The sequence below is a fragment of the Ursus americanus genome, chromosome X (assembly GCF_024610735.1).
Source record: "Ursus americanus isolate L20-20 chromosome X, mUrsAme1.1.p, whole genome shotgun sequence".
Taxonomy (NCBI): Eukaryota; Metazoa; Chordata; class Mammalia; order Carnivora; family Ursidae; genus Ursus; species Ursus americanus.
Window position 1 is genome coordinate 103,446,335 of NC_142164.1, and position 144,179 is coordinate 103,590,513.

The 144,179-nt window shown below is 40.5% G+C and overlaps 3 protein-coding genes across 5 annotated transcripts; 1 reads left to right on the plus strand and 2 right to left on the minus strand.

Annotated features, from left to right (window-relative positions):
- Positions 1-20,637: 20,637 nt before the first annotated feature.
- Positions 20,638-39,483, minus strand: CXHXorf58 (chromosome X CXorf58 homolog). The gene is made up of 8 exons (XM_087859518.1): positions 39,368-39,483; positions 38,234-38,333; positions 36,337-36,431; positions 35,806-35,917; positions 29,180-29,311; positions 24,097-24,314; positions 21,752-21,914; positions 20,638-21,210 (listed from the first exon to the last, which is right to left on the minus strand). The coding sequence occupies exons 1-8, from the start codon at positions 39,481-39,483 to the stop codon at positions 21,034-21,036; spliced, it is 1,113 nt and encodes a 370-aa protein (XP_087715644.1). The 3' UTR covers positions 20,638-21,033.
- A 3,117-nt stretch (positions 39,484-42,600) lies between these two features.
- Positions 42,601-102,319, plus strand: APOO (apolipoprotein O). 3 transcript variants are annotated; one of them, XM_087860101.1, is made up of 9 exons: positions 42,603-42,847; positions 69,565-69,672; positions 70,995-71,114; positions 73,821-73,875; positions 77,059-77,154; positions 83,883-83,974; positions 87,525-87,605; positions 98,481-98,546; positions 102,046-102,317. In XM_087860101.1, the coding sequence occupies exons 1-8, from the start codon at positions 42,839-42,841 to the stop codon at positions 98,514-98,516; spliced, it is 597 nt and encodes a 198-aa protein (XP_087716227.1). In that variant the 5' UTR covers positions 42,603-42,838; the 3' UTR covers positions 98,517-98,546; positions 102,046-102,317. The 3 variants fall into 3 exon arrangements, with proteins under 3 accessions (XP_087716229.1, XP_087716228.1, XP_087716227.1); XM_087860103.1 differs by lacking the exon at positions 87,525-87,605 and having other exon boundaries at positions 42,601-42,847; positions 102,046-102,319; XM_087860102.1 differs by lacking the exon at positions 98,481-98,546 and having other exon boundaries at positions 42,602-42,847; positions 102,046-102,319.
- Positions 102,320-137,936: 35,617 nt separating this feature from the next.
- Positions 137,937-141,015, minus strand: SAT1 (spermidine/spermine N1-acetyltransferase 1). The gene is made up of 6 exons (XM_045805016.1): positions 140,744-141,015; positions 140,459-140,510; positions 140,282-140,365; positions 138,738-138,839; positions 138,604-138,644; positions 137,937-138,462 (listed from the first exon to the last, which is right to left on the minus strand). The coding sequence occupies exons 1-6, from the start codon at positions 140,807-140,809 to the stop codon at positions 138,292-138,294; spliced, it is 516 nt and encodes a 171-aa protein (XP_045660972.1). The 5' UTR covers positions 140,810-141,015; the 3' UTR covers positions 137,937-138,291.
- Between the last annotated feature and the right edge of the window lie 3,164 nt (positions 141,016-144,179).

A 144,179-nucleotide genomic window follows, 5' to 3' on the forward strand; every position in this document is an offset into this window, starting at 1 on the left:
CGCAGAACCCTTTGATACCAGGGAACTAAAATGCAATATTTCCTGAGGTTGTTTATATTTTGCTGGTCACCTAGGCATATCCTGGCTGCAGAACCAACACAACCCTGTGGGTGGGGGCTGGGGAGTATCACCCCAAGTGCTACAGGTGCAAGTCTTCAATCTCATTGTTATTAATAAACAGTGCAGACAAGCTGTGTCAAACTGCTCTGAAACTCTTTGGACTCGTGGTTACAGAGATATTATCCATCAATGTTACATGCTTTGACCAGGAGTCAGTGTCAAGCAGGAGCTTTAATTTAAGCAAACAGCTCAGGTTAATTACAGACCTGCTGTGATTAACCTTTATAGCACAGTAGCAAAACACTAAGTATATTTTAATAATTTCCAAAATGCTGAAACCACACAAACCCTATATTTGGAGCACAATTCAAAAAATGAATAAATGTGATGAATACAAAGTAATCAAAATGCAAATTGAAAGAAGATACTTTTAAAAGAATATAAGTCTGATGAAAATTAATAAGAATGTTAATATCCAGTGTTAGCAAGGATCTAGGGGAAGTAGGCCTCTTCATTCACTGCTCCTGTAAACAAACAGTTATAGAACTATTCCTGGTACATCATGGTAATCTGTATCAAAATCCTTAAAAAAGTACCTTCTCTTGGCCCAGAAATTACATATTTGGCATTTCATCCTGAGCAAAGAATTGAGGATTTGGGCAAACATGGATGTTTATTGCAGCACAGTGGATAATAGCAAAATGTTGGCAACAATCAAAATTTCTAGCAATACAAGGGTCTATTTCAGTCAGTTATATCCGTATATTATTCAAAATAATTTTGTAGAGGTCTATTTGTGGCAGGCTGTGTGAGATGCATGTCTAAAATCCTTTCCCTCTTCTTCTATGCTAACAGAATCCAGATACTGTTCAGAGCAGCAATGTTCACTGTTCCAGGCACAAAATCATGAAAATCCAGTTCCCACATTCCCAGCTTCCCCCGTACCTAGAAGTGGACATATGATCCAGTTCCGGTCAATGAAATGTAAGGAAAAGTCTACTGGAGGCTTTGGGAAAGTGGTTTTGTTTGTTTGTTTGTTTGTTTTAGTTTTTGGGTGTTTTTTTTTTGTTGTTGTTTTGCTGTCCTAATAAAAGGGGAAGATGCTGTTGATGCAAAAAAATCATCTACTGCAGACCTTATCTTAAGTGAAAATAATTAACCATTCATTAAGCAAGAGTTGGTTGAATTTTCTGTTATTTGGAGCCCAAAGTGTCCCTCACTGTGGTGGATACTATAATGTGCTTCCCAAGATTCCCCTTTAGGACTTCAGATATTGGGAGTGCCATATACAGGCTGACAGTCTTCATCTGCCAGCTAGCTCCAGGAATTGCATTCACTTGAAGTTGGCTGCCTTGCCCAATGTCACATCCCCTTCCCAGAGGCAGCCCACATCAAACTCCACAGGAGTATACAGGCCTAGCCTTCTTTCTTCAGTTTGGGACAACTCAGCACAGCCCTCCCAGCTCCGGAGCTGAAGGCCTGTGACTGACAACTGCACTATTGCCTAAGTCCCCCTTCTGCCTAAACCTTCTTAACTCCCTTCCCCAATGGTGTTGATCTTAAAAGCACTCCCTGATGAACTTCCTGCACTCAAATCTTGGTCGTGGTGTCTGTTTCCTATACCCACAGCACCCACTGATACATTTATTCACATAAAAAGTTGTTCAAAATATGTTGCTAAATGACAACAACAGGTGAGAAAGCACTACACATGGTGTTTTCTTATTATACAGATGATACATCTGTATAGGAAAAATTTCTGCAAAGGAAAACACTAGTATTCTAATAGCAAAACTTGTGTTTCCAAGAATATGCTGGCTAGATGTTTGGAGAAACTCTTTCTAGTTTAGAAAAGAGTAAATGCCAAAAAAAAAGGTTTTAATATTTCAATATGTAGAGTAATGGTGGGTAAGTAATGGCATGAGGGGCAGAAATGATAGGAAGGCACGAACCACAAGAGCTAGAGATCATATTTACTGTGGAGGTATCTGCTGGCTCCTGACAGCCTAGAGCCAGGTTCTGATGAGCCATTGCTGTGGGGGACAGGAGACAAAGCCTAGAGCCCAAGCAGTGTGAGAGGTCAGCTTGGAGACCCTTTCATAAAGGTAGGAGAACCCAAGAGTGACAGCCTCAAGAAGTTCAACTGGAAAAAGCCCACCCTGCAGACAGAGCCGGAAGAAGTGAACTCCATGGGAACAGCCAAGTATAAGCAAACTCACATAAGTGTGGGCCAGATCTAAACCCGAATCTCTGTGACCCAAAATAAACCCTGTGCCAAAAATAGAGTTCAAAGTGGACCTTGGTAATGCCCATAGAAAACTGCCCGAAGAAAACAAAAATTTTTCTTTGGAGGAATACAGTTACAGACTTTAAAGAATTACCATAAATTTTCAAATTCAGAATTTAAAAAAAAAATCACTAAATCCCCAAAGATTGGCGTACACATCAAACTTCAGGATCAGGTCCACACACACACACACACACACACACACACACACACACACACACCAAACTATAGATAGTGGGATGTTCAAACACAGAGTATAAAACAATGATGTTAATTGTATATAAAGAATTAAAGATAGGGTTGCTAGAATAAGGGTGCAGACAGGGTGAGAATGGACTGGACAGATTCAGAAGAAAATCAAATAAAAGTCTATACAATAAAGAGTAATAATTTAAGTTAGAAACTCAAAGGATGCTATAAATAGCAGATAGAACTAAAGGGGAGAGTAAAGAATTAGAAGGTAGATCTAATAAATTACCAATATAGGACAAAAAGACAGAATGATAGAAAATTAATATTAATTAGGGGTTAAGAGAAATAGAGCATAGACAATGTCCAATATATGTTCCAGAAGGAGTTAAGAACAATAATAGAGGAAAAGGCAATATACAAAGAGGTAAGGTTTCAGAAATTATGAAAGACACCAATGTTCAGTTGCAGAAACCCAAGAATTCCAAGCAGGGTAATTAAAATAAATCCATACTTACGCACATAATAATAAAATTTCAGGATAACAAAGACAAGCAGAAGACTTTCCAATAATAGTAGCCAGAAGGCAGTGGAATAGTATCTTTGAAGCAGCAAGAGAAATAACTGTCAACCTAGAATTTTATAACCAGCAAATAAACTTTTATGAATGAGGGTAAGATAAAGGTGTTTTCAGACATAAACAGACATCATTAAATTAACTTTAAAAGAACATATCCTAGAAGGATTAAAATGATTCTAGGAAGAACATCTGGGATGTAAGAAGGAATGGTGAGCAATATTCAACATTGTACTGGAAGTCCTAGCCAGTGAAAAAGGACAGAAAAAGAAAGGCACACATATCAGAAAAGAAGAAATAAAGCTTCCTATTGACAAACAACTTGCCTATGTAGAAAAAATGGAGGAGTCTACCAAAAAATGACTAGAACTAATAAGTGACTTTACCAAGGTCATAGAACATGGCTGACAACTTGATTGCAACCTTGTGAAAAGCCTTCAGGCAGAGGTACCCAGCTAAGCTGCATCCCGATTCCTGACCCACAGAATCTGTGAGATGATAAATATTTGAAGTTGTAGACTGCTTAATTTGGGGCTAATTTGTTATGCAGTAATAGATAACACAATGTCTATTCTCCCCAGATTGACAGGTAGATTCTATGCAATCCCAGCCAAAATCCCAGAAAGGCTTTTTGTAGAAATTGTCAGGTGGACTCTAAAATTTATATGGTAAAGCAAAGGAACTAGAATAGTCAAAACATGTTTGATAAAGAACAAAGCTGGAAGACTCACAGTGCCTGATTTTAAGATGTGATATAAAGCTAGAGTAATCAAGACATTGTGGTATTGGCAAAAAGACAGACTCATAGGTATGTGGAATAGAACAGAGAGTCCAGAGATAAACCCACATATATATGGTGAACTGATTTTTGACAAAGGTGAAAAGGCAATTTTTAGAAAGATAATTTCAACAGATGTTGCTGGAACCACTGAACATTCATATGTAAAACAAAAAATAAAAAACCAAAAGAACCTCATTGGATAGCTCACATCATGTACACAAATGAACTAAATATAGATCATAGACCTAGATATAAAACCTAAGACAATAGAACTTTTAGAAGAAAACACAGAAGAAAATCTTTGTGACCTGGGTTACACAAGGATTTCTTATCTCTGACACTATAAGGACAATCCATAAAAAATCGATTAATTGGACTTCATAAAAATTCTGCTCTTGGAAATACACTGTTAAGAAAAGGAAAAAGAAAAAATAAGAAAAGGTAAAAGACAAATCACAGCCTGAGAAAAATCTTTGCAAAACACATATCTGATTAAAAAAAATTGTAAGCAGAATACATGATGAACTCTCAGAACTCAATAATAAGAACATAAACAACCCAACTCAAAAAAATAGTCAAAAAATTTTAATAGACACTTCACTGAATAAGATGTATGGATGACAAAAAAAAAGCACAAGGAAAGTTGCTTGACATCATTTGTCATTAGGGAAATGAAATTAAAATCATAATGAGATACTACTCTATTCCCTCTAAAATGGCTAAAATGAGAAAGACTGATACTACCTATCAGCAAAGCAAGGATGTGGGGCAACTAGAACTTTCCATACGTTGCTGGCGGGAATGCGAAACATTACAGCCACTTTGGAAACCAGCTGGGCAGTTTCTTATAAAGTTAAATATACATAGGCTAAATTATAGCCCCCAAATATGCCCACATCACAATCGCTGGCATTTGTTAAAGTTCCTTTATACGGCAAAAGGAACAACCTGCAGATATGATTCGATTAAGGATACTGAAATGAGGGGATTATCTTGGATTATCTGGGTGGGACTGATGTAATCACAATGGTCCATCTAAGAGCGACATAGGGATTCAGAGTTAAGAGGAGAAGGTGATGTGATGATGAAAGTAGAGATTGAAGTGTTACACTTTGAAGAGGGAAGAAGGGGCCTCCATCCATTCTCCTGTATTCCACCTGAAGAAGGAACACAAGTGGCTACTAGAAGCTGAAAAGGGCAAGGAAAAAGATTCTCTACTCAGAGCCTCCAGAAGGAGTCAGCCCTAGTGGCACCTAGATTTTAGCCACTTGACTCATGCTGGACTTCTGACATCCAGATCAATAAGAGAATATATTTGTGTTGTTTTAAGCCACTAAGTTTGTGGTAATTTGTTTTAGCAGCAATAGGAAACTAATACAACTTGCCATACCACTCAGCGATCCCACTCCTATTTACCCAAGAGAAATGAAAACATACGGTTAGACAAAACTCTGTATGCTAATGTGTATGGGAGCTTTATTCAGAATTGTAAAAAACTGGATACAACCCAGATATCCTTCGACTAGTGAGTGGGTAAACAAACAGTGGTACAACAATAAGATGGAATAATATTCATCATTAAAAAGGAATGAATTCTGGATGCCTGGGTGGTTCGGTTGGTTAAGTGTCCAACTCTTGATTTTGGCTCAGGTCATGATCTCAGGGTCGTGAGATTGAGCCCTGCAATGGTGTGGAGCCTGCTTAATTCTCTATCTCCCTCTCCCTCTGTCCCTCCCTCCACCACCTGGCTCAGGTGCACTCTCTCTCTCTTTCTCTCTTTAAAAAAAATTAAAAGGAATGAGTTACTGATGCATGCAACAACATGGAAGAATGTCAAATGCATTATGATAAGTGAAAGAAGCAAAGCTCAAAAAGCTACACACTGTGTGATTCCATTTATATGGCATTTTGGAAAAAAGCAGAACTATAAAGACAAAATAGAGATCAGTGGTTTCCAGGGGTAGGGAGTAAATGTTGTACACAAATATTCATAGCAGCATTATTCTTAAGAGTCAGAAAGTAAAAACTATCCAAATGTCCATCAACTGATGAATGGATAAATTAAAATGTGGTCTATTCCAACAATGGAATGCTACTCACATGAACTACTGATACATGCAACAACATGATGTATCTCAAAATAATTATGTTGAGTGAAAGAAGCCAGACCAAAAGAGAGCACATGCTATTTGATTCCATTTATCACAGAACTCTAGAAAATGCAAACTCATTTACGCTGACAGAAAGCAGATCAGTGGTTGCTTGGAGATGGGGGCTGGGAAAGGCAGAAGGTAGAGACTAAAGTAGCACGAGGACACTTTTGTGGATGATGAGATAAGTTCACTATTTTGATTGTGGTGATGGTTTTATGGGTACATATATATGTCAAAACTTATCAAATTATCCTTTCAATATGTGCAATTCACTGTATGTCAATTATACCTCAACAAAGTAGTTGAAATTTTTTTTAAAATTAAAATTTGTGTATTGTGTATTGAGAATATCTTTCCCTGGCCCAATTTTCTATGTGAAGATTGTAATAACGGTCATGCTTGACTAGGCACCTACCATTTACTAGTTATCAGAAGCAGAAAAACAGGGATTAAAAGGCTGTTATGTTTCCCCTCTTTGAAAATTATTCATCTTTTTACTTGCAGAGTTAAACTTCTTCAATCAACGCACTTCAACATTTAGTTGAAATGTGAATCATTTTAGTAAAGTCTGGGAGAAAGTAAATAAAAGGTAAGAAAACATAAAACTTAAATTAAAAAATTTGTTCATACTGCTTTGCCCGTTGTCATTGTTGATCTCTCATCTCAATCCAACCAAAATACTATTAAGTATTATTAATTTCACCAGAATGGAGCTTCAAGTCTGGAACCAAAGGAGAGAAAAAATGCAGTTCTGTCAGAAAAGGAATGTGACTCTATAATTCAGCCCTGTTCCAGCTCTTCTTCCTGTGCAAGGGCAAATATTTTCAGACATTTAAGGAGTCATGTCCCTTTCAGGAAAGATAACTGGAAGCACTATTAATGGCATATGAAAAATTAACCAGAATGAGACAAGGTCCAAAGATGAGAAACATTGGTGTGAGGTTCAAGGTAATCTTCTTTTTCTCCTTCTTCTCCTTCTCCCTCTCCCCCTTCTTCTCCCTCTCCTTCTCCCCCTTCTCCTCCTTCTTCTTTCTTCTTCTTCTTTTGCTTATGGATGTCCAATAATTAAGCACCATTTGTTGAAAAGACTATTCTTCCTCCATTGAATTGCTTATGCATGTTTGTCAAAAGTCAATTTGGTTTGGTCTATTTCTGGGTTCTATTATTTTCTGTTGATCTATGTGTCTCTTTCTCCACCAATATCACACTGTCGTTTGTACTGTAGCTATAGAGTGTATCAACATCTGATAGAGTGATTGTTCCCACTTTATTCCTCTTTTTCAGAATTGTTTTAGCTATTCGAGTTCCTTTGCCTTTCCATATCACTTTTAGAATAAGTTTGTCTATATCTATAAAAAAAAGTCTTGCTGGCATTTTGATAGGAATTGTGTTAAACCTGTACATCAATTTGGAGAGAACTGACATCTTTACTATATTGTCTGCCAATTCATGAACATGGTATGTTTCTCCATTTATTTAAATCTTTGGTTTCCTTCAGCAACAGTTAAAATTTTTCAGCATACAGATCCTTTACGTGTTTTTTTAGATTCTTACCTAGTTTGGGGTTTTTTGGGGGGGGGTAGTGATTTTAAATGGTATTGTTTTAAATTTCAGTTTCCACATGTTTATTGCTAGTTTACAGGAATAGATGGATTTTTGTGTATTTATCTTATACTCTATAGCCTTGCTGAACTCGTTAGTACTGCAGGTTTTATGTTTTTTTTCCTGTAGATTCCTTAGGATTTTCTATATAGAAAATAATGCCATCTGTAAATAGGGATAGTTTTCAATCTTTCTTTCTGATCTTATTTCCCTTTTCCTTTTTCATTTTTGTAATAAAGCACTGGCTAGGACTCACAGTACTATGCTGAATAAGAGTGGTGAAAGTGATTCATTCATGATAAAAATCTTCAACAAAATAGGTTTAGAGGGACCATACCTCAACATAATAAAGGCCATATATGAAAAACCCACAGCTAACATCATCCTTATTGGGGAAAAACTGAGAGATTTTCCCCTAAGGACAGGAATAAGACAAGGGTGTCTACTCCCACCACTTCTGTTCAACATAGTACTGAAAGTCCTAGCCACAGCAGTCAGACAAGAAAAAGAAATAAAAGGCATCCAAATTGGTAAGGAAGAAGTAAAACTTTCACTATTTGCAGATGACATTATATGATATGTATAGAAAACCCTAAAGACTCCACAAAAAAAATGCTATAACTGATAAATTTAGTAAAGTTGCAGGATACAAACCCAATGTACAGAAATCTGTTGCATTTCTATATACCAATAATAAAGCAGCAGAAAGAGAAATTAAGAAAACAATCCCATTTACAAATGCATCAAAAACAATAGGATACCTAGGAATAAACCTAACCAAAGAAGTGAGAGACCTGACTCTGAAAATTATAAAACACTGTTGAAAGAAATTGAAGAGGACACAAAGAAATGGAAAGACATTCCATGCTCATGGATTGGAAGAACAAACATTGTTAAAATGTCTGTACTACCCAGAGCAATCTATATATTTAATGAAATCCTTACCAAAATACCAAGAGCATTTTTCACAGAGCTAGGACAAACAATCCTAAAATTTGTATGGAACCACAAAAGACCCCAAATAGCCAAAGCAATCTTGAAAAAGCAAAGCAAAGCTGGAGGTATCACAATTTTGAACTTCAAGTTATATAACAAAGCAGCAGTTATCAAAACAGTATGATACTGGCACAAAAGACGACACATAGATCAACAGTACAGAATAGAAAACCCAGAAATAAGCCTACAGCTATATGATCAATTAATCTTTGACAAAGGAAGAAAGAATAACCAATGGAAAAACAACAGTCTCTTCAATAAACGGTGTTGGGAAAACTGGACAGATACATGCGAAAGAATGAAACTGGACCACTTTTTTACACCCTTCACAAAACTAAATTCAAAATGGATGAAAGACCTAAAGGTGAGAACTGAAATGATAAAAACTCTAGAAGAGAACATAGGCAACAACTTCTCTGACATTGGCCATAGCAACATTTTTCTAGATATGTCTCCTGAGGCAAGAGAAACAAAAACAAAAATAAACTACTGGGACTACATCAAAATAAAAAGCTTCTGCACAGCAAAGGAAACAGTCAACAAAACTAAAGGCAACCTACAGAATGGGAGAAGATATTTGTCAATAACAAATTTGATAATAGGTTAGTATCCAAAATATATAAAGAATTTATACAACTCAACACCCCCAAAAATCAAATAATCCAATCAAAAAATGAGCAGAAAACATGAACAGACATTTCTCCAAAAAAGACATTCAGATGGCCAATAGACACATGGAAAGATGCTCAACATCGCTTACCATCAGGGAATTGCGAATCAAACCCACAATCAGATATCACCTCACACCTGTCATAATGGCTAAAATCAACAACACAAGAAACAACAGGTGCTGGAGAGAATGTGGAGACAAAGGAACACTTGGGCACTGTTGGTGGGAATGCAAATGGATGCAGCCACTGTGGAAAACAGTATGGAGTTCCTCAAAAGTTCAAAATAGAACTACCCTGTGATCCAGCAATCGTACTCCTAGGTATTTACCCAAAGAATACAAAAACACTAATTCAAAGGGATACATGTACTTCTATGTTTATAGTATTATTTACAATAGCCAAGATATGGAAGCAACTCAAGTGTCCATCAATTGATGAATGAATAAAGAAGATGGCATTTATATATATATATATATATATATATATATATGGAATATATATATATATGGAATATTATTCAGTTGTAAAATAGAACAAAATCTTGCCATTTGCAGTGACATGGATGAAGCTAGAGAGTATTACGCTAAGTGAAATAAGTCAGAGAAAGATAAATACGATTTCACTCATATGCGGAATTTAAGAAACAAAACAAAGGGAAAAATAAGAGAGAGAGAGAGAGAGAGAAACCAAGAAACGGACTCTTAACTATATAGAACACACTGATGGGTCACCAGAGGAGAGGTGGGTGGGGGGATGGGTGAAACAGGTGAAGGGGATTAAGGAGGGCACTTGTGATGAGTACCGGGTGATGTATGGAAGTGTCGAATCACTATATTGTACACCTGAAACTAATATAACACTATATGTTAACTAACTGGAATTTAAATAAAAACTAAAAAAAAAGGAGTAGTGAAAGTGGATATTCTTGCCTTCTTCCTGATCTTAGGAGGAAAGCATTCAGTTTTTTACCATTATGTCTGAGGTTAGCTATAGAATTTTTTTTAGATGCTCTGTATCAAATTGAGGAAGTTCTTCTAATTCCCACTTTTCTGAGAGTGTTTATTATGAGTGTTTAATGTTGTTTAATGCTTTTTCTGCATCACTTATATCATCATGTGATTATTCTATTTCAGCATGTTTTTATGATGGATTACACTAATTGATTTTTGAATATTGAAACTTTACATCCTGGAATAAACTCCACTTGGTCATGGTGTATACTTCTTTTTATATATTCCTGTATTTGATTAGCTAATTTTTTTTGAGGATTTTTGTGTGTAAGCTCACGAGTGATACTGTTGTGTAGTTTTCTTTTTTGTACTCCTTTTTTCTGGTTTGGTTACTATATTGTCCTCAAAATGAGTTGGGAAGTATTCCCTCCTTTTCAATTTTCTGGAATAGTTTCCATAGAATTGCTGCTGAAACTCATAGAATTTTAAGTCTGGAAGACACTCATGAAATCAGCAAGTACTGGTTGGGACCTTGATTTGACTATAGAGAACAAGAGACCCCATTTTTTCCCTCTGCAGGTAGCCAAATTCAATTGTAGAGATCTATACCTTGGAGCATTAGCAAAGGAATTAAAGTTACTATCCTTGACACAGTGTAAAAAGAAGACTGGATGGTCAGAAGGAGAGGAAGCGTCATTTCCTAACTAAGTTGACATTTGCTCTCTTCATTGCACTATAAAATCAGGAAATGACAACTGAATTCAAATTTCGAGGAAAGAATGAGCCAAAGCAGTAAGGGCTGGTGAGTCTTAGGTTGGTTTTCCCAGAAGCTGACTCTAAGGATTCCAGTGCAAATAGTTTAGTTGGAAGGTACAAAAATAAACAAATAAATAAATCTCAGTAGGAGAAAGAGGAAGTTACTAGGGAAGTAAGACAAGGAAGACAATACAGCAAATAGTGTGTGTTACTATTCGGTACCACTGAGGGTGACTAGAATTTAATTGTGCTGGGGAGGTTCTGAGAACCAGGATCACACCCCCCCCCACACACACACCCTCAGTTATTCCACCAGAGACAGAAGGAGCTGGGATATTTACACACAAACTTCCTTCAGGCACTGAGTGAGAGCCATTCCGGAGGGGTATTAGCTGGCACTTCTGGCCTGCAGTGTAAAAACCAGCAGTAGTGGGCTCCAGCAGCAAAATGCCCTGAACAAAGGTCAGCCTGCTTATCAAAAACAAAAACAGAAGCATCAGTTTTACCTGTTGTTCCCAATATTTATTCCTTTTCCAGGTTTTGCATTTGTCTTTTAATCCACTCTGCTCTTCTTTTTGCAGCTGTTTCTCTATGCTGACCATTTACAAAATCACAATTTCCCAGGTTTATTTATTTTTAAAGATTTTATTTATTTATTTGAGAGAGAGAGAGAGCGAGCAAGCACGAACGGTGGGGGGCAGAGGAGCAGAGGGAGAGGGAGAAGCAGACTCCCTGCTGAGCAGGGGACTCAGGGCTTGATCCCGGGACCCCCAGGGGATCATGACCCAAGCCAAGGGCAAATGCTCAACCAACTGAGCCACCCAGGCACCCCCCCTCCCAGGTTTAAATTTAAAAAGTTGTTTACCATCAGCACATTGCAGTGGTCTTCCTAATGATGCCATTAAACATGAATACAGAATTTTATGAATAAGAAAAGAAAGGTTGTCAGGGGCTGCTAAGTTGGCAGTTAGGTTGTGTGCACCAAAACAGTAAAGGCAAAGGGCTAGGGCCAGCAGGTGTATTGCATCTGCCACAGCTGGGTAGGAAATCACATTTTGGAGACAGAAAAATTACCTTCCAGAGAAAGATTTGCATTTTTTTAGAAGGAAAATATGAATATCATGATTTAATTTATTCCAAAATTGCTCAAACTGTAGAAATATATTCCTGGGAGTGACACTGTAAAATTTTTGTCAAAAATAATATTCCTTTGATGCTTTGCTTTCAGAAATAATCTGGGAAGGAAAATGGGACTGGCAATGCACAGTCTTTGCATAGAGCATTTTTACTTACTTCTAATTGACGTAAACCTGAATATCATGATCAGATCCTATTCTCTTTAGTATGTTGGAAGAATTACATTAACTTGCTTGTGCTAAATGAGAAAGTACTCTGAATGAGAAAAAAAGTAATGAATTGCATGCTGAGAATAACCTATGGATTAATATTTAAAGTGTCTGAAGAGATGATGTCATAATAAAACTCCCTGGGACACATAGTATAATGGCATTAGTCATAGATTTCCGGAAATGCTGATCCAACATCTTTTAACACTGGAGGCTTTTTATTTATAGAAACACCTAATAATTATTGATCCAAAATAAGCTCAGGTTGTGTTTGATTCTTTCTTAATATTCCATGATGGAATGGTGTAATTTTTGGTATTTATTTTTTCAGTCTGGCCGATAACCATTATATCTTAATATTTTCACTTTTAGAAGTTCTCATATCTCTGCAAATGTTGGAGAATTTTGGAGAATGTAATTTGACAAGTTGATTTGAATGCCAAGGATTGTCATAATTTAATATTATGAGGGAGAAATGAATATTCACTTTTCCAAAAATACAGAAGGAAATGACTTCCTCTTGGAGAACTTTAAAAAATGATACACATGAATATTTTAAACTTAATGTCATTTCTATGAATCATAGCTGAATATAATATTGTAAAATTATAGAGTAGGGTTGAAAATTTTGAGGTTTGGGGCAATCTTTTCTCTTTCCTATCTTCTTGGTCCACAAATCTGAACATCTTACCTTACTTCCAAGCAAAGATTTAATAGTAGAGGTGAATTAAGTTCATGTTCCTAAAACTAAACCAATTTTATAAACATAATATACATACAACATAAAATGTTCACTAGTACAGTATGAAATTAAGCCACAAAACTATTTTAAATTCAACCACAGTTGAAACAATTTAGCCAAGAACTGTTCATGAACAGGAAGCTTTCATGTTTGATTTTCAGCAAATTAACATTTCTTCAAGTTGTCAGCATTATTCTAAAAGTAATTAGCATTAGTTAGGGAGACTATTATTGCTTTATCATAGGAAAAAGCTGTAGAAAGCATCAAGTTATAAAATCTTATTATTCTGTGTCCTTTTTTTAACTTAAGGTTCTGATTACTTAGAAATATGTAATGACATTTCCTCCTCTTCTTTTTAAAAAACCTTAATTGCTGAGTTCCTACAACCCGTTCCTATGAAATTTGCAACCATTGTCAGTAGTGCTTGGTAAATGTACCAGTGTTAAAACCAGCCTTGAAAAACAGACAGAGGTTTCTGTAAGTAGTTCTACAGTTAATTATTTCTTCAGGAAGGCATTGTTGCACTACTTCTATACTATTATCAGTAGTCCCTTTGTCAGTTAATATATGTTTTGCACATAAGGCCTACGCTTTTGGAGATGCCTTCTGAGTTGGCAACCAAGCTAATGTAACAGAGTGAACCAGAACAATTTGTCCCTCGAGAAGATTCTGTCAGTTGCCTGAATTAATGAAAGTTCTTTAAAAAAAAATTGCTTTGTATTTTTATAGTGTCCCATTCAGGCATGTAATAAATGTTCCATACATAGTTGCTGAATTAGTATTTTGGCTGTTGTCATTGTTGTTAATAATAAAGAATGAGTCTCTAGATCCACCTACCAATTTCCAGGAAATACACAGGGCAGAAGAACATGTTAAGCTATCCCACAGGAATTCAATCAGCAAAATTCAAATCATGGGAGATGCTACAGAGAAACAATCTGGTTTGTCAACAAATTGTAAGGGGGACAAAAAGAGTTGGTTGGGGAACCTCCAGATTAAAAAGACGTAAAAGCCATGTAAAGATGATAGGGGAAAGGAAACCATAGTGTTTGTGTGTGTGGATGCATACTTAGGTGATGAAACTATAAATTAATGACATGGTTACCATAAAAGTCAGAGGTACGGTTACTTGTAGGAAAGAGGGAGCAAGTGGAGAGCTTCTGCGGTGGCTGGCCATGGTTCTTTTCCTGACACAGATGGTAGTTACAAAGGTCTGTTGCCTTACCATAATTCATTAAGCTGTATAGTTGTTTTATATGGTTTTCTAAAATGTGTTATTTTAATTTAATGCTAATTTAAATTAATTTAATGTTAATTAATTTAATGTTAATTAAAAAGTTTAAGAAATAAACAACCACAACACAGAGGTGTGCAGAGATGTGCAGTAGCACACTGTCATTTAGCATTTCTACCAGACAGATGCAATACATATAAATAACATTGAGACCAGAGGATCATAGTAAAATGTAAAGCAATTAGGAAGTGATGAGGTTTATTATTTTTTATTTTTACTTTTATTTTTTAAGATTTTATTTATTTATTTGACAGAGAGAGAGACAGCCAGCAAGAGAGGGAACACAAGCAGGGGGAGTGGGAGAGGAAGAAGCAGGCTCCCAGCGGAGCAGGGAGCCTGATGCGGGGCTCCATCCCAGGACTCTGGGATCACGCCCTGAGCCGAAGGCAGAGGCTTAACAACTGAGCCACCTAGGCGCCCTGTGATGAGGTTTTTTAAAAAAGATTTTATTTATTAGAGACAGAGAGAGCGAGCATGAGCAGGGAGCCCGATGTGGGGCTCGATCCCAAGACCCAGAGATCATGACCTGAGCCGAAGGCAGAGGCTTCGACTCACCCATCCAGGCGCCCCAGAAGTGATGAGTTTTGAGTAACTAACTGTGCTTTTAATACAATAGTTTACTTAATCATAAGTTTATACAATTTCAGTTTTAATAATGGCTCTATTTAACAAGTGGCTCATGAAATTTCCAGAAATTTCACAACCAACTTGAGCAAGCTAAGAATGGTCTATTCTGGCACACTCGTGTCTGTGTCCCAACAATTCTCCTGCTTTCTTTTGTTTAAAAAAATTTTTTTTTTAGTTTTTAAAATCAAATGCATACTCGTACTGAGTTTTAAAGGTCAAATAGTTCTACAGTGATTATTATAAAATCCACTAGGCTCTGCCTCTCTTTCCCCCATTTTCTGATCCTTAGAGGCAACCACTTCAATTCCTATTTTAACTGATTCTGTTGAAGACACCAGTCCAAACGGATTAGGGGCCCACCCTACTCTAGTATGACCTCATCGTAACTAATTACATCTGCCACAACTCTATTTCCAAATAAGGTCACATTCCGAGGTACTGAGGGTTAGGACTTCAAAACATCTTTTTTTCAGGGAGAGGACAGGACACAATTCAACCCTTAACAGTGGGGAAGGGATTTGGTGTTCTAATTACTTCTTACACAGATTTTCAGCCAAATCCTTTTCCTTCACCCTTCACTTCCAAAGGTAACTTGTTTGCTGTTGCCAATTCTTGAGTTTTGTGGGGTCCTGGGGGTCCCATGGTGTAAAGTGGTTTCTTAGCTTTCCTCAAGGGCAGTTAAAGTTAGTTTCTCAGACCTGCTATGTCATCTACCATTTGTTAAGTTTTCCAACTGAAAAAATTTGTCTCTGTTCTCTCTGTTCTCTTTTTATCATTGAAGGTTTATGCCTTAAAAAAATCTCTTTACTATAATTTTATTGGGGTTTGAAGGTGGAGGTGAAAGTAAGATAGATATTGAAGCCAGCATTTTTAGCCAGAAATTCTTCTACGTGTATCTTCATTCTCTCCTTTTCAAATGGTGCCTTCTTTCTTAATTCTCTCACATCTCAAACCACAACAAAACTTTTAAGGAAAATATTTCTCTAATCTCTATATATGTGAAGGGTGGAAGGATAGGGAGAGAGATGGGGTAGGCAGAGGGAGAGCCAAGTTTGATTGATTCAAAGCCCATATTCTACTGATGCCACTCTGCCTCACGAAGTGAATGAACAAACAAATATAGTACTCACCACTCAAGAAGAGAATGGCTGGAAAGCAATCCAACAATGCATGTGAACAGCTATAAAAATGCTTAAAATCTCTGATGCAGTAAGTAGTACCACTCTCAAGATTTTATCCTGAGGATATAATTCAACAGAATGAAGCGACAATGTGGACTCTCATTTATGATGAGAAAATTGTGGACTAAATATTCTGAAAAACCATTCCACTGCAAAAACCATAAAAATCCTAAATAACATACAGAAAAACATCTTTTAAGAGGTATCGTTGAGGGGTGCCTAGGTGGTGCAGTTGACTAAGCATCCAACTCTTGGTTTAGGCTTGGGTCCTGATTTCAGGGTCCCGAGATCAAGCCCTGTGTTGGGCTCCGCGCTCAGCACGGAGTCTGCTTGTCCTTCTCCCACTGCCCCTCCCCCCACCCTCTCTCTCTGTCTCTCTCTCTCAAATAAATAAATCTTTTTTTTTAAGATTTATTTATTTATTTATTAGACGAGAGAGACAGCCAGTGAGAGAGGGAACACAAGCAGGGGGAGTGGGAGAGGAAGAAGCAGGCTCCTAGTGGAGGAGTCTGATGTGGGGCTCGATCCCGGCCGGGATCACGCCCTGAGCCGAAGGCGGACGCTTAACGACTGCGCCACCCAGGCGCCCCTCAAATAAATAAATCTTTTAAAAAAGGTATCATTAAGCTTGAAAGAAGGAAAATCCTCAGGAGTGAAAAATAAAGAGGGAGCTCCAAACTAACTATGGTCTGTGACTGATAACTCCAGGCACATTCATCACTCTCAGGAACCTAAAGTCTTGGGTTTTAATGACCTCATGTATGTGGGAGACAAGATCTTGGACTCAGGGAAGGTAGGGAATTGGAACTGAGATGTCTGCATAAAGCCAGACTCTCACAGGACAGTAAAGTGAGGCAAAATGGAGATAGATGAGAGAGAATGTGGGAGAATCAATCTTCTGCATAACTGAAGAGCACAAAATGCAAAGAGAAAATCTTTAAAGTTGTCAGAGAGAAAACAGAGATCATCTAAAAGGAACAACTAGCCTGGCAGCAACAGTCGAACAATAACTTTGGATTGCTGAGAGAAAACCACCGTCTATGTAGAATTTGATACTGACTTAAGTTATGTATTTAAGAATAGGGTGAAATAAGGGCATTTTCAGAAAACCAAAACCTGAAAGAGTTATCACCAAAAGATGCTCATTAAAGGAGCTTTTAAGAGTATATATTAGGATAAAGAGAAACGATCCCAGAAAGAAAGTCGGAGATTTATAAAACAACAATAATGTCTAATTTGGAGGTTAAAAATAAGATGGCGCTAAAATACTGGATAACAATAACTTTCAAGACAGGAGGATGGTGATTAGCCATCCTAAGGCCCTTGGATAGTTTGGGAGGGGATGGAGCTATTGATTCAGATTTTAAGTACACATGCTGAAATTTAAGAGTAATCACTAAGAAGAGAAAGAGAGTATACAACTTACAACCAATAGAAGGGAAAATGTGGAATCAAAAGAAAAATCTGAAAGAAAATAGGAAGGGGAGAAGATGTAGAAAAAGCAGGATAGATATCACAAAATAAAATGGTAAAGAGAATTCCACATACCAACAATTAATTAAAATCACAATAGAGTGTAAATGTTCTAAACTCACCAGTCAAAAGAAAGATATCCTCATATTGGACTAAAATGAAACAAAACAAAGCAATCCAGATATTTGCTATATCCTAGAGAAAACCTAAAATACAAAGACATGGTATATCAGAATAATTCATGTTAGCTGCTGGTACAAACAACCCTTAAGATCATGGAGCTTAACACAGCAAGGTTTCATTTTTGCTCACATCACAGTTCATCAGTTGAGGCTGCTGCTCAGGCTGTCACTCCTTCAATCAGTGACATAGGAATCTGGGATCTGTTGATCCTCGTTCTACCATCTTGGAGTTCTTTGCCTTGAGCCATGTGAGCAGGGGAGAGACAGCACATATTAAGACTATGCGCGGCATTTTAGGGGCCAAGCCTAGAAGTGGCATACATCACTTCTGCCCACATTCCTCGGTGTTCCCAACATAACTGCAGAGAGCTGGGCTTCTTGCTGTGTTTCCAGGAAGAAGAAACGGAATTAGTGAGCATCTAGCCAGCCCCTGACACATAGAAAGGTTGAAAATATGAAAAGATGGAAAAGGATACACCAGGCAGACACTAACCAGAAGAAAGCTAGAGTAGCTCTGTTCACATTGGACAAAATAGTCTTCAGGCAAAATGGGTTATTAGGAATAAAGATAGTGGGGTGCCTGGGTGGCTCAGTTGGTTAAGCGTCTGTCTTCGGCTCAGGTCATGACCTCGGGGTCCTGGGATGGAGCCCCGCATCGGGCTCCCTGATCAGCGGGGAGCCTGCTTCTCTCTCTGCCCCTCCCCTTGCCTGTGCTCTATTGCTCGCTCTCTCAAATAAATAAATAAATATTTTTTTAAAAAAGGAATAAAGATAGTAACTACATAAAGATAACATTCAACTTGCCAGGAAGAGACACTAATTCTGAAATATATATGTACCTGATGATGTCTTCAAATAACATTAAGCAAAATTGACGGAAGTATGAGGAGAAACTGATATAACATACACCTGTCTCAGTAATTGTTGTCACACAGACCAAAAATTAGTAGTATATAGAAAATATAAATAATCTAATTAATAAGCTTGATCAAAAGGACGTGAGTAGAATCTTGTATTCAACTAGAGAAAATGCACACTTTTTCTTAAGAGTGTAAGAAACATTTATGAAAACTGACAATATACTTGGCTATAAAGTCAACAAGTTTCCCAGAATCAGTATCATACAAATCATGTTTTCTGATTACAGTGCAATTAGGTAAAAAGTAAGTAACAGAAAGATAACCGAAAGAAAAAAGACTGTATGAAGATATTCACTCTAGTGTTACTTAGCAACAACAATGGAAAATTAGAATCATGGAAATATCCAATGATATGAGTATGGTTAAGTAAATTGTGCCCCATCGACCCAATGGGCTATTAAAAATTATTTTTTAAAGGGACTATGTTTAAGGTATAATACATTAAGTAAAAATTTTAAATCTATTGTATTTATGATCACAACCAAGTGAAAATATGTATGTATTTAGAAAGATATAAGCAAATGAAAACAGTTGTTATATTACAGTGATGAGATTATGTGTAATTCTACCTTTAAAAAGATTTTCTGTGATGTGGTTACACTGTTTAATGTGAGTTAAAATAATCAATAGAAGACCTGATCTCTGTCTGGCAGCTGATGCTACTTATGCCTTAATATCCATTATCCTTTTCTTTTATAACAATAGAATTTTAGTTGGGTACACAACTGCCCAAAACAAGTGTACATTTCCCAGCCTCCCTTGTCGCTAGGCCTTACAATGGGACAAAGTCAGAGCTAATGAAATATGAGAAGTGGGTGCCCCAAAGGGTCAAGAGTCCGTCCTTCCTTTGTCTTTTTCTTTCATCTTGTAACCTGAAATCTTCCTTAGCTTTGTTATTGCATATACTATGGGTAGACTGAACCTAATATACATTTGATTGGATAAGGGACTGTTGCCCAAGTTAATGAATGAGTATGTATGTCTCATGAGGACAAATATGTGTTTTCTATTCAACCGGCATCCAGTATAAGCTCTGAAAACAAGGGGATTATCCATCCTATTTTTGGATATCAAATGATAACATATTAATATGGTAGAGCACATGTTTATGTTAAATATATTCTAGTGGGAATCATACACATTTACTCCAATATTCCTTATCATTTAAGAGAATGTTCTAACAGAGAATGAAATCCATTTACAGGCTGCTTGCCTGAGTTAAATCAGCAATCAAGTTCCATATCTTACATGTTAACCAAAATCAAAAATTTTATTTTAAAGTACAATAAAGAATGCACTTTGTTTAATTATCATAGTCCCTGGTAAGGTTTGATATAATCCAACAGCCCAGATCACAAAAAGGATCAATAATTTGTACTATATCAGGAATAAGATGATCAATTCAAAAGGAGATTGGTAAATATTACTCAAAACAGTTTTTATACTTGAAAAATATCCAAATACAACATTGAGGCAGGTGTGACATTCTGCCCCAGGTCCTTACAATCCTTGATAATGATTAGGTATGCTATGTCATGCCTACTGTAGTAACAAATTCAATATTATTTTTATTATAATTCAGAATAGGTCAATCAAAAGGTGCTCTGTAAAAATAACATGCCAGTTAAAAAAAAAGGCACTGGAAGTTGACTCAGGAGTAGACTTTTATTCTGTGAATTCTAATATTTATGCTAAGCATGGCCTGTTCAGATGTTTTTTAAAATGGAGGAAAATCAAAACTGAATAAAAATTCCAGGGACTAATTTACTCATCATTTCTTTTTTCTTTTTTTTTTTTAAAGATTTTATTTATTTATTCGACAGAGAGAGACAGCCAGCGAGAGAGGGAGGGAACACAAGCAGGGGGAGTGGGAGAAGAAGAAGCAGGCTCATAGCAGAGGAGCCTGATGTGGGACTCGATCCCATAACGCCGGGATCACACCCTGAGCTGAAGGCAGACGCTTAACCGCTGTGCCACCCAGGCGCCCCTAATTTACTCATCATTTCTTGAGTAAAAGTGTATACAGCTAGTTTGAGGGCAGCTAGTAGAAATCATTATTCAGATTAAAATTCTGTCAGTAAAAAATATTAGTGCTTATGGTAATACTAAAAGGGCTTAAAAATCAGTCACACATTTGGTTAAGAGAGCATCCTGAGGGCTTGTTTATATTTCATTTTCCTTTAATGTGCATATTATCAAGACAAGCAGATTGTTAAATAATTTAGTTTCTATCAGTTAGCTACGCATTAACATGACTGAGAACTATTAATACACAAGTCCTGATACCATGCAAATAATTCCTTTTCTTGTTTTTCCAATTCCTCATCTGGGATGAGCTCATCAACTTTCACAATGTCAAAAGATGGGGTAGAGAAGATGATTGTCTGTCGTTGCTTTGTACTTGGTGTGTCTGTTTGTGGTTCCTAGGTAGAATTATAAATAAAAGAGGAAAGGATTTTATATTTGGTTTTTCCTACTTTCTGTTTTTATGTTGACTGTTTATACTCAGCCTCATCTCAAACCATTTACAGCAGATTTTTTAAAAATTACAAAGCAATAAATGAATACGTGTTAATTGTAAATACCCTACCATGTCGGAATATACTGAGGCAGACTTTACACATATAGCTTTTAATAAGCTTAGATAGAAATGACTTTTATTTTGAGGAAAGCACCATTTGAGATGTGCTGATTCAACAGTGTCAACATACAGAGACTATTGCTTTTGTTTGTCACCTCATATTGATGTGGAGCTAAAACAGCTGGTATTTATCAGATTAGATATATTGTTGAAGAATTTTTAAAACATGTACCAAGAGGAACACAGCTTTATACTATCCAAGTATATGCCAAAGGTGTTTCAGCCTTGACCTTGTAGATTAGGAAAATTCTACTTATACAAGTAGAATCACTTACAGTTTGAATAGTGTCCAAAACAATGAATTCAGTACGAGTTCAACTTACAGTTCCCATGGAAGCATTTTTTTCTTTAGCCATCTTATAAGCTTTTTTCATTTTTTCAACTTTCATTTGAGCTTGCTTGGATCGACGACCCAGATGTTTAATTTGATTCTGCTGTTGGTAGGACCGATATAAAGGTTTGATAGCTGAAAAGGATGAAGGGCATCTAGAAAAGATTTGAATTATAGACAGAAAAAACGCACAAAATGACATTTAAACGTAAAGCAAGTTGCAAATTTTATTAAAGCATCCTCCAGTAACTAGATCATAGGCCTCAGTATCTGGAGCAATATCGCATGCAAGTTTTTAGGCCGGAGTTATCATTTCTGCTTAAATTATATGGCATAGTTCTTTATTTGCACCCTAGGAAGGTGTATAAATGATGATGTGGATCACAATGAGGATGAAAATTATAAAACATGGTATCAATTTAAAATCAGTTTTCCTGGAAAATACCATGTAGTAGTCATTTGGATTATATATATATATATATATATATATATACACACACACACACACACCATATATTAACACAAAATGTATTAAATTTCATAATGGCTGAAAAAACAAGCTGTTTTTATCAGTGCTGGGATCAGATACAGGAGGTGCCATGCGCATAATCCCCTAGGCCTCACCATTGCAAAGCACATAGGCCTAACTTGGCATAACAGCTTTCTTGTGAAAACAAGAGCCCATGTGTGGGGAAAGTGCCTGAGAATTAATACTTCCCCTCCTAAACAGTCCTTAGCCAATGACTGAGGTACATTGGTGTATAAATATCCCATGTCCCTTGCCCCTGCAGGATAACTCGAGTCACACGTTCTGCAATGGCTTGGACAGTCCCAGGAGGGATTAAGCACCACTTATCCACAGAGGTAACTTGTTTGCTAACACACGCTGTTTTGGCTGCCTGCCCCGCCTTGTTTCCCTTTCACCAGTGGTTCTGGGAATCACCTCCCAAATAGACTACTCATATCCAAATATTTGATCTCCTGGGAGATCCCAAACTAACACTGCATTCAAAGGAACCTGTAAGAAAGTACTTTTCCCTCTTTAATTGATTTAGGATTTGGCTACTTCATTTGGCTCTTCAAGTGACTCATTGTTAGATAATCAGTAGCAAGAGTCCAAACAGCAGGGAGCCTAGGGTTATATATGGGGGCAGGGAAAATTACATCATTTATTTGACCTTGGTGGTAATAGGGTTAAGTTCTATATTCAGTGCTAATATGGATGAGTTAGAGAAAATCTATTTCATGATGACAGACTACACCCTACACCAGGCCATCTGTCTGGCAAATGTATATATAGCCTTGGTCATAAAATATATGGGCTAAATTATATTATTGGGTCAGCACCACTCATCTCTAGCTCTGGAAAAAACCCAGTATGTTTGCCTGACAGTGGGTCACCAGTGTCTTCATGTACTAAAGGAGAATTTTTTCATTTCAAATATGACTCTGTGGAAATAGACTACCAAGAGATCCTCTTCAATCTGATTATCTCTTTCTTTTTTTCTTAAGATAGAAAGCTTCATTTGTAAATGAGATGGGCTAGGTAAGACTTCTAATGGAAAGAAAAAAGGAATATAATTGGAGCAGTCATTCTGTCCGTATTGTTTCAGATCATAATGCAGTCTATTTTGCTACAACATGAGTTTCTATAATGTGAATTGGCTCACATGCTATTGCTAAAGAAGGGAATAATGTCACTGTAATTTATATGCAATTTGTCCTCAGCAAGGGGAGCCAGAATCACAAGAGTAGAATTATAACCTTCAGCAGAAAAGGAAAAGGTCCTCAAGCTCTGTGCAGCACAGGCAATGAGAGCCCTTTTGGCTGTATTTATGAAAACAAGAATTAGCACCTGCATCTATGGCTCTCTCCCCAGAGGCATCCCCCACCCCACAGTCTACCCTTACTGCCCTCCACCATACTTCCCGCCTTGGGGGGGGGTGGTTATTGGCAGGTTGCACTGCCTCTCATGTCCACTTAAAAGGCAACCACACTAGCCCAGGGCTCCAGTTCCATCTGCATTATCTCTGTGCCCACTACCTGCTCTAATTAAAGACTTGCCAGCATTTCCACTCTCTTGTACATTTTTTATATTTGCTGTGGTGGCCTCCAGCCATCCTGAGCTGCCTGTCTGGTGGTACAAGTTCTCTCCCCAGGTTCCAATTGTCCTTATTGTTAGTGCTCTGTTTACAAAGATGCCTAAGCTTTGAGCAATTTGCCCCAACCCTATTTTTCCCATATGCCCTATTATTATCTTTCATGAGCTATTTGGCAGAATGTGAACATTTTCAGAAATGCCCCTAGTATTGTGACCCCATTAACATATACTTTTACCTAACTTCAGAAACAATCTGTAGCATCTCTTCTGTTCGTGGTCTCTGTAACAGATACTTCATTTCTTTTTGTAGACGCTTTGAGATTATTCCAGACTCTGCATAATCAACTATGTCATAAATCATCATTGTCCTGGGGATGTTTTTGAGGTTTAATTTTCGCCAGTAGTTATTTCTGCCACCAGAAGATGCAGGGGTCTCATCCAGAACACTGGAATACTATATGGAAAAAACCAGTAAGAATGATCAGTTGTAGGTACTCCAGAATGTTTTTAGACACATTTCCCAAGTTTCAAATGTCCAATGTCACTTCATCCAAAAAGCATTCCTTAATCCCATCTCTGAACTTTATGAGCAACTTTCTTCTATGGCTTATTCCTGACTACTTGGTGTTTTAGCTATCTGTGTACTCAGCTCCCCTACCAGAAGGCAGGATCCTTGTCACATAGTATCACACATATGGTACCACACTCACTAAATCTTTATTTAATGATAAACATTTTATTTTTTATTTAATGAATAAACTTTTAAAAGCCAAATACATGATCTGCACACCTGCTAGTGCTTGTTCATAACATGCTTTGGTTGAGAGGACATTTGCACAAAACTTTTAATTTTTTTATTTTTATATTTTATTTTTTTAAAAGATTTTATTTGTTTATTTACCAGAGAGAGAGATAGCCAGCGAGAGAGGGAACACAAGCAGGGGGAGTGGGAGAGGAAGCACCAGGCTCCCAGCGGAGCAGGGAGCCTGATGCGGGGCTCCATCCCGGGACCCTGGGATCAGGCCCTGAGCCGAAGGCAGACACTTAACGACTGAGTCACCCAGGCATCCCTGCACAAAACTTTTTTGAAATAATGAGTTTACCTTTGGTACTAAATGGCGAATTTCACTATTTTTATTTGGAGCATTTGTAGAAATCCCACTTTTATTTATTTATTTATTTATTTAAATTTAAAATATCAAATTAGGAATGTTAAAATGCAAATGTATACAATCAATGCAACCTTATAAAATGTTCATTTAAGAGACAGGAATTGGGCCAGGGGATATACAATGCTGGGAAACAGAATATCAGCTAGGCATTTAGGGTATATCACACACACACACACACACACACACACACACACACATTGTCTTTCTTTTGTATCATTTAGGCATGCACAAATTTTAATTACTACCATTTGATTGAATAAGCCCAGTCTTCCAACAATACGTCTCAAATTTCAGTTTCCTCAGTATAACTTAACTGCATAAAGTACAAACTTTGCTGATAGCTCTCCAGTCCATAGATCACTACAGAAATAACAGATGTGTGTGATTAGTGACAAATCATGTCCCTTCTTCCAAAGTGTCAGTGACTGGTCACTGAGGACCTGTTATTTAGGTCACACACAGACAGCAAAGTGTGTAGTTGTGTCACCCTCTTTGTCTCCCAGTGATAAATCCATGTGCCTTTTTATATTAAAAAAAATCATAAGAATGGGCCAAAAGAGAAAGAGAAAGTGATAATATTGGAAATGAAATTCAAATAAAATGTAAATGGAGTTCTAGAAGAAATAGGTGACTGAGGGGGATACTGACATTGCCATCATTCAAGAGACTGCGGGTGGGCAGCTAGAGGAACATGGTGAAGGTGAACTTAGCCCCATAAATGAGGAAAGTGGTTGTGACTAAAAGGATGAAGCTGTCCTAGAGGAAGTGACGCTGACAAAAAAGACTCTTCACATTAAAAGGAACGTGGAGAGATCTCACAGCATTCAAAGTGCAAAGGATAAAATGTTGGTAGTTAATCCGAAATTAGAAAGGAGTGTGACAATTCACCAAGGCATAGAAAAGAAGCTCACTATGTATTGTAAGTTAGATGAGAAGAACAAGAAGGCAAGCACTGTTTAAACTACTCCTCATACACTGTTTTTTAAAGCTTTGTTGAGGTTCACATCCCATACGATTCACCCACATAAAGTATATAATTCAATGGTTTTTAGTATATTTACAGTTGATAAGTTTTTTACAAAGAAATAAAACACTTTTAATCCTCAATGTTTCTGATGTTTTAAATTATAGTGTAATAAATGTTTTATTTTTCATTTTCCTACATATTTATAATAGACTGTAAGAGAGTTTTTAATGTTTCAACAAGATTTTTTTGAAAGGCATGGAATAATCATGATTTTTCACATCGATTATCAAATTTGCTTTTGCATGGTTTCAGCTTGCATGGTCATTTTTTAAAAAAGATTTTATTTTTAAAAAATCTCTACACCCAATGTGGGGCTTGAACCCACAACCCCAATACCAGGAGTCGCATTCTCCACTGACCGAGCCAGCCAGGCGTCACTGCACGGTCATTTCTATGGCCCTGCACTACCGTGCAAAGTGAGGTCTGCCTGTATATTTTACTTGCTGAGAATGGAGTAGTAAAATGAGTAAACATCTTAGAACTGTCAATGACCTGCTCTGCACTTAGCTATGTGACCTTGGGCAAGTTTAAAAAAACCTTATTAAACTCCATTTTTCTCATCTGTTAAAGGGTCACATACTCGACAAACTTGAAGATTAAAGGAGATAATATGCATAAAAAGAGCCAACAACAGTGCCGTATCCATAAGGGACTCAATAAATGTCAGCAGTCATCATGTTTCTCTCTCCCAATATGTCTATCTGGGGACTTCTTCCTATGACACCAATCCTTGGCATAGTCACACCTGCAAGTATGTGACCCATGTCCTTAGCAAAGATAGTTGGCATCCCCAAGCACTGCTTATTTCCTGGTTCAATTCCCTCATTTTCCAGGTTAAGACTCTAAAGGAAAGAAAACGCAATTGGGCATCTCTAAGGCACTGCATTACTTTCACGCGTCACAATGAAGCAACTGAGTGAATGGTTAAGGCCATATATTATTATTATTATTATTATTATTATTATTATTATTATTATTATTATGAGACAGAATTTTGGGATCCCTTGTGTCTTTAGAACTTGTAAAATGGTGGTAATAATAGTACCTACTTCTTAGGGTTGTTATGAGAATAAAAGGAGTTGGTACTACTGAACATTTGCTATTATTATTAATCAGGTATCTAGTTTAAGTTTCCTGACTTAGTACTGCTGTCCAACCCGTTATGCAAACCAGGAACCTAGGAGACATGCTGGACACCTCTCCTTAGCTTGCCTCCCTGTCTGTCACCAAGGCCCATTGTTTTTGCTCTCTACTTATCTCTTGTGTCTCCAGCCTCACAGCCCTCAGCCAAGATACCACCATCTTTCCTGAAATACAGCAGAAACATCCAAACTAGGAGAAAGCTCTTACTGTCCTCTAATCCATTCCCTACACTGCAGCCAGATGGATCTCTTCACTCATTAGATTAGATCACCTCATTTCTTAACCCATTAAGAAGAACCAGCTTCTACTTGCACACAGAATCAAGAAAAAGAAAAACACCTTTCTATGGTCAAAAAGCCTGCCTGATGCTCTCTTACCAGCCCTCCAGGCTGCCTACATACCAAACCCTCTGCTCCCTTTTCTCCACCCCCACAGACCTGCTTTCGGCCCTGCAGTTCCTCCTGCCACAGAGCCTCTGCCTGGGGCACAACACCTGCTCGGCCCCAGACTGATGCTGTGACACATTGTTGATTGCCTGCCCATCAAACATTTCCCACTTCTCCCTTGCCTCCAGAGCCTGGATTTTTTTTTTCAAGTATGGAACAGCAATATGTTCCAGGAAGGAGGGCCCCAGCACATGAACCATGATTGTTCTAAGTCAATCATGGAAAATGATCCCCTTTCCCTTTATCAGTGATTAGGTTAGGGGGAATATGTGATCCAGTTCTGACCAAAGGGACCTGAGGGGATGTCTGTTGGGGGCTTCTGGCAAAGATTTGTCTTTTTTTAAGGTAGGCTCCACACCCAGTGTGGAGCCCAACACAGGGCTTGAACTCACAACCCTGAGGTCAAGACCTGAGCTGAGTTCAAGAGTTGGATGCTTAACCAACTGAGCCACCCAAGCACTCCCAAAGATTTTTCTTCTTGTGATAAAAAGGAAAATGATTCTTTAGAGTCCCCTTGTTCCTGCCTTTGAAGGAAGTTAAGAATGTGATGGTCATCTTGTTACCATGTGAAGGAAGCCAAGAGCACCATAGAGAAGCTGACCCGGAACCCTGATGTCCTTGAGCTACTGTATTAGCTAGCCCAGGACCCACCTATCTGTGGACTTCTGACATGGGACGATAAATGTCCTTCGTTGTTTAAGCCTCTTGTGGTTGGGAACATTCTGTCACTTGTAGCACAAAGCACCCAAATAATAATCCAAATATTAATAGAACCCTTCCTTACTAGGTCAAATCTCTATCATGCACTCTCTTAGCACCATGTATTTGATTTCACATAATATAAAATTCACCATTTTAACCATTTTAAAAGTAGCACTACTATCTAATTCCAAAACATTTCCATCGCCCCCAAAAGAAAGGCCACATTCATTAGCTATCACTCCCCAGGTGCAAAAAGCCAAATATTATATGATTCCATTATACAAACTATCCAGAATAGGTAAATTCAGGGAGACAGCAGATTCGTGGTTTATAGGGGCTGGAGTGATGGAGGAATAGGGAGTGACAGCTTAATAGATATGAGGTTTCCTTTTAGGGTGACAAAAAGGTTCTGGAACTAGATAGTGGTGGTGTTTGCACAACATTGTGAATGTACTTAATGTCACTAAATTGTACCATTTAAAACGGTAAATTTTATATTGTGTGTATTTTTCTATAGTGAAAAAAATGAATGAAACTTTTGTCTTGGAGGACAAGGTCAAAAGGCTTTTCTAAAGATTATTTTTTTTAAGATTTTATTTATTTATTTGAGAGAGAGTGAGCTCATGAGTGGGGTGGGGCAGAGGGAGGGGGAGAAATGGGCTCCCTGCTGAGCAGGGAGTCTGACAAGCGACAAGCGGCTTGATCCCAGGACCCTGAGATCACCACCTGAGCCTAACGCAGACGCTTAATTGACTGAGCCACCCAGATGCCCCAGAAGGTGTTTTTTTTTTAAATTGTTGTTTCTAATATCTAAATCTCAATTTCTTACTTGCATGTAATCTTTCAGGGTGACAATATCTATTTCCTCGGTTATTTTGAATTTCTGGAAAAGATGTTGATCTTCCATAACTTGATGGTAAAACTTCTTTTTCCCCATCATTTTGCAAGCATCAGCCACTCCCTATAAAGAGAACAGAAAATAGACCTTTAGAACAGTAGTATAATAGCAACAATTATCAGAGCACATTTTATATATTTCTTCTGACAAATACATCAAATATTGTGCCTTTCTTCTAGCAGCTTGATATTCAATAAAAAGGCTGTATTTACAAAGAAAAGATTGTACAGGAGTTTTTAAACCATTTAAAATTTGTTTCCATAACCATATCTACATACTTTTAAAATGTAGCTGGAGGAGTAGCTGGGTCTACAACCCTCAGAGAACCAGAGTGTTTTAAAAATCTGGTTTTTTTCTGCCTTAAAAAACGTTCTTTTCTCTTAACAAAACAAATCTGTAGCGTCATTCACGCTGTCAAGGCAGAGAAAACTTCCTTGGTTATTAAATAGGTTGCCCTAGGAACTGCAGTGAAAGGTGTTACTAAGGCCAGCTCTCTTTTATGTGTTAGTTAATACCTCACCCCCAAATGGAAACATGTACATTTCAGATTGCTTAGACCTCCCTCTCCTTCAGACTTCATTCTCTGTGGCCAGAGTAGTGAAGCATTTTTTTTCTCTCTGAAATGTTGGCATTTTGTATTCAAGGACAGCACCTGAGAGGGCAGAGGTAGAAGAATGCTAGAAAATATGGAGGCCCAAATCTCGTCTGGCCCTGTTTGTACCATACCCTTCCACATACGCCCATCCTTTACTAAGAGCTATACATAGACTGTGAGTAGAGACTTAAGTACTCCCCACCCTCGTTCCCACCCCCTATAAGTATGTGCTGACTCTTCTAACACATATTTATATTGCATATCTGTGCTTCTGGCCACAAAGCATATGCTTATGAGAAGGGAGACTGGTGTAGATGAGAATTTAAATATCTTTGGATTCCAGATCAGTTTCTCTTTCCCTTTGTAACTCAGAATGCATATTTGTGAAAGCATGGGAACTCCAAGTTATAATGCTGATACGAGGCCGCTTGAGACAAGATAGAAATTTAGAATGTGTTCTTTTTACTTAACACACAATACAACAGTGAGCTTGAATGTATTTTCCATTTCAATTTTCACTTTTGTTATTGAGAATATTCCTTCTTTATTTATTTTTCTAATTCCAAAGCTTTGAACATGGACACACATGGAAAATGAAAGAATATTCAAATGGTTGTAGTTTTATTCCTAATGCACTAAATTGGAAGGGCCAGAAACAGTTTATGTGATGAACCTTCCTTTAGGCAGATCAACTTTGTCTTCCATTTCATTAGTATATAAAGATACAGTATGCATCTAAAGAAGAGGCAATATTGGCACGTGTCACCATTATGCTTTCTTGAAATTAATTTCCTGTGGGTTCTCATCAACCATCCTTACAGTGACACTAAAGGTAAAAGCAAATAAACTGTACAGTGAACACGTCTGAAAACTGTATAATTTCTGCTTTGAGAATTTCTTTAGATATAATTATATTTTACTTTAGCACAAGTTACTCAAGTAAGGGTATTTCTTGTCAGTCCCTCCCCACTCTACTCCACTCAGCCACCACCCACAACCTCTCCAAGCCCCAGTTTCCTTATTTGTACGGTGCCTCAGCTGTGTGGCTCAGCTGTGTCAGGCCCATCCCAGTATCCAGCCAAAAAAACCCTATGCCTGGCAGCACGGAGCAGGCTCGCTGCCCGCTTGTGACAGGGGTTTGAAAAAAAGTTTGCCCTCCAATGGCCAGGATGTTCTTTCTCAGGCATCTGCCGGGTATGGCCAGCTTCAGGAAAGCGCTTCTGGGTCAGAAGGGATGGGAAAGAAGAGCCCAGCCCCAGGTGAAAGGGAAGGGCGGAAACTAGGCAAGGACCCCAGGACAGCAGCCAATCAGACTCGGATTCAAGAGGCGGGTTCCATTCTTAGTGGGTGACTCAAAAGGTCAAAGGGGGGCATCTCTAAATTTGACACCTCCCCTGATACCTGGCATCACCGTGGCCCAGAAGCCCCCACAGCCCTGCAGCTCGGTGCTGGCCTAGATCCATACCTGCGCTTGTGATGTTACTTTCATATCTCAAGTCACTTCCCCGCCCGGCTAGAAGTTCTCACTCACGAAGGTAGCAATAACTGGTATCCCTGCACAGGCTCAGAGTTTCTTGGTTTGGAACCGTTCAATTATATAGGGCTCCGAATGAATGAAATCCCCACAACTGCTGGGGTTGTTTCAACCTCGAAGTGTGCACAGGGTGGTGGATAGACGGAGAAGTATTCAAGCCTCAGTTCTGCCCCTGACAAGCATCTCCGAGTTCCAGCTTCCTCACAGGCAAAATGGGAATAACATGTACCTCACCGGAGTTATCAGGGGGCCGTATAAGAGAACATCTTTAGTAGGCTTCCTGACTCAAGAGCGGTTAAGAGCACAGGCTCTCGAGTCAGGATCACTGGGTTTCAATATCGGTTCCTTCCCTTTCTAGCTGTGAGACCTTAGGCAGGTTACTTAGTCTTTTAAAATGGAAGATAACCACAGAATCAACATTCTAGAGTTCATGAGAATTAAATGATAATGCACACAGAATGTTTAACACAGTACTTGACAGTGCTCAATAATGGCAGCTATTATTAATAATAATGTTTTTTCCTTTTTACATAAATGCCCACTCCTCAAAAAGAACAGGGATCTTCAATTTAAACTAATGGTTGCTGGACATTAATGTTTCAGAACTGTCAATTACCCAGAGGCATTCCAGGCCATGGTGTGTGTGTGTGTGGGGGGCACCTTTAGGACAGTGCTTGTCAAACGACATTGTGCCTAGGATCATCTGGGGGTCTTGTTAAAATGCAGGTGCTAATTCAGTGGGTCTGGGGTGGGGCCTGATAGTCCGCATTTCTAATAAGTTCCAGGGGATGACAGTGCTGTGGGTCTATAGACCACACTCTGAGTAGCAAGGCTTAAGAATATTCTAAATATAGTTGGAGGATGAACTATAGTGACAACCCTCTGTAAATAAGCATTGCTCTGAAAATAGATCATTGAAGTAGGTAATTGAAATGAGATCTCTTTTTTGTACACATGGCTATCCAATTGTTCTAGCACCATTTGAACTGACTTGGCACATCTGATGAAAATCAATTGATCATCTATGAGTGGGTGTATTTTTTAATTTCCTATTCTATCTCATTGATTTACATGTCTGTCTTTAAGCCATCACAACACTGTTGGGATCATTGCAGCTTTTTAAGTCTTGAAGTCAGGTAATGTAAATCTTTGTTTTTCTTCTCTAAAGTGGTTTAGGCTATTCTACGTCCTTTCACTTGTTTTTACTGTGTGTGTGTGTGTGTGTGTGTGTGTGAATACATGAGAAATACTGTTGGGCAATGCTAAGGAAATGGAACTGGAAATGGAAGTAAGAACCAGGGAAAAGACAGAACAACAACAAAACTGTGAAACTCATCTTCTTTATAAGTGAACTTAGATTACACATCTGAACTAAAACTGACTTATTTAATTCATACCAAGAAATAAGAAGGGGCTCCTGGCTGGCTCGGTTGGTAGAGTGTGAGACTCTTGATCTTGGGGTTGTGGGTTCAAGCCCCAGGATGGGTGTAAAGATTACTTAAAAAAATAAAATCTTTAAAAAAAAAAAAGAAGTGAACTTAGGAAAGTTGGATCAGTTTGTTCAACACACAATTTCTACATTCAGAGGACTGGTGTAAACTTTTAGCGTGAAAAATTCTACTTCTACAGGTTTTCTATCAACCGTGAATCCAAGTGTTACCAGAGTTTGTTATGAAACTGGAAAAGGAGGGGCGCCTGGGTGGCACAGCGGTTAGGCGTCTGCCTTCGGCTCAGGGCGTGATCCCAGCGTTATGGGATCGAGCCCCACATCAGGCTCCTCTGCTATGAGCCTGCTTCTTCCTCTCCCACTCCCCCTGCTTGTGTTCCCTCTCTTGCTGGCTGTCTCTCTCTGTCAAATAAATAAATAAAATCTTAAAAAAAAAAAAACAAAAAAAGAAACTGAAAAAGGAATCCTAATCTGTTCTTTCATGCTCTGATCATTTAAATCCTCTCAGAATGTTTAGTGAAAAACTCAAACTAAATAGTGTTATCACATTTTTATAATAAGAGCAAAAATTTCTTAAAAATGTATTTGTGTGAGCATTTTTATGGGCAAAAAAATGAAGGATACACAGTGAACTATTAACAGTGATCACCCCAGGCAAGTGAAAGTCACAGCACAGAGAAGAAAGGCATGAGGCATAATTTCCTTTTTTAAAAATCTCTGTGCTATTTCCTTTTTTCCAAACAGTTACTTTTTAATTTAAATAAAACTAAAGTTATTATACAGCATTTTAATGAGTTTTAATATACACACAGTCCTTTCCAGTCACGGCCTCTAAGTTTCTCATTTGCTCCAGCTTGCAGACAGTAGGGGCCACCAGGAGCAGGCCCAGGAGAATTTCTGTTCCTGGAAAAGTCTCATCATGCAACCTCAAAAAAGCAACAATTGGGGCGCCTGGGTAGTGCAGTCGTTAAAGCGTCTGCCTTCGGCTCAGGGCGTGATCCTGGCGATCCGGGATCGAGTCCCACATCGGGCTCCTCCGCTGGGAGCCTGCTTCTTCCTCTCTCACTCGCCTGCTGTGTTCCCTCTCTCGCTGGCTGTCTCTCTGTCACATAAATAAATAAAATCTTTAAAAAAAAAAAAAAAAAGCAACAATTGATGATATCTTATAGGGACGATAAGCTTATTCTGTACATAAATGTGGCATGAATTTATTCCTTGAGTATAGGATAAGTATCAACTTTTGCATGTGAAGTCATTCTATATAAATGAACAAATACTAATGTTTCTGGAATACCATATTCCATATGAAAACACATAGTCCGTTTGATATAATCTGAAACTGAATGAGATGTTCTCTGATGTTGTCTGAGAACACAGAGAAAAGCAGTCTCTTTTTCTTTTCTAATATTTTTCAGAGAATAAATGCTGTACATCCTGGATCTGATCAGAAACTCCCAGGCTGTGGGGTCTTCTATCCTGAACATGTGCCATTACTGATGATTTCAGATAGGCCATACTTTTCATGTAAAATATCTCCAGAAGGCTACAGGAAAATAACCTTTGATGTATGATTTATAAAAGGCTAAGTATGAGAATGCACACATTTTTTTCTCAATTATGGCCATGTTTAAGGGCCAAAGGAGTAAAACCTACACTGTGGTAGCACTGCAGATCCTTACTATTAAAAGTGGGGTCCATAGACCAGCAGTAGTGGCAGCACCTGGGAACTGGTTAGAAATGCAGAATCTCGGGGTGCCTGGGTGTCTCAGTCATTAAGCGTCTGCCTTCAGCCCAGAGTGTGATCCCAGGGTCCTGGGATCGAGCCCCGCATCGGGCTCCCTGCTCCTCTGGGAGGCTGCTTCTTCCTCTCCCACTCCCCTGCTTGTGTTCCCTCTCTCGCTGGCTGCCTCTCTCTCTCTGGCAAATAAATAAATAAAATCTTAAAAAAAAAAAGAAAAAAGAAATGCAGAATCTCACATCCCTTCCCAGATCTAATGAATCAGAAACTACATTTTTTTTTTTTAGAAACTACATTTTAACAAGATTCTCAGGTGATTCCTACGCTGTAGACACAATTATGGCAAAAATACATGAAACTTAAAAGTATGGGAACTCATATAAAGGAGGATAAATATTTTAAAAGTTCATTTGCAATAAATAGTCCAGCACACTTTTTTCTAAATAAGCTACCAGAACCAAAGAAACCATGATAAAATATCATTAAAATAAAATTGCATCAAATGTTCTGCATAATTTAAAAGCCCTGACCAATGGACCACTTTAGTCCATTATTAACAAACCAAAATTTTATTTTTTTCTTTTAATTTAAATTCAATTAGCCAACATATAGAACATCATTAGTTTCAGATGTAGAGTTCAGTGATTCATCTGTTCATATAACACCCAGTGCTCATCACATCACATGCCTTCCTTAATGCCCGCCACCCAGATACGCCATCCCCCCACCCACCTCCCCTCCAGTAACCCTCAGTTTCTTTCCCATAGTTAAGAGTCCCTCATGAACAAACCAAAATTTAATACAAAGAAAAGTGATGAGTATTTTTAAGGGCCTCTAAAAGTCATTCATTCCAAATATTTTTTTAGCTAATAAACACAGACACCCTGAAACATGATGATTAAAAAAATACTACCTGGGTGCTGGGCTGTTTAATGGTGAAATCACTTACTCTGTACACTTTGAATGCAATTTAGATACTACATAGATGTTAAGAAGCAAAAGTAACATAAAATGGGGATGCCTGAGTGGCTCAGTCAGTTAAGCATCTGCCTCTGGCTCAGGTCATAATCCCAGGGTCCTGGGATAGAACCCCATGTCAGGTTCCCTGCTCAGCGGGGAGCCTGCTTCTCCCTCTCCTTCCCGTTCATGCTCTCTGTCACTATCTCTGTTTCTCTCTCTCTAATAAATAAATAAAAATCTTTAAAAAATAAAGTAACATAAAATGTACATCATGAAACATCACCTCACTTGATGGCTTAAATAAATTTTTTCCGCTGAAATACTTGTAACCATGGCCTTCAGTATGAAGAAAAATTTTAAAAACGATGAAAGGTGGAAATGTTTCACCACTAAATCTGAAATAAAGACCAAAAATTAGTGATTTGGCATCAGGCTTGGGGCTTAGTTACTTCTTCTATACTTAAGATAGTTCTCATAGTTTCCTGCATGCAGGGTAAAGGCTATGCCAGAGCACGGAAAGAATGGGTAATGAAATGGATTCCAGAGACGAAAGAGCCACACTGGAGTGTGTGCACTCACAATTATTCTCATTCACGTGTCAGACTGGACCCATCATGGGAGATGAGCCACTCTCAAGGCAACTTTTGGCCCAAGAGTCATGCCTCAGATTCCTCACATAATAAATGTAAATAAGAACAACACATTTACTCTGTAATTATACCCTGAAAACTTACGGGGACTTAAGAAAATAAATTTCTAAGGTTTCTTCATTTTAACAAGTGCTTCTTGAAATAAATTAGCAGAGAAATATTACCTGAATCTAACTTTACACTTCATGCTAGGATCTTTCAGAAGCTCAGCCTCTAAGGGGCTCACTTTCTTCAGTATTTCATGTGTCACACAACGTTCCTGAAATAGATGATGATGCTATAAATGGAAATGGTACCCTGCCCAGATGTAATTTTCTGAGAATAACAGAGGTGGCATGGTAAAGTGAACAGTACACCAGAGTTGGAGTTCTGAAGACGTGGGCTCTAGTCTTGGCTCCTCCATTTATTAACTGCTTAACCTTGAGTCCGTTACTTCATCCTTTTAGCCTCCAAGTTGGAGTAGGTGTCCCTCCTTGACATCCCAGGCACTATTTTTTCCCTATGACAACACTTTTCACCATGTATTGTAATTAACTATGAACTAATCTGTGTCTTCTACTAGACTGTAAGCTGCGTGAAGGTACGGATCGTGTCTTTCTTCTTTACCATGTGTTCCTAGCATCTAGTACAGTCCTTGGAACACAGCAGGTGCTGAGCAAGTATTTGATGTTGAATGAATCATCACTGTAAAATGAGGAAGATAATAGTAATGTTACTAGCTTTTAAGCACCTTTTATATACCACATACTCTGTTACATGACTTATAGACATAACCTCATTTAATCTTTACAAGTCAGCAATAGTACTCAAATATTATCATTCTCATCTTTCCAATGAGCAGGCTGAGACTCTGGAAGTGTCTGGAACTTATTCAAAGGCATACAGGTAGTAAATGGACAAGGCAGGATGCAAACATAGATCTATTTGACTCTAAAGCCCCCACGCCACCCCTGACATGACTCTGCCAACCTTTGTGTCTATGACAATCACATAAAAATGTACACCAAAGGGCTTTTAAAATGACAAAGCATTATTAATGTCAGGTAGGAACTTGAAGTGTTAGGATAACAGATTTTTAAAAAAGAATTAATTTCCTTTTTTCTCTTACTATAAGCATCTAAAGTTATAACAAAACCAGTATTACGATAATTAAATGCAAGTTCCATATGTGAAGACAACGGGTTATGGACCTAAAATGTCACCTGTTTACCCGAGTGGGTTTTCTCTGAAGTATTCTGCTTTTACTGGCCTCAGAAGTGGGTCTGTGGGTCAGATGGTGAAGAAGTGTACAAATTGCTCAGACTTCATGATTTTTTTCAGAGCTGCTAAAATTCCCTTAATGTGGCTATTACTAATTATAAACTATTATAATCATGGGTGATTTTATTAGAATACTTGTTTTTATATGAAGGAAAGCTTTATATACTCTGCTAGCGTTGCCAGAGTTATTTTTTTGGGGGGAGAGGTGGGATATTGACCTTAGGGTTTTTTTTTTTACTTAAATAGGACCATATTATTCATACTGTTCTGTACTTGTCTTTTTCATTAATGAGATATCTTAGCTATCTTTGTATTGCAGAATCACATACAAGGCTGCAAGATTTAACACTATGAAAGCGCCAACACTTATTTAACCAGCATCCCACTGGTGGACATTATATGGTTTGTTTCTTTGCTGTTACAAACAATACTGCAACGAAATTGTACATATATTGTATAATGGATTCCTAGACGTGAGATCGCTGGGTGGAAGGTAAGGGCACTTTTAATTCAGAGATTTTTCTTGTTGAACGATCAGTGTCCCACATCTTCAAATAAGAAATTGAATTTTAAAAACATCATTTTGGTTTCAGAAAAAGAATGAACAGTCACCCACATTATTTACAAGTAAATCCAGAAGTATTCATTTAGGGCTAACCAAAGAAGCAATCCCAGAACCCCATGAACTATTATTGGATTCATAGAAGAGATAAAAAAGGTTATATAGTCTATCTTTACTTAACAGAACTTTCAGCTTATAAGTAATTAGATGTCAGAGAAAACAAAAAGCAAAATACATACCACTGCACAAATTGTGTGCTTTAGAAGTTTAAATATTGTTCTGTCCATATGACATAACCAAGCTCTCTGTATCCTCTGCGCTGAAATATCTTTATTAGCTCTGAGAAGAAAAACAAGAGGTTAAGATTAGCGATGTAGTTTATATTTTCCTAATATCTTGGGGAATTCTGAATTTATGCTTCTTCCCCCTGCACCCTCCCATCCCCTACCCTAAGACTGACCTAATGAGGAACATTTGGATGTGGAAATTGAAACTGGTCATTTGCAGAATCTAGTCAGAATGAGGATATAAGATATTCGAGAATATTTCCCTTGGGATTAAAAAAAAGTCCTGGTTAAAACTTTATCAGCAAAACGCATATGTAACTAAAAATGTAAGAAGAGACAAATTTGCTTTCTAAAAACATCCATGACCTAAAATGATTCCATTATAGTTAGTTCTTAAGAACAGGGTCCAACTAGTCCAAATGCTATGAAAAGAGAATGTAGAATACTCACAGTTATAGTAGGTCCAATTCTTTTCTGGGAACAGACAACCAGGCCCTAAAAAAAGAAACTCCTTTCTCTGATCTTTGCTTGAAACAGGCTCATCCCAGTCAGGTCAGAGAATTATCTTACTTTGGATCACATTTCAGCACTAGCAGATTGTAGGGATCACCCTCTCCAAAACCCCCCAATCCTGTCCTTACCCCTCACAGGGCTACATGTGAAGAGAGGTAGATACTCCTGTATAATGTCGCTGTTGGCTGGCAAAATGCAGACTACAAGATGCAGAGTAGGAAAGGCCTAATGTATGGAAACAAAGCTTTAAATCCTCCTTGATGCCATTTATTAGCTGTTTAACCTTATGCAAATCACTTACCTTCTTCCAGTTGCTGCTTCCTCACTTATAAAATGTAATAATAAGACTGCTTCACAGAGTTGTCAGGATCAAAGAAATGTGTGTTAACATGCTTTGCAAATTATGAAATACTATAATTATAATAATTACTATTCAATTCAAAAGTAATTTTAAAACATGCAAAAAAACCCTCTAAATTACAAAACAACAAGTGTTTGATGTTAGCTGGGTAAATACGGGATGGAAACTGACCAGTTGTGGAAAATGATAAAGGGCGAAAGATGGTGACTTACTGTTGTACTGCCTTTCTCTTTCCAATATTTGACAAATGCATTTTGCAGTCTTTTCCTGAACGTGGATTATCTAACTTTGGAACACCAGTAACTGGTGCCTTTGAGGAGCGCTTCATTTTCCTTTGATGAAGTGCTCTGAAAGTACATAGATTCAACATTTGAGGTCATAACCTATATTATTACACTGTTTGGACAAGACTCAAGAGCCATATGATTGTTGGGCTAATTCCAGAAACCTTTACAAAGGAAGGCATCATGGATCTCTTAATGTTGCTTACAGTTTACATGCTTCAGGTACTAAAAATATTCTGAGGGACATGGAAAAGACAAGTGGATCTATCCATAGCCATCTAACTGGTCCCCCAGTCTCCAGTCTCTGTGTCCTCCTCGTCCTCCTCCACACTGCAGCTCGAGTTAATTCTGTAGAGCAATAATCCAGCTTTCTTACTCCCCAGCTTAAAATCTTTCGGGGACACTTCATTTCCTCCACACTGAAGTCTAGACTCCTCAGAATGGAGTTCCAGACTTTCCTCAATCTACGGTCTACTCTCTCTTTGAAATATCAAAATACCAACTTTCACCAGCATTCCTCCCTAGACTCTGTAGAACAAGAACTTCTCACCAAAATCAGCCACTGTTTTTCAACTCTGTGCCATTGATCATGCCATTTCCTCTTCTGGAGTGACTTCCCTACCGCCAGCAAACATCAATTCATCTTTCAAGACCCCAGCTAATTGATGCCTCTTCTCTGAAGTTTTCTACCCTCTCTTTTTCATACAGCTGTTCACCCTGTCCCCAAGGCCTCATAATACTGTACATGTTTTTCTTTCACAGTACTTCTCATATTATGTCATGATTTACTTTCTTGGCTGTCACCCCACCAAGCTCATTGAGGGCCAGAGACATCTTGCTAACTATGGAATCCTCCATGCTTAGCGAGAGTGGAGAATTTTTACATGCTTGTCTAAGAACTGTCTGTCCTGGTTTTAGCAGAGAATACCTATGAGACTTTGGGCAAGTTTCTTAACCTCTTGGTAGCTCAGTTCTCTCCGTGGTAAAGTGAGAGGGTGTGTACTAAATGAACTGATTCCACCTTTGGTTTTCTACCCTTTGATGCATTATTCCAATTTGGATGCAGTTCTCAAATTCTTAGTCACTATTTAGCCTCTTCTACTAAAGCAGGGGCTTTTCATTTTCTTCTGGTGCCATGGACCCCTATGGACAAATTCCTAAGAATTACGTTTTTTGAATGTGTGACATAAAACACATAGGATCACAAAGGACCCTATATTGAAATCACTGTCAAAATATTTTTACAAACAAAATTATAGGAATCTATCCTCTTTATGCATTAAATGAAATGAGCACTCTAATAACTACTGTACTTGTGAAGTGGTAATGAGCAGAAATGGTATGTCAAGAAGTCTGCCATGAGTATAACACTGTATGAAAATATCTGTGCTTTCTACTGGTGACAAAATCCCAGGTCCTGCTGATACTACTGTGCTTTGTTGCCTACACTATAAGTGAAACAAATGTTAAAGTTTAGTTAGAAATTAGTGAAAATAAAGTTGTAATTTTTTTCCCGCATCTAAGTTCATATACCCCTTGAATTAAGAACTCCTGCCCTGGGGCTCCTGGGTGGCTCAGTCAGGTTGAGCATCCAACTCTTGCTTTCAGCTCAGGTCATGATCTCATGGGTCCTGGGTTCAACGGGCAGTCTGCTTGAAAATTCTCTCCTTCTGCCCCTCCCCCTGCTCACTCTCTCTCTTTCAAATAAATGAATCTTAAAAAAGGATTTAAGAGCTCCTGCCCTAATTTATCACTATACTTCACACTTTTATATACATGTGACATTCCATTACAAATGCAGAGCCTTCAGAGTCTTCTCAATATTTGTCCTTGGGGATAGGGATGGGGATGGCTTGGAATTTACAGTTCTCTTGAGAAACAGAAAAGCAGCCCTTAACATGTGGGAGTTGGCCTGGCACTCACAGCTGGGCTTTGGTGCTATCCTGGCTTCCTGACAATACTCAATCCAGAGCAAAGCCTGGCTTCTTTGAATTCACCCCCAAATCACCCACCCAAAGCCCAAATCTTTTTTTTTTAAGTAGGCTGCACGCGCAGAGTGGAGCCCAACGGGGGTCTTGAACTCACGACCCTGAAATCAAGCTCTGAGCTGAGATTAAGAGCTGGATGCTTAACTCACTGTGCCACCCTGGCGCCCCAGCCCAAATCTTATAACAAATCTTTCTAGCATCCTCTCATTGAGATGCCCCGTTATGCCAAGTTGTGTGTTTTCCTCGCAGCAATGAGGCATAACAAACCCAACTACAAGCTGAACTACTTGTTCAACTACAGACGTGTTCCTAATGGTCTTTGGCTGGAGGGCAGTGACGCGGCCTCACAAAAACCCCAAAATCTTCCGGATGCCCGCCTGAATGAATTTACACTTTCGATGGGGGTGACGATGCGTAATGAAACACACCCCCATTATGAGACAGTATAATAATTATTTGGGCGAGATCACAGACTTTAAAGGCCGACTACCTAGGTTTGGATTCTGGGTTCCCACTTTTTCCACGTGGCCTCGTACAAATTACTTCTCCGTGCCTTGGTTTTCTCATCTACTAGATTGGGAATAATAATCGTACTCCCCAACCTGGGTTGTTGGACAGTTTAGATGAGTATGTGTAAGGAATTTAGATCAGAGCTGAGGACATAGTAAACACTGTGTTAGTGTTTTGGTATTCTTGTTAATTAGGTCATTATTTTCATTATTACCTTTCCTAATAGTATTAAGGGACATTTGATTCCCAGAGAGGGGCATATGCTTAAGTATCTTAAAGGGAAAAAGAAGTCAGGGCCTTTGCAGACTAAAGGACATAGCAAATTAGATTAAATTTAAAACCTTAGGAACTTCCAGCCCACGGGGAAAAAAAAAATCTAAAAACCTTTTGTGCGATAATTCCAGGCCCCAGGGGTCGGCAGCTTCCGGCTTTGAGACTTTCAAAGACGCCGGAGACCAGCCGAGCGCCCCCGCCCGGCGGCCTCGGCACACAGGATTCCCAGCCCACACCGCTGGGCGCCCAATCGCGGCAGCTAGGCCGATTCCCAGCGCGGCGAGGAACCGGGCGCCTCCCTCCTCGCGCCCCCGCGTGCCGCCCACACTGAGCTGGCGCTTTCCTGCCGCCTAGCAACGGCCGGCGCAGGGGCGGAGCCTACGGGAGGCGGGGCTTGCGTTCGCTCCCTGCCTGAGGACCGACGCGTTACAGCTCAGCGACGCCGCTCCCAGACCAGGCTTCTCAAGTAATCCTTCGCGGAATCGAATTGGCTGTTCGACAGTCACCCGCACCGTGGCCCGCTTGCGGTCAGAGGAATCAGGGCCCTACCCGGCCGCCGTAGCCACATCTCTGTAGTGGGCGGGGCCGAGGCCGGGGTGACCCCGCTGGAGCCACCTCTGCCAGCAACATGTTCAAGGTGAGAGCGTGGAGCCGGGTCACAGCTGTCACCGCCCCCTCCCGGCCTCGCGGAGCCTTGCTCGCACTCTCGTGGGCTTTTCCGGGGGCCAGGCCCGGTTCGCCACGAGGCTTTTCCCGCCTCCGGGCCGGGTGCGTCCGGACCCCGCGGTTCATTCACTGATCCGCTTGGAGGGAGAGGTTGCCGGGCGAAGGCGTGAGATCCCGGGGTGGGCGGGCGGGCCCTGTCGGTCTTGCTCTCGTGAATAAAACACTTAGAAAAGTTAAAGTACCCCCCCAAATAATTCACCCACCCCACCTCCCAGTGGTTCCCTATTGGGTTCGTGGGTAAGGAGAGGCCAGGTCAGGGCACTGCAGAGTTCGGCTTTGGTTGCCTGGCAGGGTCAGGTTTCAGAACCTGGTGTGTGAATGGGGGAGGGTCACCTTTGGAGAAGCTGCTCTAGGATTTGGGGAAGCTGGTATGCGAATGCTTGGAAGGGTGGGTAGCTGGAACTTAGTTCCCCTCCCAAGTGAACATTATTTAGTATGGACACGTCGGTCCCCTTCTTTACGTTTGACGAACTTCTGTCCTTTGAAAGAAATCGCTTTTCAGAGTGAAGGCTTTATTTCAAAAATCTGCATTTTAACTGAAGCCGTTATTACACTACTTTTTAAAAAAAGTAACTGTTTTCTATCATGAGAAGTCACAGGCTACCAGAAATTAGTCTACAAAATTGAGTCTTCAAGAAGCATAGCGCCCGTAAAATACTGCTAATGAAATCTCAAAATTGTACTACCTGTTTAAAAGTTGTATTGTGCTTCTACAATGTGCTTTGGGCACCTTAGAACAGGCTATAAAATCAGAACATGGATTCGGCCTTAAAATCCTGGCATTGCCACTTTCTGGCTGGGTGACTTTGGGCACATCGCTTAACCATTTTGTGCCTGTTTTCCTACCGGTGAAATTGGGGGAATAGCGTATACTTCAAAGGGTTGTTATAAGGAATAAATAAATGTAAAGCACTTGGAAGAGCGCTTGGCATATAGAAGTGCCATCTAAGTATTTGTTTTTATTTTGTTTTTAGGCTGCTCACAGTTTAGTTACCACGACAGATCCATAAGCAACTTGCATTCATTCGATAAATTTGTGTTGAACACGTATTATGTGCTAGGAGCTCAGCTCAGTTTTAGGGTTGCAACAACAAAGGATATGCTGTGATCAGTTTATATGGGTATCAACAATGCACTGTGGTAGTAGAAAGGAGGGCAGGATCTCCTCTGCCTCAGGGGTTCCCCTCTACACTGGGGGTTCTTGACCTGTGGTCTTCAGGCCCTCAGAAGGTCTGTAGATAGAATTCAGGGGAGTCCCTAAACCCTGATGGGAAAAAATCTTTATTTTCACAATTCTGCAACTGAAACATAATATTTCCTTCAGTCATGAGTGTAGGTAACTGTTTCAGTTAGCTATTGCTGGGTAACAAGCCAGTGCAAACCAGTGGGTAACAAGCCAGTGCAAACCAGTGCCTTAAAACTGCAATGATTTATTATTTCTCTTGGGCAATTCTGCTGGCATCCCCCAGTGGCTGAATTCAGCTGGTGCCTAGACTATAAGGTGACCTTACTGTCACGTATGGGGCTCGGTGCCCCTCACTGTGCTTACCTTGGGCTTCCTCACATGGTCACTGGGTTCCAAGAGGGCAAGTCTGATTGTGCAAACACTTACTGCTTGCATCACATTTGCCGATGTGAAGTCAAGTCACATGGCCAAGCCAGAGTCAGTATGGGAGCACTACACAATAGCATGGTTATGAGGGGGCTCATTGGAGCAATTAATTTAATAAGCTAGTACAGTAATAAATCACAGTAGTATTAGCAGTACCTGTCATCAATAGAAGTCACAAGACCAATAGATGTCATGGACATTTTCATATCAAAATTGTTGCAGCTTTCAAGGTATCCATTTATGGTTATTACTACTTCAAAATTACAGTAGTTATAAGACTCACTGTTAGGTTCTTTTATTTAATGAGGTAATGAATATATATTACTGTATCACATTTTGAGTTTTAAAAATGTTTTTGTAACTGTTGAAGTATAGTTGGCATTTTATGCAGTTGGAAGCATTACTTTGAGAAAGGGTCCATAGGGTCTGTGGCACAAAAAAGGGGCAAAGAACTCCTGGGAACTTAAGGGGAGGCTTCACAGAGGAGACATTTACATTTAGTTTTGGAAGACAAGAGTTCCTCAGGTGGATCAGCGCTGGTACTTCTTTGGGGGAATTGCTAATATAGCTCAGCTTGAATTATTTAAACATATAGTTTGAGTAGAAAAGATCACAACAAACCTTGGCAGACACCAGAAAATAGGCCAGCCATGTTCGAGAAGCAACTTCTGATAAGTAGGTGTACAAAAGGATGATGTTTAGAAAATCAAGGGAAAAAAGTTTCAAGGAGGACAAGTTATGTTAGGACGCTTTCAGCTGGGAAAACTCAGTCACTTAAATAGTAAGGAGAATTCTCTTACAAAGTCTAGAGGAAGGGTGAACTCCTGTGGGACAACAATGTTATCAAGGACCCGGTCTCATTTCTTGGCTTTCGATGGCAAAATTGGTTCTCCTTATGGTTGTAGCATGACTGGCAGTAGTAACACATGCTTTCTCATTCACTAGAGCAGGGGAGAGGACAAAACTCCCACGCTTGGATTACGCTTTTCCTTCAATCTGATTGGACCAACTTAGGTCACGTGTCCGCCCCTGACCTGATAGCCAGTGCCAGGAGAATACCATGCTGTGATTGGCTTGGACTAAACAGGATCAACTAGGGATGGGGTCGGTTTACCTTAATCACGTGGGAGAGAAATGAATTTACACAGTGGGGAATGGAGTTTGGATTTGTGACCAACAATGTCCATTACAGAGAGGTAAGTTAGATGAATTTAGAGAAGTGTTTATTAATTTGGGCAATTTAGAAAGCTTTCATGACTTTTATACATGTGGTTTTACTGATGGAAATGAAAGCTATATTAATATGGGTTGGTGATGGAGACCTGAGTAAATGGACACAATGGTGGGGTTGATAAATTTGACTTTCTCCTTCAAGGGAAGGAGAGAGAATATGGTAAATAGAGGGAAATGTTGGGTCAAGATTGTGGAGTTGTTTTTGTGGTTGTTCCAGTATTCAAGATTTGGCAGTGTATGTGGCCTTAGGGAGGAATGTAGGAAGGGGGCTTTTAGAAGAGAGAATCCCTCAGCTTCAAAAAGGAGGAAGGATGTTGCCTTCCTTCTGGGAGCTGGAAAGAAAAGGTTGGAAGTGATGGTAGACCATGGTTCTCAGCCAGATGGTACCAGCCATTTGGGATACATTTTGGAAACTTGTATTGTTCTGCATGTCTTTAATTCAGTTGTGTTGAACATTTATATAATGAAATATAATTCTTACTATAAATCTTTCCCTTTTGTTCTCCATCACGTTACCATCAAATCAGTATACTGTTCTCTCTTTTTTTGGTCTTACATGTGTAGATGGGTGATAAATTTTATTTCAAGATAGCAAAACATTTACTTAGAATATTTGTCATAAAATGGCAGTGTTAGGTCTAATAGTTGAGAAAGTTGAGAACCAGTGCTTCTCAAACTTGAATGTACATGCAGCTCTGCTTCAGTAGGTCTGGGGTGGGGCCTCAGGGTGTCCTTTTTTTTTTTTAGCAAGTTTCTGGATGATATAGATGCTGCTGGTTCCCTACTTTCAATAGCAAGAACTGAAGCAGATTGGTAGATGAATGGTTTCTTGTGTTTTTAAAAGGTGAGTGATTTTATGTGTGGTGGGATTTGCAAGAGGCACTGATCAAAGGGAAAAAAGGTCAGTGAGGGGCTTTGAGGACTCTTCTGAGATCTGCTTCAGGAGTTCTGTCATGATTGTCTCCTGGAAGTGGGGACCAGCAAATGGTAGGATTGATCTGGGTTTAAGAGTTATCAGCTTGGGTCAGCCAAGACTGGAGCGGAAAGAAATTGATGGTATAGGTGTTTGGTGGGAAAAGTACTTGTGTGCGACTAGTTATGTGCATATACAATTAAAATATTTAAACTGGAACCATTGTTTTGATTTATCCATCTTCAGGTCAGTAGGGGGCACTGGTGGATTAAAAAACACATTTGAAAAGCTGCCCAGTCCGTATTTGCTCACTATTCCAGGAAGCAGTTTTTCTAGGTGCTGCTGCTGGAATTGGATATATACACCCAGTCCCCAGATTCATGTTACTAGATTTCATTCATTACACAAATGTTTATCATAGTCCAGCTATGACTGAGCACTGTGCTACACCCTTGCAGATACAAGTAAAAAGTCCTAGTTCTTACCCAGGAGAGAGTCCCCAGATTTGGCCGCACGCCAGAATTATGGTCTGATTTCCTATTTAAGTGAGGTCCAGGAACCTCTGGTTTTGAACCCCCCCTCCCCAGGTGACTGAAACTTCAGGTTAGTGGCGCAGAAACAGCCCATTCCAATGCAGCGTGGTAAGTGCTCTGATGTAAAAGAGTTGTGGGAAATATAGACCAATGGGTCTCAACTTTGGCTACACATTAGAATCACCTAGGGAGCAAGTCCTGCTGCCCAGGCTGCACCCAGGCCAATGCCGTCATAATCTTTAGGATGGGATGTGAGCATCTAGTTTGTAGACTATGTAGCCCACCTTGAGAACTAGACTTAGAGGAATGACCACCAGCAGGGGGCATCAGGAGACTTTGTAGAGGAGAACCTGCTTGCGCTGACCTCTGAAGCTGGGCTGACACGATTGGAAGGGCCTTCCAAGCAGAGCAGAAAAGCAGATGCAAGGACACAGAAGAGTTCAGCGCTGTGTTAAGACCTTAGGCTTCACTGTGTTCCCGTGGGCAAGATACTCAAATTCCTCTGTAAAACAAGGATAAGACTAGCACCAAGCCTCAAATTTTTGTGTGGGTTAAATTAACTCAGACCCAAAGCTTCGCACAGTGCTTGGTATCAAGTAAGGGCTCGGTAAACATGAGCTGTTACTTTCAGTTGGCTTCTTGTAGGAGGCTGCTATGGTAGTGTGATGGCAGTGCACAGTCTTGGGGCTTTCCAAAAGTATTTTTTAATTTCAAAATTTAGTTGTCGACTGGCTGTGGCAGAGGAGGGAGAAGAATTTAAGGATGCGGCCCAGGCTTTTAGCTTGGAAAATCGAGGGGCTGCTGGAACTATTCAGTGAGATGGGAAAGTGGAAGAAGGCTGGGGGAGGGAGGTCAGCATTTGATTTTGAACGGATTGGCCCCCTTGAAGTATCTGTGGACATTATCATGTGGTGATCAGTTGACATGAAACCCAAGGGTATGGCGTTTTCAAGAGACAGGTGGGTTGGAGATGGGGGTCTTGAGGGAGAAAACTTGGCGTCCTGGAAACTCAGACAGTTCCTTCGTTCCTTCCTGAAGGACAGAGATATGACCTGCACTCAGAGCTCCCCGCTCACAGGAGCCTGAGGTGACCGTGTCCTTGGCTATAAGGCATTATTGCCTCACATACTCTTTGTGGCTGTTTGGTCTTGATGTAATGCCTTTATTGCCTATCTTACTTTCTGAAATTAATTTTCTTATCATAAACAGTATATCACTAGTACAAACTGAGGGGAGAATAACACTGCTAAATGGAAAAGGAAAATCACCAGTAAATTGCAAAAGAAGTGCTGTAACTTTATTTTACTTGAATGTTATTTTAAATGGCAAAGATAATAAAGATTTCTTCCCTACAATTTAAGCATCTCCAAAGAACTTCTTGAGAAATTATAGTGAATATGTATACTTATACATACACACATATATTTACTATGTGTATATATTTATCATATATGTATATATGCATACATATTTACTCACATAAATACATATTTATGTGCAAGATTAATTGGATTTTTTCCCTTTTTTACCCTTCAAAGATGTTGGGTGGTGGATCACAAAGAAGAAAAACTGCCCAGCCCCACTGGATGATGTCAGAAAGCACAAGCTCAGGTTCAGTTGATAGTGTTTTTGGTTTCTGGCTGAGCAACTTTAATGAGGTTTCTTAATTTCTTGGAGTCTCCTTATCAAGGTACTGGGGGCCCAGTAATATGGCCCTCCATTTGGCACAGGATTGTTGGGAGGTTCAAATGCGATAACGTGGGAAGAACCGTAAACTCTGAAGCGCTGTATGAATGTAAGCTATTGTCTATCCTTCTGCATCGTATCTGTCTCCCGAAGTGAGCTAGAGTTTCAGGTAGCACTGAGGACTGTCACAAATAGATGAAACTTGGATAAATTCACTTCTATATGAGAAGTGAATTCTTCTCAGGACACCGTAACACTGTTCCACCTGAAGTGCTATTGGCCTTCCAGCTAACACTGGAAGAGGAGATAGAAGATGTAGCTGAATTGTACCTTAAAAGAATGGGGAGCAGAGACAAACAGAATCGACTAGATATTTATGATAAATGAATTCATTACCCTGTGAGGCCTACGTGTATTTGTAGACTTTCATGATTAGAGGATCTATATGTATGTGTGCTCGACACTTCTGTCTTTTCTAGGCTGGACTGGAAGTTTTTAGAGGCTAAAAAATGAACTTTGATAATTGTTTGTATGGTACATTTAAAATTACTGCAAGTAATTAGATGCATAAGACATCTCTATAGCAAAGAAACGTATCTGTTTCCCAAACTCGACAGTTGACTTATTTATATGATAGGAAAGTGTCAAAAGATTTTTGAAATGAAAGTTTAAAAAGAGTTGATTTTCCCCAGGAATGCTTAAGTGAAATTTTATGATTAGTGCATACAACATGAAAGTTCATGTAGATATTTTCAGGGGAAAAAAGTCTCAGTCTGAAGATAAATCTTAGAATTTAGAAGTTACTTGTTTTTCACTTTGAGTTTTCCCTAATTTCTGCATGGTCTCATGCCAGTTCTTTTAGAAAACTTTGAACAGTGCCAATTTCTTAATGAGGTGGGTTTTAAAACTGTTTGTTGTATACTAAAAGTGGTAGAAGCAAGAATTTAGAGCAAGGGTTGGAGAGTTTTCAATATGCTGAGAGCCTATAACTGAATATTAAGCTGTATTTTTATGATAATAGCATTATAGATAGTACAGTTGTATTTTGAATGAATATTGTTTTAAAGGCACTTTAAATACAGTTACCCTTTGTCTTCCTACTTCTTTCTGATTCTTTGAAGCAACTCAGTGTGCTTTATTCAAAGCTTACACTGGCTCCAACTTAAGCATGTCTTTGTTTGGTTGGGTGAGGATGAGGAGCCCTTTGTGGGAGCTAGAGATAGATTCACAAGCGTGTGTTAATAGGTTTGGTTGGGAGGGATATCCAGTGGTTTCTTTTTTTTAGAACTATCTATTCATTCATTTGACCAGTCTTTTTATTTTTGTTAATTTTTTTAAATTTTTAAATTTTTTATTTAAACTCAATTTAGTTAACATATACTGTATTATTAGTTTAAGGGGTAGAATTTAGGGATTCATCAGTTGCGTGTAACACCTAGTACTCATTCCGTCAAGTGCCCTCCTTCGTGCCCATCACCCAGGTACCCTATCCCTCTGTCCACCTTCCCTCCAGCAACCCTCCGTTTGTTCCCTAGAGTTAAGTCTTTTATGGTTTGCCTCCCTCTCTGTTTTCATCTTATTTTATTTTTCTTCCCTTCACTTTTGTTCATCTTTTTTGTTTCTTAAATTCCACATATGAGTGGAATCATATGGTATTTATCTTTCTCTGACTTATTTCACTTAGCATAATACTCTCTAGTTCCATCCATCCTTGCAAATGGCAAGATTTCATTCTTTCTGATGGCTGAGTAATATTCCATTGTGTATATATATACCACATTGTCTTTATCCATTCATCTGTTAATGGACGACATCTGGGCTCTTTCCATAGTTTGGCTACGGGGGACATTGCTGCTATAAACATTGGGGTGCATATGCCCCTTTGAATCACTATGTTTGTATGCTTTGGATAAATATCTAGTAGTGCAATTGCTGGGTCATAAGTTCTATTTTCAACTTTTTGAGGAACCTCTGTACAGTTTTCCAGAGTGGCTGCACCAGTTTGCCTTCCCACCAACAGTGCAAGAGGGTTCCCCTTTCTCCACATCCTTGCCAACATCTCTCATTTCCTAGTTGTTCATTGTAGCCATTCTGACGGGTGCGAGGTAGTATCTTATTGTGGTTTTGATTTGTATTTCCCTGATGCCGAGTGATGTCGAGCATTTTTTCACATGTCTGTTGGCCATTTGTATGTCTTCTTTGGAGAAATGTCTGTTTGTATCATCTGCCGGTTTCTTGACTGGATTTTTTGGGTGTTGAGTTTGGTAAGTTCTTTATAGATTTTGGATACTAGCTCTTTATGTGATCAGACATTTGCAAATATCTTCTCCCGTTCTGTTGGTTGTTTTTTGGTTTTGTTGATTGTATCCTTTGCTGTGCAAAAGCTTTTTATCCTGATGAAGTCCCAGTAGTTCATTTTTGCTTTCGTTTCCCTTGCCTCCAGAGATGTGTCTACAAAGAAGTTGCTGCGGCCTAGGTCAGAGAGGTTGCTGCCTGTGTTCCCCTCTAGGATTTTGGTGGATTCCTGTCTGACGTTTAGGTTTTTCATCCATTTTGAGTTTATTTTTGTGTATGGTGTAAGAAAGTGGTCCAGTTTCATTCTTCCACATGTGGCTGTCCAAATTTCCCAGCACCATTTGTTGAAGAGACCGTCTTTTTTCCATTGGATATTCGTTCCTGCTTTGTCAAAGATTAGTTGACCATAGAGTTGAGGGTCCATTTCTGGGTTCTCTGGTCTGTTCCATTGATCTATGTCTCTGTTTCTGTGCCAGTACCATACTCTCTTGGTGATTATAGCTTTGTAATACAGCTTGAGGTTTGACTGGTCTTTTTAAATAGGATATATGAAAATAGTAAAGGTTTCTTTTTCTTTTCTCCTCCATCCCACAGATGTCAGTCCTTGTGAAATAACAGATTGTTTTTCTTTATGCTTGCTGAAATGAATCTCCTCTCCCATTAGAGGTGTTGATTCATGTGTTGTGTTATGACATGGGTTAAACTGGCAAATGAGTAAGTAAGCACCAAGTGATACGAGGACTCCAACAAGTTTCCTGAATCCTCTGTTGGTTGCTTACCTCACTTGGTAAATATTGATCCTGAGCGTGTTTGTGGAGTCAAATCATTTGGGAGCACTGTTAGAAGTTGCTGTGTATAGTCCAAATATTGACTTTTCTTGTTTTTGTTCCGTATTTTTGCAGAGATTTTCATTATGAATCTGGATTGTCATCAACTGAATTGAGCCTTACACAGCCACTTTTTTCCCTAAAAAAAATGTTACCATTTTTTTTTCCTTAAGAAAAAGCTGTGAATAACTGATGTGAGGTTGAAGGCAGTTGTCATCAGTGAGTTTGGTGTTCTTTGTAACACAGTGGTTTATTAGGAAATGAAACCTGGGTTTCGATAGACTTTGCTTTGGCAAAATAGCTCTTCCTCTTAGAAAATGTAGATTTTTTTAGTTACTTGAAAAAATGGAAGTGTTTAAAAGACAATTCTTGAAGTAAATTGTTCCCCTCTGATTTTTTTCCCCTTTGTATTCCCTGAACTCAGAAAAGATTGAATGAATATTGGGGTGCCATTCCGAAAGAGAGAGAGAAAGAGAGAGAAATATATACATACGAGTTTAGGTAAACAGTGGTAAATTTCTGTCTGAATGAGGAAGTTCAAGATAAATTTGAAACATGGTAGATTATGTGTCATGTGTGTTCTAAGTCAGTGACGCCAGTACAGCCCAACCAGCTGACTCAAAATGTGCCTGAAGGAACAGTAATCTCACTCGTTGGCCTTGAGGTTTCCTTCCTGTTTATCAGACAAGTTCATTACTTTTTTTTTTCTGTGAATTTAACAAAAACCGATAGCTATTTTTTAAGAGTAGACTATGAAACAGTTACAAGTGAAAGACAGTTTCTTTGCTGACCTAATTTTGTGGTGAATTCTGCCCTCCAAAGATAAAATAGAAGTTGGCTTTATGTAAGCCAGAGATAGTGTTAAACGTGAAGATAGCCTCATTTCCCCCCTTATCTCTTTAGATCACAGTTTGTTTATGGTAGATAAGGAAGACCTGGGAGATTTCAGTTACTCTACTGCAGAATTACAGAATTGAGTTTCCCACAAAATAGTTCTGTATTGGGGCACCTGGGTGGCTCATTAGGTTAAGCGTCTGCCTTCCGCTTTGGTCATGATCCTGGGATCCTGGGATCTAGCCCTGCATCTGGCTCCCTACTCAGCGGGGAGTCTGCTGCTTTCTCGCCCTCTGCCTCTGCCCCGCCCTTTGTCCCTCCCCCTGCTCGAGCTCTCCGGTGCTCGCTTGCTCTCTCTCATAAATAGACTCTTAAAAAGTAGTTCTGTATTTGTCATAGTTGGAAGACCATTTTTCTATTTTTGGTTTAAAGTCTGAACTCTTAAAATACTGACTTCATAATCCATTTACTAGGAAACAGACTGAGAGGATTGTGGTTTCCGTTGTTATGAAAGTGTGAGTGCTCCCAAATTTATACATCCAGACGAATGCCCATCCAAACGGTCGTTTTGAGAGGATAGATTTAATTATCTTGTCAACACATTTCTTCCAAGACATGGTGTCACTGATCAGTAGATTTACGCAAAAAATATCTTCACAGATCAAAATATTTTTACCCCTCTTCATTTGGAGTTACCTTCATACTTCAGCAGATTTCTTTAAAATATACTCAGGAGCCAGCCACTTTTGTTCTTTGCATATTACAAAATGAATCAATGTATGTTGCAAAAACTTTAGAAAATACAGAAGATACTAAAGAATCACCCTTAATTGCCCCACCTTTATAGACAACCATGGTTAACATCTTTTCAGACTTGTTTGTGGGCACACTTACACATACCCTCAGTTTCATATTTTCAGAAACCTTACAACCCCCTACCCTTTAAACAATGCCATTTTCTAATCTGCTTTTCTCACTTATATTTCAAATGTACTGAGACTGCTTTTCTTACAGGCTTAAAATTTGATCCGAAAGCATTTAGAAATGGAAGCCATATGATCACATATTAAAAGTAAATTCCCTTTATTAATTTGTTATATAAGTAGTTGCAGTAAATTCTGACTCCGTATTTGATCTATCAAGGTTACTACTTTGAAGAGAAAAAACTTTTTTTGAGGAGGTGTACTGTTTATATTTCTCTCTGGCTGCATTTTTTTTTTTTTTACCATCTTAACCATTTTTTTAGTTTCTTTTTTTTGTATTGCAGTAAAAGAACACAACCCCACACATAACAAAAAAGTTACCATCTTAGCCATTTTTAAGTGTGCAGTTCAGTAGTGCTAAATATATTCACATTGATGCACAATAATCTCCACAGCTTTTTTATCTTGGGAAATTGAAACTCTCTATCCATTAAACTTTTCCCCATTTCTTCCTTCTCCAGCCCCTGGTAACCACCATTTCACTCTCTGTTTCTATGAAATTTGACTACTTTAGATGCCTCATGTAAATGAACTCATACAGTACTTGTCTTTTGTGACTGGTTTATTTTGTTTAGCATAATGCCCTTGACAGCCAGGTTGCTTTCACCTTTTGGCTATTGTGAATAATGCTGCTGTGAATTTGAGTGTATCCTCAAGACCCTGTTTTCAGTTTCTTGGGTTATATACCCAGACATGGAATTGTTGGATCATATGGTAATTCTATGTTTAATTTTTTGAGGAACTTCCACACTGTTTTCCCTGGATGTTGCACCATTTCACAATCCCACCAGCAGTGCACAAGGGATCCACTGTCTCTTGTGTCCTTGCTAACACTTGCTATTTTCTGGTTTTTTATAGTGGCCATCCTAAGGCATATGAGGTGAGATTATACCTATTTTTAAAAAATAGTATATAAGTAATACTGAATAACTGTTCTTTTAAAAAGTCAAAACAGTACAGTGAAGATAATTTTTAGGTTCCCATTGTCTGTATCCCTCTAACTCCCTTCTCAGAGAAAGAAAGCCTTGATTACCAGTTGGTGTGTGGCACTCCAGATGAGAAAGGATTGCTCTATAAAATGTAGATACTGAATGCTCATTATGGCAGGAAGCCATATTTTTTTGATATTTCACGAATATGGACTCATTTAGTTTCTCTTTATTTTTAATTCAGTGTACAACACATTACTAAGGACAACAGTGTAGCCTGATTTGGGCAAAATCATTGATTGTTTTCATCATTTTGTTTTACCCTAAATTCTTTCACACAGTTTATTTTTTCATTTTATGTTTTTCTTTTTTTTTTGGAACAAGAATATCCTTAAAAGTATTGTCAGTTTTCATAGACCTTTTTAATTTTATTTTAAGATTTTATGTATTTGAGAAAGAGAGAGGGTGAGTGGGGTGGGGGGAGGGGCAGGGGAGGAGGAGAAGCAGGTTCCTTGATGAGCAGGGAGCCCAATGTGGGGCTTGATGCCAGGACCCCGGGATCATGACCTTAGCCAAAGGTAGACATTTCACTGAATGAGCCACCCAGGTACTCCAGACCTTTTTTTAAACAATCCGTTTGAGATTTTTATCTCTTAAACAACTGAAAAGAATCAGATTAAAAACATTTTGTTTTTAATGAAAAATGCTTTCAGATGGAAATTATTGCAGAAAAGGTTGACTAAAGATCAAAGAAGCAGTGTAACATTTGGAGGAAAAATATATAATTATGCCTCATTTCCTATAAATAGGAGAATATCTAATTTTAAATGACATTTACTGTAAAAATGTCCCCACATGCACTTGTTTTCCGCAGTGACAGATATAAAAACGGTCTTGTGTAATAACTTTGGAAACAGCTGCACATTTTAATGTACAGATTATATGACTGCTAAGTTATAGAGTAGCTAAAATGCAATAATTAAGGCATTAGGTTTATTTATGCAGTTTTTGATACCAAATAATTTTGAGTATGTTATCATCAAAACCCATCTGACCTTGATATTAAAAGGGAACTTCTTGATTGAGAATGCTTTGAGATTATTAAAGCTTCAGCCATGGTTTATGGCTCTGTATTTGCTGTGTTTAGAGACTGTACCCACTCATGGGTATAGCTGAAAAGATTGTGGTGTTTCAAAAGTATTGCTCACGTTCCAAACCTCAGTTTCTTTTGTTACTGCTCTTCACAGAGGCTGGTCCTAGTGACACTAAGTCTTAACATTAGTCTGTTGGTTGGCTGCCAAAAGAAAGAAATGCATAAACTTTTGATGATTCTGCCTTCTCCCTGCAGTTCTTTCCCAGGATTTCCAGTTGTGGTGCATTATTCTTTTCTGTGTTACTCCGGTCCTTTGTCGGTTAGTGCACTCATCACAAGCGGGGTAATTATTTGTCCACTTTTTTAGATGATGGAGGCAGCAACCACATCTGACTGTCTTTGAAGTCTATTTTCATTGTTTCATTAAAGAGTTGCTTTGATGTTGTCCTTTGTGTGGCTTGTAGGGCCATTAAGTAAGGTAGGGAAATGGAGAGAAACAGGGTTTTGGAGAAAGGAAATTCATTAAGAGGTAGCAATTGAAACGCTTAGTGAAGAAGTCCATTGGGAGTTCCAAGTGCAAGCCTGAGGCTTAGGGAGAGGCTGGGTTTGGGAATACTGATTTGGGCATCAGTAGCATAGGGTGGAAGTCAAAGACTTAGATTCAAATGAAGTTGCTCCAGAGTAAGAAGGGGAGAGGGTTAAGGACTACTCTGACTCACCAACTTTCAAGAAATGGGCAGAGGAAGATAAGGCCCAAAAGGAGAGGGAAAGAGTGCCCTACAAAGCATGTACAATGGAGCTAGAGTAGAATCTTGGCAACTGAAGCAAGAGAGAGAATGAAGATAGTGGAGGGGTCACGAGTTTCGGGGTGCAGCCAGGATGACAGATGACCATTGGTGTTTAGTACCTGGGAGGCCATTGGTGGCCTTGGAAAGAATGATTTTAGGTACGTTGAATAGTGAAGGGAGGAGGGAATGAAGTAGAGAAAGCAAATAAGAGTCTATTTTTCTTTTTTTAAAAATGTATTTATTAGAGAGCAAGAGAGCACAAGCAGGGTGAGCGGCAGAGGGAGAGGGAGAAGCAGGTTCCCCCCTGAGCAAGGAGCCCCACATGGGCTCAGTCCCAGGACCCTGGGAACATGACCTGAGCTGAAGGCAGATACTTAACCCACTGAGCCACCCAGGCGCCCCAAGAGTCTATTTTTCTAACTTTGTGTTGAAATCTCACATACAGAAAAGTACACAGATCACTAGCGAATTTTTACAAACTGACCATACTAGCATATCTAGTACTCTAGAACCCCTTATGGTCCTGGTCACTGCCCAGCTTGTGAAGGGTATCCACTATTCTTTTTTATTTTTATTTCTTGACCTGAAGTTTTATTATTATTGAAGTATAGTTGACATACAATGTTTTATTAGTTTCAGGTGTGTAACATATTGATTCAACAATTCTATACATTATTCATTGCTCACTATAGTAAGTGTAGTCACCAACTATCACCATACAACATTATACAGTATTATAGGCAATATTGCTTACGCTGTATTTTTCATCTCGATGACTTATTTTATAGGCAACTGGAAGTTTGTACCTCTTAGTTCCCTTTATCTTTTTTTTATTTTATTTTATTTATTTTTATTTTTTATTTTTTTAAAGATTTTATTTATTTATTAGACAGAGATAGAGACAGCCAGCAAGAGAGGGAACACAAGCAGGGGGAGTGGGAGAGGAAGAAGCAGGCTCATAGCAGAGGAGCCTGACGTGGGGCTCGATCCCATAACGCCGGGATCACGCCCTGAGCTGAAGGCAGACGCTTAACCGCTGTGCCACCCAGGCGCCCCTATCTTTTTTTTAATTAACATGTAATGTATTATTTGTTTCAGGGGTACAGGTCTATGAGTCATCAGTCTTACACAACACACAGCACTCACCACAACACATACCCTCCCAAGTGTCCATCACCCAGCCACCCCATCCTCCTACCCCCTTCCCTTCCAGCAACCCTCAGTTTGTTTCGTGGGATTAAGAGTCTCTTATGGTTTGTCTCCCTCTCTGGTTTCATCTTGTTTCATTTTTTCTGCTCTTCCCCTATGATCCTCTGCCTTGTTTCTCAAATTCTGCATATCAGTGAGGTCATATGATAATTGTCTTTCTCTGATTGACTTATTTCACTTAGCATAATACCCTCTAGTTGCATCCACATCATTGCAAATGGCAGGATTTCATTTTTTGATGGCTGGGTAATATTCCATTGTATATTTATATACCACATCTTTATCCGTTCATCTGTTGATGGACATCCAGACTCTTCCCACAGTTTGGCTGTTGTGGACATTGCTGCTATAAACATTGGGGTGTAGGTGCCCCTTCAGGTCACTACATTTGTATCTTTGGGGTAAATACCCAAGAGTGCAATTGCTGGGTCATAGGGTAGCTCTATTTTCAACTTTTTGAGGAACCTCCATACTGCTTTCCAGAGTGGCTGCACCAACTACATTCCCACCAACAGTGCATGAGTGTTCTTTTTTCTCCACATCCTTGCCAACACCTGTCATTTCCTGTCTTGTTAATTTTAGCCATTCTGACTGGTGTGAGGCGGTGTCTCATTGTGGTTTTGATTTGTTACTTCCCTGATGCCTAGTGATGTCGAGCATTTTTTCACGTGTCTATTGGCCATTTGTATGTCTTCTTTGGAGAAATGTCTGTTCATGTCTTCTGCCCATTTCTTGATTGGATTATTTGTTTTTTGGGTGTTGAGTTTGATAAGTTCTTTATAGATTTTGGATACTAGCTCTTTATTTGATATATCATTTGCAAATATCTTCTCCTTTTCTTTCGGTTGTCTTTTGATTTTGTTGACTGTTTCCTTGGCTCTGCAAAAGCCTTTTAGCTTGATGAAGTCCCAGGAGTTCATTTTCCTCTTTGTTTCCCTTGCCTTTGGAGACATGTCTAGCAAGAAGTTGCTGCGGCCGAGAGGTCGAAGAGGTTGCCGCCTGTGTTCTCAAGGATTTTGATGGATTCCTGTTTCACATTTAGATCTTTCATCCATTTTGAATTTATTTGTGTGTATGGTGTAAGAAAGCGGTCCGGTTTTGTTCTTCCGCATGTCACTGCCCAATTTTCCCATCACCATTTGTTGAAGAGACTGTCTTTTTTCCATTGGATATTCTTTCCTACTTTGTCAAAGATTAGTTGGCCATAGAGTTGAGGGCCCATTTCTGAGTTCTGTATTATGTTCCATTGATCTATGTGTGTTTTTGTGCCAGTACCATACTGTCTTGATGATTACAGCTTTGTAATAGAGCTTGAAGCCCGGAATTGTGATGTCACCAGCTTTGGTTTTCTTTTTTCAACATTCCTTTGGTCATTCGGGGTCTTTTCTAGTTCCATACCGATTTTAGGATTATTTGTTCTAGTTCTGGGAAAAAGTTGATGGTATTTTGATAGGGATTGTATTGAATGTGTAGATTGCTCTAGATAGCATAGACATTTTAACAATATTTGTTCTTTTTTTAAAAAATTATGTTATGTTAGTCACCATACAGTGCATCATTAGTTTTTGATATAGTGTTCCACGATTCATTATTTGTGTATAACACCCAGTGCTCATTACAACATGTGCCCTCCTTAATAGTTGTTCTTCCAATCCATGAGCATGGAAAGTTTTTCCATTTCTTTATGTCTTCCTCAATTTCTTTCTTGAGTTTTCTGTAGTTTTCTGAGTACAGAACCTTTGCCTCTTTGGTTAGATTTATTCCTAGGTATCTTATGGTTTTGAGTACAATTGTAAATGGGATTGACTCCTTAATTTCTCTTAATTCTGCCTTGTTGTTGGTGTATAGAAATGCAACTGATTTCTGTGCATTGATTTTATATCCTTCCGCTTTACTGAATTCCTGTATGAGTTCTAGCAATTTTGGGGTAGGTCTTTTGGATTTTCCACATAAAGTATCATATCATCTGCAAAGACTGAGAGTTTGACTTCTTTGCCGATTCGGATGCCTTTTCTTTCTTTTTGTTGTCTGATTGCTGAGGCTAGGACTTCTAGTACTATGTTGAACAGCAGTGGTGATAATGGACATCTTTGCTGTGTTACTGACCTTAGGGGAAAAGCTCTAAGGTTTTCCCCATTGAGAATGATATTCGCTGTGGGTTTTTCATAGATGGCATTTATGATATTAAATCCCTACACTGAAAAGTTTTAATCAAGAAAGAATGCTGTACTTTGTCAAATGCTTTTTCTGCATCTTTTGAGAGGGTCATATGGTTCTTGTCCTTTCTTTTATTAATGTAGTGTATCATAATGATTGACTTGCAGATGTTGAACCAACCGTGCAGCCCAGGAATAAATCCCACTTGGTCATGGTGCATAATCCTTTTAATGTACTGTTGGATCCTATTAGCTAGTATTTTGGTAAGAATTTTTACATCCATGTTCATCAAGGATATTGGTCTGTAATTCTCCTTTTTGGTGGGGTCTTTGTCTGGTTTTGGGATCAAGGTAATGCTGGCGTCATCAAAAGAGTTTGCAAGTTTTCCTTCCATTTCTGTTTTTTGGAACAGTTTCAGAAGAATAGGTATTAATTCTTCTTAAATGTTTAGTAGAATTCCCCTGGGAAGCCATCTGGCCCTGGGCTCTTGTTTGTTGGGAGATTTTTGATTACTGCTTCAGTTTCCTTGCTGGTTATGGGTCTGTTCAGGTTTTCTATGGGTCTTGCTTTTTTTATCCAGTCTGATACCCCGTGTCTTTTGATTGGGGCATTTAGCCCATTTACATTCAGGGTAACTATTGAAAGATATTAATTTAGTGCCATTGTATTGCCTGTAAGGTGACTGTTACTGTATATTGTCTTTGTTCCTTTCTGGTGTATGTTACTTTTGGGCTCTCTCTTTGCTTAGAGGACCCCTTTTAATATTTCTTGTAGGGCTGGTTTGGTGATCACAAATTCTTTTAGTTTCTGTTTGTTCTGGAAGCTTTTTATCACTCCTTCTATTTTCAATGACAGCCTAGCTAGATAAAGTATTCTTGGCTACATATTTTTCTCATTTAGTACCCTGACTATATCGTGCCAATCCTTTCTGGCCTGCCAGGTCTCTGTAGATAGGTCTGCTGTCAATCTAATGTTTCTACCCTTGTAGGTTACAGACCTCTTGTCCAGAGCTGCTTTCAGGATTTTCTCTTTGTCTCTGAGATTTGTAAATTTTACTGTTAGATGTTGGGGTATTGACCTATTCTTATTGATTTTGAGGGGGGGTTCTCTGTGCCTCCTAGATTTTGATGTCTGTTTCCTTCCCCAAATTAGGGAAGTTCTCCACTATAATTTGCTCCCATATACCTTCTGCCTCTCTCTCTTTTTCTTATTCTGGGATCCCAATTATTCTAATATTGTTTCGCTTCATGGTACCACTTATGTCTTGAACTCTCCCCTTGTGATCCAGTGGTTGTTTATCCCTCTTTTTCTCAGCTTCTTTACTCTCCATCATTTGGTCTTCTGTATCACTAATTCTGTCTTCTGCCTCATTTATCCTAGCAGTTAGAGCCTCCATTTTTTATTACATCTCATTAATAGCCTTTTTGATTTTGACTTGGTTAGATTTTAGTTCTTTTATTTCTCCTGAAGGGGATTCTCTAGTGTCTTCTGTGCTTTTTTCAAGCCCAGCTAGTATCTTTATAATCGTTATTCTGAACTCTAGTTCCGACATCTTACTTACGTCCATATGGATTAGGTCCCTGGCAGTCAGTACTGCCTCTTGTTCTCTTTTTTGAGGTGAGTTTTTCCATCTTGTCTTTCTGTCCAGAGAAGAATAGATGAATGAGGGAACAAAATACTAAAAGGGAAACAACGACCTCAGAGAAATATACACTAAACAAATCAGAAGAGACCCGAAACTAGGGGGAAAAAAGAATATGATCAGGTGGGTGAATAGAACAGAGCCATACACAGATTTTGGGTGTATTTTGGTCTGTTAAAAGAAATTGCGGCCCAAAATTTTAAAGAAACAAAAACTTATATACATATACATATATATGCTTATATATATATGTATACACACACACACAAATAAGGTTAAATACAATGAAGGGATAGAATATGACTGTAAAAATGAAAATTAAAAAGATTTTAAAAAAGGAATTGGTAAGATAAGACGTTGGTTGAAAAAGGAAAGAAGAAAAATTTTTTAAAAAGTAAATAAAGAAAATTTTAAAAATTTAAGTGGAAAGACTAAAGAATCATGGGGAAAAAAGCCATGAGTGCTATGTGCTGTATTCCCCTAGCGCTGGAGTTTTGCAGTTCTCATTGATTGGTAAACTTGGTGTTGGAGGGTTGTTCTTACTGAGCTTCTGGGGGGGGGCCTCTTGCTTTTGAAGCTCAAGTGTCTTTGCCCCGGGCAGAATTGCACCACCCTTGCCAGGGGGCCAGGCTAGTAATCTGCTCTGGTTTGCTCTCAGTAGCTTTTGTTCCCTGAAGGTTTTCAGCGGAGCTTTAGAGGATGAGAATGAAAACGGTGGCCTCCTAATCTCCTGTCCCAAGCCAGAGCTCTCAGCTCTGCGGGGGGGGGGGGGGGGGGGGGCAAGCCTCACTGTGCCCTCAGAGAAAAGCAGTCACCCTGTCTCCCTGGTCTCCAGCCACACTCCGCGCTCACCCGGCCTGTGACCGAGCATTTCTATCCCTGGTACACGACCCCGTTTGCAGTCTCCAAACCCAGCAGACTCCTGCGCTCCACGCTGCTCCTCCCGGGGGAGGGAGGGGGTCTCCCCGGATCTGCCGCTTGTTGGGCCCCTGCTCTCCAATGGTGCCTTATGGCCACCCTGAGCTGAGAGCCCCCTCCTCAGCTCACTGCGCAGCCGGCTTCCCCGCTCCAATACCTGGGAGCTCTGCCACACGCAGGCACCCTCAGTCTTTCTGTGACCCCAAGGGTCCTGAGACCACACTATCCCAGCGAGCCCCCCCACCCCAGCTTAGCCACCAGAGCGATGTCCCTCACCGGAGCAGACTTCTAAAAGTTCCGATTTTGTGCTCCGCTGTTCTGTCACTTGCCGGTAGCTGGGTGACGGCGACTCCCCCCCACACTGCGGTCTGTCTTCCCGTGTATCACCTCAGATTCTCTTCTCCGCACTTCCTTCCTTGCAGAAAGTGGTCACTTTTCTGTTCATAGAGTTGCAGCTATTCTTTTCTTAGATCTCCAGTTGAGTTCGCAGGTGTTCAGAATGGTTTGTTAGCTATCTAGCTGAATTCCACCAGGCGAATTAAGGTGTCCTACTCCTCCACCATCTTGGACTCTCCTCCACTTTTTTAAAAAAAATATTTAAGTAATCTCTACACCCAGCATAGGGCTCGAACTTACAACCCCAAGATCAAGAGTCACATGCTCTTCCTTCTGAGCCAGCCAGGTGCCCCAAGGATATCCACTATTCTCCCTCCTAACCATAGTCTATTTTTAAAGTAAGTTTGTCAGTGAAGGAAGATAGAAGGATGGGTGGTAGAATGAGAATTAGGGGTGGAGGGTATTGGTTGTGTTGTGTTTATGATGGGAAAGATTTTCTTGAATGTAAATAAACCCCATAACTTCTCTAGTGGGTGGCCATTCACTGTTTATTTTTATGTTTAGGGCAATTTTCATTTCACGCTTTCAAATGTTTTTAAAAGTATGTACATTTGAGTGTTTATACAAACCTAAGTTGAATAACTGTTCCCCAAGCATCTGCTTGTGGAATACTGGTTTTCTAAATTTGGCTGATTGTGGGAATAGATTCTTGCCCCCCCCCAAGGTTTACTGAATCAGACACCGTGGGGGAATGCGTTGGAATCTCTGCTCCCCCCAAAAAACAAAACAAAACAAAAACAAACAAAAAACACCTCCTCAGGTGATTCTGAAACCTGTTCTGTAGCAGGCTTGTAAAGTGAGGCTTACATTTTATTCAAAAGGAAACTGGTTTATATTTTAAATGAAAGGTCTAGTAAGATAATAGATATTTAAGAATAAAGGGTCACCCTTCTTACAGATGGGAGAGACTATATACTGGATTCTCCATAAAGTTTAAAAAAAGTTGTCAGGGTCTGAGCCCTACCATTCATGAGCATCCTTGAGTGATTCTGGCTTATTTAGCTTGAGATTTTTGTCTTCAAGGCGGTTTTACTGGGACACAGTCAGAAAGTGATCCTGAAGCTACAGAGTCTGGGCCAGTGTTTATTTGCAAAACAAGGACAGTTTAGCCTTCTGGGTGCCCATTATGAGCTGAGTGTTTATGACCTCACAGGTTCATATCTTGGGTGTGTCCAAGAATCTCCTTTGCTGCTGGAGCTGAGGCTAAACTCAATCTCAGGCCCAAGTTTTTTTTTTTAATTTATTTTTTAAATTTTGACCTGAGTCTTTTTGAGTAAACTCATCAGCTTCCTGGAAACTCTATAAGGGCAGGGACCATGTCTTGCTAAGTGTTGTGGCATATTTAGCACTGTGCCTGACATGGAGTAGGTATACAATAAGTTTGGTTTGGAATAAAATTGTAGTCGACCTCTTCTAATGTTATATCATGTGTAACCCTGCTTCCCTAGCCAGATCTGTTTTGCTCTCATCAGTCCTTGATGACCTTCATTGGAGAGAGTAAGAAGCAGAAATCCTTTAAGACGGTGGTGGCCTACATCATTCACGACATTTCTTCTTAGGACCTCATCCAACCACCTGCCAATCCTGGTGCTCAGTTTACATTGATGATGAAACCCTCTGTGGGCTATGTAAAAACAAATGTTGAAAGACAAAGAATCCAAATGTTTAAGTTGGAGAATATACCTTAATAAGGGAGAGTTTAAGATACCTCGCTGGGGAATAGAATCAGGAAATAGAATCAGAAAGAAGGGTTAGGCACATGAGCCAGGGAACTCGCTGGCACTCCCCCTGAGGTTTGCAAGGCTCGGCGTCACCAACTCACCTTTGTCTGAGTCAGCTTTTAGTTTTCTCTGTGACTGATGGTCTCTTACAAGTCACCACATTGGGCTTCTTACTTTGAGACCCCCCCGACTGTCTGAGTTCCAGGAGAGGCATCTAGAAGCAGAAGGATACATTCCAGAGGGTAGGCTGGATCTAAAGCCATGAAGCTGTTGAATCTAGTTATTCTCTAGCTATAGCTTAGCTCTCATTGAAGATGCAGTTCTTAACAGAGTGGGCTTGACTTTGGTCTATTGAGCCGAACCTACCAAATCTGAACTAGAGCATGCCTATTCAGGTCTTGGAAGGTGCGTATGTACCCATTTTCTGAGCCAAGCCCTCTGTCCTGGGTAGAGAGTGAACCTCACTAATAAAGATTCTCAAGGACTGTCACTTGGGACAGTGAGTGCTCAGGCCAGGGGTATGCACAGCCTAGAGGTTCCAGCCTCTCATCAGGAAAGGTGCAGGGGAGATCTCACTTCCCAGGAGGTATTTGCAGTCTGGTTGTACCATAATGGGTCAAGACCCCTCATGGAGAGAGAGAATGCCTCTGTGTTCTAGTCTCACACAAGGCAACCCAACAGAAGTGTCCATTGGAGAAAAGGTGATAAAGCCAGAGCTTGAGTGATTTAGTGATCCAGACCGTGGAAGTTGGTTAAATCTTTCTTCAAGACATCTAACTTCCAAATTAGTGGATTTTTTCCTTCCTTGAGGACAGAGAAGATTGAAGAAGGTTCTTCTTTGACTCCTACTTTGCTCCTACACTTTCGTGGGGTGATCTCTGCCCATTTGAATAGCGTTTCTCTTCTCAAATTCTGGTATCAAATGGGTTGGCCTGAATATTCAATATGAGCTCTCACAAGTTACAATAAACACCTGGCAGGGGCCCAGCCTCTAGAATCCCCATTTGTGATAACATCTGGTCTGGCTGAGGCAGGATGGGGTAATCTCTTACCAAGAGGAGCCCCATTTGATGCCAAAAAGAAAAGTGAACCACCCGAGATGTTGGGCAGCGCATCAGCGTCGGGCTTGTCTGCCTGTGAACCTGTTACCGGGTCGATAGCACCTGGTTCCTTACCACAGTCAGATTCCTTAGGGATCACCTTTGGCCTCCAGTTCCCATTCATATTTTAGCATGAACTTGATGCAGTTTAGGTGTGCATGGATTTTTTTGAGATACAGTTTACATAACAATGAGATGCACAGATGTTAAGTTGTACAGATATTACAATTAGAGTTTTAACAAATGTATATACAACTTCTGTAAGCCATACCCCCATTCGAGGTATGGATCATTTCTACCATCCCAGAAAGTTCCCTGGTGCCCCTTCTCAGGAAGTCCATCGCCTCCCAACGCTTCACCCCCCCAGGCATGACTATTTTAATTTCTGTCACTGTGTATTAGATCTGAGGCCCAGGATTTTAAAACATACCGATTTTCTTGAAGTCTGGATGATGAGAGATGTCAGAAAATAATATTTATTTAGGCAAATCCGTGGTTCTCGGTGCAGGGTGAGGTGGGGGAGATGCCTCCCCAAGAGTCTTTGGCAGTGTCTGGAGACATGGTGTTGAGTCATGACTGGGAGGGGTGCTACTGGCATCCGGTGGGTAGAAGCCAGGGATGTCAAGAAGCATCTAGTGCACAGGACAGCCCTCACATCAAAGAATGATCCAGGCCAAAGTGTTAATATTGCTGAGATTGAGAAACCCTGGAGTAAATTATGTGCTCTCTGTGGAGAGAGCTGTGGCCTTAGGGAGTGTTAATCTGTAGATCTCCCAAGTCTTCTGGGATGAGGGTCATTTTTTCTTTATATATAGTTGAGAGCGTTCGGAAAGCTGAAAGGGCAGCCGCAGGAGGGACCTTTCTTGGGTGTTCCCACCCTTGTGGCCACAGTTCTTGCTGTGGAATGGGAGTGGGGGTAGCTTTGGAGGGGGCGGAAGACTGACAGGAGAAGAGGAAGAAAACAACTTGGGCAATAAAGGACCAGGCTTTACTTAACATTAAAATTAGAAAAGTGGATGAAAGGGAAAAATAAAGGGAAAGTAATCAAGAGTCCAATAAAATGTTACATTTAAAAAGTGAGGAAGTTGAGATGGAAAAGAAAAGATGAAAGGAAGTGAAAATAATCACTAAGGAACAGAAAAAGTAAAAATCTGAATTAAAAAACAGAAGGCTAAGAGATGAAAAAGGAAATATGTGAGAAGATAGGATTAAGGATTGAAAGCAGGAATTGAGAATTTAAAAGGTCAGCATAAGGCATTATATCAAAGAAGGATGAAGGTAGGGGTGCCTGTGTGGCTCAGTCAGGTAAGCCTCTGCTTTCGGCTCAGGTCATGATCCCGGGGTCCTGGAATGGAGCCCTGCATCGGGCTCCCTGCTCAGCAGCGAATCTGTTTCTACCTCTCCCTCTGCCTGCTTGTGCTCTCTCTCTCTCTCTCTACCGCTCGCTCTCTCTCAAATAAATAAAATCTTTTTAAAAAGAATGATGAAGGTAGAGGGCAGTATGAACCCCAAATGGTTGGGGGCTGCAGGGCTGGATGGGGAGTGGGAAAGGGTGAGGCACTAGCTCTTGCCGATAAGGAAGGGGGGATCAAAGTCCAGAGAAGGGCTAGCTGGCTCAGTGGAAAGTCCCCAGTTCAAAGCAGTGTTGTCAGTAGGTTGTGGATAGACCCAGGGGGCAGAGGGCACTGAATTGGCACCTCCAGATACCAGCAGCCTAATAGGCCCCTCTCCTGGAGTACCAGGAGGGACCACACTGACTGTCAGCAGTAGCTGGTTAACCTTTACCCCGGAAACAAAAGAAATTTGTAGCAATATTGCCTTGAAATTAAGTCCTTTCAAGATGAACACTTACTGCTTCAGGTTATGTTAATTATTTTTAAACCAGTTAAAGTCATAACCACTCCTTAAAATAGCTTCCAGTTCTTTATTTGCTTCTGAAGTAGGAATTTCCCTTTTTGTGTGTAACTCCAGGGGTACATTTCAACAGACATTTTGTTATGTTCTATTTAGCATTATATGTTTTGTTAGTATTATGGAATAGCCTAGTCTTTCACATTACAGGCATTGCATATCTCAGTAGTATGATTTCCATGATGCTAAAGCTTGCCTACAGAGTTAGAACACGTCAGCCACTCATTTATTTTCCACCTCTCTTCCATCCATTCATGCAGGCAGTAAACAGTTACTGAACATTTCTTTTGTGCTAGGCATAGGCAGGGGCAGTAGGGAGACAGAGTAAGACATGGCAGCATTGTGAAAGGTCTTCCAATCTGGTAGGGAGAACTTGGTAGACATAAATAAATGGATAAGTAGGAAAAGAAAAGAAAAATGCAGTATATCTCCCTGCTCTTAGGCAGTTGTACAGAAAGACAAAGCAAGTATAGGACATTCCAGGCAGAGCAAGCAGCATGTGTCAACCCAGGAAGCTGAGCAACAGCACGGGAGATATCTAGGGAATTTGTGTGCTGTGGGAGAAGGCAGAGTGGCAGAGATGAGGTGAAAGAAGGTGGCCGGGGTCGCATCATAATGGATGTTCTTTGGCCTGCATAAAAGTCCTAGATAATAATGGAGGATCTCACATAAGGGTAGAAGATAATCAGTTTGCAGTTTAGAAAGATCATTCTTTTGCGGTGTGGTGGTTCGAGTCATCAGAGGGCCAGGTGAGCCATTAGAATGTTGCTGGAAACAATCCAAAAAAGAAATGAGGGCCTAAAGAAAGATTGTACAGGAAGAGATAAAGTGGAGAGAGTGAATCGAGATTATTGAACAGTTAGAATTAACAGGATTTACTGACCGATAGGACAGTGGTGGTGGTGGTGGTGAATATGACCTCAGAGTTTCTGACCAGGTTGTTTGGTTGGGTGGTGGCACCATGCCTGAGAGGAAGTAGAGGAAGAAGGGGCAGGTCTGTGGTAAAGATGCTGCATGGTCAAGTGCTGTGTAAAGGTCGGGGAGTATTACTGAAAATAAAGCCTTCTGACTTGATGCCATAGCACCCACCCACCCATCAGGCCAAGTGTGGACTTGGAGGCCCAGACAAGATCTTGATGAGTTGATTTTGCACATTGCTTGTAGAAAAGTAGAAATGTCCAGGAGTAATTGGATAAGTGCGTTGGGAGCTCAGGAAGGAGCTCTGGGCTGGGCCTGCATATCTGGGAGACACTGGCTTTGCCTTGCAGCCCTGGGTGTGAGTGACCCAGTGAGGGAGGGCAAGACACGAAAAGATACTGAGTTGGAGAACTTAGACGGGGGGGAGACCAGCTCTGAATGGGAATGGAAAGAGAAAGCTTGTGAAAGTTTGGTTTTTAGAATTACAGAAATAATCTTTACTCTGTTTAGTGAATCACTAGTTGAAATCATTAGAAACCTCTTCCACTGTTGTTGGTGGGGGGTATGTGTATGTGTGTGGGAGAGATCAAGACTCTTTTATAATTTTAAAATCATTTCATAGCATTTCTGTTATTTTTAAAAGTGCACATATGTGTCTGGTATGTATCTTTTATTTTACTTGACAGGCTGAGTAGAAAAACTTAGGGACTACTGTCTTGGAAATTAAGGTGAAGGTGACCTGAAATTTTAAGTCCGTGAGTATAAGTTTTTTAGTTTCTGACTTCGATGAAACTTCAGGAATACATCTGTTTCTCATAAAGTGCAATACGCCTTCCAGGGCAGAAGTTGCTGACGTTATAAACGTGCTCACGTTATGCACATTCAGTTTATTGCATTGACAGAAGGCTTAAGATTGCTTCTGTGTTTCAGGTAATTCAGAGGTCTGTGGGGCCGGCCAGCCTGAGTCTGCTCACCTTCAAAGTCTATGCATCACCTAAAAAGGACTCACCTCACAAAGCTTCTGTGAAGGTTAATGAGGTAACATGCCGTCATGTTGTGATATATTTTGAACGTCTGCTTTAGTTACTATACGAAGGATTCAAATTGTATGTCAGTCAAATTGTAGGACAGTTTAGAAGACACTTAGAAGGAGGAAATATATTTCCTTATAATTTTTCTTCGTGGGAAGCTACTAAAGTGTAGCTTTTTGAACAAATAAACTTTAATTAATGATAGCTAAGGGCAAATTAAGGAGTATTTCCTAGATTTTTTTTGTGGGGAATCTGCTCATCACCTCTAAGTGATCTGCCTCATCCAAGACTGCTTTCTTTTCTTTCTTTCTTTCTTTTTTTTTTTTTAAAGATTTTATTTATTTAACAGAGAGAGACAGAGAGCACAGGCAGGGGGAGTGGCAGGCAGAGGGAGAGGAAGAAGCAGGCTCCCCCGCAGAGCAGGGAGCCCGATGTGGGGCTCAATCCCAGGACCCTGGGATAATGACCTGAGCTGAAGGCAGTCGCTTAACCAACTGAGCCACCCAGGCGCCCCTCTAAGACTGCTTTCAAGCCAAGAAAACATTTGCATTTTTCCCTAAGAAATTGAAGACCTGGGTTCATTCCTCTTGGCCAGATTAGGGTCTCATAAGTAGATGCTTAGTAAATACTAAATAAACAAAACAAGAAATCTTCTCTCCATTGTTTATATTCTTTTTTGTCTATACTTCCCACCGATTTTTTTGGATATTTGCTTTCTATTGACTTAGAGTAAAATGATGTAAAGATCTGCCTTCAGTCATGAACCAGGTTACTTGAGTGGTGTTTTCAAAAAGCTAATTAGTTTATCTTTTTGCCCTTTATACTCTTCTCAGACCTTGGGTCTGTGGCATTTTTTTGAGGGTGAAAAAGGCAGCCAGTAGTGACTATGAACAGTTTCTCTTCTGGGTGGAGAACAAACTTGCTATCCTGCTTGGATTAGCACTAGACTGATCATTTGAATTCAATTTTTTTTAACATCCCCTCCCCACTTTAGAGTAATAGATTCCTTTTTCCAAGCTGTGTATTAGGTGAAATACCAAATGCCAGGATATAAAATGTATAAAGGGGGAGGCTGCTTTGTCTGCTGCCACTGGAGTGGGATCCCGGAGGGTAGGACACTTCATAGTCCTGTGTTCTTGGCCTTGTTCTTATTGATGAATCAGGTGCAAAGATCCTCTGAAGTAAGGTTCAGGGTGCATGAAACCCTTAGAGTCATAGCAGTTCATGAATTATTAGAAATAATGATGCTTACAAATTTGATGATTGTTTACATTATCTCATGACTATATATGCTTTTTTTGTTTTGTTTTGTTTTTTTAATGTATGCAGCTTTCACTCTACTCTGTTCCTGAGGGTCAATCTAAATATGTGGAAGAGACAAGGACCCCACTCGAAGAAAGCATTTCACATCTCCGACGTTATTGCGAGCCGTATACAAGTTGGTGTCAGGTACAGCTGTGCTGAAAGTGGAGTGACACATTTCTGTTTAGAGTCATAGAGAAAAGTCTATATTGGCTGCATGTTTTCAGAAAAAGGCACGATAGAGGGCTCCAACTTCAGAGGCCTGACTTACGGTGTTCATCAGTGCCATCTCTGAGGGGAGCAGAGAGCCCTAGCTTCCTGATGGCGGCTGTTGCAATAGCTGCAGGGGGAATGGTCCTCCTACCAGGCAGCATGTGGCACCTTGACTAGAGAATGGACTAGTAACTATCTTGTTGGTCATACCTATGAAGACATCATTGTCTCCCAGGGGAGGATAGGGGGCTGGAACTCTAGTAGAAGGAAAAGGTTATAATGTAAGCATTTATGTCAAAATTGGAGAGTTTTTCTCCCCCCAGAAAGTATACACATCAGAACCATTGTAACAGGAATGGTTACAGAACATTTTGAATGCTGTAATAGGAGGATGGATAACTAAAAAGGTGTGTGATTACGTATTTGAGTACTGAACTATTTGTCCCAGTGACCAAAGAGCTATGTATACAGATGGGCTCCTGTCACTGCTCAGGTTTTAGATTAGGCACCTGTCGTGTTCATGGAAGCATTTCTGCAATTTTTAACATCTGAAATGGAAGTTTACAGTCTACAGAATGCTTCTGTGCGCTTTGATACATGAAGTATTTGCCATACTTGATCTGGATTTCAAAAATTGATGGCAGATTAGTACAGAGTATGTAGATGTGTGTGACATGGTCTAGCTATACTTTGCTTGAGATTTACAGACTGAATTTTCATCCAGAACTTGTCTTAAAATTTTCATTTCCACTCTCTGTGCCAGTGCTGGACCTCTTTTCAGCAGTTTAGAAGAAATGGGTAAGCTTAGACTCTGTCAACAATGTATTTAGGCCAGTATACTTAAGTATCATAACCATATTATTGAGTTATAAATACCTAAAGACTTTTACTTAATGTGTTGTAAAAAACTTAGACTTTAGGGGCACCTGGGTGGCTCAGTCATTGAGTGTCTGCCTTTGGCTCAGGTCATGATCCCAAGGTCCTGGGATCGAGCCCCGCATCAGGGGAGCAGGAAGCCTGCTTCTCCCTCTCCCACTCCCCCTGCTTATGTTCCCTCTCTTGCTGTGTCTCTCTGTCAAATAAATAAATAAAAATGTTTTTAAAAAACCTTAGACTTATTGTCTTGTTCTAGAAGATTTTTAAACCATCTGCTGGTTAAGATAAGGTTGGCAAATTTGTACAAATATTTTTCTGTCATGTAAGCATTAACTGTGGTTATTTTGTGCTCTTTTTTTTTTTTTGGTTATAAAAGTACTTTGTCTCTTAACCTTTCAACCTAAGATTGCCTTTTGTTTTTTACTTTTTCATCTGTGCATGATGCTCAGTGCAGCAAAATGCTTTTGCAAACGAGAGAATAATTGTCAACATGTTTATTTGTACTACTTCTAAATAAAAAAGCCATTTTGTGATTACAGTGGCTTTATTTTTCTATAGGATGATGTCTTCTTCAATAGAAATATTTCTAATTACTGGCTCCTTTTTCAGGCCAATAATTTCTATCCCCTTTCTTTAAGAACTAATTTAATTTTTCTTTATAGTGAGAAGATTATGCTAGCAAAAGAAATAGGTCATCACTCTAGACATTTATCTGTAGTTTTTCTTTCTTTTTATGGGCATAAAATACCAATAATGAATTTTAATGAAGCAGTATTCAATTTTTAAATGTTTTTTATGTCTTTCCCTAAATTCAATGTTTATTGTTTAAGGGCATTTAGCAGTATTAGGATAACTTGTTCTGACTTGGACCAAATTAAACAAAACAAATCCTTTATTTCCAAGTGGCAGCTGGTTCTGGTACCTTCTGATGCCCATGTGTCTCTTCTTCTAACTTTATTTTAGACTTATTTTTTTTTAAGATTTTATGTATTTATTTGAGAGAGAGAGAGTACGCATGAGTTGGGGGGGCAGAGGCTCCCCACTGAGCAGGGATTTCCCCACACAGGACTTGATCCCAGGATCCCGGGATCATGACCTGAGCTGAAGGCAGATGCTTAACCAACTGAGCCACCCAGGCGCCCCTATTGTAGACTTCTTGAAGGTGGGGTACTTTCTAGCTAGTCCACTGTTTTCTTTAGGTTATATGATATTCATGTACAAAGCCATTTTATTGTGGTTGTTGTTGTTAAGAGAATGTTAATACTTCATTTGCTCCAGGATTAGGGTAAGTGTCTCTCAAAACTTGGATATCTACTCCTTTGTCCCATTCAAGTTGGTCATTCTTGCTTCAGAAGGACAGTTTTCAGATACAGACTCTAAAATCATGATGTGTGAGGAAATAGACTTAACATGAAAGACAGATTTAATCTCACAGGGAGAGGATTGCTGGTTTAATTATCAAGGGGATTGATTTTTGTCCATTCTCTTTGAATTAAATGGAAGAATAAAAAGGCTGGGTTGTTGAAATCACGCTGCTTGTAATGTTTGCTTCCTGTGGCAATAATAAACTGTTCTGCTGAGCAATTTGTGGTGAAGGGGAAATTACACAAGAGAAAAAGAACACAAAAACCCCCAGATAGACAGTATATCCCTTTGTTCAAAAAGTGTTAATAACATGATAATTTATACAGTAAAGGCAAATATGTTTATCGTTGCTTTCTAATCAGCATATCCTTCTCATTCATTTTCTTTTCACCTTTTTAGGAAATGTACTCACAAACTAAGCCCAGGATGCAGAGCTTGGTTCAATGGGGGTTAGGTAAGTTGATTTTTGAGTAGGCATAATCAGTTTCTTCATTAACATTGAATTCTTTAACCGGGATTCCATGGATGGGCTCCAGGAGATCTGGGAATTCCTTGAAATGGTATGTAGAATATTAGAGCTATGTGGATTTTTCTGGAAAGAAGATCTGTTGTTCTCATCAGATTTCAGGGGGCTGGTGTCCCTGAACATTTGGGAAATCTGTTGAAGATCCTTAGGATTGTTGAGCTAACAAGTTCAGATACACTGGATATTTTTTTCCTGAAATCTGTTTCCAGGTGCAGTGTCCCTGACTCACACTAACCCCCACTAACTCATCAGTAGGTTTTCGAAATCAGAATACTTATTTGTATGGCTGTTAATAACATGTTACAGAAATTTGGAGGCTAGAAGGAACTGGGCTGGTGTGCCTAGGAAAGGCCTTACTGCATGAATAGTGTTCTTACATTTTTTTCATTGGGTTTTTTATTGTCCTTGATTGTTTTTCACATCCACTTATTCCATACACTCATAAACTGGGTTCACAGTCTATATTCTGACTCATCTCCATCAGAAACTGGCAAATTAATGGACGTTGAGCGTATTTCGTTCCCCTTACTGGGCATCTCAGCAAAGAAGAACTCATGTTTTTACAAGTGTTTGCTTCCATGACTGAATAAAACAAACACGAACACAGCTTATTTCCTTCCGAAGATCATCGAGCGTTGATGGGCTGATACAGGATATTAACATCCATGAATAATATGTATGTTAATAAATAACATCCTAGTTTTATTAATTTCATCAGCACTTATTTAGTTTTTATTACATGCCGGGAACTAGTCTGAGTGCTTTCAAAATATTAATTTTTTGTATGATCCTCATAACCCTGACAGGTAGGTGCTTTTATTACCTTCATGTTTTAATCGGAGGAAACTAAAGAACTTCTGATCTCTTGTCATTACATATGTGACTGAGGAGGGCTCTTCATTGTTACCCATCACTTCTCATTGATTCATAGCAATAGGCATTATTTGCAACCTAAGTCTTGTTTTTCTTCTCTTGGACTGGTGACTGCAAAAGCTCTTAAGAAGAAACATCCCATTATGAGTTGTGTTGTTGTCTGCCAAGGCGTTCCGTCCATTTCCTGGCAGTCACAGCCAGGACATGTTACCTGAAGCCAGGCTGGGGCTTCATTGCAACCTTTCAGCATATCTTCGTTCCCATTTCTCTGTGATTTACCCACTTCCGCTCAGCTCACCAAGGCCATCTGGGTGACCTCCTATCAGCTGCTCCGTGTGCACGTCTCGAAGTAAAAAACACTGTGCTGGTAGGCAAAAATAAAGGGAAGTAGAAAATTGCTTCCGATGACCCAGACAAAGAGATGGAAAGTGAAAACTAAGTTAAAGGCAAAATAAGTAAAAGGCCAGACAGGAATTCGTGCAAACGACACAAGCCCTATAGTAGTATTTTAAATGATTACCGCGTTTCCCAAATACCCAGGAAACGGAAAACTGGCATGTGTCTGCTCTTTTCTGGGGGAGAAAATTACCGAGCGTTCCAGTTAGTTCAGTTCCACATACATTTGTTAAGTCATCATCATGGCAGGCATGGAAGATCATGGCTGATTAAGAAGACAGTGGTCACGGGGCGCCTGGGTAGCACAGTCATTAAGCGTCTGCCTTCGGCTCAGGGCGTGATCCCGGCAATCTGGGATCGAGCCCCACGTCAGGCTCTTCCGCTGGGAGCCTGCTTCCTCCTCTCCTACTCCCCCTACTTGTGTTCCCTCTCTCGCTGGCTGTTTCTCTGTCAAATAAATAAAGAAAATCTTAAAAAAAAAAAAAGAAGACAATGGTCACAACCACTGAGGTGCATATAATACATTTTCAACAGTAGCACAAATACAGAGAAAGTCACAGACCACTGTTGAAGGTACAGAGGAAGGAGACGAGTTTATAGAGTTTGGAGGGAGGGGAAGAGTCAGAGAAAGGTTTCTGAGTTGAATCTTAGAGTTAGAGTCAGCCACACCAAGACATGGGAGTGGAACTTGGGCAGCATTCCACACGGAGGGCACAGCACTCCACACGGAGGGCACAGCACGATCAGGGCTTGGAGGAGTGACTCAGTGTTTCCTGATTAGGAAACTGGAAGCAGATAGGGAGTGCTGAAGATGGGGCTGAGAGAGAGAAATGAAGGGTTTTTAAGTTAGTCTCTCTGAAACCCATTTGTTAATTGATTCAGTATCCGTCCACACCTAGCAGTGCTTTTAATAAGTAGCTGTTGGATGAACATCCACTGTTACCACTGAGGGAAAATAACATAGAAGTCTAAGCAATGTACCATTCAGGAGTGTATGTTCTCCTTGAGGAGACATAAAATACACCCCTGAATAATTAAACACAAGGTGCTACAGGATTACGTACCAAATGATGGTACGGAGAATAAATATGATGGGACTTTAGAGGAGAGAGAGAGGCGTGGGCTGAGGAGTCTAGGAAAGGTTTCTGAGGGGGTTAGGAATGCAGATGGCTCTTACTTGGTGGGATTGGCTCGGTGGACAGGAGAGGAGTCATCATTCAAATGAGGTCATAAGGCATGCTCAGGCACGGCACTTAGGCTCACATGCTGCATTTCTTTGTGTTTATTTATCACCAGTGACTATTTCCCGCATATACTTGCACTGAAAGTTTCCTTCATTGTCCAGATTTATTCTGTTCTCGATTTCGAATAATGAATTCAAATGGCAAAGGATACGTTTTTCCCTGAGCCTCATGTATTTGGTTCCTGAGTTTCAGAGAACAAGCACCAGAGCTTTACAAGATAGCGGCAGATCTATCCAGATCTGTTCTGTTTCTGTGTTTGGAAGGAGGAATCCCTGTGTTGGTATTTCTCCCCCTGTGCATAGTTGATTCAGATCTGTTACATTCAGGAATATGAAGGTAATCTAACATTACTTTCTTCTCAGTAGGTCATCAGACCAGAAGTGTTTGAAAATTGGCTACTTGCTATGTGACTAATAAATCATGTTTATATACCACATAAAAAGAATATGTTGAAAAAAAGCATATTAGCATAAAGCAAAGAACACATTATTTGAGAAGCATTTGATACTATATGTACTAGTTATGTGTAAGACTTTTTTTTGGTTTGTTTCTTAATGGGCAATTTACAGAACTGTTTCCTGGTCTGATTCTATTGTAGGCAGCTATGAATATTTCCAAAATGCACCTCCTGGATTTTTTCCAAGACTTGGTGTTATTGGTTTTGCTGGCATTGTTGGACTTCTTTTGGCTAGAGGTAGGTACAATTTTGTGGGTTTTTTTTTAAAACAGTTCATAAGGGAGAGATAAGATAGGTACTTGGTTCTTTCTTTTTATTTGCCAGTTGTCAGAATAATGAGTTGGTTCCTGAAATATAGCTTTCTTAATATATAATTGTTATGGTTGTTTTATCCAGTATATTTGATTTTAAGCATATATAGAAATTATAAAAATATGAAATGGAAGAAACGGTATACTCCTGGTTAAAAAATAATATATTTATATCCTTTATAGGCACATTCACTTGATCAAATTACTCTCTCTCTCTCTCTCTGGTACAGAAAGAGTGAATTTTTGTTAGCCAAAGTCTGTCACACCTGAGAAACTGTTTCTATTTGTTTCATTATTGAGATCAGGCTTTTAATCACAGTGAATAGAACAGTGATTTTGTAGAGATTTTATTAATTTCTTGATGTGTCATAGCTTTGGTCATCAGTGATGATATTAAAATTTTTAAGACACTTAAAAGCTAACAAATGTCAACTGAAATATATTACTACACTATCCTGCTGGATTGCAAACATTTATAGGGAATAAAGGATGACAAGGTACTTCACTATAATATAGAGAAAAATTTGTTATAAACTACTGAGGTTTCACTGATTATAAAATTCAGACTTTACAAAAATTCCTAAAATAGAGAGTTTATGAACCCTGCGATCAGACCCCCATAAAAGATTAACTATAGTGACTGCTTTGGTACTCATTCCTTCAGTTTTGAAAAGCTTCTCTGTATGTGCCTTATCTGTTATTTTAGAGTTTGGAGGCAGGCAGCACTACTGCCACTCCCTGAATCTGTGGAATGAACTCCTGTCATAGTTTCTGTGCCCTCCTCCCATCCTGTGCAGAATATATAAGAATTAAATTTAGAGTTCATTTTTCTAATCAACTTGCGAAAGAGTTGAACTACCCCCCCCCAGACATTTTCCCCCTCCTTTCTCTAAAGCTATCCAAAAAAGCATTTCTGTCTTACTTAGATAGCGTTTGAAATTTATGAAGATCCCAAGGCCAGGGTGTTGGAATCTTGGCTACTGTTAAGGAGCCAGGAATGTGAAATCAAGTGAGATTAGCTTCCCCCTCCCTCTCAATGGTGAGAACATGGCCCTAAAGCAAGCTTCCTCTGCTGCGTGTGTGCGCGCGTGTGCGTGTGTTGCTCTGCTGTCTGGTGTTTATCCCCCTGCACGTGCACTTGGGCGACCATCCTGAGGAGAACTGGGGACTGTGCCCTTCTGGGCAGAACAGCAGCATAAGGACACCCACTACTGTGGGTTCTAGTCCTTCGTTTTTGCTTGCTGGTTTATTTTTTCCTCTCTCCTTTTCCTTTTCCAGGGAGGGTTCAGTAGCATTAAAATGATGTAAAAACCCTAATTCTTTTTCAAAAAAGTACACATGGGGTCACCTGGTTGGCTCAGTTGGTTAAGCATCTGACTCTTGGTTTTGCCTCAGGTCCTGATCTCATGGGTTGTGAGATCAAGCCCCGCGTTGGGCTCCACGTTCGGTGGGAGTCTGTTTGGGTATTCTCTCCCTCTGCCTCTTCCCCTCCTCGCTTGTGTGCTCTCTCTCCCTCTCTGAGATAAATAAATCTTTTAAAAAAGTACACATGTGCACGCACACATTCGTGCACAAATATTCAACAATGAGTCTTTTCCTTGGGGTGCTGGGGTAGCAAGGCCTGAGGTGAACAATGGCGCGTGCTCACTGAATAAGATGAGCAGGATGGTGAGTATGTTTATGTGTCTGGAGTGGTTTGCAGCCCCCTCCAGGTAGGTGGCCCCCCTGTGCCGGCAGCAGCAGGGTGGGCTCAGAAGATCCCTCCTGGCAGAGTTTTCTTTTCTTTTCTTTTCTTTTCTTTTCTTTTCTTTTCTTTTCTTTTCTTTTCTTTCCTTTCCTTTCCTTTCCTTTCCTTTCCTTTCCTTTTCTTTTCTTGTCTAACTTTTATAACATTTTATTTTAAATAAAAATTGTATGTTTTTAAGGTGTACGACATGATATTTTGATATACATATATGTATACATATACATAGTGAAATGATTACTCCAGTCAAGCTATTTAACATATCTTCTATCATAGTTACCTTTTTTTTTTTTAAGATTTTATTTATTTATGTGACAGAGAGACAGCCAGCGAGAGAGGGAACACAGCAGGGGGAGTGGGAGAGGAAGAAGCAGGCTCCTAGCGGAGGAGCCCGATGTGGGACTTGATCCCGGAACGCTGGGATCACGCCCTGAGGCGAAGGCAGACGCTTTAACGACTGCACCACCCAGGCGTCCATAGTTACCTTTTTTTTAGATGAAAGCACTAGTAATCTCTCTTAGTAAATCTTTAAGATTCAATGTTAACTATAGTCATCATGCCATGCATTACTCTCTAGACTTACTCATTCTGTGTTACTGCAACTTTGTACCCTGGGACCAGCATCTCTCCATCTCCCCCTCCCCCTCCCCCCTACTTGCTTCTGGTAGCCACACTTCTGTCTGTTTCTATGCATTTGACTCTTTTAGATTCCAGATATCAGTGAGATCATGCAGTTTTTGTTCTTTGTCTTTAAGGCTTATTTCCCATAGTATAATGCCCTCTGCATTCATCCATGTTGTTGCAAATGGCAGGGTCTCCTTTTTTAAAGCTGAGTAATATTCCATTCATATAGATACCACAGTTTCTTTACCTACTCATCCCTTGACACTTAGGTTGCTTCCATGTCTTGGCTCTGATGACTAATGCTGCAGTGAACATGGGAGCACAGATATCTGTTTGAGATACTGATTTCATGTCCTTTGGGTGTATACCCAGAAGAGGGATTGCTGGATCATATGATAGGGTTTCTTGAGCATAAATGCTAAGGTGGTCCTCATTTAATGAGAATGGCCATGACTGGTGGTGACAAGAGGCACCTCTCTAGGAGGTGAGTGGATGATCATTCAAAGGAGGTGGACTCAGCCAGGTCACTCAATGGTGGCAGGTGGTTGTTGCCTACCAATGTTGCCTTCTGGTGGCTCCTCCCCCTCCCCGCTTCCTTCCTGCAGTTTTGGAGCCCCCAGCTCCTTGTGTGAACCATTAGGAGCTGGAGGCCCAAGAGCTGCTGCTTATCAGTTTTTTGTAAATGACCCAGAAATGGCGGGTTGTCAGGTGTGCTGTCCTTCACCTGGTCTTCACTTATGTGAGCTGCTCAGGAACTTAAAGCTTCAAGTGTACAGGTGGGACCCCAGGGATAAAACAGTGTTTTCTAGAGTAATTCTGTCCTTTCAATCAAGGCGGTAGGAGAAGGAGAGAAACGTTAATTTACTAAGAGTCTAGACTGATAACATTTGTTTTGTCTCCTGTGACCCCAGTTCCATCTTTGGAGATATGTGGTTTAAAGTTTAAAACCAATAAACAGCACTTAGGTTATTCTAACTGTGTGATAGTACCACATTGTGCTAGCATCTGTCCATGTCCCCTGTCAAAAGCCCTGTGCCTCTCAGCAGAGACTCTCTAGGTCCAAGTTCATTTCTAGAGGCTTCTCCTCTTTCATCATCTACCATTTTTCTGAACCTCATTCTCAGGCTTCTCCAGTTCTCCGTGTTGCTACCTATCCTGCCCATTCCCCTTTACCCAGGGTTTACATGTAGCTGGGGTGCAAGGGTATAAGAGCAGCTGTCTTCGGGAGTCTTAGACCAGGTTCGGTTAGTCGTCACTGACAAAATCCAAAGGCAGAGTGATGAGTGGTGTTGAAACAAGAATTTATTTCAGTGAGGCCAACACCCAGAAGACGGTGGACTAGCGTCTCAGAGACGGTCTCCAAAGTGCCGAAAATACTACCAGGTTTATGTAAGGAAAATGTGGGGCAAAGGTAAGTGCAGGTAGTCAGTGAAGGTCAAGTCCATTGTTCTCTTGGAGTCAGTCACGTGGGGTCTTGCTGGCTCAGGGCAGTCCTTATTACTTGAGGGGGTAGGTTTGGTTCCCATCGGGACGTTTTACACACAGGGTCTTTTGCCTGAGTTACGAGATAAGCTGGAAAGGGAAATTTAATAATTTAGAAAGTGCAGACTGAGGGGTGCCTGGCTGGCTTAGTCATTAGAGCAGGCAACTCTTGATCTCATGGTTCTAGTTCAAGCCCCATGTTGGGTGTAGAGATTACTTAAAAATAAAATCCTAAAACAATTTTTTTTAATTTATTTATTCAACAGAGATAGAGACAGCCAGTGAGAGAGGGAACACAAGCAGGGGGAGTGGGAGAGGGAGAAGCAGGCTCATAGCGGAGGAGCCTGATGTGGGGCTCGATCTCACAACGCCGGGATCACGCCCTGAGCCGAAGGCAGACGCTTAACTGCTGTGCCACCCAGTCGCCCCGCCTAAAAAATTTTTTAACAGTGCAAACTGGAGGCGCCTGGGTGGCTCAGTCAGTTAAGCATCTGCCTTCGGCTCAGGTCATGTTCCCTGGGTCCTGGGATCAAGCCCCACGTCAGGCTCCTTGCTCAGTGGGGAAGCCTGCTTCTCCCTCTGCCTCTGCTGCTCCCCCTGCTTGTGTTCTGTCTCTCTCTGTCAAATAAATAAATAAAATCTCTGAAAAAAAGTGCAGACTGAGGTCAAAATGGAGGTAGTTGAAGTCCTCTTTCATATAGCCTCTTGCAGTCTGGACTGAGACTCAGCACTACTGTGGTCTTGGCACATGGCTTCTTGCTCTCTTGGGTTTGACCCCCTTATTTTGGGTGCCGTGTCATCTTTTCCTTGGTTTGCTCTGCCATATCGTTGAACTACATGCTCACATCACTTTCAAAAAAGCCCATGTTGGAAGGAAACTTTCCAAATCCTTGCAAGTCTGAAAATTACTTTCTATCCTCATATTAGGTGATAATTTGGTTGGGTATAGAATTTGTTTTCCATCAAAACTTTGAAGGCCATGTCTTCTAGCATCTGGCATTGCAGATGTGTCAGCAGCCAGTCTGGATGCTTGTTCTTTCCTGGTTGGGCATTTTGGTGCCTGCAATCCTCAGCTGTAGGAACATAATCTGGTTTGTGTTTCTTTGAAAATTTACTCTCATTCGTTTTCCTTCCTGAACTCCTGTTAATTAGCAGTGAAGCTGTTTAAGCGACCCTATATGCCTCTTTTATTTTCTTGATCATTTCATTTTACTCCTTTTGAGTTTTTTTACTTTTGTCATTTCCAAGTAGCTTTCTTGTTCTTTGATTGTTCCTTTTTCATAGAACCCTTTTTTCTTTAAATGTAGTGGCTTCTTAAATTTATTCAATGATACTTAATAATAGGTGTAGTTTTGTTTTTAAGTTCTTTTGTTTCCTGTAGGGTCATTTTTCCCCCTTTCTTGCTTGTCTTGATCTTCTCTTTTATGCTGCAGTCTTTCCTTAAATGACTAGTGACCCTTGGTTGTACAGTCATGTTGAGGAGCAAGGCGACTGAAATGCTAATAAGAACTTTTTGTGCATAGAAATGGGGGTTACTGGCCAGCAGGTTCTACCGCAGGGTGAGCTGAAAGGGAACTAACTGATTTATACGGAGGGTGCTTACACCTGGGGCCTGTGCGAGGAAAACTGTGCTCTTGGGTACTAACGCTCACATGCACACACACCAGCTAGCTTGGTTCTCAGCAGAAAATTTATGGCATTTCTTTAGAGATATTCTTTTTTTTTTTAATTAAAGTAGGCTCTGTACCCAGCATGGAGCCCAATGCAGGGCTTGAACTTAGCCTGAGATCAAGACCTGAGCTGAGATCAAGAGTCAGATGCTTAACTGACTGAGCCACCCAGGCACTCCTCTTCAGAGATACTTCTCCGCCTTTGTAAAAGTTTGGCTGGATAGACTGCCTGGCCACAGGCAGTTGTACACCAAGATGGCACGGAGGAAGGAGGGAATCACCTAGGCTCTGCACAGGACTTGCATTTGTGTCCGTCCATAGTCCCCACATCTCTCCGCCTCCCCCCATCTTGATCCTTGGTTGCCCTCTCCATCCTCCCCAGTACCTGCCAGCTCTGGGCTGCCGGGCACCTGCTGCTCCCCCCTCCCCTGCAGGCGCTCCTCAGGACTTCATAGCTGCATGTCCTCTTGCTTCTGTCCACGCTCCGTTTTCTGTAAATTGGATGACACATCTTATCTCCCAATGGCCCCTCCACACATTTCCTCTTCATTGTGGGTTTATTACCTGTTTTTTTTTTTTTACTGTTATTTTCAAGGAGTATTAGAAAGGAGGGGGGAGCAGTGCTTGTGTTGAGCCCTTAAATAAGGAAGCCGGTTTACTGTAAAAAAACATAAACCTCAGAAACCCAAGTGCCGTCTGCTGCTTTTCAGAACATTCTGTTTTTGCTCCCTTAGAAGCGGTGGTTCTCTTGAAAACATTGTGCTGATGAAAGAAGCCAGTTACAAAGGACCACATATTATATAACTGCATTTATGTGAACTGTCCAGAGTAGGCAACTCTAGAGACAGAAAGTACATTAGTGGTCCCCCAGGGATGGGGGTGATGGGGGAATAGGGAGGGTGACTGCTAATGGATATGGCATTTCTTTTTGGGGTGATGAAAATATTCTACAATTGATTGTAGTGATGATTGCATACCTCTGTAAATACATCACAGTGAATGTACACTTTAAATGGGTGAGTTGTGTGAATTATAGAAAGAAAGAAATCTTACTCAGTGTTAGGTGTCCAGGGCAAACTGAGATGGTAAGGGTAATGAATCATCTGTTGGCATCTACAACCTTTTATTTAATAGGTTCAAAAATAAAGAAGCTGGTGTATCCACCTGGGTTCATGGGACTTGCTGCTTCTCTTTATTATCCGCAACAAGCCATCGTATTTGTCCAGGTAAGTTAGACCCAGGAAACTGGGGTGTCCCTTTTTCTTGCTTATGTATGTTTGGGTTTACTGCTTAATATTTTTTTTTTTGCAGCTTTTATAGCCCCAGACTAAACTTTGTTTGCACGTATAGATGAACTCCCACAAATGTAAATGTTTTTCTCTGCCACGTGCCTCAGTTCTGGCCCTCCTTCTAAACATGTCAGCGTTCAGAGAATGCTCACTAATTTGAATATTAGTCAAAAAAATTAAGATACCTTTTTTGGGGTCATATTTATGTGGAAGTCTGGAGACTCAAACTCCAAAGCTGCTAGTTATAGGTCATTCTCCATTTGGGTGTATCTGGTCACAACCTGTCCTCCTTGAAGCTGCAGGCCTGTGCTCTGGCCCTGTGCACCTTCTCCCTGGGCCTGGTGTCGCCCTCACTTTGCTTGCTGGGGGCTTCAAGGAGTGCAGTCCCCTCTGCTGGGAATGCCCCTCTCAGGGCTCTCAGTTGGCCACTCCTTTCTTTCCCTTCAGATCTCAGCTTATGGCATCCTGTCAAGTTGGAGAACAGAGTTGGCAGAACAGATGGGTAAAGCTATGTTTTAGTCTGTTCAAGATTCCATAACAAAATACCACAGACTGAGTGGCTTGAACAACAGAGATTTATTTTCGCGTTGTCCTGGAGGCTGGAAGTCCAAGATCATGGTGTTGGTAGGGTTGGTTTCTCCTAAGGCCTCTCTCCTTGGCTTGCAGATGGCCACCTTTTCACTGTGTGTGGACATCCCTGGTGTCTCATCCTCGTCTTATAATGAGACCAGTCATATTGGATTAGAGCCCTACTCTTATTACCTCATTTAACCTCAGTTACTACTTTAAAGGCCCTATCTCCAAGGACAGTCACGCACAGTCACGCACAGTCACTCTGTGGGTTAGGACTTCAACATGAGAATTTTGAGGGGCACAATTCAGTCCATAACAGCTAGACCAGCTGTTCGCAAAGTGTGGTCCCTAGACCAGCAACATCAGGATCCCCTGGCTTGTTAGAAATGCACATTCTCAGGCCCCAGCCCAGACTGAGTCAGACATTCTGAGGATTAGGGCCAGCGGTCTGTGTTTTAGCAAGCCCTCCAGGGGATTTGAATGTCCTTGATGTTTGAGAACCACTGATAGAGACTAGACTTCCTTAGGGCAGTGGTGTCTGGACTCAGTGGAACTCTAGATGTAGAGTGCCTTGGAAAACTGGCAAGAACAAGGCAAGCTCGAGGTTTTGAAGTCCTGGACAGCATTTGGAGACAGGGACCCGCCCGGTTCCTGGAGGTACTCTGTCACGCTGAGACTTGGTCCTAGAAGAGCAGCAGTGCCGTCATCAGAGTTGGGCCCTCAGGGCTCTGAGCCAGACTGAACTGACACTGAGCTCCCTGGAGTGCTCGTGACAGGATTGAGTCTGGATTCTTGGATTGCACTGCAGTGTAGGTGGGAGGCCCGTGGCTCCAGCTGTGAGAAATTGGTGGCTTTGGTAGCAGATGCCAGTGAGATCTTTATAGCATGGGCTTGACATTGTTTTTAGCAGTCCTGGAGGCAGAGAGTTAATATCCCTCTGCCTGCTTCAGCCCCAGCTCAGGAATGGTGAATCATGTCTGCCTGCCCTGGATCATAAACATAATCATATATCATCTCAGTGTGTTGTGGTTTCAACAGTAAATGGATAGGGTGTGGAGAGTGGGCTTGGCTGCTGGTTGAGAAGCATATGTGGCTGCCCCCTGAGTAGGGGTCTTTTTTATTTATATGCCACAGCATATGTTGCAAAAGATCTTTTGTATTCATAGCCAAAATTGCGGGACGCAAATATGAGTTGTATTCTAATTTATTTTAAGTCAGTGGGAAGGAGTTTTGTCTTTTATTTTGTACTTAGAGTAAGCCAGAACAAAACAATTAACTGTATTTTCACTAGATACAAAACATTAGTGATCTGATTGGGATGATGAGAAAGTTCTGGAAATGGATAATGGTGATGGTTTCATAATACTGTGCATGTACTTAATGCCACTGAATTGTACACCTAAAAATGGATGAAATGGTAAATTGTATATTTTGCTACAGTAAAACAAAAGAGATGTCAGTGATTGAAAGGGATTTTCTGTTACTGTTTAGTGTCGTTTAGTTCCTATTTCAACAGTTTTAATTTTTTTTATGAATACCCTGACCTTGGACCAGCCACTTAATTGCTCATGTTGTTTTTTGTTCAGTAATGTTTGGAGACAAGTACTGTAAGAAAATGCTTAAAGTGATGGCAAATGTTATTTTCCTTTCAGAAATGTAAAGCACCAAGAATAATGTCATATACGTGGTAAATGCTCAATATGTCTACCAGTAGGTCTGAGAATCATATATTTTAAGAACAGTTAGAGCACCTGGAAGAAAATAACTTGTAAGAAACCAGCATGTTGCAGTGACCACTGGATTTACTAGCACTGTGACCTTAGTTGGACTAGTCACTTGGTTGCTGAGTATTTCCTTATACTCTTTGCCTACTTATTGCACAGGGTTGTTACTTAGCATAGAGATAATTCATGTGAAAGTGCTTTGTAAACTACAATGCTATACGTAGATAAATTATTACAAAAATTAGAAAGAAAATAATAACCGCTTTCAGAAACTTGCAATGGAAATTCCATGTGGGAGAGTAATCAACAGAGTTTGTCATATGTAGGACCAATGAATGCAAATTACCGGAAGCATTTTTTTTTTTTTAAGAAAACTCGATACTTCAAAAATTCCAACAGTTAAAGTCAGCTAGCGAAAGGTGGACCAGGGCATTTAAAATTTTTTTTTTAATTTTTTTCATTCGAGTATAGTTGCTGCACAATATTACATTAGTTTCAGGTGTACAACATAGTGATTTGACAAGTTTATACATTATGCTGTGCTCACTCACCACAGGTGTAGCTACCATCTGTCACCGTGCAGTGCTATTACAGTATCGTATGAAAGAGTGAGCATCTTGGCCCCAAAGTATTCTCTGACCCTGGGGCCTATGTCTTAGGATGTTGTAGAAAGGATCTTAGATCAAGAGGCAGAATTCCTATAGAAGCGTAAAGACTTTATGTTTTGGGAGGACCTGGGAAAACTAAGACCATCTTCATTAGGTTCACCTATTTTTTTTTATCTAGGTCCCTAAAATGAGTGAGTGATTTTCATCTGGGCATGTGCCTTGGTTGGCTGTGATGTGTTAGATGTGATAGGCAGAAACTTTCTTTCTGTGTCTCATTTTCAGGAATTTCCCATATCAGCAGTTGACCTCCTTCATTTTTTTCCTTATTCACCTGTAATTTATGGCAAATTCTTTTAAACAGTAACTGCATGACCAAACTGTGTTTTCTTCTTATGCTATGATTCTCGCTCTCTTTTTATTTGCTTACGTTACGCAGCTTTAATGTGTATGCCCCAAGGCTTCTGGGGTCGTGGTATGCTTAAATGCAGTTATTTTGGAAACAGGAAAAAAGGAAAGTGGAATATTCTCATTCTTACCAGTCACGTATGGAATAGCAATGGATCTTTTATATTTTGTTTCAAGGTCAGTGGGGAGAAGTTATATGACTGGGGTTTACGAGGATACATAGTCGTAGAAGATTTGTGGAAGGAGAACTTTCAAAAGGTGAGAAAGATCTTTTTCGTTATCTTCCTTTTGGTTTAAATATATGGTTTCTCTAGGGTTTTTGTAAGATATTCTTGATAACACTGTTGCCTGATCCTGCTTTTTCTCTTTGTTTTCATTATGCCTCTAGCTCAGATTCTCTGTTGGTGGCCTTAATCGGAGGAGCAGTAGAACCTCTGTGCATTTGGTTATTATCAGCAGGGCTGAATACGTGGTGACCATAAAATGCATTCCACTGCAGTCTTAGATCATAATTTCCTCTCTGTTATATTTATAATGTGCTCAAAGTATAGCATATTTTCTGAAAGTTTTATCAAAACTTCATTCATAGGGAACATACTGTGTTCCCAGGCAAAAAAACTAACCAAGGCTCCTCCTCTTGCTGTTTCACTTATTATTGGCTCCCTCCTTTCCTTTAGCAGGGCGTCATCTCTTCATCCCCTAGCCTTCTTGGCCCGCTTAAGGGCATAAGCCATGGTGTGTTGGGGATCAGCCACCAGCTACAGACTATATTCTCTGTGCTGACTGGTGGATGAGCAGCAGAGGGAGGAGGTTGTGTAGTTGTAAGAAGGTGTCATCTTTTATCTCTTTTTGAAGCCCCATAGCTGATTGAATGTTGCGCCTGTTCGCTGGAACGTTCTTTCCTCTGATAAGGAAGAATGAGTATAGAACAAGGCATCATGTCTCCTTCGAGCACTCGGAGGCACTGCTTGATAGATAAGGAACAGTTAGGGTTCTTACATTAACATCCCTTCTACATTATAGATTGAGGGAAGTTCATTTTCACTTCTATCATCTCAAATCGAAATACTCTACAAATACAAAGAACTGTGTCAAAATTGAAATCCAGAATGTGGATGTAACATTGTAGAATCCATTATAAGCCCTCCTCATGGTTTACATAAACAGTCTTTCAGTGAAATCTTAAGACTCATTTTTGTGTTAGTGGTAGCTAAAGGAATTAGTCTCTGGAGGCTGTTTAAGCAAACGTTGAGTAGAAAGTTCTGCGTTAGTATCAAGTGCCCTTTGGCAGTCCCCTTTAAAGAATAAACACCCGTAGTTTTGTTTCCATTCCTCTGACATTTTCTTTGGAAGTTTGCTTTCCTGTTTAAAGAATTCCTTAAGTCCACACCGAATTTTATATGGGAAAGGAAATAGAATGTCAGGAAAGCTCTACAGAGCCCTAGAAAGAAACGTGGAAAATGAAACTCATGCTCAGTTCCCAGTGTTCACGGTGGTGGTGGCACAGACATACGTGCCCCGAAGCCAGTTGGGCGGGTGTCTCCTGGGAGCCTCTGAGTGCTCGTGGTGGTGTCCGTGGGCAGCTCAGACCCACTGCGCATGAAAGCCAAGGAGGGGATCCCCCCCAGAGCCTCTGGCTTGGAAATAGCTTTCTCTGCTCTGAGAATTCAGCCCAGGGCAGAAGCAGCGGGACTGTGGTTGGAATGCAGGTTAAACAGGCCGGCATTTTATGGTAATTTGAAAACGTTAGATATTAAAGCTACTCACATTTATATGCAAGTCTTTGGGGAGTGAGAGAGTAAAGATGTCTAATTAGCTCATGGTTGGCCTGTATTTTTTTCTCTAGTCTTCTGTGCCCTCGTCCTCTTCAGAGTTACTGAAAATGTAATGTTCTTTCATTTGTTTACCGTGAAAGCATAATCTCTTCCTGACGGTTGTGTGTTCTCACTAGAAGGTAATAAAGTTTTAAACATTTAGCACAAGTTTTAAATGAAGAACAACAGAAGGCTCTAATCAAATTTTGATGTACTTAGATTTCAGGAATTATTTGATGGTGAAAGCCATTGTTTTTTATTGATTGCTCTTCTCTCTTCTTGTGGGTTTCAGGGGGTTTTTGTTTTGTTTAGTTTTATGAATGAGAGCAAAGATTTAAGTTACCCTGAAACAGGAATCCTTTGGGGCCCAGGAGCTGTCTCTTTGAAGGGACCTGGGAGACACTTCATGATTGAGATTTTTGTTCGTTTCTTAGCTTATTTGGAAATTGATTTTCAAGTCAGATTTGAAATTAGCAGTCTCAATTAGATGCAGTCTAATTCATGGTTGTCCGTAGTTATCACTGTAGTGATCTAACAAAGGTACATGTTTGTGGTTCTGAACAGTCAAAAGGAATTTGTGGACATCATGTTTAAAACAAGGCTCTGAAATTTTCAGTGGTATGAATGATGGCTCAGTTCTCAATTATATTATTTGCCATGGAGTTGTATTACTCTCAAAGACCCTAAATAAGTCTGTGGTGTTTTTCTGCTCTGCCACATTCCTTTTCCCTTTTAGGAATTGATACTAAATATTTGCACTGAGTCTTCGACCAATAAAGTTCAGATGAAGGTGGGTTTCAGTTCTGTCATTGCCTTTGGTCAGGTCAGAGAAATTTAATTGCTTCAGCTAAAATGAAGTCTTTGTCAGAACTGTGAAGCAATGATGGGTGTGTCCAAAAATATTGTCAGCCTAGTGTGGTCTAGGGTTTGTTTTTGTTTTTGTTTTCAGATAGAAGATATATCTGTTGGATTTTATTTTATTTTTTATTTTTATTTTTATTTTTTTTTTAAAGATTTTATTTATTTATTTGACAGAGATAGAGGCAGCCAGCAAGGGAGGGAACACAAGCAGGGGGAGTGGGAGAGGAAGAAGCAGGCTCATAGCGGAGGAGCCTGATGTGGGGCTCGATCCCATAATGCCGGGATCACGCCCTGAGCCGAAGGCAGATGCTTAACCGCTGTGCCACCCAGGCGCCCCTATCTGTTGGATTTTAATCTCTGTTTACAGGGGCACCTGGCTGGCTCAGTCAGTGGAGCATGCTACTCTTTATCTCAGGCTCGTGAGTTCAAGCCCCACATAGGCTGTCTATAGAGATTACTTTTTAAAAAATCTTAAAAAAAACTTCTGTTTACAGACACACACACAGAAACAGACAAGAGTTTAAAATCCAGTAGTGTAGTGACCTCATATATACCAATCATCCATCCACCTTTAAAGGATAGGAAATTACCAATGCCTTCTAAGTTCTCCATGCCCTCCCCCTCCTTCCCGTCTCCCCAGAGGGAACTACTATCCAGAATTTGGTTTTTCATTTCCTTGTTCTTCTTCTAAAACATTGTAGTTGAGTTTGCCTTTTTTTGTCTTTAAAATATAAATAAATATATCAAATATACATATAAAGAGTTTATTTAGATGGAATCTTACTATGTGTACTGTTTCCCTTAACATGTTTATGGGCTGTGTATGGCTATAGTTTATTCATTTTCACTGCTGTAGAGTATTCCTTTGTGAGAAAATAACCACGTTGATGACTAGTAGGGTGATTTTCAGTATATTGTTGCACATACAGCTGTGAGCATTTTTGTACATGTGTCAGATTTATGAGGAGTTTTCCTAGGCCGGGATTCCTGATTCGTGGGGTCTACACATCAGTTTTACTAGATGATGCCAAGTAGTTTTACAAAGTGGTTGTTTCCAGTTTTGCCATTCTGGTAGCTTTAAAATAATTTTTCACTATAGGGTGTGAGTTTGTGTGCATGTGCATGTGTGGGTGTGCGTGTCTGTGGTTTTCCTTTATTCTCCAATTTTTATTTTGAAATAATTTCAGAACTACGGAACAGTTGCAGAAATAGTGTATAATGACTGTCGCCTTCACTTCAATTCACCAGTTAATATTTTGCTACATTTGCTTTGTCTCTTATTTTACACATGTGTGGGCACTCACACACACACGTATTTTTTTCTGAACTATGTGAGAGTTAGTTGTAGGTATCATTGCACTTTCCACCCATACTAATTCATCATGTATTTCCAAAGAACGTGGACATTCACTAATATAATCATAATACCATTATCACACTGGGGAAAGGTAACATTTCCTTGTTTGCATAAACATTACCTCATCTGCAGTCCATGTTCTGGTTTCCGCAGCTGCCCCAATAATGTGCATTCCTTCAACTTTTTAATTTATTTTTTTTAGCTTAGTGAATTAGTATAAGGCAAACTCCCTTGTGACCATCCTCTAAGGACAAAAAACAGAACTTTGCCAGCCTTCCCAGAACCCCCTCCATGTAGCCCACTCCAATTACAGTTCTCTCCCTCCATCCAAAATTACCTACTACCCTGACTTTTATAGTAATAACTTTCTTTTCTTTATGGTTTTATCACCGAAGTATTTATCCCTGTCACTTTAGTTTTGCTTCTTATTACTTCTGACTTTATTTGCCTTTTAAGTCTTTTTCCCCCTTTTTATTTTTTTTTTATTTTTTTTTAAAAGATTTTATTTATTTATTCGACAGAGAGAGAGAGCCAGCGAGAGAGGGAACACAAGCAGGGGGAGTGGGAGAGGAAGAAGCAGGCTCATAGCGGAGGAGCCTGATGTGGGGCTCGATCCCGTAACGCCGGGATCACGCCCTGAGCCGAAGGCAGATGCTTAACCGCTGTGCCACCCAGGCGCCCCCTTTCCCCCTTTTTAAAGTCACTTTTAATCGGAGGTTCCCCTTCCATCTTTTTATTTTCCTTATAATGTATCTGTTAAAAGAACCTGGCATATTGGACCTAGAGAGTTTCCATGGGTTTGGGCTTTGCGGATGGCACACTTAAGATGCAGTTGACCGTGTTCCTCTCTTCTCTGCGTTTCCTGCAGATTGGCAGCTGGATTCAGATGATTGCTTGATGAAGTTTGTGTTTGATCCTGTTGGCAAGGCTGTAGGTCTATGCAGGCACCTAAATCTGGTTTTTACTTTGCTGTTTTGGTGTTAGCGGGTATTGATGACCAGTGCCTAGATGCATTGATTCCCTGGAGGTTAGAAAATGGGCATATTCTACATCTGTTATGTCATTTTTCACATATTAGGTGGAATACTTTAATAAGGAACCACTTCCCCTCATCTACTGTTTAGTTACCCAGTTAGAAGAAAGGGTAAATGCTTTATTTTTTCTCTTATGTATCCAGTTTTCAAAATAATGGATCGGTTCCCTCTCATCCTCAGAAGGTCACCAGATTGTTTTTTAAAAATAGTTACGAATTTGTAGATTTATATATATCTGGATTTGAATGTTTTATGATTCTTATTCCTTACTAAAATTGAAATTGGCCCACTTTGGCTAGTAGAAGTTGGCTTAGAGTCCTTTTGACATGACCCAAGTAGTCTGATAGTTTCCTCACTATCTGGCATGTCACAATGGTCTCAGAATTTCTCATAGTAGTTTTAACGTACATTTCCTTGATCACTAATGAGGTTGAGCATTTTCACATGTTTTATTGGTTTCTTCTTGGAACGCCTACTCATATCTTTTGGTCCTTTTTTTTTTTTATGAGTAATGTGTTCCTGTCTTAATGATTTATGAGGGTTCTTTATTTTTTTTCCTAGTTGCTAATATTGTTGGTCACGTGTTGGCAGATGTGTTCTTCCAGTTTGAGGCTTTTCAGTTTAGGTGTCTTTTGACGATCAGAAGTTCCTATTGTAGTTGGTTTTATTGATTTTTTTTCCATTATGGTGTTCACTCTGAGTCCAGGAGCTTAATAAAAGCCTGAAACTATTTACTGATTGTCCATTGCTGATCTGAAACCCTTTCGCAAGTATCAGCCCAACGTCTGAGTATCCGAGATGGATGCCAGTTGTGGGCGTGGGGCCCCAGGGTCACAGATGGCTCTTTTGGAGCTGTCCTATAATTAGCCAAACACAGCAGTGTGTCTCAGTAAATCGCATGTTTAGTTTTCACTAGGTTTTAAGAAAATGTAACAAGTTACTATGAAAGAATTGTAGAATGACTGTTAAAGGCCAACAATAACTAAAAAGTAAAATCTTAATAATTCTTTAAAGGGCAGGAAAATCCATGAAGAAATACAAACCTGTTACTAACGTGAAAACCGAGCAGAACTTATGAAGCTGGGCTTTTAATAGTTGTGTTCAGGCCCCTGCTGGCTCAGCAGGAAAATGAAAGGGAAGCCGCAGCCACCACCCTGAGTAAATATGCCCTGCTTTCTCTTCCTCCATTCCAAATTCCTCAGCTTGCTAAACACACTCAAGTTTAGCTCTCAGTAAGTTACGGGGTTTCACAATTATCCTCTCTGATATTTCTATCGCAGACGGAGAAATACTGCATGATTCAGCTTATATGAAGTATCTGAAATAGTCAGACTTATAGGACCAGAGAGTAGAATGGTGGTTGCCAGGGGCTGGGTGTAGGGAAGGGGATTGGGGAGTTACTGTTCAAGGGGGGTAAAATCTCAGTCATGCAAGATGAATATGTTCTAAAGATCAGCTGTACAGCATTGTGCCTATAAGTCAACAGTACTGTATCATACATTTAAAAATTTGTCAGAGTCAATCTCATGTTAAGTGTTCTTAAAACAATAAAATAAAAATAAGAATGTTGTGGTGGGTTTTCCATAAAGCTAAATTTGTTCTAAATTGGTGCCTTTTCTAGTGTCGGCTGTTTAAAGGTACTAGGCAATGATTTTTCTTTTTTTTTTTTTTACACCATTACTTAACAAAATAAAAAGTTAAAAATCCTGGGCAGGGGGAGCATCTCCTTTTTTGAAAGGCATAAAGCTTTTTTTTATCAGAAAAGGTGGACCAAGCAGAATACAGTACAGCCTGGTGGCCAAGAGAGTGGACTCTGGAGTAGGTGCTCCAGGCCCCGCCCCGCCCCACCCCACCCCATCCCGCCCCGCCTCCACCTCTCTTGAAACCTGGGGAAATTGCTCAGGCACTCTGGGAAATGGGAGTAGGACCTCCTGGGGCTGCTTTGAAATGAAATAAGTTTATCCATGTAAGAAACTTATAAAATGGCCAGACTCTAGCACATGACAGCCATGACAGCTGTCATGTGACCCTGCATATTTTTGCTTCTGCTTGAGGAGATAACATCTCCTGATGGGAAATGGAACCAGAGGGCTTATATCCATTAGGCGAGAGTCCTCCCACCAGTGTTTTAGTTTCCTATCCTGCCATAACAAATGACCACAAGTTTACTGGCTGAAAATAATACAAATTTATATTGTCTTAGACCCCGTAGATCAGAAGTCTTGGTGCTAAATCAAGGTGTCAGCAGGGCTGCATTCCTTTCTGTTGGCTCCAGGGGAGAATCCATTTCCCCCCTCATTCAGGTTGTTGACAGAATTCATTTCAGTTCCTTATGGTTGCAGGGTCAAGGTCTGTTTTGCTGGCTGCCAGCTGAGGGCTGTTCCTAGCTTCTAGAGGCTGCAGCTGTCCTTGGCTCACAGCCCTCTTCCTCCATCTTCAAAGCCAGCCAGTGCAAGTTGAGTCCTTTTCATGTCCCATTTCTCTGACCCTGTCTTTTGCCTCCCTCTTTGACTATTGGAACCCATGTAATAATGTAAAATAATCTCCCTGTTGGAAAGTCAGCTGATTCGCAGCCTGAATCCCCATGCCACGTAAATTCACCTTTGCCATGTAAAGTAACACAGCCACAGCTTCCAGGATTAGGATGCAGACATTTTTGGGGGAGGCCTGATTCTGCTTACCATATCCAATGAACTGGGATGTCATTGGGGGTCTTTAACAGGTCATTTAACCTTACCTTTTATCTCCTCATCAAAAAGGTACAGTGATATTTTACATAGGATAAATAATGTTTATTGAGTACTTACTGTGAGCTTGGCCCTGGGTGTTAAACTCTTTGTTCATGAAGAGTCAGTGGCAGGTTCTAGTGTTATTCCCTATTTTACAAATGAAGGAACTGCATTTGGGAAAGTTAGGTAATTGATCAAAATAATCAGCTGGTGAGGGGCTCAGATATTTCAGTGGGCTAGTATACCTCAGGGGTTTGTCTGGAAATCCTTCTTTACTGAGCAGTGCATACTAATTAGAAGTAAATGTTTGGACTAAAACAAATGTTTTGATGTTGCTAATAGAAGTGATCATTCATGTTCATGGCTGTGGTAAGAAAATAAATTTTCTTCTATAGCCTAGCCAAGTTGGCACATAAAACTAACCATCACAGTGCTATTTAGCTTATTCCTCTAGCCCTATGTATATAGTCCAATATGGCAGCCACTAGCTGTTGAGTACTTGAAATATAGCTGGTCTGAATTGAGGTGTGTGCTATAAGTATAAATTCACAGCAAACTTAGAAGACATGGTACAAATAAAAAGAATGTAAACTATCATTTTTATACTGTGATCGTATGTTGAAATAATATTTTAGATATGTTGGATTAAATAAAATATATTAATCATTTTAAAAAACAGAGAAACCTGGGCAGCTGGGTGGCTTAGTTGGTTGAGCTTCCGACTCTTGATTTTGGTTCAGGTCATGGTCTCAGCATCCTAGGATCGAGCCCTGTGTCGGGCTCCACGCTCAGTGGGGATTCTGCTTGAGATTCTCTTCCCCTCTGTTTCTCTCACTGCCCCTCCCCCTGCCCACATGCACTCTGTCTCTAAAATGAATAAATCTGAGAGTGGGCAACCCACCCAGGTGCCCCTAAATAAATAAATCTTTAAAAAAATGAAACCTGATAGGTATCAAAATTAAATTATAAGGAGAATTCAGTTATAAAATATTTCAAATGAAACTGTCTGAAAAATGCAAAAAAAAAGTTAATTTCTGGCTTGTACTAAATCACAATCTGTCTTTTGAAGTCGGAGAATGTTGTTTTTTTTCTGAGATCATGGCAGTTTCTGCCAAGACAGATCTGATTTGTAATAGGGTGGTTGGGCTCAATATTTCTTTAGTGAGATATTTGATTGTCATGTTTTGTGATACTATAAGTGATACATAACCAAACAAGAAAAATTTCCTAGCAACAGAGTTGTTTTCCTCAACCAGAAGAATATTTTATGTGCTCATTTTCTGAATGTCCAAAAGATAAAAAACCTTAAGAATTTAGCATCTTAGGGACCTGGGTGGCTCAGTCGGTTAAACATCTGCCTTTGGCTCAGGTCATAATCCCAGGGTCCTGGGATCGAGCCCCATATCAGGCTCTCTGCTCAGCAGGGAGTCTGCTTTTCCCTCTCCCTAGGGCTGCTGCTCCCCCTGCTTGTGCTTTCTCTCTCTGTCAAATAAGTAAATAAAATATGTATTAAAAAATAATTTAACATCTTATATTTTTGAGGTTGAGATGCTGGCAAGTATAGATAGTAGAATATATAAGAACATCACTAAAAGTACTTGGCAAGCATAACATTAAGGTAATTCACACCTAAAATACATTTAACTAGGTAGAGAATTATACGGTTTTTATGACAGATGCAATTGCTGGACATGGTTATCTCACTCCTTCATAAATGAAGCCTCTTTTTTTTTAAATCTCTTTTTGTTCTTCATTAATTACATACCCAAACATTTTTCTTACCCTCATCAGATCTCTAGGTTCTATTGTATTTCGTTTGTTTATTCAACAAATGTTTAAGTACCGTGTGCTAGGAGGTCCTAGGGATATTGTGCCCTCATGAAGCTTACATATTAGTAAATGATTCAGCTTATATATTAGTAAATGAATGGAAGAATTATACAATTCAGGAAGCACATGGATACTGTGAATGTGAATAAAAGGTTTTCATCTAAATTGAAGGACACGTGATGGATGGGAAAGCCTTGATCTAGAGGATGAATAGCATTTAAACAGGCAGAAAGTGGGATTGACCAGTCTAGGTCAAGGGATACATTTTGCAAAGTTCTCATCCTAGGAAAGAGCTTGGCAGGTTGGAAAAGCAACAGCAAGAAGGCTTCTGTGTGTGTGTGTATGTGTGTGATTGTGACTCTCAAGGAATACAGTAAGGCACACGGTACTGAGTCCTGTAGAGCTCGGTTCAGAGCAACAAGTAGTTATGGGTGTTGTATGATGATCCACCAAGCAATACATAGGGCCTTGTTCTCCAGAACTTCATCATCACGTGGATGTGGTCTGGAGGTAGGGTAACCATATAATTTATCATCCAAGTCAGGATACACTTGAGAGTGAAAGGGGGTGCTGTTAATTATGCTGGGACAGTGGGTATAAAGCAGTATAACTTGGGCATGCCGGGATGTATGATCACCATGCTTAGAGGCCAGTTTTCAACCACTCCGGTAAGCTTGGCGTTGCCTAGAAACTGTGCTCTGAAAGTACAGGGTTAGTTATGTGTTCCTGCTTTCTCACTTTCCCCCCTCCTTCACGCATGGATAACTCTGCGAGAAGGCCACCAGGAGAACCTGCACCAAGTCTAGACCACGGAATCCCAGCCCCATTGTTCGCTCACCTACAGCCTCCTGTTTGCAGGTTGCCATCTCATGAGAGTTCACCTCCTTGATGGACATCAATTCTTATTAACATGTTTTCAGAATTACAGTATTGAAAACGTATAGGAAGGAAAATAAAGCCTTAAACGTTTAGCGCATGAACTTTTCCTACAAGAAACTTTCCTGCATCACTTCTGGTAGATGACATGACCTAATTATACGTTCCCAGATGGTGGCCAGGCAGAATGGGTGTGGTCCAATTATAACCTCTTTCACAGTAAATATGTTTTGTGATTTGGCCCCTCTGGTGGATGATACACAGAGAAGAACAGCTTTATTCTTTATTTTTATTTTTTTAATTCTTTAGCAATGGCAGCAGTGTAGAAGTCTTTTCACTCTTGGATTTTTTATGGAGTCAGCTGTTTGGCTGAATCTCTGTGGTGAGGATTAATGGAGCTTTAGTTCCTGCTCTCCTCTGTGCCTAAGTCACTGTCTATAGCAGGGCCCTCAGGGAGCCCTTGTAATTCCTTCAGTTAACTGAGAAATGGGTCAGGTTGCATTATAAGAATATTTAATGTTGTATTTAGCCAAATACTGAAGATGGGCATCTTGAGACACTCCAGGCTTTCTTTAGAAGTTTCACTATTTCTTTTTAAACTGTATTAATATTCTTAATTTTTGTTTTATAAGCCAGGAAATGTGAAGAATTCACCTGGAAATAAATAGAACGCTCCATGCTCTGCCCATTTTAATCAGGTAAAGAACAAGAGAATTCTGTAGTCATTTTTAGCCTTGTTAGCACCAGCTGAAATGACTCGTTCTTAATTCAACTTAATTAATTATAGCAGTTTCAGCTTCATTTAGATACATAAGGGCCAGTATGATGTTTCATTCCATCTTTAATTTGTGGACTTAAGTGCCTTCGCTTGTTTAATTGTGTTCATTCCTGAGAAGTACCTGGGTTTTTAAGACAAGCTAGAACGTGGCAGTTGGGATTTGTATACAAAACTATTTCAAACAATTGAAAAGTGCCATTGTTTCTTAGGTTTGTGTTTTTTTCAAATAACACTTTACTATAGTAGGCACTCTTGTATTTATCTGAGTCATTAAATAAACATTTGTTGAATGAGCAATGTTGTAGAGAAGCTCAAGATTATATAGAAATATTATTTTAAGTACCATAGGGAATTCATAGGTGTAATTATTCTTTCTTTAAAGATTGAGTAACTGGAGGCTAGAGAAATTTAGGATACCAGATGAAGTCAGAAAATCAGTGTGATTTCTTCTGCTCTTGTACTCAATTCACTCTCTTCACTCATTTGTTTAGTATTTACTCATGAGTACCAGCTAAGTACAAAACACTGGTTATATTAATGTTAGTTTGTGTGTATATTAAAAATTATATGATAGCACTTGTGATTTCCTGATAAGATTATATTGAATTTGAAAACAATTAAATATTTAGCTAAATATTATTTAATTCTGGTATATCCATGAAGAGGAGTGTTATTATGTTTCAGTAATATTTAATTGCATGGAAACTTATTAAATGAAAAAAAAGGTAGTATGGTACATTTTTAGAGAGGATAAAGACCAGGAAATACAACAAAAAATGTAAGTATATATCTTGGGATAGTAGAATTATGGGTGTTCTTTATAGTTTTTCTTCTATATAACTTTCTATATTTTAAGGTATTCTGCAGTGAATATGAATTTTATAGTCTTTTTTAAAAAAGATCACTGCTACATTAATTGTAAATCATGACTGCTGTTTACAATCCATGAAAGCCCTCAGTGTGAGGCTTTTCTTTCTCAAGCTGTGTCCATATTTTTAGAGATGCAGAGAGTCTTACAGTCTTAGAATTTGAGAGGGGTCCTCTGGCCCCCCAGCCAGCCTCAAGCATAAATACCCTGTAGCCCTGTGTGTTCTCACTTGTCATCTTCACTGATAGGCACTTCACGCCACAGGGCAGCCATCTTTGGACAGTACTGATTTTTAGGAAGCTGTTTCTTATACTAAGCAAAAATATGTCTTTTTGTAACTCCTATGCAATGGTTCTGATCCTGCCTGAGGGGTCACAGAAAACAAACCCAGATCCTCTTTCACATCTCAGCCCTTCATATGGTAACCCCAAGTCATACTTCTCAAATTTTATCATACAAACATATTACCACAGGAGCTTGTTCAAAGACAGAGGCCTAAGCCCCACCCCAGTATCAACATTCCTGGAGAGCCGGGCCAGATGTGTACCAGATGTGTATTGAAAGAGAGACTAGAACATGAGCAGCCAGGAAACCACATATGTCCTCCAGAAACTTGACAATGAATATATTATGTTTTCTCTGCAGGGACATTGAGACTTGGAATACAGGGAAACTACGTAAATATCTATTTCATCTTTCCAGAATATTCTGGGCCAGAGTTCAGCTTACTGTATACACAACCTTGATCTCATTCTTTACTTTTTTACTTCTTTATTGGAGATGGAGTTTTCAATTATAAAAGCGATACATATTTGTTGTAAAGAAATTTTTTTTTATGGGAGCCTGGGTGGCTCAGTTGGTTAAGCAGCTAACTTTGGCTCAGGTCATGATCTCAGGGTCCTGGGATCCAATCAGGCCCCGTGTTGGGCTCCCTGCTCAGCGGGGAGTCTTCTTCTCCCTCTTCCCCTGCCCCTCCCCCTGCTTGTGCGCTCTCTCTCTCTCTCAAATAAATAATAAATAAAATCTTCTAAAAAATATTTTTAGATAAATATTTTTAGTTTGTTTGGTCCTCTGTTCCTTTTCCATGGTTAATTTCTGATACTAGTTTGACATACAATTCCAGCCTTTTTTCTCTGTGTGTAAATGTGTGCACATCATACCTTCTTTTGGTTTTTTGACAGAATGAGCTCATATTCCTTGAATGGTTTTGCAAGTACACTGAAACGTCCATGAGGGAACATATCTCAATTTTATTATCACACCTAAAGAAATTAACACTAATTGTTTAATATCATTTCATATTTAGGTAGTACATAGATTTCCCTGATTGTCTTTTTGCCTTTGGTTTCTTTGAATCAGGACCCAAACAAGATCTGCCCATTGCATTTGACTGATAGGTCCCTGAAGTCCCTTTTAAACTGTAATAGTTCCTTCTCCTTCATTTTCCCCTTGCCATTCATTTTTTGAAAAAACAGGCCTATTTATCCTTTAGAAGATCCCACATTCTGGCTATGACTGAGTACATCCATTTAGTGTCATTCTGTTTATCTCTTGGTTCCTCTCTTCTCTCCATTTCCAATAAAATGGTAGTTAGATCTGAAGGTTCCATCAGATGAGGTTCAGTGTTGGTAAGAATACTTCATAGACAGTGCTGTGTTTAGCTGTGTTGAATGAATGAAATAACTTGCCTTTTTTCACGTAATATATTATGTGCATCTTTTTCTCTTAGTACTTAGAGATCTCATTCCTTCTCTTAGCTGCTTAATAATTTCCTAGTATGTACTACCATGGCCTATTGAATCCTTGTCAATATAGGTCATTTCCAGTTTCCAGTTTTAACAGTGCAGTAAATGTATTGAATTCTTAGAGAAGTCCAAAACAGATTAATAAACTGAAATGGAAAAGGTAAGCTAGGGATTTACATGTTTAACATAAGAAGTTTGGGCTTTATATTAAAAGATATATTTGTATCTAAAAATATATCTCTAAAATATTTATAAACCTCTAATTGCTAAGTAGATTCATTACATATTGGAAAGAAAGCAATCTGGAGAAGAATCAGTTTGTCTTTGGTATGTCTTTGGATGATGTGTGTTCCATTCCAGAGAAGAATAGTGGGGTGATCTGAGGAAAGGTATACGTCAGACTGATGGTGATATAATCACACTCTCCTTCAGCAGATGGACAGAAATGTAGTTGTTTGGTTTTTCAGAAGGGGAGAGATGTGGTGTGTGCTGTGCCATTTAAGCATTTATTTTTTATTTATTCATCCATCCATCTGTTTAATTATGCTCAGGTACACAGCCAGTTGAGAATCTGAATGTAGTTTGGATGAAACACAAAACCTTTCTGCTTTGTAGTTTAAGTGTCTGTAAAATAGAAATAATTACAGTTTTTTTCTGGCGCATTATGATCCTTACAGTCATAATAGTAATGTAAATATTTAATATGGTTTCTCAATTTAACCCTGATGAATTTTCAAAAAACAAAGTTTTAGAGTCTCTTTTTTTTTTCCCTTGGCAGTTTACTTATGGTTTTCTTTTTCTTTTAGTTATAGGTAAACATTGGAAACTCCATGCAGTAAACCAATATTTCTACAGAAAAATGGCAGAGAAGTCAGTACTGAATGTAGTAATTTGGCTTTCTTCTTCAGGACAAACTGTACTAGGCTTCTTTGTTATCTTGGGTGATGCCATGCTACAAGTGGACTAATCGGAAATCCTTTCACCTAGAGACAATGTCTAGCCTTAGAACTCCTCGTTCTCATGTGGCTATTTATGTACATAATTAAAATTCCAAATTAAAAAAAAAGTTCTGCTTTTTTTATATTGAGCGACAGTTTAAGCGTATCTGGCTGGTGCCCATGTGTGCAGTACGCATGGTTGTATGTGTGGTATGTCTCTTTGAGTGTGTGTGTGTGTGTGTGTGTGTGTGTGTGTGTGTTAAAGAAAACCGTTAACTCCCCTCAGGGCAGACCAGCTGGCAGTCTGCACAGTGCAAGCCCCACAAGAGTCGAGTCAAGCAGAGTGGCTCTAGAGCTGAAAGATGATGCTCGAACGGCCAGCGCAAGAGCCTAACTTGTAAGTAATAGTTGGCCTGACGGTGATTAGAAGACATACAAAAGAAAACAGTAATCGCGACCCCTTGTTGTGTTCCATTACCTCCCAGCTTACACGGATCTTCCCCTTCCTGAATGCCAGTGGGAGATGCATAATGAAGCAGTCTGTCCTCGGCCAGTGCAGGAATGGTATGTGCTCATGTGTGTTGGTTCTGTGTATGTCGGCCTTGTACTCACTTCTGTGGCCCCTGAATGCACAGCTTACTGAACTTTCTATTTTCATTGCTGGTGGGAACAGCAGGAGCCCCTTTTGACACATCAGCCAGCGAGGGAAGATGGCAGGGGAACAGCATGTGAAAAAGAATTGAGAATTTCCAATTTGCAGTCAGGTTGGAAATTAAAAGTTGTCTTTGTATTCTTGCAGTGTCAATTCTGAACTATTGACCTTCCAGATTTGATAGCATTTGGTAAGCTAGCACGGCACAAATGAAACGTGCTCATGTTAATAGATAGAGCCAAAATGGCCAAGAATGTTGCCAGCATTATCACTGGACTAATGAGCTGAAGCAAATTTGTCCCTAGAATAATCCCCGTGGTGACCCAGAAGTCTTTATTTCCTTTTTTGCCAAAATACTTTTGTGTTATCGTGCCAGTCTTCCAAATATATTAAAGCTGTGCCCTAAATTTAATATCTCATAAATATACTATTATTATTTCAGGCTTTTCCCATTGGCTTGGCTTCCTTTATCACCCCCAGAAAGTAGAAACTCCACAAGTTTCCTCGTTCTTGAGATTGCTTGATCTAGAGAAGATGAAGAAATGGCTCTTGAGATCATTAATCAAAAGGTATTTGAGTTTCTCCTAACTGTAAGGTATTACTTCCCATTTTTAACCCTTTAGTCAGTATTGAAACATTGCCTTAAAACCTCTTAAATCCTCCAAGGGGGGTGGTGGGGTGGGGGTCACAGAGCCGGCTCAGAATAGTACGTGGCCTGCATTTAGGACAGCAAGGTTCATCACTTTCCAACCAGGCTAACTCAGTCGCTCTTTATACTATGATCCTTTCCATCCGTGGTGATTTATGTCCAGTGCTGCCTGCCTTTTACATTTATCACTTTTTGCTTGCCTTCCATGAACCCTGAACTGTAGGGAGTAAAAAATTTGCATATTATAAGATTTTGTATTTCTCCAGCTCTTTATACTTTTCATAGTGCTAGTGTATATCTTTCCTTTCTTGGCTTATTCCTGACCTCAGTACGTTTGTATTCTGTTTTTCTGTCCTGAGGTAATACCTTTTACTTACGTTTATACTTTTTATTCTGTTTTTTGTGACAGTTCCCTTTATGATAAAACTGTGATTCTCAATTCAGTTTATCTGTAACTTAATCAGGACAATTCTATTTGAATAACTTTAGAGACTCTGGAGGGAATGTTCTCTACCATATAGAGTGATACAAGGTGCTCTGAAGAGACAAATGTGGTGTGGTCTGTTCTGTGATAATGTAGTAGTTGGAGTCCTAAGAAAGATTGCTTTATCACAGATCAAGATTGTAAAGCAATTGTTTCAATGGGGGAAAAGGGACGGGAGATGCTGAAGAATGCCTTCATCAATCTGATCATCTGTGTTGCGGCTTGGGACAAAATCAAAACAATAGTAGTAGGTGGAAGAACCAAGGCCAGCCGAGGGACTGCCCACCTTGGCAGTACAGTAGTAGGTGCCTGGGCCACTGGGTTAGCAGCTTTTATTGTAAATGCACTGCTGGTCCCAGCCCACAGGTGGCCCATGTACCGCAAAGTACTTCCCTAATGGATCAGTGACATTAGATTCAAGTGGCCTAAAGGAAATTCAAAATAAGGTAAAACGCTTGTGTTCACATATACAGATGGAATAATGTGACTTGTTTGTGGTTAAATAGCCAACCGATGACAGTTCAAATTAGGCCATATAGTGAATATTACTGATTTTTATTCATTTAAAGATAAAGTTCAGAATCCTTGAATTCAGTGAAAAAGAGACAGAGATTATGTTCTCCTCACTGTCCTATATTAATGAATGCACTTTGCACTCATTTTCTGGGAAAGGTTTGATATGTAGAGAAACACTTTACATTGTGACCAGCAGTATTCGTGCTTATTGTATAGCTGAATGGTGTACCATGAGTGTAAATGTTTTCACTTTTTAATTTAATACACCCACCCAATCTAATGCAAAAACTTCTGTCAGAGGGATCAGCAATGTATTTGTGGGATTAAATTCTCATCCAAGGCTTAATTGTAATTAAAGGTAGGTAAGTGGAATAAAAGGAATCTAAACTGGTAAGGAAGAAGTAAAACTCTCACTCTTTGCAGATGACGTGATACTATGTACAGAAAACCTTTGACACTCCACCAAAAAACTACTAGATAAATGAATTCAGTAAAGTCTCAGGATACCGAATCAATGTACAGAAACCTGTGGCATTCCTGTACACTAAAAATGAAGCAGCAGAAGGTGAAATTAAGAAAATCCCATTTATAGTTGCACCAAAAACAATAAAATATATCTAGGAATAAACTTAATCAAACAGATGAAAAGTATATATGTGGAAAACTATAAAACACTGATGAAAGAAATTCAAGATGACATAAAGAAATGGAAAGACATTCCATGCTCATGGGTTGGAAGAATTGGGTTGTCTATATTACCCAAAGCAGTCCATACATTTAATGCAATCCCTATCAAAATACCAATAGCCATTTTTCACAGAACTAGAACAAACAACCCTAAAATTTGTATGGAACCACAAAAGACCTCAAATAGCCAAAGCAATCTTGAAAAAGAAAAAATGGAGGTGTTACAATTCCGTGTTTCGAGTTATATGACAAAAGGGCAGTCATTAAAATAGTATGGCACTGGCATAAAAATAGACACATAGATTAACGGAATAGAACAGAAAATCCAGAAATAAACCCACAAGTACATGGTCAATTAATCTTCAACGAAGGAGGAATGAATATACAGTGGGGAAGAAGTCTTTTCAACAAATGGTGCTGGGAAAACAGGATAGCTACATGCAAAAAGAATGAAACTGGACCACGTTCTTTCACCATACACAAAAATAACTCAAAATAGATTGAAGACCTACATGTGAGTCCTCCCACAAAAATCCTTCAGGAGAGCACAGGCAGTAATTTCTCATACATGGGCTAGAGCAGCATTTTTCTAGATATGTCTCCTGAGGCAAGGGAAATAAAAGCAAAAATAAACTGTTGGGACTACATCAAAATAAAAAGTTTCTGCACAGTGAAGGAAACAGTCAACAAAACTAAAAGGCAGCCTACAGAATGGGAGAAGATATTTGCAAATGACATACCCAATAAAGGGTTAGTATCCAAAATATATAAAGAACTGATACAACTCAACACCCAAAAACCAAATAATCCAATTAAAAAATGGACGGAAGACATGAACAGACATTTTTCCAAAGAAGGCATCCAGATGGCCAACAGACACATGAAAAGAAGTTCATCATCACTCATTATCAGGGGAATACGAATCAAAACCACAATGAGATATCAGCTCACACCTGTCAGAGGGGCTAAAATCAAAAACACAAGAAACAACAAGTGTTGGTGAGGATGTGGAGAAAAAGGAACCCTCATGCACCATTGGTGGGAATGCAAACTGGTGCAGCCCCTGTGGAAAACAGTATGGAGGTTCCTCAAAAAAATAAAAATAGAACTATCTATGATCCAGTAGTTGCACTCCTGGATATTTACCCCCCAAATGCAAAAGCACTAATTCAGAGGGATACATGCACCCCTATGTTTAGAGCAGCATTATTTCTAATAGCCAAACTATGGAAGCAGCAGAAGTGTCCCATCAATTGATGAATGGATAAAGAAGTGATATATATATTCCATTCTCTCTATATGTATATATGTATAGAATGGAATATTACTCAGCCATAAAAAGAACGAAATCTTGCCATTTACAATGACATGGATGGAGCTAGAGAGTATTATACTAAATGAAATAAGTCAGAGAAAGACAAATACCATATGATCTCACTTATATGTGGAATTTAAGAAACAAAACAAACAAGCAAAGAAAAAAGACAAACCAGGAAAGAGTCTTGACTATAGAGAACAAACTGATGGTTACCAAAGGGGAGGAGGGCGGGGAAATGGGTGAAATAAGAGCTGGAAATTAAAGAGTATACATATCATGATGGGAAAAAAATGATAAAAGACGTAATGGCTTCGTTTATCACCATCTGAAAGAGTTGCTTGCGGTTTTGGTTTTCACCCTGTACACCTCCTGTCTGATGTTTTGTTTCCCTTTTCGTAGGTTCAAATTTCAAGTCCACAGTCAGCTAGCACATAGTTCTAAAGATACAATTAGGTCAGACTCTAGACATGACCAAAGTTCAGGCTTATTTATATTTAGGAAATGATAGCCAAAGAAATTTCTGGATGGAGCAAAACTTTGTTTTCATAAGCCAGCGTTTCAGTGTTTACATTTTGTTCACTTAGCAGTGCTGAGTGACCTGTATTTCACATTTAAGGGCCTTTATCTTCTTAAGTCTAAAGCGTTGTTGTTGCGCTTCAGCTATGACTCTGAGAGGCAGGAGAATAGTGTAGAAAGTGGCTCTTCTCCCTGCCCACCCCCAACCTGGGAAATAGTCTTCAGACTCAGCTGCAGAGTCCGTCCATAAACTCTCTTTTCGCAGGTACACCTTGGGACACTCTCCGTTCAGCACTGGCTTGTCTCAAGAGTGTAAAGAACAGGTGGACAGAAAAGTAAAGGCAAAGATGGAGAAAAATATAGGATTCAGAGACTGCTCCCCACACTCAAAAGTGAAGTCACAGCGAGTCCTTCCAGTGTGTAGATGATGCAATACTCAGATTTTGTTAGTGACTCCAAATTTGAGTGTGGTTGGAGGCATGACTTTAAATGCTTTGTTCACTACAGGGAAAATACCAGCTTTTAAACATCAGCTGTCTGGTTTATCTTTTTTTTAAAGATCTTATTTGTTTGAGAGAGAAAGAGAGCATAAGCAGGGGAGAGGCAGAGGGAGAGGGAGGAGCTGAGCAGAGAGCCCAATGCGGCGCTCCATCCCAAGACTCCGAGATCATGACCCGAGCCAAAGGCAGACATTTAACCGACTGAGCCACTCAGGCGCCCCTGGTTTATCTTCCATATCTCTTCTAAACTGGGAGAAAATGACCCTCAGCTAATGAGTGTCTGAATGCACATATGACTTTGTCCGTAAGACCGTAGGAGAGGGAATTTTGTTTTTCCTTAGGAAGAGAGTGATTCTTAGGTTGTCATTAGCACTGAAGGAAAGGATGGGTAGAGGGAGACAATGGGACCCCTGGTTTTTGCAACACACTTGGTGGAACTGTTTGACTCTTGAAATCCTGAGCCCGTATAACAGTGACATAAATAAAAGTAACAAAAACATTTTTAAAAGAATTCTAAGAAAAGCAAGGAAGTTAACATCAGAAGTCTCAAATTTACTTTGTAAACTTTGGTTCGGTGTGTTCAGTGGGGCCCTTCCTGTCATGAGTGCGGTATGATACATTTCTGTTGTTTCAAGTTTTAGAAGGTTGTGGTGTGACTTTTATCTATGGCATTTTGTGGGTCATATCTCTTTGATTTACTTTCTGACTCCTCCTTCAGGAATGCAACCCTCAGTCACAGCATTACCCAAGAGGGAAGCTGTGATTTGTCTGGGGGCATGTTCCCCGGGATCGAAAGTCATGTTTCCACGAAGAAAAGCAGACTGCTTTGTGTAGTGTTGGACTTACTGAGGCTCTTTAGACGTGGCCGTGGCCATGGTGCTCCCAGGGCCTTCCCTGCTTCGCGTTCCCTACTTGCTTCCTGCTGCTGAGGCTGGTGAGGATATGTCCTCCTTTCGGCATCTCCTCTCTGTCCTGTCAGGCAAACGTGACATTGTTTTCTGCTCCTCACTTTGTGTTCCTGGCTCTTTGTGGGCCCAGCTGATCTAAAGACGCTTGACTTACTACTAATAGATTTCTTGGTGCGATTGTTGTTTTCCCCTTGGGTCACCTTCTGTTCTTGTTCCTCATTTCTAGGCAGGATGTGAGATTTAGGAAAGGCTTGCCCCTTTACAGAACTTTTTTAAGTTGTTTGTACTCCTGTTGAATTCCCCATCGCTCTTACATTTCTAAAGAACTGCGTTTCCAGACGTGAAAACCTCTCTCTGACCTCCCGGATCACTTTGTAGATTTTCTGTGTCCTCCTGCATGTTCTACCCTTGTGATTTCGCACCTGATCTCTAGTAGACTACTCTCCCTGAGACCAGGGCAAGTGTCTTTCTCTTTAGTGTTCCCACGGTGCTGACCTTAGGTGCTGACATATACGTGGCAAAATGTGTGCTGAGTGTGCTCTTTAAAGTTCAAAATTGCATTATGATTTGGTTTTATTTGAGCCCTTGAGGGTGCCCATAAGCATTAGATTTGTTCGATGGCCACCGGTCCAAGAGTGTGTGTGCCTCTGTTTCTGACTTCCAGATCTAAACACAGAGGAGGTTGAGTTTGGTACTCTCTAAAGGCCTTCAATCTCTGTGACTTTACCCCCTTAGACTGATTAAGCACCCCTTGAGTGCATGGTCTAGATATTCTGTTATGTTGTACAGGGAGGAGAAATACAGTTTACAGTTCAGTCGTCAAGACAAAGCAAGCACACAAAACAATAATTACAGGCAGCATGATCATAACGTTCGGATTGCTATCTGATAGATAGTAATTCCGTGTATTGGTCTTGTGCAAAAGAGCACCCAAGGATATTTGTCTAAAACATGAACATAGTGTACTTAGACAGTGGTCTTACATTTTTTGTGTACACTGACTTTTTTAGAGAAGGAAGAAGAGTAATCAGAGAAAACAAGTCTTGTACAACAGAACATTGGTTTTGGATGGATGTTTTTACTTTTAGTCTAACCTGTGCTCTCTTTGTGTGATTACTGTTTTCCTTTTGGAGCACCTTCTGTCCCAAGCAAGCCTGACAAAAGTTACCTTAGGGTTGGGCACCCTTGATGTATTCCTCTAGCTCATTCTTAATGTTATTGCAGATACACAAGATTTAATATTTTATTCCTTTCAGTTAACAAAAAGGAGTTTAAACATGTGCCGAAGAGTAGTACCAGATGAAATCCTGCAGGTCCTGCTTTAATGAATAGATATGTTTTACTTAAAATTAATACCCACTTACATAATAAGGTATGCCACTGACCTTTAAAAATCTCTTAGTAGCTTAAACATGCCACTATACAGTATTTGCTACAGTAATATACTGACTTTTTAAAAATTCATACATGGGATAAACTTCAACTCACTGTAATGATGATGATTTGGAATATTTCTAGACACCAAATTTGAATGTTTCCCTAAGTAAACTGTAAATTAGAGCTTGAATGAGTGCCACGGCCCCTGTGCAGAAGAGAGTTCACACAGCAGGCGCAAGACCGCCATCTTTTAGCTTCTCAGAAGTTCCCCAAGCCGATAAAAGCTGGGGCACCAGACCCTGCACATATATTGTTTGTGTAAATGATGTGATTTATGGCAAACACCTGATTTCCTTCTGGAAATTGGGGATTTGGGTAGTTACTAGGCCAGTGCTACCTATGTGACCAACCCCCAATAAAAATCTTAGGTGCTGGGTCTCTAATGGGCTTCCCGAGGTAGAAGCATAATACAGGTGTGGCTGTATTTTTTCTGCCGGGGAAAAGGACACGTTCAGTGTGTCCCCTCGCGGGCAGAGAAGGAGGGAGCCTATGAAGGAAGCCTGTGCATGGATCTCCTCAGACTCTGCCGGTGTCTTTTTCCCTTGCTGGTCTTGTCGTATACCCTTTGCTGTAATAAATCTAAGCCTAAAGACAAGTGTATGCCGAGTCCTGTGAGTCGTCTTAGTGAATTGCCACATGTGTGGGTAATCTTGGGGACCCCCCTGAAACAGCATGTTGAGATGGTATTTGGTTCATTTATGTTAGGCTCTCTTCCCCTCAGCTTTAGAGGAAAAATATAAATAAAAGGACTGTTCTATTTACATTAAATATTTCCAGGTCACAAGACATTAAAAAACAGTTTTTATTCATCTTTCTCAAGCAAAGAGAAAGTAGTTTTTGAAAGCCACAGAAAGCTCTAAGCTCCCTTGTTTAGACCAAATTAGTGATTAGATTTTTCCTGATTCTCACAATAGAGTCTTTCTTCCTTCCCTCACGCTATGGAGGCAAACTGTTTGGGCTGGTTCATAAGTAAATAGGTCATAAACTGCACTCCATTCAAAAGTGACGTACTTATGAAAGCATTTATTTGTCCTACAGAGAGAGTACTGGCTCATTTCAAATATTGTTCTCAGCCTAGATTAGAATGCTAAAGAGCACACATTGCACATTTTGTTTTAAACACAACGGTTTAATTGTTTTTGACGGTGCCATAAATATTTTCTGGAAAAGCACTACCAAATAGGTAAGACTTTTAGGAAACTGTGTGGGATCATAGACCTAAATGTAAGACCTAAAACTAGAACTCTTAGAAGACGACATAGGAGTAAATCTTGGTAAAGGAGTAAATCGTGACCTTGGGTTTGGCAGTGGTTTCTTAGTTACAACACCAAAAGCACAAAGGGGCAGAACAGATAAATTGGACTGTGTCAAAGTTTAAAAAATTTGTGTTATATGTAAACAGTAGGATCAAGAAAATTAAGAGATAACCCATTGAGTGCAGGAAATACTTGCAAGTCATATATCTGATAAGAGACTGTAATCAGGTATATAAAGAACTTTAACAACTCCACAATAAAAAGACAACCCAATTAAAACTGGGCAAAGGAACAGACATTTTCCCAAAGAAGATATACAAGTGGCCAATAAACAAATGAAAAGATTTTCACCGTCATTAGTGTGACGGCAGGGCAAACGAGAACCACGATGAGATCGGGTGGCTGTAATAAGAAAGGAAGGCAGTAGCAAGTGTAGGTGAGGATGTAGAAGAAACGGTCCAGTGGTCCAGCAGTTCTTCACAATGTTAAGCATAGAGTTCTCATATGACTCAAATTTCACTCCTTGGTAAATACCCAAGAGAAATGAAAACATGGTGCACGTAAAAACTTGTCCACAGATGTTCATAGCATCATTATTTATATCAGCCTAACAGTAGAAACAACTAAATGTCTTATGAACAGATGAATGGATAAAGAAAACACATTTTCATACAGTGGAATATTACTCAGCCATAAAAACGAATGGAGTACTGGTGTGTGCTACACTGATGACAATTGAAAACATTATCTAAGAAGCCAGTCACATACTGTATGATCAGAACACATATTGGATGATTCCATACGTTTTAAATGTCCAGAATAGGTAAATCCGTAGAGAAAGTAGATTAGTGGTTGCTTAGCACTTTGGAGGGTGGCAGTGGAGTGTATCATTCAGGATTCAACTAGAGAAACAGAACAAGGATGACATCTATGTCAAGAAGTTTATTGCAAGGAATTGGGTTAGGTGATTGCTGGGGTCCAAAGTCCATAGAGCAAGTCATCAGGAAGGGCACGCTCGGATTCTCAGGCACGAGCTGGAGCCATAGTCCACAAGTGAAATTTCTTAGGGGGAAGCTCACTTCTGCTGTTAGGCCTTTCAACTGATTGGATCAAGCCCATTTAGATTAAAGTCAGCTGATAATGGACTTTAATCAAGTCTATAAAATACCTTCATAGCAGTACTGAGTTGACATATAAAACAGACCATTGTTGGGGCACCTGGGTGGCTCATTTGGTTAAGCTTCCAACTCTTGATTATCAGCTCCCGTCTTGATTTCCGGGTCTTGAGTTCAAGCCTCATGTTGGGCTCCACATTGGTGAAACTTAACTTAAAAAAAAATACAACTGACCATCGTGGGGTGAGGTGTGGAGGGGGAGTGACTGCTAACGGGTTTCTTTTTGGGCTGATGAGCGTGTTCTAAAATTGTGGTCATGGTTGCAGAGCTCTGTGAATATATGGAAAACTATGGAATTACATGCTTTAAATGGGCGAATTGTGTGGTTTGTGAATTATATCTCCATAAAGATGTTAGTATAATAAGGTATAAATACATACTGTATGTGTCCTTTAACATCCGTGTTCATAGCAGCACTATTCACAATAGCCAGGAGGTAGAAGCAACCCAAATGTCCGCTGACACACGAATCGATAAACAAAATGTGAGATATCCATACAGTGGAATATTACCCCTAGAAAGGAAGGAAATCCAAAACAAATTTTTTTTTAAGTTAGGAAATCCTGTCACAAGCTGCATTGTGGATGAACCTTGAGGACATATTATGCTCAGTGAAGCAAGGCTCCACAAAAGGACAAATGTTGTGTGCTTCCACTGTTGTCTAAAGTAGTCGAATTCATAGAAATAGAATGGTGGTTGCCAGGAGCTGGGGGGAGGGGCACATGGGGAGCTCTTGGTCAATGGCTGTAGTTTCAGACTTGCAAAATGAAAACGGTCTGGAGGTCTTCTACAGAACAGTGTAAACATTTAGCATCACCAAACTGCACAGTTGGAAATGGTTAAGATGGTAAGATCTAGTCTCGAGTGATGGCATGTGGCTGCCTGGCTCTTCTCTGAGTTTGGGGGACAGCCGTGGGGAGCCGCTCACCTTCAGGGAAGTGGCGTAGAGCGCTGGTGCCCACCTGGCTGCATTCTGAGGCTGTCTGGCCTGTCGCAGGCTTTGAGTGGGAAAGCAGAACAGCCAACAGCTGCAGTGTTGAACCAGAAAGTATCCTCGCTGCCTTGTTGACCCCTTTGCTCTTTAAGATCTCCTGCCCAGCTTCTCCCGGGGGAGGGGCAGCTGGAACTGGTGAAGTCAGGCAGCCTTGGGGCCATGCTCCTTTGGCAGGGGTTCTCAATCAGGCAGTTCTGCCTCCAGGCAACCCTTGGTGATGTCTGTCTGGCGGCATGTTTGGTTGTCTCAACTTTGGAGGGTGGGTGCTAAACTTGCTGCTAGACTTCCTCCAAAGTACAGAACAGCCCCCCATCCGAAAATGATCCAGTAGTGCTGGAGGTGAGCAACCCAGCCCTGGTGTCCTGGACCTTTGCAAGGCTTGCTCCTTCTCACCCAGGTCTTGACCTCAGTCGATCTTTGCTTGAGTGAGTTCTGATCGGCCAGCATAAAGTAGTTTTTTTTTTTTTTTGGTTACACTATCACTATATTGTATTTTTGCTTGTCTGTCTTTTTTTTTTTTTTTAAGATTTTATTCATTCGACAGAGAGAGAGAGACAGCCAGCGAGAGAGGGAACACAAGCAGGGGGAGTGGGAGAGGAAGAAGCAGGCTCACAGCGGAAGAGCCTGATGTGGGGCTCGATCCCATAACGCCGGGATCACGCCCTGAGCCGAAGGCAGACGCTTAACCGCTGTGCCACCCAGGTGCCCCTGCTTGTCTGTCTTTTGTCTGCACCATCTTCCCCCCCATCTCCGTGTGCAATATACTAATGACTAATATAAATCCCAGAAATTTGCAAAGATGAGAGACCTCTTTCCTCACTGCCATATCCCCAGGTTCTCATACAATGTTTGGGTCCTTGTGAGATGAACTCAGTGTTTGTTTCATCAAAGAATGAAAAGGATTTACTTTGCTCTAGTAACTTGACCTCCTTCCTGTGCCCTAGAGCATATGCCAACTCCTCTTTCTGTCCTTGTCCTGAAGCCTCTGACCCGTTCTTGCTTCCCTAACTCCTCCTCCTACTCTGGTGGGAACAGGGAAGGAGTGAAACTCTTGGGAGGCGGGGGGGGGGGGGGGGGGGGGTTGGCGGCCCCAGGGAAAAGCAGGCCTGCAGGACTCAGGGAATGTCCCTGGAACCTTCACCATTAGAGGAGTGGTTGGAGAGGAACGACTCTGGAAACTAAAAAAGCTGAATGGGGAAGGGCAGGGGGAGGGGAGTTTACCTGGCCATTCACCATTTTTAGCGGGAAAGAAAGGACCTCCCATTTATTGAGTGCCTTCTAGGTTTAGGGCAAAACAATCTTACTTAATCTTTTTACTAAATCTGAGGTGAGGACACTCAAGTCTGGCACAATCAAATAACATTTATGGCCACACAACTAGGAAGTGGCAGAGTTGAGATTTAAATCAAAGGTGTGATTCCAAAGGCCAAGCTTGTTGAATCTTTGGGGGAGACCCGATAAGAAGAGTCCTCTCCTCGAAAGAGTGTTCAGTCTGGTGGAGGGGCAGATGGGCCCATAAGTTAGCATGTGAAAGTTATAGTAGGTATGGCCTCTTCACCAGCTTGGAGGTACAAGTGTCACTTCCCCGTAATCAAGTTAATTGCTCACACACTTACATATCCAAATTTGTGGGCAATCCAGTACTGTGTGCTCGTTCTCCCTCTCTCTCCCTCTCCTCACTGAATAGTTTTCAAGAACCCCCGGCGTTTGAACCCCAGGGTTTTACTAGACCTAAATTAATCAATTCTAAATGAAAGATAGATGCGTGGTTCTTATCACCTGGTCACTACTGAAATTAGGTATTACAGGGGCTGGAGTGGTGGCCCAAGGTTACCACTCTTTACACTCCTATAGCAGCTGTTTTATACTCATGGACTCAGCCATTGTCCCAAAGGGAGTCCCCACGCCAAGGTGGTTCCAGCCTCAGGCATGTACCGCCAAACCTGTGGTGATCAAATAGGGCCACAGCAATATTTCTGGTTCCACATGTTCTTGTAGAACCTAGCTATCCCTCCCAGCAAAAGGTGGAGTGTAATTCTCCTCCCTTTGAATGTGGGCTGACCTTCGTGACTTCTTCCTATCAAATTGGATGCAGTAGAAGTGAGGCTGTATGACTTCTGAGGTTAGGTCATAAAAGGTGATGTGGCTTCCTTCCACCTGGTTACCTCGCTCTGCTCACCCTCAGATCTCAGTCACCATGCTGTGAGGAAGCACAGGTCTCACGGAGAGGCCCCAAGTAGGTGTTCCTCTGACAGTTCCGGCTGCAATCTGGGCTGGTAGCCAGCATCTACTGTCAAATGTGACAGAGCCAGCCTTCAGCTCTTCCAGCTGCCACGACAACCTGTCCCTGCTGAGCCATGATGGGATTGACAACTCACTGAATCCATGAGCATAGTAAATGGGGTTTTTTTATGCCTCCCAAGTTTTGGGTTAATTTGTCACGCAGCCGTCACAACTGCAACACCCATCCCACACTTGTGAAGAGTTATGGCCCTGCCGTTGAGGTCACCAGCCCAGAGCCCCCTGTCTTCATTGCTTTTAAAGACTTTGTCGAAGGTCACCCTTTGTGTAATCATGCTTACACCTCTGAGGGAGAATTCATCTGTGTCGCCTGGTTTGACACGTTCATCATATTATGTTAAAGCTACTTGTGTCTGCATCCCAGGTCAATTCTGAGTTGTCTTGGAGGACAGGCCCACGTATTCTCTCTCTTCACTGGAGCCTGGTATGTAGCAAGGCTAACAGCTCCTTATGTACTTACTGCATGAACCATAGACTCAAAATCCAGACCCCTCGTACAATAACAGACATAGTCAGTAGTTGTGTTTATGTATGCGTGTGTGTGTGTGTATTTTTTCTTTAAAAGCAATTCCTATGTATATCCATTACAAGGGAACATTATTCAGCCTTAAGAAGGGATCAGGTTCTGATACCTGCTACAACATGGATGAACCCTGAAGACATTATGCTAAGTAAAAAATGAACCCGACACAAAGGGACAGAGACTGTGTGACTCCACTCATACGAGGCACCCAGAGTAGTCAAATTCATAGAGACAGAAAGTAGAGGGGTGGTTGCCAGGGCCAGTGGGGAGGGGAATGAGAAGTTAGTGTTTAATGGGGATAGAGTTTCAGTTTGGGAAGATGAAAAGAGCTGTGAGTAGATGGCGGAGACAGTTGTACAACAACGTGAATGTATTTAATGACCCTTAACTATGCTTAAAAATGGTTACAATGGTAAATTTTATGTTATGTAAATTTTGCCACATTGGAAGAAAAGATTTCTGTATAACCTGTTACTTTTTTTTAAGATTTTATTTATTTATTTGAGAGAGAGAGACAGGAATAGCCAGAGATAGCACGAGTGGGAAGGAGAGGGAGAAGCAGGCTCCCAGCTGAGCACAGAGCCTGACACTGGGCTTGATCCCAGGACCCTGAGATCATGACCCGAGCCAAAGGCAGATGCTTAATCAACTGAGCCACCCAGGTGTCCCTAATCTGTTACTTTTGAATATCACCAATAAGATATGGGGACCCATTACACAAACTCAGCCCTGAAGGAAGCGATAGAGATGCTTTCTGGACAAGTTCATCTCTTCCTCAAGACGTCTGTGGAAGAGCTACACAGGAAAAGAAGTCAAGTGCACATAGTGTGAGCCACTTCCCTTTCCTGTCATGTGCCACTGAGAGCCTTTGGGTTGAAAGTTCAACCCATGATCTTCCGCACATGCTTCCCACTCCTGTGGCTTCCTGTGGCTTCAGCTCTGTCAACAGATTCCAACTTGGCAGAGCTCATAAGGCACGCATCTCGTCCACATGCTCCTTATGGTGACCCCGGACTTGGTAACACCAGTTCTGAAGTGGAGCCCCCAAGGTGTCTGGCCCCTTGGCTCAAAGGAAAGAACACTGAACCGGAAGCTAGAGGGCCTGGGTTCATGTCCCATGTATGTGCCTCACTGCCCATGTGGCCTGAGCAAGTTGGTCTACAACCATGTTCCACTCTCACTGCCTGCCCCCCGTCATAATGCATTCTGAATTATACACGTGTAGAATGTGTGCTCTCCTACTCTTCTCCTCAGATTAAGACCATTAGTCATTTATTCTTTTACTGTGAATCAGTGTAATCAGATTGCAAGGGGGCACTAGATAATTTTGCTGTATGAGGAAGGCAGGCTTAGAAAGGGTCAGAGTGGGGGCACCTGGGTGACGCAGTCGGTTAAGTGTCTGACTCTTGGTTTTGGCTAAGGTCATGATCTCAGGGTCCTGGGATTGAGCGCAGTGTCAGACTCCACAGTCAGCAGGGAGTCTGCTTGAGGATTTCTCTCCATCTCCCTCTGCCCCTCCCCTTACTTGCTCGCTTTCTCTCTCTCTCTCCCCCTAAGGTAAATAAATAAATCTTAAAAAAAAAAAAAAGAAGGAGAAAGGGTCAGGAGTGAGGGAGACAGATAGGCCAAAGGGAGTCTTTGGTAAGTACCATGGCACTGCACTGGCTTCTAGGAACAGGGGAGAGAAGTCAGGAGCCGGGAGATTGCCAGTCAAGTTAAACCACCTTTGCTGTTTTATAGGAATATATCATAAAAACAGTCTAAGCTGGAATGCCTTTATGAGGTAGAGGACTGGTACCCTCCCTAGACAGAGTTTGATGTCTTGAGGAGAGGAAGGGGAGAAGGTATGTGTACTCCTGAGACCTTTCCCCTAATTCTGTGTTTTCTGACAGCTGTGTCCGTTAGGATTGGGTTCAGCTGTAATAGAGACCCTAAAACTAAGGGCTAAAAAGGCAGAAGTTTGTTTCTCAAATAAAAGAAGTTTAGAAGGTGCCAATCGAGGGCTGTTATGACAGCTCCATGGTCATAGGGGACCCAGGCTCCCTCCAAGCTTTCCACCTTGCCATCCCTACGATATGGTCATCATCCTTATAGTCTAAGATGGCTGCTGGAACTCCAGCCATCACATCATAATTCCGAGCTGCAGAATAGAAGATGAGAGGAAGGAGCACATGCCACCACCTTTTCAAGACTTCGCAGAACTTGCACCCATTACTTCAGTTTACTTGTTGACTGTAACTTAACCTTGATGCAATGGAGTCTGACAAATGTAGTTTTTTTTTTTAAAGATTTTATTTATTTATTTGACAGAGATAGAGACAGCCAGCGAGAGAGGGAACACAAGCAGGGGGAGTGGGAGAGGAAGAAGCAGGCTCATAGCAGAGGAGCCTGATGTGGGGCTCGATCCCACAATGCCGGGATCACGCCCTGAGCCGAAGGCAGACACTTAACCGCTGTGCCACCCAGGCGCCCCGACAAATGTAGTTTTTTAACTGGGAAGTACTATGTCAACTGAGAAACTGGGATTTTTTTTCATTTGAGAGCAAATTGGAGAATAGATATCTGGTAGGCAGTTAGGCCTATCGTGGTCATTAGGAAATCCGGTTTATTGAACTACACATTCCTTTAGCATTTATTAAGGGGTTGTAATGCAAGAACCACTTTAACCTTAAAACTTTTAGCTTCTTTTGATGTGTTATGTATAAAGATACCAAAGTTGTCCTATTCATTCAACAACATTTGCTGAATGCCAGTAAATGGCAAGCATGGCCCGGGAGATGAAAAGACACAGCTTTTGAGCCTTCCCTCCCTTTATCACTACAGCTCCTGATGCATAGGCTTCATAGATTTGGGCCCCTTAGCCTGGCTCTGCACACTTATGTTCTGGAAACAGCCGCGACTCCCTGCATATGGGGAAATCTTGGCCATACCTTGTGGGGGAAGTGAGCTGGTCATGACATTTTAGGCAACACTGAGAACCCAGAAAATATGGAATGCAGTGTGAATATCTATTGTTTCAAACTGAAGAGAGCTGTTTCCCTGAAAGGGAAACAGTTAGATTTAGTACTAAGAATAGAGCAAGAGAAACATGGGCCCAGTGCCTTCAGCTGAGAAATGAATTTCACTGGAGTCACAGTTATTGTCTATTGTCTCCATTGGTCGTTCTGGTTGGGCTGAGATCTGATTTCCACTTCAGTTCTCACAGTCAGCATTATTACTTCCCTTTGTGTAACTTTTGGGAAAAATTCAATATGAATCAGATCGTGTTGTTAGTTCCCACCAAAGAGAGACTTTTTTTTTTTTTTTAGTACAGGGAGAATAGACTCAGACTTAGATCAAAATGCTGACATCACAATGGAGTATCTTTGAGCGGGGCTGTTGAGTCCCCTGCCTTTCATTGTTTCCGAGTCTGCCCCTGAATGAGTGTTCCCAGCCTAATTTAGAACGGAGTGCACCTGCTGCTGGAGCCCTTTGACTTCCTTTAGCTCAGTCTTCCTCTTGTAGTTTTTAGGGTTTTTGTTTTTAAGGTTTTTTTTCATGATATTTACAAACCTGAGATTTATTATTGGATGCTTTCCTGTCAAGGGAACACAGAAAACTCTCCAATTTAAAGGGAACACTGAATTTCCAGATTCCCACCCTTGTTTGTTCTTACAGGCTAACCGTGGAGCTTTGGGCTTCCCAGAGATTCCAAGAGCAATCAAATAGTCTTCCAAAATTTTCTTCAAGTTGCCCAAATTCTGTTTTCTTTGCTCGAAACCAAGATTTTTAAAAAAATTTCTGGTAAAAAATACATAACAGAAATTTACCATCTTAACCGTTTTTAGGTGTACATTTTGGTAAATATATTCACGCTGTTGTAAAAAAGAGCTCCCGAACCTTTTCATCTTGCAAAAGTGAAACTGAAACCCAATAAATGATAACTCCCTATTCCTTCCTCCCCTCAGCCCCTGTTTCTGTGAATCTGACTACTTCAGATACCTCACATAAGTAAAATCATACAGTATTTGGCTTATTTCACTTAGCATAATGTCCTTGAGGTTTATCCATGTTGTGGTATGTGACAGAGTGTCCTTTTTTTTTTTTTAAGTAGGCTCCACGCCATATGTGGAGTTTGAACTCACAATCCTGAGATCAAGCGTCACATGCTCTACTAGCTGAGCCAGGTGCCCCAGGATGTCCTTCGTTTTTAAGGCTGAATAATATTCCATTGTATGTATCTGCTACGGTTTGTTGTCCATTCATCCATCACTGGACACTTGGGTAGCGGCCCTGTCTTGGTTCCTGTGAATGATGCCACAGGGAACATGGAGGTGCAGACAGCTCATCAAGGTCCTGCTTTTGAGGTCTGTTGGGTAAATAACCAGAAGCCAGATCACTCGATCATATGATAGTTCTATTTTTAATTTTTTGAGTAAACTCCATACTGTTTTCCTCTTTCAGTGCCAACCCAGAGGTACGGAGATCTTATTAATCCCTTTGCAGATTCAGAAGTGTACGTCAGGGAAACACCGCTGTTTCTGGCAGACACTTGAGAAATTGAGAGCGGAGCCAAATTGAAGTCAAATCGAAATGATCAAAATGAAGTTACAGCAAAATCATAGCAGTAAACCTTTCATTTTGAAATTAGACTCTTGAAAATTTGTTTTGTTTTCAATCCGATTTTCACTTCTTTATACTATTTTTTGGCCCTTTCTCATTAAACCTCATTCTCCTTTACTCGGATGAATTGTCAGACATAAGAGTTAGAGATTACTTTTTTCTCTCCTAGTTCTCTTTGATTGTTAGGTGAAATAAAATGAGACAGAAAGCAAAACCCCTGAATGTGCACCATTACATAAATATTTTTATGGCTAAGGTTATGTGCAATTTTGGTCAGAGGTGCTACCCATGAATTTGATGTCAAGCCCTGCTGTGCTACGCCTTTGTACCAAGTTACTCTGATTGTGGTTGAAACACACACACACACACACACACACACACACACAGGTGAAGGGGATTAAGAGTTAAAAACTTCTAGTTATAAAATAAGTCAGGGTTCTTGGATGGCTCAGTCGGTTAAGCATCTGTCTTTGGCTCAAGGTCATGATCTTGGGGGTCTGGAATGGAGCCCCACATCTGGCTCTCTGCTTAGCAGGCATCCTGCTTCTCCCTCTTCCTCTCTGTGCTTGCTCTCTCTCAAATAAATAAATTAAATCTTTTTTAACAAAATAAATAAGTCACGGGGATGAAAAGTACAGCAAGGGAATATAGTTGATAATATTCTAATAACTTTGTGTGGTGACAGATGGTAATTATATTTCTGGTAAGTATTTTGTCATCTGTAGAGTTGTGCGGTCGCTATGTTGTACACCTGAAACTAATATAATATTGTGTGTCAGCTGTACTTCACCTAAAACACACACACACACACACACACACACACACACACACACACACACACTCGAAGAGGATCCCATCCCTTAAACAGTCTCATTTCAACATTTTTGTTTTGTCCTAACTCAGCCTAAGTGGTAGAGTCGAGCAGACCCAGCACGACCGCTGGCGGCTATGGAAGTTTTCCTTTATCCCTTTTTCTCCCAGACATCTGAAATAATAGGAAGGTTAAGAGGTGCTGTTTGAAGTCCAGATTGCTTGTAGTAGAAACACTCTGAGGACATGTCCTGGAGTGGAGGGTGCTAAGCTAAACGGTATGGAATCAAGACTGTGGATTCTGCCTACTTCCAGAAATTTCCTTCCTTCTTTGGGCAGCTGCTTTGCTTCGTAAGAAGCCCTAAAGACAGTGGTTCTTCTTGTCCTTAACCACACACTTGAATCACCTTGGGCAATCTAGAAAATTCGGATGCTCTAACCAGTGACATCAGAGTCTCGGGGAGGGGGGTCGACCCAGGCATCAGTATTTTTGTAAAGGTCCCCAAGGCTGAGAACCACTGTGACAGAGAGCAGATTGCTACTGCTTTCTCCCCAGCAGCATGATTTGTAAGCTTGCCATTTTTATTAAAGAACAGCGTATGAGCTTTTATTTCAAAGTTGAAGTGCCACATAATCTGTGATATTTACAGTCTGAAATACAAAAGTAATTTCCCACAAGGATTATTCTCTCTACAAGAAATAACAAATGGGTAAAATGTATGCACTCTAAATCAGTATGTCCCCAAATTAATTACCATTAAAAATCATTTTTTCCAGCTGATGAGTATTTGCCCAAACTATGGCTTACGTATTATTTCTCACATTTGTGTGGAACTTTACATTTTTCAAAGAGCTCCAGGTCTGTTCTTATTTGGGGTGTCCAGTTGTAGGTTCCCACACATTTTGCTTCTTGTGGTTCTTGGGAGTATTGAAAGGGTGTAACTCACTGGATTTTTTTTTTTACCCTTTTAATTCTTTTTCACAGTTGGCCTCCTGGTCTCCTACCTTTGATGTTAACTGGCTAAACTGTGGTTCGTTTCCTGTTATTTGCAACTTTGGAATTAAACACACAAATGAAGTCAAAGCAAATGAAAGGCCCAGGTCAGCTATCTTGCTAAGGGTCACAGCTGTGGTTCTGGAAGGTCCCAATCCAACAACTGGCTTGTCCTCCCTCCCTCCATTCCCCAAATGGAGGCCTCTCCCGCAGGGGCAGGGTGATTAAGGTTAGCCAAAAGCTTTCTCAAAAAATGTGTTATCTGAGTGAATGGTTAGTTATTTTCTCTGCTGAATCACATATTTTGTTGCTTGGGAAATGTGTTTGACAGAACTCAAAATGGATGATTTGTACCAGTTTATTCAGCTTGTAAGGCCTTGTCCTTGAATGTCCTTTACCCCGGAGATGCCGGGGATAGGAATGTGTTGCAAGTTTGCTTCTTGGTTGGTGGGAGGGGGTGGAAAGGAGGCATTATGGTCAGTACATTTTCTTAGAATTTAGAGTCTGAGGTACTTGTGTTCATTGCAGTTTATAACACAGAACTTCAAAATTCCAAGGCCATAAACTTGAACATCTACCCCACAGGTTGGTTGTGCAGATTAAATGAGATAATACAAGTTATGCACAGTAAATGTTCTTAAGCAGCCACTTAATGTGATCACTTATTAGAAAAACATTCTGGTTTTAGTATATTTTCTGTCACCAGAAAAGAATTGAATGCAACAGTCTTACCTGTTACTCTACTACATGCCAGGCTTGTGCTGTACATAACAGGAGGCAGAAAAAAGCAGTAACGTGGCCCCTACTGAGACTTTTAGGACCTACCAAGGTGGGGAGAAGAGCCACCCCCGTGTGATATATTCAGGAATATGAGGGAGTCTGTAAGCAGGGGCTGTGGTTCTTTGCCATGGGCTGGGGTGGAGCTTGAGCTGGGAGTTCAAGGACAGAGAATGAGGAGGGATTCTAAGAAGGAGGATCAGCTGAAAAGGCTAGGCCATTACCTCAGTAATTGGCTCTGATTCCCACAGGCCTCGGCTGCATTTGCAGCAGGTGCTCCCTCAAGGAAGGAAGATGGCAACCAACAGCCCTCAGCTACAGCCTCCAGCTTGAGAATTATCTGGAAATAGTGGGAGCTGTGAAACCTGGGCTTACCCAACCCTGAGCCAATTCCTGGCAGGAGTCTAGGGAGGGGCAGGGTACCATGACTAATAACCTTACTGGGACACCAGGGTCAAGAAGATGGGATGGGGAGTGGGCTGGCAAAGACTAGCCGCCACAGACCACGATATTTGGAATTCTGATTTTTTGCTTTCTAGACAGAAAACCAAAAAATCTGGACTATTTCATAAACACACCAAAAACCAAACAACCCCGTATGTAGTCCCCTGTACTGTCTACTGGATACCACATTAAAGTCATTGTCATCCTCAGCCCTATACAGACATTTGAGCAAAGGTTTACTACATTGCTCGCCTCTCTTCCCTGGCATTCAGCACATTTTCTCTATGATTTCTCCAAGTCCCCCTTTTCCTTGCTCTTTCCCAGCTTGCAAACCATGTGATTCTATTTTTAAATGTTTTCTGTTCCTCCTTGTCTTACTTAGCCTTTAGATTTTCACCATGTCCTCTTTTGGACTCTTTCTAAACAAAACACTAATAATGAAAAACTTTTCTAAAAGCTTTTAGGACGTTGTACGCAACAACATGGGAGGATTGGGGCCGTTGCCCCTGGACCCACCCCAGACTTCACTCTAAGAGTCCAGGTGGGCATGTGTAGATTGTGATGATGATGTGATTTTTAACTATTTTACAAAAAGAAAGAAGTTAGGCACAAATCCAGCAGCATCAGGCAGAGTATCTTCAAAAATAGATCTTCCGTATGTAAATACTTATATTAAAAGGTGATTTTTTCCAACCACAATAATCCCTTTCTAAACCTTTCAATGAGTCTAAAAACAGACTTGCTATACTATTCCCAAATCTACATGTGTTTAAATTTTTTTTTTGTTTATTTTCAGTACTCAAATGGGAAAGGCAAAGATTTATCTGAGTTCTGAAGATACTGTTTCCTTAGCAGGAAATGAAACTGCCAGTGTTTCACAAAGCAGACAAAGTACCTAATTTGATGAAGAAATCATGCTGACGCACCAGAAGAAAATGATCTTCAGCGTAATCAACTGAACATTTGTGTGTGTTTCTAAAATTAAGTTGCCTTTTAAAAAATCACATTGCTTTATAGACCAAGTCATCTATTGGTGTGATCCACAATTTAAAATGTATTTTAAGAATTTCTGACTTAACATGGTGATTAGATAACACAAAGTCACAACCATTCATATTCGGGGATAAGGTGGATGGAGTTGGAAGTGGAAGGAAAAGCTACTGGAAAAGTTTAAGAACAGAGCAGTGTCAGGCCATACATACTGCTTTTTATTTTTTGAGAATTTGCATTTTTGAGTGACCTGTTTATATTTTTGCTTTAACCCAATTAGCAAGTTGCACAGCTTTACCCGGTGGCAAAAGTTTGTTTTAAGTAACTATTTTGTTAGCTGATTATTTCGTTTACCTTATAGTCCTCCAGATTACTTTAAAAATTATAGCTTGTAATTCTTGCAATATATGTTTCATCACTTTGCTCATCTTACAACCATGACTTTCTCTACAAGAGTAACTGGAAAGCAAAATATTAGAATTTCCAGCCTCCCTTGCAGCTAAAGGTTACCGTGTGACATGTCCCAGCAAATGAAGTGTAGGTAGACATGCACAGAGATGCTTTTCTTCAGCATTTAAAAAAAAGGGGGGGGCAAGCTATATGAGGACAGGCTCGGTATTCTACCCTCTGCCTTCTCGCTTTCCCTGTGTGGAAAATGGACACATTGTTTGGTGGTGCTGGAAGTGACAAGCTAACTGCTGAGAGGAGTAGGAGTTAATTAGCCAAAGGGAAACCAGGATCTTCAAAGAAGGATGGTGCCCTGCCTAGAAATTATACTTAATAAAGCATGATGGAAGGATTGGCTATCTGGTGCATCTGTCTTGGAATCATCAAAAGCCTGCCCAGTGGATGAGGTGCTACTCCAGCTCCAGTGAGCAGAGTAAGGCCGCCGTTGGGTGAATGCAAATCGCAGAGAGGCAGCTTTCCACTCCAGGCTAGCTGAAGTTTTTCACAAATGGAGCTTTCCAGCAGTCCTTTGAGTTACCGTGTAGGTAATTTCCCTATCACCCAATGTGTTCAAGTAGATGCTGACTGACACCCCCCTAGGAACAGTAGAGATGGGAGTCCTGCGTTAATGCAGTGATTGTACTATTTCAATTTTGTTCAAGCATTTCTGCTCTCATATGCCCTAAAAGAATTTTGAACAACTGTGTACCCCCTCACATATTTTGTCTTTTAAATTTAAAATTTTTAAATTTTCTCTTGCATATTTCAAATTGACATCTTATATTCGTAAAAACATAGGTTAAGTAATTGCAAAGAATGCAATTTCTGATATACTATGTATTATGTGCCTCCTTTAAATATCTTTTTATTGTTTCAAAATCTTGGCACAGCTCCTTTTGCTCATCCAGTTAATGGAAGGTGACTGCTCTCTTAACCTAATGGCCAAGCCAATCCTCACTGTCAAACTAGACAAATCAAACTAACTTTTAAAGAATTGTGCAAAATGTTAGCCCTCTTCCTGCTCACCAAACAGTGGCGGACCTATCACTGACATGATTCTTGCTTTTGTGGTGCTCTACTAGAGGAGACAGATCTTAAAGAATTCCACAAACAGCAAATCACAACTGGGCAGAGTGCAAGTCAGGAGGTGTTAGAGGAATGTGTAACAGGAGGTGGGTGGGTGGTGTGGGAGGGCTTCCCTGAGGAAGTGACAGTTTGAGCTGAGGAGGAATAGGAGCAAACTAGGTGAAAGGGAATGGAAATCTTCAAAGAAAATCTCACTCCATTTTTCAATTCAAATAAACAGGAAATATTATCTCATTCTAATGCTTAGATAAAACAGTTTGTCACCTGGATAAAATAAGTTGCAATTCCTATCAATTTTTTTTTTTAGGTCTTGAGAGAGAAAATTGTCCTAAATCTAGTCTGGGATAGAACTTCTATGTCTGATATAATTTGCAGTCTCTTCTGGGAGTTAATTAACAATCTTGACAAAATCCTTGAGCAATCTCTTCATGGAATGTTATGGTTACCCCTAGCTGACTGACTGCTGATGCTCTTTAACTAGTAGTTTCTGTATTGTACCACTGATAGCTCTACCAAGAGAGAACCTTTGAATTAGCTTGCTTAGGGGCCTCTTCCTTTGTGGAGTTTGAAATAAAACCTTCTTCTGTGCTCCTAAGAGATCCAAGAAGCTAGTGAAGGGGAGCAGAGTATGTCATCCCAAAATATATCTCTTTAGCATAAAGACTATCTTGAGCTGGTTATTTTTTGAGAGACAGCAGACACAGGAGAAGCTCTGAAAACTGACTAGAAATTATCCTTTTGTAAGAGAAATTTACATTTATAAGGGAAATCTCCATTTGTAAGAGCATCTCTCCCCCTCTTTCTCTCTCACACACACTCTCTCTACCAGAAAGAAAAGGATGACTATAAATCTTTAGAAACTTGAATCAGTGGAGAAGGCAAGACAAACCTTTATAACAACCATGCCTTTGTTTCCTGTGCTTGGCCTGATAGCCTCCCATAACTGCCCTCCCCCAGCATCAACTTTTGTCTTTAGCTGGAGATGATATATAAGGTGGTGGTTTGGGCCATTTCAGAGAGTTACTCATTTGCCTTGGGCTCTCCCATGTACACTGGAGGTATACATGTTATTAAACTTTTGTTTATTTTTCTCCTGTTAATCTTTTATTCCAGGGAGTCTCAGCCAAGAACCTAGAAGGATAGAGGGAAAATTATTTTTCCTCCCCCACACTGGCCTTACTCTCAAGGAACTCTTTCTTTTCTTTTCTTTTCTATTCTTTTCTTTTCTTTTTTTTCTTTTCTTTTCTTTCTTTTCTTTCTTTCTTTTCTTTTTTCTTTTCTTTTCTTTTCTTTTCTTTTCTTTTCTTTTCTTTTCTTTTCTTTTCTTAAGATTTTTTATTTATTTATTTGACAGAGATAGAGACAGCCAGCGAGAGAGGGAACACAAGCAGGGGGAGTGGGGAGTGGGAGAGGAAGAAGCAGGCCTCCAGTGGATGAGCCTGCTGTGGGGCTCGATCCCAGAATGCCCGGATCACGCCCTGAGCCGAAGGCAGATACTTAACGACTGAGCCACCCAGGCGCCCCAAGGAATTCTTTCCTTTGGAGCTTTACATTACTGAATTATTCTTTGGTTTAGTGCCCAGAGGTTTTTATAGTTTAAGGTAACACACACCATGCTGGGATTTGGGGTGAGTGAGGGATATACCTTTGTTGGAGAAGGGCAGTTATGAAACTGGAGATGGGGTACCAAGACTGACCTCTTCATCTCAGGGTCATTATCAGGCAGATTATTTCCAGAAAGAGTATTTATGGAATTTGAGGTTTGGAAACCAAGTTCCTAAAACTCAGTCCTCTGAAAAGTTCTCATATACTTCAAGTGGCAAATGTTTCTCAGTCTGAAGGCCTTGAGCTATATGACTCCTCTGTGCTTGAGGCAGAGGCTTATAAAAAATGACTATAGAGAGTGACTTACCAGAGATCATGTCAAGAAATTATTTTAAGGGCTCTGGGATGGAGCCTCTTGGGCAGCATCCTATATCTTTTGATGATTTCTGAGTTTCCTCAAAGCCTGCTCTTCTCAGTGGCTCTTTGAGGCCAGAGTGATTATTATTCAGTGGTTATTGTTGCAGAAAGATCATGTGGTACTTCAGTTTCTGAAATGTAGGACTTGATGAAGTAGACCAGAAAGAAACAGAAACTATTCTGAATTTGTCTCCTAGGGGTTGTGATGCTTAACAGCCAAGGCCCTGACAGGGAGGGAGGGCTTCAGGCCCATCGCCAAGAGGGTTCTTGGCTTTGCCTGAGAGAATTCAAGAGCAAGTCATTTAGAGAAAGGGACAAAGATTTATAAAGTATAGAATTATAAAGTTTAGAAATAAGAAAGGAGCTGCTTCACAGAAAAAGAAATGGTCTCTCCTCCCAGATGGGAAAAGGACCCCCCTTTGCCTCTACTGAAGGGTTTTAGAAGTTTTTTTTTCTAAGTTAGCTAACCATACAGGGAGGGGCTTACTCTTTAATTTTGGTTTTATCACTTACTTTGGGTGGTTAGTTCTTCCATTGTCTTAGGGTTGTGGAATTACCCATAGACAGCAATTTTAAGAATGTCTAGCCTAGGGGCACCTGGTTGGCTCAGTAGAGCATGCGACTCTTGATCTCCAGATCATGATTCAAGCCCCATGTTGATCATGGAGCCTCCTTTAAAAAAAATGTCCAGCCTATGTGGCTTTTACTGCCAGAGGGAGTAGGGTCTTGTGGTCTTCCATCAGTTGGATCTTGTGACTCTTTTCATGACCTGCTGACTTTTAGGTTAAGCATCAGCCTAAAACCAAAATGGCTTTACTTTGGTCAATTTGTCTCCTGAGCCTTGCTTTCCTTCTGCCTCATTTGGAGCATATGAAACCTAAGGGTTTGTTTTAAAAGCTAGGTCTCAAATAAATTATCATTTGAACTACAAGACTGAATATTTCATTTAAAGAAAGGCATATTCTTAAATAGTTTTGGTTTTATCTTATCACTCCTCAGTGTCACCTTTAAAATTTTCACTTCCTCTTTTGGTCCAAATCTCATGAAGATATCCTTCTTTCCTACAAGTCATTACCAGGAAATACGTAGGTTTTAAAACATATACTTTGCTTTTTCCCATTGAGTTGTAGTTAGAATAATAAACTTCATGAAATTCAAACCTAGGACAATATACCCGGAAAAATACTAACACAATAACCTGGGTTGCAAAACTTGTTTAGCAAGTTTCAGCTGAAGGTTAATTAAAACCTGCTTGGAAACCTCTTAAAACACAGACAAGAATGTAAGGCACACACACCACCCCCTAGATTCTTCCCTCAGGATCTTTGTCTTCACCACTTCCCTGGATTTCAGTGGGAGCATTTCCCCAGAGTTCCATCTGGTCTGGAACGAGACTATAGAGTCCACGACCATGAGTGTCCATGGCCCTGGCATAACCCTTTTCCTCCCACCCTAGGGGAGGAGCAATAAGACAGTAGGTGAGTAGCCCTTCTTTAGCAGCCACTCCTTATAGAGAAGCATTTTAGTTTCTCTGGGTGGTGGGGTAGTGTTGGGTTCCGAGGCTGGGGGTTGTAGGAATTTCCCCCAGTGTTTCAAGTTTTAAGTTGCCATGTTTTAAGATGCAGATGAGTTAAGTGACGTTGTTCTAGACAAGACAGGCGAGCAGAAAGAGAGGTCAAAGGCAGAATAGGAGAAGGTAGAAATGCTGCCTGACATTTGACTTGCCTGTAAGAGAATATTGAACTGGCCGAACATTCTGGAACATTAGGTGCATATTCTTTCAGAAGTTCCTCGGGGTTACCGCTATTATTTCTTTTGTCCAGGCTTGTTTAGAGTGGTTGTCAGCTAACACCCCGTTGGTGGATAAGCATCTGCGAGATGTGCAGGAAACAAGACTGGGGTATAATTATAACATAATGCTTTAACAACATTGCACAAGACTGTCTCAGTACTATATGCCAGAGTGCATAGTGACTGTCTTGCTGACAGGCATTTGGATGGTGATTAGTGTTGGATCACGTCCTAGAATCAGGCTTGAAGCCAGAGAAACTGGAAAATGATTTTTGTTTTTCAACTCCTTGGAGGCCTGTGTGGAAAATTTAGGAGAGCACATTTTTGTTTCTAGTAACAGAACTCATATAATTTGAGGAAGAAAAAGTGAAATGGGATGGTTCCTGAACCACTTGCCTTGTCTTGAAGCTGGTCTTCTGTGGAAAATTGAATTTTCTTGCAGGGCTGGCTGAGAAGTGTTGAGGCAGGGAGCAGTTGATAGGAAGCCCACATTCCCCCCGAGTCCTTCACATCTAATCTAGGCACAGGCAAGACCCTTTCCAGGTGGCAAAGAAACAGTCTCAGCCCCAAAGCATCACCAGTATCAATGACCAAAGGCCACCATGTATGGTTACACTAGATGGTGAGTTATGGTTTGTGAGATATATCTGGGGCCTGGCTACCAGTTCAAATCTCAACCCCATTGCCTTTTGGTTGTATAACATTGAATAAATTGCTTCAGCCCCTATACCCTACCTTCCTCATGCACAAAAGGATGCCTTTGTTTTAAAGATTAAAACTGCTCTATAATTATGAGCTTTCTTTTTTTCCCCAATTAAATTGTGACTCTCAAAATGGGGGCCTATTACAAGTAAAGAATAACATTAGAGCTGATTCTATCTCTCACTTTCCCCTCTAAAACTGGGGCTGGTTTATTTCATTTATTTAATGAAATAAATTATTTTATCAAGTGCCCACTGTGTGCCATGCATGGAATGAGGCCCCGAGGGTATAAAGATCATGGGATATGGCCTCTGCTCCCAGGATGTTAACAGTCAAGGAAGTAAACATTTGGGTCACACTGTTATTCCTAAAGTGTAAATAAATAAGTAAATATGAGGCCAAAGAGTATGAACCAACTGCTTAGAGAAGGGGCAAGTGTGTGGTAGAGAAAGCACATGTGTGCGGAGTTGTGGAGGCACAAACCCGGCTGACAGCCCAGACCTGCACACCCGGAGTGAATCCAGGTTGCTCAATCTCCCCCAGCCTCTGTTTCCTCATCTTTAAAGTGGGCCTGAATCAGTGGTGTGCTGAAGCATGCTCCTACCGGCTTGGGAGAGCCTCTTGTTAAATATTCAGGAATTTTGCAAGCCAGTGGTTAAAACCATTGGTAGCTTCAAATCAGCCTTGGTGGAAGTATTTACACCATGTTAATCAGCAACTTCTACGAATCAAGGCCCCCACCCCCACTTACAGTTGCTTTACCAGCACACCTCTGGAATATGTGGGGGAGGCAAAACTTCATCCTCTGGGGTCTTTGGCCGGGCTTGAGAATCTAGTTAACATAAAACAGATTAACAGGAGAAAAGCATACACATTTGTTTAATATAAATTTTACGTGACATGCCAGCCCTCATAAGGAACTGAAGATCCAAAGAAGTGGCAAAACCAACATGCTTTTAAACTAGGTTCAGTAGGGGTGCCTGGGTGGCTCAGTGGGTTAAGCGTCTGCCTTCAGGCTTAGGTCATGATCCCAGAGTCCTGGGTTCAATCCCCACATTGGGCTCCCTGCTCAGCGGAGAGCCTGCTTCTCCCTCTCCCTCTGCCACTCCCCCTGCTTGTGTTGGCTCTCTCTCTCTCTCTCTCTCTCTCTCTCTGTGTCAAATAAGTAAAATCTTTTAAAAAAAAACTAGTTTGAACAAAGAGGCAGTTGTAGAAAAGTAGCTAAAATATATGGGGAGGCTAAAGGAAGAGGATTATTTTAACAAACTCAGTACAGAATTCTGGCATTGACTCCCTGTGGAAGTGTGTTTCTTTTCTTCTGGTACAGGGAGGGCCGCTTTGCACATGGGAGTTTTATCTCCTGTTTTCAGAAAGAAAAGGGGAAATAAGAACGTTCTTCTTGCATCTGCTGTTTTTCAAGTGCCTTTAGCTCAAAATAATCCTCTGCCAAAGCGGCATGTTTGGGGGTGGCGTATTCTGCCCCCTTTCAAATACCCTACGCTGTTGTCGTGAAGATTAATGAAGTAACAAAATCACAACATCTGGCACATAGTAAATGCTCACCATGGGTTATGATAAGCAGATCACCTAGAATCTGTTAATAATGTACATCCCGCACATGCACGTTCATAATCTCTCTCATGAATGGCAACCATAAGGAAGAAGAGCCAGGATCTGATTCAGCTCCCTTGGACTCCAAGTGGAGTGTTCTTTCCACCAGACCCAAACTGTCTCTGGAATCACGTTGTTGTTGTTGTTGTTGTTGTTGAGGGACTGGATGAAAGAAAACAGTATAAGCAACCAGGTGGAAGTAGAGAGCTGGTGAAAGTCTCTCTGAGCTAATCCAGAAGTGAAATGCCACCACCCTGAGCCCCCATTTAAAAGGCTCTCCCTGCTGTGCCCCTGTCGCTATCAAAACAGCGGAGAACACAGTTGCTCCCAGTAGATGTTGCTTCTCTAGGAACCTCTGAAGCTTAGAATTACCTAGCCATCGATGTCACATCTGGGGTAGGAAATGTACAAGATGCACCTGAGACATCTTGAAAGTGAGGAAGCTAACAAGAGCTGCTGGTGTCCTGTCCAAAGGACTCCGAAGCCAACTTGAAGAAGCTCTCACTGAAGAAATAAGGCCACCTGAGCTTCAATAAGAAAAATAAGGACAGTGAATTCAGACACAGGAAGTGTTTAAAGTCCATGAGTTAATAATAATACTTGGCGGTGGGTGGGGTGGGGTGGGGGTTGCTAACTGGAAGAGGCTTGGGAAGCCAATTCACTCTTTTGAGAGCTAGTAAATAAAAGGGAAGAATCAAGTGTTTATCCTGCCTGTGCTGGGTGAACTGTACTTCATGGTAATGAAATACAAGATGGGAGAGCGCTCTTTTTATAGAAGTATTTTAGCTGATAAATGAAGAAACAATGGTAGAAATAGAATATCATCTTCTTGCAACTCCCAGTGAATCAGTGGACCTAGTAGGTGTTGATAGTAATAGCCACCAGCATCACAAAAAGAGATGACTAGACATTATATACATCTTGATGGGGGAAAAACTCATCTGTGAAATTTTCTTGCCAAAAAAATCAAACCTGAATCTGATCAAGTTGGGGCCCAATTGGTAAAGTTTTACTTCTGACACCCTCTTTTCTCTGACCACGCAGAAGTAGGCATTTTCGCATCATGGTTATAGCAGTGTGTCTCGAACTTAACACAGACCTCTTTTCAGGGAAAGAATTCTTGGCTAAAATCAACAACACAAGAAACAACAGGTGTTGGTGAGGAATCGGAGAGAGGGGAACCCACTTGCACTGTTGGTGGGAAAGCAAACTGGTGCAGCCACTTTGGAAAACAGTATGGAGGTTCCTCAAAAAGTTAGAACTACCCTACGATTCAGCAATTACACTACTAGGTACTTACCCAAAGGATACAAAAATACAGATTTGAAGGGGTACATGCACCCTGATGTTTGTAGCACCATTATCAACAATAGACAAACTATGGAGAGAGTCCATTGACTGACAAATGGATAAGGAAGATGTGGTATATATATACAATGGAATATTATTCAGCCATCAAAGAGAATGAAATCTTGCATTGGCAACAATGTGGATGGAGCTAGAGTGTATTATGCTAAGCAAAATCAGTCAGTCAAAGGCAAATACCATATGATTTCACTCATATGTGGAATTTAGGAAACAAAACCGATGAACATATGGGAGGGGGGAAGAAAGAAAAAAGAGAGAGTGAAACAAACCATAAGAGACTCTTAAAGACAGAGAATGGGGGCACCTGGATGGCTCGATCAGTTAGGCATCTGACTCTTGATCTGGCTCAGGTCTTGATTTCAGGGTCATGAATTCAAACTCCATGCTGGGCTCCACACTGGGCATGGAGCCTACGTAAGAGAAAAAAGAACAAACTGAGGGTTGATGGAGGGAGGTGGGTGAAGGATGGGCTAGATGGGAGATGGGTATTCAGGAGGGCACTTGATGTAATGAGCACTGGGTGTTGTGCCTAATTGATGAATCACTGAATTCTGAAACCATTATTGCACTGTATGTTAAGTAACTAAAAAAATTTTTTTAATTAGAAAAAAGATATCTGTTCAAAAATACAGAATTCTCACAGATCCCCAGCGAAATTACTTTTATTATATTATTTACTATAGACACATAACTAGATGTGGATATGTTATGTTCATAGCTCCGACACGACTGTAAAACCAATATACATTTACAAATCAAATCTTTAAAAAAAATGGCCAAACTAATAAAATTCAAATGAACAATACCGATTTAATATGAGGGAAGATGTTTTGCTCAAGTGACGTTGTTGCTTGCAGAGGAACATGGTACTGATGGCTGGGGTGGATGTTTTTGGTTTCAGCACTGTATGCACTTGGATGACCCAATTCTGTGGCGATTTTTCTGTAAAAACTCTCTAGAAGGTTCTCCTTCATGCTGTGTGGTGGGACTTGGTCTTTGTTAATGACACGGTGCTAAGGTGAGCAGCATAAGCACAAACAGAAATGGTTGTACTCACGACTACAACTAGGACTCAGTTATATGGTCGTTATCTAGATCAGTGCCTCTCCATCCTGGCTTCACTTTGAGATGCAGATGCCAAGACAATTAAATTAGTTTCTCAGGGTGGGGCTTTAGTGTTTCTTAAAAGCTTTCTAGGTGATTCTGACTTGCAGCTGATACTGAGAACTACTGATTTTGATGATCTAGAAAAATGCTCATACCGATTAATCTTTAGAGTATCATCCAGAAATACCAAATTCAATCATTCTTATAGAGAATATGAGGTGCTTTGAGAGTATGGCAGTGAACCTCCAAGGATTTGAGAAATTTGGTTTGGGAGTTTGATTCCCGAGTCTAGTTGTGTGGCCTTAGGTAACTTAACCTCTCAGAGGTTTAGTTTCCCATTATAAAAAGAAACTAGTAATGGTACTTCCCTCTGTAGTGTGTTGGCGAGGACTGGATAACAATGTACAGAGTGCTAAGTGTAATGCCTGGTTCCTGGGGAGTACCTACTAAAGGTTCGCTCTTATTATTAACTATTATGTTGATAACCATCTGGAAACTACTAAAACATTTGTTGGGCAGAGGTGAGCCACAAGAAAGGAGGTGATGGGGGACTGGGGTGCTGGGAGGACATTCTGAGGAAGGGCATTTGGTGGCCTTAGGTGGGGCGACAAAGGCGTTGATGATGGAGGGGATGTTCAGTAAGGGTGTGGGACTCTCAGTCTGAGCTGGCTTGAAGCCTAGACTGGCAACACGAAGAGAAGGGACTCTCAAGCCTGACTGGCTTGAAGCCTAGACTGGCAACACGAAGAGAAGGGATGAGAAGAATGCACAAGGTCACCCAGAGGTGACAGCCCACAGGAAGAGATGATAAAACAAGAAAACAAAGATGTAGCCAGTCAAGCGAACAGAATTCTAGGAGCGGGCAAGGCTGCCTGCAGATTTCAAATGGGAGGCCAGACCTGCCACAGTCGGGGAGCAAGCCGCTTCTCCTAGCGGGAGACGGTGGCCCAGTTCTCAGAGCAGGGCCAGCTCCAGCAGCCACTTGCCCCAAGGAACATGGTTAAGTGCCATCCATTCTAGGCCCTGCTGGGGACCCAATGCAAAGGAGACTCACAGGATGGTAGAGTGGGTATAAGGCATTAAGTCATTAGGCTTCTTCTGAATTGTTGCTTCTGCCTTTTTGTGTGAAGGACCAGTTTCTTTCCCTCGAAAGGCTACCCCATGGAATCCAAGCAGCTGATGATCCTGGGCTCTGGTGTGGACAGAGACAGACCATGGCTCTGCTATCAACCCTGGGGTTGCATCGGGAGCAGGATGTCATAAGCCTGGACATGGACAAACCCAGCTACTTCCTGTTTTAATAGTTTCAGAAATTTTGATTTTATAAGTTTTTGGAGGAATAGAATACACTTAGCAAATAGCAGTTGTTTTAAAAACACACACACAGAAAACCCCTGAAATATCCTATGTAATGTAATGATTGGCAAGTCCTTAGGTCCGAAATCCTGTTCTTCCCAAATGATTATGTCAGGCATAATATTTTAGTAAAATAGTGATTTTAAAGTTATCTTTACAGGAAACTATCTTTCTCCCCACTTTCTGGTTTTATCATTGTTTATTATTTCCTTTCATAAAATTTCCCAGAACAAGCCTAGGGATTTCAAGCTTTACAGATTTTAGTTTAGTTTTTAAAGAGGTGTCTTGGCAATTGAGTTAAGCAGTCAGTGGGCTGATACTGTGGTGTTGCAGCTTCTAAATTTTAAATGTGAGGGACTTCTTTAGAGTGGACACAACCTTCATAAAAGCTTTTGTGTGACAACCCTGGATTTTTAGGGCTAAGGTCTAAGAAGAATGAGAAAACAAAGAGTTATATTGTAACTCGCTTGGTTAATCTAATTTATTCACATATTTAACCACAGTCAGCATGTAGTTGTTTTCCTCAAAGAGGCCCACTTTCCAAAACAGTTTTCAAAATGTCTGCTTTCCCCACAAGGCTCTTTGTGTTTAGTTAACCCTTTTGATGTTTGCCAGCTTCCCCCTCCTAGTTACTTATCATCTCAGCAGGCCCCGGGACTGTGGAAACCTGTTTTCATAGCATGCTCTTTGAGCCACCAATAAATCCCAAAGCTCTCCTGTATTCAGTACAGTATAGGATCTCACTTGTTTATATGGCTGCCTTTTCAAAACCTTGGGAAGCCAGAACAGACACCAGAGCGAGGGACGCCAGGCAAACCCCCCTTTTCACTGAAGAGCCTAGTATTTCTTTCCTGGAGAACACAGAAACAAGATAGGGAGCATGGTTTTTCAGGTATCTGATGACTTGGAAAACATTAATCTTGGGCATCAGCACAGTGGTTCTTATTAACTACCATTTTCTTTATTATGCAAATTGCTGGGTTTAGGAATTCAGATCAGTGTAATGAGTAATAAAAGGAGGTAACTGGGGCGCCTGACTGGCTCAGTCGAAGGGTCGAAGGGTCGGGGTTGTGAATTTGAGCCCCATGTTGGGTGTAGTTACTGAAAAATAAAACTTAAAAAAGAAAGGAGGTAACATTTACCTAAGACTGTCTCTTCCTAATGCCTCTTGGTAGTTTCATTTTCAGTTCTGGAGAAAGCTTGTGTTTACCAACCCTTTTTAAGCACTATTGTTTTTCCACATAGAAACACATTGTGGTACCCCTTCCAAATAAACTCATTTCCCTGATTGGGACCTGCACCCACCTCCAGCCTTTTTGTTTGCACATTTCCTGTAAAAATGTTGGTTTGCTCCTGCCTGATTAGCAGTGATCTGCTTTTCTTTCAGAATGGCATTTTGGGTGGGATGAGGTTGTTGCTGGCAAGATGTGTGTCCCTCTCCATCCCCAGTGTTTGAGAATCCCTTCTCTACCTTTTACATGGGTAACAAATGGGCTTATTTGTTGTGGGCTTTGCTTTCTAACCTGGTTCTCAGCTCTTGAAAATTCTGTCCAATGGAAGCGTCCAGTGCTACCAGTGTCAAGTCATTTTACACGCCGTTACCTATAAAACCGTGGAATTCAACTGGCTTCTTTCTAGACTTTGAGAACAGCTCAGGACCACTTTAAATTGGGTTAAAAACTGTTTTTCAATAATTGTAAGGTTATCAAATTACGTTTCTTGGCCATTTTTATTTTGCATTCAACAGCAAGAAAAATGTCTTGAGAAATAAAGATTAGTAAAAATGCTTATACCAATTAAATCAAAGGGCAGTTTATTAAAAAAAGAATCAAAACAGAAACTCTAAGTACCAGTGTGTACATTGTACACATTTAAATGACTCACAAGAATGAAGTTTTTTTCATATACATTAAGATCATACCACCTTGTTGTTTATCAAAAGATGTTCAAGGAGAAATCTGACTCCAAACTGCATACAAGATTGCCATCTTAAACAGACCACATTTCAAACATGCAACGACGCCACTGGTAATAAAGCTTTGGAATGGGTGTTCATTCTATTATTTGACTACAAACAGGATAGAAAGCAAGATCAGTTGAGAATTTAATCTAAAATAGAATGGAAGCTGTCATTGTCTGCACCAGCACTCCTCACTCCTCTGCTGCCATTTTCAGCAAGTACTCCTTGTCGATCTTGAAGAGTCTCCATCCCTCTTCGCTGGACAGATCAGAAGCACCTCTTCTTTTGTAGAAGTTGATAGATGGTTCATTCCATTCTGCTACCAAGAAGTGCATGCTGCTGCAGCGACATTTCATCGCAACCTGTTGTAAGGGAGAGTCAAACAAACTCGGTGACGTTTCACCTGCTTTCCAAGACCCAAATCTGATTCAGTCATTAAAATAATTCAGTAACCCTAACAAATTTGGAAACTAAACCCACCCCTCTCCCGAACCAAGATGTACCTGGCTCAGATTCTTCAGAATTTCTGATCCTATGCCAAAGCCTAAAAGAAAGAGAAGTACCGTTTAAAAAGTCATCTTTAGGACTTTAAGCCCTGTTTTCTCTTTAGGGCCCCCCCTCCCAAACTCAGCCATACCTCTATAATCACTCATTACGAAGAAGTCCTCAAGATACAACAGTTTGCCAATCCATGGGTCATAGGTAAAGTAGTACATGGCGAAACCCACAACGCTGTGTCCTGTAATAAGAGTATCACATGAGATGTGGACGAAAAGCAACCCATAAAAGTTGTAGCTGCAAAATCAGAAGCCTATCATAGGTTTTAAAAAATAGACATGCATGTATTACAGAAATAAGTAGCCACTGAATCAGGACTGTCTCCTGATTTTCATGCTAGTGCAGTCCAGGCCACTGCTGGATGATCTCACTGTTCTCAGAACATGTATTTGCAAAAAGCACACATTAGAGCTAGCTGAAGCGAGGCTAAAATCGTGGACTGGCCACACTGCAATCTGCTGGATCTCACACTCAGGAAGTGAGAATGCTTTCATTACTTGCCAGAGCAAAACTGCTATAGTCTTAAACTAAACACACACATTATTCACATCCTATTGATATACTGGTATGTTGACTTGGGAATAAGTTGGGTTTACACGGCAGTTCAGAATAGTTAATATTTGTAGTTGAGAAACTCTGCTTCCTTCAGATCAGGACATCAGGCCAAAAGTGCAACGTTTAATTTCAGAACTTGCCTTCCAATTCACAGATTTTCAATTTGCTCTCCCCAGTTTTAAGACAGAAGAAGCAGAGGTACCCAGAAACAGGTATTATGTAACATCCACATACCTCCAAAAAGTACCTCATCCCTTATGCTTTCCGTTCATTTCTTCTAGCTTGGGGAAGAGACTTCAGAAAAAAAATGAAGCACCCACCCAAACAACTTCCCCTTTTAGCTCTGTCTTCTGACCAGTCAACAGGGACCAGCAAAAAAAAAAAAATAAATAAAACAATCTGACTCCCTCATATAGGGTGTCTATAATTTCAAATGGAGGCAAAGGTTTCAAATTAAACTTTCTAGCCATTTTATAGTCCTTTGCAAACACAGGAAGAGAGTATACTGGAGTTTCTGATCTACCGTGTTTTAAGTGTGTGATAATAGGACCTTACCTCATTTATCATGATCATCTACTTTATTGTGTAAAGGATCTTTTAGTTACCTCCCCGCCCATCCATGTACACGGAAGGGCCATGTACATGGCGAAGCTAGAGACTGTAACCTGAAGATTGGGACAAATTAAAGAAAAAAATGTGATTTAACACAATTACAAAAAAGGTTACGTTAGGGTCAAACAAGAACCATTTATGAAACTGAATTACAACAAATGACATTATACCTAACTCTTCCGGGTCTCCACAGCATTCTGATACTTACTTAAACAGCTCAAACTCTTCCGGGTCTCCACAGCACTCTTGATACTTACTTAAACAGCTCTTTCAACCCTCCCTATTATTATGTGCAGCACATCTATTTTCCTTTTCCTCTGTAGTTTGAACACTGGCTATTATTTCTGGCCAATTTCTCTGTAACTTTGGCCTGTGTTGTCAGTGGTTCTACACAATAGACACTATACGTTTTATACAACACTCGGTGTTTGGCTTCCGGAAGGGGAGGGCGGTTACCTTCCGGAGACTGGTGCTCCTTGGGCACTTCTGCAACCAGGCAGTGGTAGAACGGGTGCTCTCCGAAACCATCCTCTAGTAGATCTGCAAGAAGGGGCAGCAAGAACACATAGTGATGGCCTGGGTGAAGATGACAAGTACCGGACACCCTTCCCCCACCAGCTACAGTTGCGTTACCTTTTTCAGTTAACATTACTTGCTCTTCCATGTATTCGTATTTAGCCAGTTCCTGGGGCGATGCACAGGGGAGAAAGGGAAAGAAGCAGAAAACTAAGTAAGGCCCTGACCCAACCAGCTCAGAGGGAACGGTGTGGGCGGGGCGGCGATTCGTTCCCAGAATCCTGCCCAGAGCCTCCCGGCCGAGGCTGGGGGTGGCCGGCGGACAGAGGGGGAACTGCTGGAGCCGCTCCCTACCTCCCCCCCCCCGCCCCCGCCCCAGGAGGGGCCCGGGCCTCCCGCTACCTTGATCAGCCGCAGGATGTCACTGCAGTCGGCGGCGGTGGCCGGGCGGATCACGAATTTAGCCATTTTCGTCTTTTGCTTTTCTTCCCTTTGCGGACTAGGCCCCTGTACTTGAACAGCAGGAGGAGGTGGTTCCTCATTCGTCTCCCGGGAGCGTCCTCTTCTCAGTCAGGCTGGCACCATGACCTGGCGGACCTCGGTAAGCGACGGAAAAGCCGCAGCCGATTGCGACTAAACCTGCGCGCTCTAGCGGCCGCGGGGTCCCGCTTTTTAGCGCAAAGAAGCCCCGCCTCCGGCTGTGAGGCGGAGGCACCCCGTCCAATGAGGTCGCGACCGCCCCCCTCTTCCGGGCGCCGCCTGCTCTTCCGGGCTTCCGTGTGAACCCGGCGGGCGCTGGCGGGGGCGAGGGCGGGAGCGGTGAGGTGCTTCGCGGGGCTCTCTCGGGGCGCCCTCTAGCGGCGCCTCTCAAAGCCTTCCCGGAAACCCGACATTACAGCCTGCGCGTCACCCAGGCACCTTCGCAGAAGGAAAAGGGGGAGTTCCTCTTGTGAACCCTGGGCAGTGACCTTGCTGTTTCTTCCTTGGCCGGTCGGGAAGTGAAACTCAGGAGAGCCAGCCTTGGGCAACATAGGGGTTAGAGCAGCGGTTTTCTACCCTGTGGGTTCCAAGGTCCTTTCAGGGAGTCTGTGTCAAAACTAGTTTCATAATAATAGTAAGACGTCATTGGCCTTTTTCATTCTTGCTGGAATTTTCCAGAGGCGACCTGATGTGTGTGTGATGAAGTCATTGCTCTGATGACTAATGTAATGTGTGCTTGTATATTCTTATGTTTTCTAAAATTTCCTAAGGTAAACTATCTGGATTCCTCAATAATTTTTCTTTCATACTTGTAATTTTTAGAGTTAGCACACTGTTTTCTTTCTTATTTTTTTCCTTCTTATTCTTTGTTAAATCTCTGGTCTTCCTTGTGGCAACACTCTCCTGCCTGAGGAACACTCTTCACAATTCAGTAAAGATCTGCTTTCGAAAAATTTTCTACTTTGCTTGTCTAAATATGTCTTCAATTCATCTTAAAATTCTTGAAGGATTTATTTCACTGCTTAAAGAATTTGAGGTTGGAAGTTATTTTCTTTCAGCATAGCAATGATGTCAGATTATCTTCTGGCTTCCATTGCTGTTGACAGTTGCCGTAATCCCTACCTGCTCCATCTTCTGTGCTTCTTTTAATCCCTTTTCTTTAACTTTTTATTTGGAAATAATTACAGATTTACAGAATGTGATGACTTTGCTCTGGTGATTAAAGGAATGTGTGCTTGTGTATTCTTATGTTAATAGAATTTTCAAAAGTGGGCTTTTTGGATTCTTCAGTGATTTTTAAATGTCCTGGGAACAAAATGTTTGAGAACAGTTGAATTAGAGTATAGCTATTTCTTGATTGTACCCACTGGAACCAGTATTCAAGCATCTTGCAGATACAGTTTTTCTTTTACAACCCACCATCCCAGACAGAGCTCCTGAGGGCTTGCTTTGGCCCCCCTGCCAGGGTTCCAGGATGAGTCAAAGCATGAAAGGGGCCCACAGCATTCTCAGTCGGTAGAATGAGAGGTGGACTATCTCCAGATGACCCCGCAAAACATTCAACAAGTGATTCTCTGCCTTTGCTAGCAATATCCTGTATGTAAAAAAGAAAGCAAAAGTAGGCTCTTTGTTACCCTTCCCACCCTCTGGGGATGTTATGCATAGTGAGTCACCCGGGAGTTTATGAAATGTCTTTCCCAAAGATCTTTAAAAATAGCATTTATTCTCATCTGCCTAAGCCACTTCAGGTAGTATCTTTCCTGACACCATGACACATGGATGACCATTCATAGGCCCTTCCCTACTCTGTTTTGGATCTAACTTGTGGGAGGAGCTAGGAGAGCGTGTTGCCTTTGTGCGTACTGATAACAGTAAATTAGACCTCCGTGACTAAGCACTAATGGTAGCTGCTTCGTTGAAGCAATAGCAAGGCTGTTTTCAGTTTGGGCTGCTTAGTTTTTCAGAATAATGATTGTTTCATTAAAATTCGTTTTATTTTTTCCTATGTATTCTATTTTTCCAGTTTAAATTTCATGCTTTTATGTTCCACTTTGCCATTATGGCAAGAAGAGCCTATCCTTTTTTTTTCAAGATTTTATTTTTTAAGTAATCTTTCCACCCAACCTGGGGCTTGAACTCAAAACCCCAAGAGTGAGAGTCACACGCTCCACCAACTGACCCAGCCAAGTGCCCCAAGAAGAGCCTATTATGAAAGGCAGATGGCTAAAAAAACAAACCCCAGAAACAAAAGCAACTCATTGTGTTTGTGCACATGTAGAAGCTTAGAACTGTAAGAAATTTGAATTTTCTTATGGTGGTGAACCAAGTTAGGCTTTTCCATTGTCAGGAATAGATACAATAGATGACTGAAGTTACTCTTGATACTGGAATTTATATTTAAAACTGCATAAAAAGGGATTAACTGGAAAACTGATTTCGTTAATGAGTCAACACATCAACGATACTTACTGAGTCTTGTGCTACTTACTTGGGAATTATAAAGGAGGATTAAGTTTTGAAACCAGCCCTCAGGGCATACAGTTTATCTTTAGAGATACGTGTGTATGTAGTTTACTACAACAGAATTTAAGCTTTGTGAGAAAGAGAATTCCTATAAAACTAAGGAGGTCTTAGTTTGGGTGGAGTAGGAGGAAGGGAAACCGCCAAGGCACCTTGTGGGTGTTTTACATTCATTGTCTCATTTGATCTTTACAGCTGCCTTGTGAAATAGGTGATGTTAACTCCATCTTTACAACTGAGAAAATTGGAGGCTCTGAAGGGTTACAAAATTGCCAAAGCTAGGAAGTGGTAGAGGTAGGTAAGAAGGAATTAGGTTGCTTTCCATGCCAAAGTGGAGCTGTCCAAGCTGCCCTTTTAAACTGTTATGGAAGGTGTCAGGGTTTTTTTCTGTTTATAAAGGTAATATATATTCATTAAGAAAATTGGAAAATGGCAGAAATACAAAAAGTTAATAAAAATAATACTGTTAAAAAATAATCCTGTTAGTAGGTTGATTTCCTTCCTGTCTTTTTTTTTTATGTACACATATACATGCAGGGCTGATACTCAGTTGGTATATACAGTGTAGTAGATTTAAAATGGCCACAGATTCATCGCAGCTCCTCTTATCAAGAGGTAGAGTCCATTTCCTCACTCCTTGAATCTGGACTGGCTTTGTGTGTTGCCTTGACCAATAGAATGCAGTAGAAGTGGTGATAGACAACTTCTAAGCCAGACCTCAAAAGATCTTAAAGCTTCTGCTCACGCCCTCTTGGAACACTGCTGCCACCATATAAGGAAGCTTGAGCCAGCGTCCTTGAGGAGAAAAGACCTCACGAAGAGAGGGGTCCAGCTGGTA

Bases quoted from the DNA above. Each gene is read 5' to 3' on its own strand.
- CXHXorf58 (XM_087859518.1), bottom strand. From the start codon at position 39,483: ATGAAGCGCTCCTCAAAGGCACCAGTTACTGGTGTTCCAAAGTTAGAT. The intron at 29,312-35,805 runs GTGATGTTTCAT...TTCTCTTTATAG, and splicing joins TATTTAAGCCATCAAGTGAG to GGAGTGGCTGATGCTTGCAA. The intron at 21,915-24,096 runs GTAAAAGTATAT...AATCTTTTCTAG, and splicing joins CAGATTGTTTCTGAAGTTAG to ATGCCCTTCATCCTTTTCAG.
- APOO (XM_087860101.1), top strand. The intron at 77,155-83,882 runs GTAGGTACAATT...TTTATTTAATAG, and splicing joins TGGACTTCTTTTGGCTAGAG to GTTCAAAAATAAAGAAGCTG. The intron at 87,606-98,480 runs GTGAGAAAGATC...TTGTTTTATAAG, and splicing joins GGAAGGAGAACTTTCAAAAG to CCAGGAAATGTGAAGAATTC.
- SAT1 (XM_045805016.1), bottom strand. From the start codon at position 140,809: ATGGCTAAATTCGTGATCCGCCCGGCCACCGCCGCCGACTGCAGTGAC. The intron at 138,840-140,281 runs GTAACCGCCCTC...CTCTTATTACAG, and splicing joins GGAGCACCAGTCTCCGGAAG to GACACAGCGTTGTGGGTTTC. The intron at 138,463-138,603 runs GTACATCTTGGT...CCCTTACAACAG, and splicing joins TTCTGAAGAATCTGAGCCAG to GTTGCGATGAAATGTCGCTG.